We start from the raw sequence: 144179 nt of genomic DNA, 5'->3' as shown, positions 1-144179 counted from the left end.
CTAGAAGTGGGTCTGCCAAGAGAGGATAATCTAATGCAATTATCACATTCAGGTTTCTTTATAATCCTAAAAATAAATAATGATGAGAGATTTAAGATGTTCTAAACCAGTATCCAGGTCCTTTTCTTTGGGCCATAACCTGTCCAAGTTTCAAGTTAACATTTAGCACCTTCAGCATCTAACTGATGTTCTACAATTTATCTCTGTGGGGAAATTATTGGGAACTGGGTGGGTAGCCTGACAAATGAAAGTTGATTAATATTCTTAGCTGTGTACTAAAAACAGTCTGATTCACCATGTTTAGGGAAAGGATGGGATTGTTGCAGGGTGTGTAGGGTTGAGTTGAATGGGTTTTATGCCACAATAAAGACAAATCAATTCAAAAGTCAAATCCAAAAAATATACGGGGTCATAACCAAGAAATTATACCAACAACAGGAATGCTCGGTAATTATGTGAATATAAACAGCTCTTTGTAGTTTATTAATTGCTTTGGCAGGGGCTTGTTCTACACCCATTAGACACAAGATTTGTGCTACAGCATGAGTTTTTCGCTACTCTGGAATCAAAATATTTTGTTTACCACAGTTGCATCTCAATAACTTGCTGTTTCATCTGTTGTCATCACAACCATGCACACACTCAGAGGCACACATTTCAAGCCATGGATAGCTTTTGGGCGATAGGGTTTCTGTCCCACACAGACAGCCTCATGTATGATTCAAAGTCTAGTGTGCACCCTACAGAATCAGATGTCTCTCTCTGTTAACAACACAGAGGCCTGGATTGAAAATGCATCATTGTATTCTCAGCTCTGACATTATGATAGTTAAGATGCAGCTATAAGACTCCTCAAACAATTAATAGCAAGTCATTATTGTTTGTACTCTATACTTCCTTTCTATTATTGCACTATGACTAAAAGAAAACCAAGGCAACTTGAATCCAGACTATAATTTTCTATAATATGACTGTCCATTAAATAAACTATGATGGTAAGGTACAGATGATCATTAACTTGGAATATAAATTGGTAAAACTTCACACTGATCTCACAGTGAAAACAGTAGGTTGACTTTTCTTCAGCTGAAATTGGTCTGTGCGTACCGAAATGCAAAACACTGCCCCCAGTGGCCAAAGTGGTAAGTGTGGTTTGGCGTACGTGCATGTGAGAGTTCTACTTTCTGGGTGTAATGTCCAGGGTTGAGGGGAGTGGAGTGTCATCCATTATAAGCGTTGAGCGAGGGTGGGGGGAGGGGGTGCGAGAAGAGGGGAGTGTCATCCATTATAGATGTTGAGCAGGGGGGGATTGGGGTTTGATGTTGGAGAGTCGAGGAGGCCGACTGCACCACTTTTAGTGACCCGCTGGCGCCCCCCTTTACATGGTGCCCCTATGCATTGCATACCTTGCATATATGGTTTTTGTGCCTCTGGTAATGTCCAGAGAGGGGCACCAAAAGCAAGTTTTAAAGCAAGTTGTCTTTAGCTGTACAGCCTGTAATACAGTGAAGAGGAATGCATGTTTTATAAACTGTACCCCACAAACCTAAACCCCAAACCTAATCATCAGTGGAGTAAAAATGTAATGTTAGAGGAAAAAATGCAACCTCCGAATAGCGCTCATCACTGATTATGTGAACGCAATTACTTTAAGCATGGTATACAAACATGGGTCTCCTATGCTGCTGATGCGACGCACTTCCGGTCGCACCACAAGGAAAGGTAAACACACTGGAGCCAATGCAAAAATGTCTAATAGGTGATTCTGCTTGTCAGTGAGTCAGCATAATCAACCTTTTTCACACTTAGGGGTTTTGTAATGTGGAAGTAAACGATTGCATGGTAAACTTTGCTGGCTGTGAATGGGAGTAAATGGGACACCACGGCAATTATCATTTTGTCTCACCCATTTGCTCCAACATAAAAAGAAAAATGACACTATTAACTTTTTTCACAAGTTTCCAAATGAAGAAAAAATAGTGAGCGGTGGATTACGACAGTCTGAAGAGAGAAAATGGAAAATTTACTGTCACTCACTCAGCAGTTGTGCTATGCCTGGTTTATACTCAGTGCAGCCGCTTGCATTAAATATGTGTTCACGCATACAAAGTGAAATCATAGCAGCATTAGCATGGCCTCCTCAAAGATCTGTTTGGCACGGTCGTGCATGTGCCAGTTTTTCAGAAACCTCATTGCATTTGTGGTAATTTTTTTTACTAATTCTAGGGTAATATAACACCAATAATGTCATACACTAAATATTAAAAAAATTGCAAATCTAAAAAAGATTTCTAGATTTACGCTGCTAAATAAGGCAGAAACGCATCATCACAGGTCTGTGAAAAGGGTCCCATGTTCCCTTGGGTACCGGAAATATCGAAAACAACATTAACTACATTAGTTAACATGACTAACAATGAACAATACTTCTACAGCATTTATTAATCATGGTTAATGTTATTTCAACATACTACTATATTTTTAAAAAGGTATAGTTGTATACAGTATATTAACATTATTTGATGATTATATGATTATTTTGTTGTCTTTGATAAAATTGTGATCACAGTAGTGTGAGAAACACACACATACACACACACACACACACACACACACACATTAAAGCATTGGTGACTATATACTGAGATTAGCCATTTTGTGCATATGTATATTAGGGCAATTTTCTGTAATTTCCCCTGTTGTGTGTTCTGTTGTCCACTTTTATTTGATGTTTTTCTTTTAAAATGAATTCTTTGTTAGAATCAAACACAGTATTCCTTTTTCTTATACCTGTGCTGCAACCAAAGGGCAACATACTTAACTTCTGTTTTATGCTGCTTTAGCAAATGCATATTCATCGGACCTCGTAATGGCATTGGACAATGGTGTATAAATAACAACGTTACTTTAAGGGTGCTAATTACAGACAATTAGTCAATGGTTGTGATTGGTTCCCTATCTGTCACACACTCGACGTTGGTGTCGATGTAGTGACACTAGGGGTCACTCTTGGGAGCCCGAGACACCTCTGGTCTTTGATAAAAGGCCAATGAAAATTGCCGAGTGGTATTTGCATGCCACTCCCCCGGACATACGGGTATAAAAGGAGCTGGTATGCAACCACTCATTCAGATTTTCTCTTCAGAGCCGAACAGTCATGCTCATTGAGCTGAATAGCACTGTTCATTCACCTCTGCTGGATCTGATGGCACATTTCAGCGGCTTCTCCCTATTCTGCACTGGTGCACTGCAGAGAACGCCCCTAGAGAGTATATTTTCTGAAAGAGCATTTTTCCCCTCTAAAAGAGTATATTTCTCTAAAAGAGCACACACACGGAACGTCTTTTTAAAGATGCGTCTTTCTAAAGATGCCTTTCGGATCGTGTGTTACTCCTGGTTGCGGTCGTTTTCTCTCAACTTCAGATGGTCATGATCGCTGTCTTTCGTGTCTGGGCGCGACCCACATGGAGGCAGTGTTTATGAATGGTTCATGTTCTCACTGCGAGAACATGACCATGGCAACGTTGCGGTCACTGCTTGCTTTCGTAAGAAAACGCAGAAGCCTCAGCTGGGCTTCCCCCTTCGGGGACGGTCGCCCAGTCACAGGCCGATGCCGAAATGATGGACATGCTTTCCCGGGCGGCCGCGAGCGTCGGGCTAGAGTGGAACCCTCCGCTCTCCCCTGAACCCTCGCGGCTTGATGATTGGTTTCTGGGCTCGCGGCGCCGCTCAAAACAGCCGTGCCCCGCTCCAGTGCCATTCTTCCCGGAAGTGCATGAGGAGCTGATGAAGTCATGGGAGGCACCTTTCACTGCCCGGCCCCGACTCCGCAGTTCCCCCGCTCTCACTACCCTCAATGGCGGGGCGGCCAGGGGCTATACGGCAATTCCCCCGGTAGATAAGGCGCTCACGGTGCACTTATGCCCACAGAGCGCCACCACCTGGCGTGGATGCCCTAAGCTCCCGTCCAAGCCCTGTAGGCTCACATCGTCCCTGACGGCTAAAGCCTACAGTGCTGCTGGACAAGCCGCCTCTGCCCTCGCTATGGCTCTCCTGCAGGTCCACCAAGCCAAGGCGCTGAAAGAACTGCACGAGGGTAGTTCCACCCCAGATTTGATGCAGGAACTGCGCTTGGCGACCGACCTCGCCCTCCGGGCGAGGAAGGTCACGGAGTGGTCTCTCAGAAGGATGATGGCCACACTAGTGGTCCAGGAGCGCCACCTGTGGCTCAACCTGGTCGAGATGGGCGAGGCCGACAAGACACGGTTGAGCCACAGGTGGCGCTCCTGGACCACTAGTTTGGCCATCGTCCACCTGAGAGACCGCACGGTTCAAGACACAGTTCCTTGCTGTCCCCATTTCCCAGGCGGGCCTATTCAGCGACACCGTTGAGGACTTTGCCCAGCAGTTCTCGACGGTAAAGCAGCAGATGGAAGCAATCCAGCACATCCTGCCCCGGCGCATTTCAAGATCCCGCACCCCGTCTGCTCATCACCAAGGGCGTCCCCCTGCGGTGACTGCACCGGCTCCGCCGCAGCCCGCCCCTTCGGCCCGGCCCCAGCGTGGAGCCCGGCATGGAGCCCACCGCAGGAAGCCGACGCCACCTGTCTCATAGCCGGCGCCGAAGAACCCACGGAGGTCCTCGAAACGCCCCTGAGACGGGCAACCCAGGGACGAGGGAACACACTCACGTGGAGCTGGTAGGAAGACCACTCCATCCCCCGGTGGAGGGCCGGGTGGAAAATCTTTTGTTGCTTTTTTGTTCGATTTCGCCGCACGCCCAAGTGGCTGTGGTACCCAACAGTTCAACAAAAGAGCGGCTTCCTTCCTCCCTGGGTCACATACCCGGTGTGTATGGTCGTCACCACGACTACTGTCCATGGGCTTTTTCTTGCAGGATTGGTGCTCCAGCGGTGCCCTTTCTGCCCCTGAGTGCCCAGCTGTGGCACACAGCCGCCCCCGATGTGGCAGCCTCCACGGGTTACGAGGACAGGCCTCTTCCTCCCCAGTCTCAGGCTGTTCCGGGGGTGGTCACAAGGAGCCAGGTAAGTGCTTCGATGTCCCTAGACTTAGCACGGCCACGGCATGCTGTGGCACCTCACACTCCGCCCCGCCGCGAGGCCCCACCTGCCGGTACATCCGACGATGTTGTCCCCTTGGTCCCCCTCGCACGGAATTTGGACGCATAGCTTGCGCTTTCCAATCCGTCGCGGTGGCTGGTCCGGACCGTCCGACTTGGCTACGCGATTCAGTTCACCAGGCACCCACCCAGGTTCAGCAGTATTCACTTCACCTTGGTCAAGGGCGAAAATGCTGTCACCCTGCGCGCGGAGATCGCTACCCTCCTACGGAAGGACGCGATAGAACCTGTCCCTCCAGCCGAGATGAAGAAAGGGTTTTACAGCCCCTACTTCATCGTTCCGAAAAAAGGCAGTGGGTTGCAGCCAATCTTGGACCTGTGAGTACTGAACCGGGCTTTACACAGACTCCCGTTCAAGATGCTGACGCAAAGACGCATTCTAGCGAGCGTCCGGCATCAAGATTGGTTTGCGGCGGTAGACCTGAAGGATGCATACTTTCACGTCTCGATCCTTCCTCGACACAGACCCTTCCTGCGGTTCGCGTTCGAGGGTCATGCGTATCAGTTCAAAGTCCTCCCTTTTGGCCTGTCCCTGTCTCCTCGCGTCTTTACGAAGATCGCAGAGGCTACCCTTGCCCCATTAAGGGAGGTGGGCATTCGCATTCTCAACTATCTCGACGACTGGCTAATCTTAGCTCACTCTCGAGACGTGTTATGCGCACACAGGGTCCTGGTGCTCTCACACCTCAGCCGACTAGGGCTTCGGGTCAACTGGGAAAAGAGCAAGCTCCTCCCAGTTCAGAGCATCTCTTTTCTCGGTTTGGAGTTGGACTCAGTCTCCTTGACAGCGCGCCTTACGAACGAGTGCGCCCAGTCGGTGCTGGCCTGTTTGAAGGCATTTAAGCAGGGAACAGCGGTTCCACTGAAACTTTTTCAGAGGCTCCTGGGGCATATGGCATCCTCAGCGGTGGCCACCCCGCTCGGGTTGATGCATATGAGTCTGCTTCAGCACTGGCTCCAGACTTGAGTCCCGAGACGGGCATGGTGCCACAGGACACACCACGTGGCCATTACGTCGGTCTGTCACCGTCTTTTCAACCCTTGGACCGACCTCTCGTACGAGCAGGTGTTCCCCTAGAACTGGTCTCCAGGCGCGTCGTGGTCACGACACACACCTCCAAAACGGGCTGGGGTGCTGTTTACAACGGGCACGCAGCGCCGGCCTCTGGACGGGTCCGCGACTGCATTGGCACATCAACTGCCTCGAGTTACTGGCAATTCTGCTCGCCCTGTGGAGGTTCCGGCCGTTGATCCAGGGCAAGCACGTGTTAGTTCGGATGGACAGCATGGCAGCGGTAGCATATGTCAACCGCCAAGGCGGTCTGCACTCTCGCTGTATGTCACAACTCGCCCGCCGTCTCCTCCTCCGGAGTCGGCAACACCTCAAGTCGCTGCGAGCCACTCACATCCCGGGCAACCTCAACACTACAGCGGACGCGCTGTCATGGCAGGTTTCCCTCAGGGGAGAGTGGAGACTCCACCCTCAGGTGGTCCAGCTGATTTGGAGTCGATTCGGACGGGCACAGGTGGACCTGTTCGCTTCCCAAGAATCCTCCCACTGCCCGCTCTGGTACGCCCTCACCGAGGCTCCCCTCAGCATAGACGCACTGGCACATAGCTGGCCCCCTGGACTACGCAAATATGCATTTCCCCCAGTGAGCCTGCTTGCACAGACTCTGTGCAAGGTCAGGGAGGACGAGGAGCAAGTCGTCCTGGTAGCACCCTACTGACCCACCCAGACATGGTTCTTGGACCTCATGCTCCTAGCGACAGCTCCCCCCTGGCGAATTCCCCTGAGGAAGGACCTTCTTTCTCAGGGATGGGGCACCCTCTGGCACCCGCACCCAGTCCTCTGGAATCTCCATGTCTGGTCCCTGGATGGGACACAGAAGACTTAAGTGGTAGACACGATCACTCAGGCTAGGGCCCCCTCTACAAGGCGCCTGTATGCCTTTAAGTGGCGTCTATTCGCTAAGTGGTGTTCTTCCCGACACGAAGACCCCCAGAGATGCGCAGTCAGATCAGTGCTTTCCTTCTTGCAGGAGAGGCTGGAAGGGAGGCTGTCCCCTTCCACCTTGAAGGTGTATGTTGCTGCCATAGCAGCACACCACGATGCAGTTGACAGTAAGTCCTTAGAGAAGCACGACCTGATCATCAGGTTCCTAAGAGGCACCAGGAGGCTGAATCCCTCCAGACCGCACCTTGTTCCCTCATGGGATCTCTCCTTAGTTCTTTAGGGTCTACAGAGAGCCCCCTTTGAGCCTTTGCAGTCAGCCGAGCTTAAGGCACTCTCCTTGAAGACTGCCCTCCTGATTGCGCTCACTTCCATCAAGAGGGTAGGTGACCTGCAAGCGTTCTCTGTCAGCGAAACGTGCCTGGAGTTCGGTCCGGGTTATTCTCACGTGATCCTGAGACCCCGACCGGGCTTTGTGCCCAAGGTTCCCACCACCCCTTTTAGGGACCAGGTGGTGAACCTGCAAGCGCTGCCCCAGGAGGAGGCAGACCCAGCCCTGTCATCACTGTGTCCGGTGCACGCTTTACGCATCTACTTGGATCACACGCAGAGCTTTAGAGTGTCTGAGCAGCTCTTTGTCTGCTTTGGTGCACAGCGGAAAGGAAGCGCTGTCTCCAAGCAGAGGATCGCCCACTGGCTCGTTGATGCCATAACTATGGCATATCTCGCCCAAAACATGCCGCCCCCGGTAGGGCTATTAGCCCATTCTACCCGTGGTGTAGCGGCTTCTTGGGCCCTGGCCAGAGGTGCCTCTCTAACAGACATTTGCAGAGCAGCGGGCTGGGCAACACCCAACACCTTTGCAAGGTTCTACAACCTCCGGGTGGAACCGGTTTCGTCCCAGGTAGTGGCACGCAACACAAGCGGATAAGCCCGGGATAGCCGGCCGGGTGTATCGCTTGCACATTCCACCTCCTTTCTTGCCTTCCACCTCCTTTTGAGCTGAAGATGTGCACCGTTAATTCCCAGTAGTGTTCACAAAATTTGTTCCCTGGTTGACTTCCTCCGAGCCCTGTGGCATTCGAGTTTTCGGAGAGATTCGCTGCCGGCCCAGTACACGTGCTAACTAAGAGCCCTGTTCTGGGGTAGGTGCTCCGCATGTGGCGGTTCCTTGTAAGGCTAACCCCATGTGATCTATATCTTCCGCTAGTTTGTTTCCCTGCTGGCAAACTGCATCTTCCTTGGGCAGAGCCCCTCTGCCCCAGTCTCCATGTTTGTAGTAACTCCTTCCCCATTGGGCAGGATCTACCTTGAAGGCTCTCCACATGGTTGGAAAGACCATGTGACATATTCTTCCACTTAAATATCCCCCCCTCTCTTGGGGCTAGGTGTGGTCTCCGCGGTGTCCTCCCCTTGGGAGGGACACCCCCCGACTAGACCTGGCGGCCCAGTCAGATAATCCCCCTTCTTTTTTAGGGAGTGGAAAAAGAGAAGGGGAAAAGAGGCCACGACTGGGTTAAGCCTGTCTCTATCTTTGGGTAGTCGACTTGTCCCCAGAAAGGGCCGTTCGATACTCATAACTGTGTGGGGGGAGGTTACGTGTCGACCTGGTGTGCTGGCTATGAGGCACACAGCATGTCTGCCCACCACACACCGCCAGTTCACGTAACAGGCTTGTGGCGTTTTGTATAGGGACCTCTAGTGTCACTACATCGACACCAACGTCGAGTGAGTGACAGATAGGGAACGTCATGGTTACTGGTGTAACCTCCATTCCCTGATGGAGGGAACGAGACGTTGGTCCCTCCTGCCACAACACTGAACTACCCGCTGAAATGGCCGGACCTTATATCGGCTCCTCAGTGTAAAACCTGAATGAGTGGTTGCATACCAGCTCCTTTTATACCCGTATGTCCGGGGGAGTGGCATGCAAATACCACTCGCCAATTTTCATTGGCCTTTTATCAAAGACCAGAGGTGTCTCGGGCTCCCAAGAGTGACCCCTAGTGTCACTACATCAACACCAACGTCTCGTTCCCTCCATCAGGGAACGGAGGTTACACCAGTAACCACGACGTTTCCCTTGATTACCTCGTTTTCTTATGGGACATGTACAAAATGCACACACACAAAAAAAAAAAAACTCTTTGGCTGAACTTGATTTAATCATGGACTGTGGCTTCACATGTTTGAATGTTACTTATAAGCAAAAGCATTCATTTTTAGATGTTAGAATTAGGGCTGCTTGATTATGGCAAAAATCATAATCATGATTATTTGGTCAATATTGAGATCATGATTATTTAACACAATTACTCACTGAGAAACATGAAAAGTTCATTTATGTCTTTTTAACAGTGGATTTCCTTGAACTTGAAATGTAAACTGCACTGGGTAGGGGAGGAGGCTATTGTCATATGAGAATTATTTTATGTTATGTATGGTAGTCAAATAAAGGAAAGCCTCCATCGCCACCATTAACAGCAGGGATGCTCATAGTTCTGTGGAATGAGATCTACTTTTTCATCATGTTATTGCAGCAAGATGTACCATGTGCAATAAAGGCTATACATTATCACAATATCAAAATTTCAGTAGTCGGTAGTGAAATTTGACGATACTCAATACCAGCTTCAAAATCACAACAAATAATAACACCAAATAATATGTTAATTATGGAGTCAGTAATAACATAACAATAAACGGCAATGAATAGAAATAGATTAAAAATAATAGAACAAAAACTACAAATTAAGAAAATTCTGTGCTTTTTTAACAGCTTTAAAAGTTTTTAACTGCAGTTTCAAGTATTCAAGTAAACATTCAAAACGAAATGCGACATAAAACTACTACTGGTCTTTACTGTATGATTATAATACATTAATACTTTTTAAAACTTCTAAAGTTACTCAGTCAAGAGCAGTGCGCGTTTTCTCATTTTCTTGTTATGGTTGTTTGATTATTATAATGACACACTAGATGGAAGCAGCAGGTCTATTAGCTTACATTTATTTGAATACAAATCCGCTTCTTTCTCCACTGTTTACGTTCACTTTAGACATCACTCTCTGTGGTTACATAAGTACCTCACCAAGACTGCAGCAGGGTGAAGCACCAAGCAGAATTTTGAAATTGTATTTTAAACTGTATTTGGTATTTGACTATTCAGGTGCACATTAGCAGGAGCATTTTCGGAACACACGTGCATGTTCAGCACACACACATACGGAGCATGTCAATCAAACAGGGCGCAGCTGTTACTAGATCACTAGCGAATTATAAAATTACGTGCACTGGATTACTTCAACAGCAGTATAAGAATATTAATTTTCTAATAAGTGACACAGGCCTAGGCTATCACAAATATAGCCAGTTATTTTTTCTTTATTGACGTTTTAATCAGTCTGCTTGACTGGTCAGGCAAGTAAAATTCTCTTTCACTTTTCCCTTCAAAAATCCAATTGTCCTTGACAGGCGTTAATGTCGAGCCCTGGTTAAATATTGTATTCAACATTTATTCGGCAGTATAGCTCATAAAGTAAATAAATGTACGTTGTTTTAAAGAAGTTTTAGATATTAATTGGAAAACAAGCCAAAAAAGACTAATCAAGAACATATTTTGTTCCAGTGTATAATGGGCTAAGACTGCACACTCTCACCTTAATGTTAACTTCGATCCATCTTTAACTCACAAAAAACAAACTTTCTCTTCTTTGTTTTTAACAATTTTATTGATTCCATTCACAAAATAAATAAACATAACAGAAAATACGGAATGAAATTATATACATTAAGCTCCTCCCCACTCTTTCTCCCATAATCCCTTGAGAGAAGTTAAAGCTCCATCCCCCAGACTCTGAATTAGCAGGGAGTAATACACTGATGACTCATGAACTTTTCCAAAAGCAGTAATCACCACTCCCAAAGTATCTGCCGCTTTAGGGGGTATGTGCTACTCCCAAAAATAGTACAGAGCAGGTAGAAATAGTACTGACCAGCAGAAAGGGGACTTATTAATATATAATTTTGGGTTCAGCCATATGCTCGAGGCAACATTTAAATAAATGTCTGAATTAAACACTCTGGACACGTTTGTCCATACCGAGTGCAAATGAGAGATAACAGGGTGTAACTTAACTTCTCCGGTTAGTTTAATAGAAAGGCTTTGCAATGGCGAAATAGGGGCAAGAATTTCCTGTTCAATACAAAACCAGGGAGGGGCACTCTCAGGTGGAAGCGACCAATGAACCAAATATCTGAGACTGAATGCATAACAATAAAACAAAATCTTGGGTAGGCCTAGCCTACCTTTGTCAATCGGCCTATGTAATTTATTGAAATGTAATCTGGGACATTTACCTTTCCAAATGAAGGACTTCGCTATGCTATCAAATTGCTTGAAATAAGAGAGGGGGACATCTACAGGGAGAGATTGTAGCAGGTATTTGAATTTTGGAATAAAATTCATTTTAATAACATTAACCTTCCCAATCATAGATAAATGTAATGAAGCCCACCTGCCCACATTGCTCAAAAAACTTTTTATTAAGGGGTCAAAATTAACTCTAACTAAATCACACAAATTTGCTGGGAATAAAATGCCCAAATACTTAATGCCTTGTTTGGCCCACTGGAAGTCACCCAGCTGAAAAGCCGTTACTGGGCAATACGCTGTCAGAGCCAAAGCCTTGGATTTAGACCAATTGTCTCTGTATCCTGAGAATTTAGAAAAGGAATTAATAATTCTGTGGAGGCAAGCATAAATCTAGTGGGGTCAGAGGCGAATAATAAAATATTATCTGCGTAAAGCAAAAGCTTATGCGCCATACCTCCCGCCACTACCCCTGGAAAATCATCTTCCTTTCTTATCGTGGCTGCTAATTGTTCCAGGGCAAGACAGAACAATAATGGGGAAAGAGGGCAACCCTGCCAAGTAAAATAATCTGAAATTAATCCATTTGTTTGTACCACCGCTACCGGGTGTTTATAAAGTAACTTAATCCATCCAAAAAAAGTATTCCCGAATCCGTATATTTCCAAAATCTTAAAAAGATAATCCCATTCTACCATATCAAATGTCTTTTCGGCGTCAAGTGCAATGGCAGCGACCGGAGTCTGATCATTCGTCACTGACCACATGATATTGATGAAACACCTAATGTTATCAGAAGAGCTATGGCCCCGAATAAACCCCACCTGATCTATATGTATAAGGGATGTCATAGCTTTACTTAATCGGTTAGCCAAAATTTTTGACAATATTTTAACGTCTAGCTGGATCAGGGAAATTGGACGGTAACTCTGACACTCATTTGGATCTTTGTCCTTTTTAAGAATCAGACTGATCCAGGCTTGTGTCGTGGTTGGCGGAAGCTTTCCATTCTTTAATGATTCCGTATAAACTTCTAACAAAAGTGGAGCCAATTCTGTAGCATAAGATTAAAGAAATTCAAGCCGTCTAGCCCTGGAGCATTGCCCGTAGGCAAGGTCTTAATTACCTCGCCAAGCTCCTCCAAGGTTATCTCAGAATCAAGAGAATGTTTTTGCTCAGTCATCAGTTTAGGGAGTTCTAATAATAATAATAATACCTTTGAGAATGAACCACATTATAACGACCATGAGGAGGTTACCACATGTGACTCTATCCTCCCTAGCAACTGGGCCAATTTGGTTGCTTAGGAGACCTGGCTGGAGTCACTCAGCATGCCCTGGGATTCAAACTAGCAAACTAGCAAACTCCAGGGGTGGTAGCCAGCGTCTTTTACCACTGAGCTACACAGGCCCCACATAAAACTAATATTAATAAATATTAAAAGACTACCTTAAATAAATTAGTCTTAAGTAACTTCTTAAAACAATCCAAGGTTGGGGCATTTCTAATAGTAAAAGGAAGAGAATTCCATAGCTTAGGGCCTCTGAAAGAGAAAGCTCTTTCCCCATAGATTTAAGTTTGCAGGAGGGCTGCTGAAGTGCAAATGAACTGGCAGAACGAAGAGAACGGGAGGGAATGTAGGGCGCAACAAGACTGCAAAGATACTATGGTGCAATACCATGAATTGCTTGATATGTTAAAATGAGAGTTTTAAAATCAATACGAGCATGGATGGGAAGCCAGTGCAACTGCGAGAGCAAAGGGGTAATGTGTAGACATGGTGAGGTGTGTGTAAGAACACGAGCAGCAGAGTTTTGAATATACTGAAGCCTATTTAAGGTTTTTGCTGGTAGGCCAGAAAAGAGGGCATTGCAGTAATCCAGCCTAGAGGTGATAAAGGCATGGATAAGCCTTTCTGCATCAGCCAGAGACAATATTTCTAAGGTGGTAAAAGGCTGTTTTGGAAATATTTTTAATGTGTGCATCAAATGTCAACTGAGCATCAAAGATGACACCCAGGTTCCGCACTTGAGAGGAGGAAAGCACAAGGCTGTTGTCAACCATCAATCTAAGATTTAGGTCACTTTACATGTAGCAGCCAGTGTACCAATAAGCATGAGCTCAGTTTTGGAACAGTTCAGCTTTAGAAAATTATGCTGCCTCCAGGTACTAATTTCATGCAGTCACTCCGTCAGCACAGTTAAAGTGCAGTTAATATCAGGGCCAGTGCTGATGTAGATTTGTGTATCATCAGCATAGCAGTGATAACCAAGGCCATACTTCCCAATAATCTGCCCAAGGGGAAGCATATAAATGCTGAATAGAGTGGGGCCCAACACTGACCCCTGTGGAACACCCTGATGCACTGGTACAGTCTCAGACTTATTATTACCCAAGATGACAAACTGAGAGTGATCTGTAAAATAAGATCTGAACCAGTCCAGCACTGTCCCAGAGAGACCAAGCCAGCTGTGCAGCCTATCCAGTAAGATGGTGTGCGATATAGTGTCAAATGCAGCACTGAGGTCTCACAAAACCAAAATACTGCATGCACCTGTGTCAGCTGCAATAAGGAGGTCATTCATGACCCTCACCAATGCTGTCTCAGTGCTATGCCCAGCTCTAAAGCCTGATTGAAATTGTTCAAATAAATGATTTCAAGATAAGTGAGTATGTAATTGTAACAGCACGCTCCAGAACCTTTGCCCAAAAAGGGAGATTGGATATGGGCCTATAATTTGACAAATCAAAGGCATCATATCCAGGCTTTTTTGGGACTGGTGTGATTGCTGCTATTTTGAGTGTCAGAGAGACCAATCCGATTAATGAGGAGTTCACAATTGAGGTGATATGTGGACTAATAGATAGAAGACAGCCCTTGAGAACAGATGATGGAAGGGGATCAAGAATACAGTTAGTTGAGTTCATGGACATAATGGTTCTGGCAATGAAATCAATATCGACCATTGCAAAACTCGAAAAAGCAAGAGTCGCAGGATTTGTTGGTAGAATCTGAGGCAACTCAGACAGAGGGACAGAAGCTATTGAGTTTATATTCTCAATCTTACCAATGAAATAATTGAAAAACATATTACATTGGTCAACAGATGAACAAGTAGGAACACTGGCCGGTTTAAGTAGTCTATTAACTATCTTAAATAATACATTTGGATTATCTGCCCCATTACTAATGATTTTAGAGTAGTAATCCTTACGTGCAGCATTGAGATAGTTGTGATAATCAGTTTGGTGTTGAACAAACATATGCCTATGAACTGTTAGTCCAGACTTTTTATATTGCCGCTCTAGTTGCCTACCTCTGGCCTTCAGTAAACGTTACTCAGTTGTATACCAGGGACATGGTTTCCTAAAGGTGACAACTTGCTCTCTCAGAGGCGCAAACTCCTCCAATATAGTGGACAAAACAGAATTATAGTCCTCGACTGAATAGAAAATTTGAAGCACAGAAACAGAGTAGAGAAGTGGTGGTGGTGTAGTGGGCTAAAGCACTGAATTGGTAAGCAAAAGGTTGTTGGTTCAATCCCCACAGCCACCACCATTGTGTCCTTGAGCAAGGCACTTAACTCCAGGTTGCTCCAGGGGGATTGTCCCTGTAATAAGGGTACTGTAAGTCGCTTTGGATAAAAGCATCTGCCAAATGCATAAATGTAATGTAATGTAAATGTCATAGTCCAAGTGCTTCTAAATGCGATAACATGTTCAATCAAAGACTTTGAAGTTGAAGTGTTGAGTTCAAAAGTAATGAGCTTATGGTCACTTATACTCATTTCAGTGCTGTCCAGCAACTGAATAGCAACACCAGTGGAACAAACCAAATCTAATGTGTGTCCTAACCTATGAGTAGGAAAGTTGACATGTTGGGTAAAATTAAAACCATCAATAATTTCCAAAAAATGTACAGCATTAACACAATTCAGATTGTTACCATGAATGTTAATATCTCCAGTTAACACCATAGCTGAACAAATAGGACTTAGAGGTGTCAACAGTTCAGTAAGTTCAGAGAAGAAGAGTGGGTTAGGTTTAGGAGGATGGTAAATTAGCAGTACAAGAACAGACAAAACACCACTGATTTTAAAAACCAAATATTCAAATGACGAAACAGAGGGAGCAGCAATTTCAGTGATTGACACATCGGATCTGTAAATAACAGCGAGTCCACCACCTTTACCAGTGGAACACGGCATATCAATAAACGTATAACCAGATGAGGCACACATATTGAGATTGAGGTAGTCATTGTCTTTATGCCACGTTTCACTGAGACAGAAAACTTCAAGGTTTCTGTCTGTAATAATATGTTCCACAAAGTGGAAACTTTGTGGTTCCACAAAGTTTCTAATATCTTCATCAGTAGATGAAGACGTGGAACTATAGAGATCAAGATAGAATTCTTTAAAAGCATTATTAATATCAATGGCCGAGGTAAATATTTCACCACCAGCAGATTTCACTGAGGGAATGGTAGAAAAAGACTCTCTCTACTTTATAAACTCAGCAAAAAAGAAACATCCTCTCACTTTCAACTGCTTTTATTTTCAGCAAACTTAACATGTGTAAATATTTGTATGAACATAAAAAGATTCAACAATTAAGACATAAACTGAACAAGTTTCACAGACACGTGACTATCAGAAATGGAATAATGTGTCCCTGAAGAAAGGGGGGGTCAAAATCAAAAGTAACAGTCAGTATCTGGTGTGGCCACCAGCTGCATTAAGTACTTCAGTGCATCTCCTCCTCATGGACTGCACCAGATTTGCCAGTTCTTGCTGTGAGATGTTACCCCACTCTTCCACCAAGACACTTGCAAGTTCCCGGACATTTCTGGGGGAATGACCCTAGCCCTCACCCTCCGATCCAACAGGTCCCAGACGTGCTCAATGGGATTGAGATCCGGGCCCTTCGCTGGCAATGGCAGAACACTGACATTACTGTCTTGAAGGAAATCATGCACAGAACGAGCAGTATGGCTGGTGGCATTGTCATGCTGGAGGGTCATGTCAGGATGAGCCTGCAGGAAGGGTACCACATGAGGGAGGAGGATGTCTTCCCTGTAACACACAGCATTGAGATTGCCTGCAGTGACAACAAGCTCAGTCCGATGATGCTGTGACACACCGCCCCAGACCATGATGGACCCTCCACCTCCAAATCGATCCCGCTCCAGGGTACAGGCCTCAGTGTACATTCCTTCGATGATAAACGCGAGTCTGACCATCACCCCTGGTGAGACAAAACCGCAACTCATCAGTGAAGAACACTTTTTGCCAGTCCTGTCTGGTCCAGTGAAGGTGGGTTTGGGCCCATAGACAACGTTGTTGCCGGTGATGTCTGGTAAGGACCTGCCTTATAAAAGGTCTGCAAGCCCTCAGTCCAGCTTCTCTCAGCCTATTGCAGACAGTCTGAGCACTGATGGAGGGATTGTGCATTCCTGGTGTAACTCAGGCAGTTGTTTTGCCATCCTGTACCTGTCCCACAGGTGTGATATTTGGATGTACCGATCCTGTGCAGGTGTTGTTACACGTGGTCTGCCACTGCAAGGACGATCAGCTGTCCTTCCTGTCTCCCTGTAGTGCTGTCTTAGGCATCTCACAGTACGGACATTGCAATTTATTGCCCTTGCCACATCTGCAGTCCTCATGCCTCCAAGCGGCACGCCTAAGGCACGTTCATGCAGATGAGCAGAGACCCTGGACATCTTTCTTTTGGTGTTTTTCAGAGTCAGTAGAAAGATCTCTTTAGTGTCCTAAGTTTTTATAACTGTGATCTTAATTGCCTACCGTCTGTAAGCTGTTATTGTCTTAATGACCGTTCCACAGGTGCATGTCCATTAATTGTTTATGGTTCATTGAACAAGCATGGAAAACATTGTTTAAACCCTTTACAATAAAGATCTGTAAAATTATTTGGATTTTTACAAAATTATCTTTAAAATACAGTGTCCTGAAAAAGGGACATTTCTTTTTTTTGCTGAGTTTATATCTAGCCAAAAGCTTCCCTGCTTTGTCCCCTGACTCAAAGTATGACTGTCTTGCCCTGAATAGCCAAAACTCCACCTTCCGCAAAAAAAAAATTTTTATATCTGTATTTCAATCGGGTCAATTCTCTGAGGCCATCAGACGACATTCGGTGCTTCAGCTCTGCCTCAGCACTTTTAATATTCCCTTCCAACACCATGAGTTATCGTGCTTTGGATTTTTTAGTGAATCAGACATATTGTATGATCCGGCCCCTAAGAACCGCCTTAAGTGCCTGCCAAGCCATGCCCACAGAGGATACTGAGGACCAGTTGGTCTCCATATAAACATTGATTTCAGCCTTTAACATTAGTTGGAATGCAGGATTTTGCAAAAGGGATACATTAAAGTGCCAACTATATGATTTCCTCTTCTCCATATGTGGCAACACCTCTAAACTCACCAGGGCGTGATCTGAGATTAAAATGTTTCCAATTGTGCAATCAACAACATATGAAATGAGGGACTTAGATATAAAAAAAATCTATTCTACAATAAATCTTATGGACTGATGAAAAAAATTTATAGTCCCTACCAGATAGGTTCAAAAGTCTCTAAATATCTGTAAGACCAAGATTTTTACACATCCTGTGAAGCATCAATATTACTCTAGTTGCTCACATTTCTTCATTATGATCAAGGACTGAGTCCATCAATAGATTAAAGTCTTCTCCCAATAATATATCATGAGGTGTGCCAGCAGCTTGCAACATCCCTTCAAGATCTATTAAAAAGCCCTGATCATCAATGTTAGGTGTGTAAATATTAGCCAAAATAAGACTTTGCCCCTGAATTTCTGCTAATACAATAATGACTCTTCTTAATTTATCTTTAATCTGTTTGAGACATTTGAATTGTAGATGCTTACTTATCAGTGTAATGACTCCCCTGCTCTTACTTTAGCCAGCACTAAAGAAAACATGTCCACCCCATATCTTCCTAAATTTTACAGCTTCCTGTGGGGAAAGATGTGTTTCTTGAAGAAACGCTATATCATATTTCTTACGCTTAAGAAGAGAAATAACCTTCCTTCTTTTTATGGGGTGCCCCAACCCATTCACATTCCATGTGGAGAGAGACAATCCACTCATATTAACATTTGACATTTTGACATATTACAAAAATAGATTGTGTCAAAAATAAAATTAAAAAGACCACATTCCAACATTAGTGCAACAATCAAACCCAAACTTCCCCTCGAACTAAACAAACAGAAAAAATAAAAACATGCGCATTTACCCCACGCACGACAGCACCAATTGGCATCCATCCCTCCAAACTCAAACAGTCCATGTATGCCTATGTGTGCTTCCAAGAGCGACAACTTTGCTGTCGGATTGGTCAAGTCCGGTGTTTCTATAAAAATTTTGTGAGACAGAATTACACAACAAAAGATAATCTATAAAACAAACTCCAGCCAATAGGCAGAATAAACACAAAGAACATGTAGATTCATCCACATAACTGCCCCAAAGATGTGTTCCTCCACAAAACAAACTCCAGCTGCTAGGCGGAACCAGCAAAAAAATAAAAAATAAGCCACTCAGTTTCCTCGGACAGTCAAACGAATGTTCAGTGAGCCAGCCTATTTGGCTGCTACATGAGTGCAACAAATGAACTAATCACTCCAATGACTTGCAAGAAATACTCCACAAAACAAATTCCAGCCAATAGGAGGCATAAGCACAAATAATGTGCAGCTTTATCTGTCCCGAAGGAGTGTTACTCCACAAAACAAACTCCAGCCGCTAGGCAGAACCAGCACAAAAAGAAACAAAAAAGGCACTCAGTTTCCTCGGACAGTCAAGTGAATGTTCAGTGAGTCGGTCCTTTTGGCTGCAACGTTAGTACCACAAAATAACTTACTCTATTTGACTTTATAAAGGACTACGCTTGCTGGGGACATGTGAATGTTTTATGGCCATCCTTAGCATCTATTCTCAATTTGGCCGGGAACATCAGTGCAAAAGCGACCTTCCGTTGATGTAAGAGTTTCTTGCATTCCTTGAAACAATCACGTTTCTCTCTTGTTGAATTCGCAAAGTCTGGGAACAAGAAAATGCTGTGGTTCTTCCAAGAAAGCCTTCCTTTATTCCTCGCCTTGCATAACACGAGATCTTTATCGGATAATCTCAGAAATTTGGCCAGAATTGATCGGGGCATGTCTCCCTCAGCGGATCACTGAGCCGGAACCCTGTGAGCTCACTCGAGTTCCAGCTTATGTCCTGTTATGTTGAGCAGACTCGGAAAGAGCCCGTCCAGGAATTTCACCATATCCTGACCCTCTTCAGCCTCAGGAATTCCAACAATATGGACGTTATTCCACCGGCTATGGTTCTCCAAGTCCTCCAACTTATCCCAGACACGCTCCAAATCCACCTTGGTTGCTAGCGGATTAGCAAATAATTGCCTCTCTGATAACTCCAGATAATCGATCCGTCTCTCTACATCCCCCACTCTTGTAACCACTTCAGTGAATTTTGTCTCCATGGTTGTGATCGATCGACGTATTACAGCAAGATCTTCCAAGTCAGCAACGACCTTCGTCAGCATTGCCGACATGTTCAACATTTCTCACCAAATTTCCCACACTTCTCCGACCAAATCAACTCCCAGGTTCGAGGCCTCCATGGGGGTGTCAGCTTGAGCACGTAAGTGTCTTTTAATGTCTCCAGATCCCTAGGATTTTGAATTTTTTGACATATTGTCTTCCTAGAACAGTTATGGAACAGAGTGTATCGAATCTCACTGGTTTATGACATTAATAGCGTTAAAACTAGCAAAGAGCGCAGAGCTCGCCATTCACACGTCCTAACCTCACATGGCGTCACGTAACTCCTCACTTTCTCTTCTTAATACAGCTGCGTATCACTGATTTTCTTCATTATAAAATGCACACAGTGAACGTGACACATATATTATGATTCACTACGTCGCAAGCCATCATGTTATAATCTAGCTGCAGCAAACGCGCGCAAGTAACTAGTGTCCCAGAGTGTGCATCAGCAGGGAGAAGATTCAATCTTTTCCCCAGTCACTTCACGTAACTCACAGACACGCCATTGACCCCACACAGAGAAATGCCAGTTTCTGAGTTTATTTTCAAAACACGCTTCCTTATTATTTAAACTTTAATAAAGGATGCTTTAAAGATATAACACCGGGGTGTTTCATTGCGAAACGGAATGCAATACAATAATAATTTTATCTCAATTACTTTGTTTTCATAATCGTTGGAAGCCAAAATCGTAACCCAGCCCTAGTTTTAATGTAGAATTTACTTAATATTTTCAAGTTCATGCTTAAACTAACTTATTCAATGTATAAAGTACTTAATCTTTTCTGCTATATTTACTTCACCACAAAATCTTTTTTTTTTTCATTCTACTGAATGTTTAAAATCATTTTTATTATTATCAAAATATCAAACAAATAGAAAACATGACATCCTAGACATGACCTGTTTAAGGTGCAAATGATCATATCTGTTGACACCATCACAGATGGACAGCTATCATACAATGTAAATATTAAGACTTCATCAGATTTTCCCTTTAAATTAAATATAATTTGGTAATTGTGACCAATACTCTTTAGAAAATATGTTAAAGGGTCATGTAGTAAGGACATTTTTGCTTATGGAGAACTTTTCCATCCTAGATTTGTTGTTATTCGTTGAGTGACCTGATGAATTTTTAAAGCTCTTGGGGAGGTGCATCAGTTACCACTGAATCTATCACAGATCTTCATCTATGTCTGATGACAACTTAATTGCATTTGTCCTCTCAGAGAAAGAAAGTAAATCAAGATGTTCCCTTAGTCAAGTGTTCCACGTCCAGTTTGTATACTTTGTAGGAGCATTTCGCCTCTCTATGCGCTATTCCGAGCATAGAGTCAACAAACGAAACTCAACACTCTGTCAGTGATGAATAAAACATCACCAAGTGTCCTGAAAGGCCAACCACCTGAACCCCTTCAGCTGCATAATTGGTGAAAGGCGACATAATCTCTCTGGGACAAGATTTGGACTGAGATTGAAAGACATTTTGGGAGAGTTCCAGTATAAGGGGGTGGAAAGAGGAGTCTTCATGCTGCATTCGGATGGGCAGCAGCAGCAGGTAAGGACGGATAGTCTGGAAGCCTCTGAGCACCATGGAGACCGGACGAAACTTGAGGCAGGTGATCTCGAAAATGCAGAATGAGATACGAAAACTGGAGTGTGAAAACGAAGCGCTCCGTGGGCAGCTGAGCCGGCCGACATCGGTCTCAGTCTCACCGAAAGCCAGTCCGATACCTACCGGGTCTCAGCAGAAGGACGGCTCACAAGATAGCTCAGCCCACACCAACCTGAGACGAAATGTGTCTGCACCGGTGCTTGAAGGACAGTACAAAGGTAAAAACTATACGTTACTCAAACTTTAATAAGTGCGTGCCTTGTTAAAACATTCTGTAGTATAAATGAGGTGTTACTTGATGCACATACATGTTAAAACCAATAACTTTCGTTGGTTATTTACCAGTAATATAACAAAAGTATACCAGTTATACTTTTGAATAACCGGTTCATTTGGATGTCACAATATACACAAAGCATTTTTAGATTACCTGACAAAACGTTTTAAATGTAGGCCGAGCAGTCGAGTTCCTGAAGTAAAAATCCCTTTCATTTTATCCAAAGATTAACTGATTTTTAACGATAAACCTGAAAAAACAGTGAGAGATTGTTAATTGATGGTATGTGCTTCTGTTTAGTTTGCATTATTTCAAGTTCATAAATGTTTTTTAAAAAAAGTGTTTAATAGCGAAATCCTGGTGAAGAACTACATTACCCGTAAATCCTAAAGAGAAAGCTCCACCAATCAGAGTGTTGCTGCAATAAAACGGCAAAAAGAGCTCCGCAGTGACCGCCCACTCGCACGATGCACTGTGAAAGACCCAATCGATTAGGTCTCCCAACATTTTCAAACTAATATTTCCATGTGTATGAATATTTTGCATTAAAATGAAAATATATTGTTTCTATACTTATAAACAACAAGATAAAATCAAAGGTTTTTAACATTTCCATCATTTTTTAATTCGATTATGTCATTCACAATGCTTCACGGGATTGTTGTTAATTCCCTCGTAAAAGATGTACAAGCCCAAATCCGAAAGAAGTTGGGACATTATGAAAAGTGCTAATAAAAACATAAAAGAGTGATTTGTAAATTATAATCACCCTTTGCTATATAGAAAGCACTACAACTACACATTATATGATGTTTTACCCTGTGAATTTCAATATTTTTTTTTTTATTTATAAATGTACAGTAATTTCAAATCAGATGATTGCAACACACTCCAAAAAAGTTGGGACAGTTGAGTGTTTACCACTGTGAAACATCACCATTTCTTCTGATAACACTTATTAAGCATTTGGGCACTGAAGACACAAGTTCATTAAGTTTAGAAAGCGGATTTTTCCTCCATTCATCCATTATGTACATTTTCAAAAAAACAATAAAATTCACAAGGTAAAACATCATATTATGTGTAGTTGTGGTGCTTTCAATATAGCAAAGGGTGAATATAATTTACAAATCACTCCTTTTTACGAGTTATTATTAGCATTTTTCATACTGTTCCATCTTTTTTGGAATTGGGTTGTACACAGTTAAGTCTTATACCTTCATCTTTTTTTTTTTTTTTTTTAAATACATTTTTGCTTCAAATCATATCTTGTAATATTTTGATTAACACCGGAGCTTGGTTTAGTTCATGGCTTGGAATGTTTTTATGAAGGATTTTATGCAATCCCTATTGAAGAAATGAATGGGAAAAATACTTACGGAAACAAGGCGGAGGAATGTAGTTCTTAGTCTGGTTATTAATGTGAAAATACTGATTTAAAACATAAAAACTTCTGGTTTCTTTCTATAGAAAACATTATTATGACTGTACGGAGATACTCCATCTCCTCCAACACCATGAATGGCCCTCAAAAAATTGAGATTTTGCACAAGCCAAGGCGATATGAGGAGACCGTAAATAACAAATGGGTCAAACTGCACGATGGTTTACAAGGGCGTCCTTCCAGTGCCTACGCTAAACCAGACATGGAAAAATTAACCAACAGACACTCCCTTCAGGAGTATGTCAGCAAAAACAGGTGTGTTAGACTTCAGCTTGCTTTCTTTGAAATGTTGGCTAGCACCAACTAAATCACATTCTAATCATTATATTTAACATTTCAGAGCTAAAGTCAAGACGGTCACTTTCCTGTTGCCTGTTGAAGACATTTATACCAATCGACCTGTACTGGCCGAGCAGCCGTCAGACAGGAGCTCGTGTGAACTCAACACGACAGCTGAGATGGACTCTTGAGGTCTGAGCTAATGGCGGGAAACACCCGCAAAACGGATGTGTGTGAAGTTGACACGCGGATGAGGTGAAGAGAGGAGGTTCGGTTATGTGGTTGATCTCAGTCCCACTCTTCGATGATGTTTTAGGTCAGTCACTGGTTAATTCATACCTACACCTGACCTCGACACTTTGACTCATGTTACAGATTTGGTTTCTCAAATTCATCCAGCTAAAGAAACCCAATTCATCTCATGGTCTCATCCGATGAGCAGTCAGCACCACTATGGCGTGTGGATCGGGTTACGGCACATATGGGTCTGCCCTCGTGTGAAGTACCAGCGGAGACACTCGCTTCCCGTGCACTACTATTGAGTGACTATTCAGTGTCAGTGTCAGTAAACAGCACTCTGAATGACGAACATCACTTATTTACATCTGTTTGTTTTTGTCTTGTATAATCGCCTAGAAACAACTGGAAAACTCCCACTGTTTTAATATGAGCTAGCCTACTTAACTCAAGTTTGACAAAGTTTACACTTAAAGTTGTTTAACTAAAACAGCCTAAAATGTGCATGGCATTCTTCTTTGTAAGCCTAATAAAAGCAAATTGTGTGAAAGTCACGTTTCATTTAAATAAATTGGATAGGTAACTGGATCTCTAAAGAAATCAAAGAATTTTCATTTAATGTAGAACACACTGTAAACCTTATTGTTGTCATTACTGGGAAAATAAAGTTGTCTTCAATATACAATACTTGAAATGTCAGTTTTTGGGCTCGTTACTTATAAATCTATAGACTTTAAGTGTTAATAACTCAAATGACTGAGTACAAAATTGAGGCTATGGGGAATACCAGTAATGGCCTTGAATTATTTAATTATGTTTCCTTGGTCAAAAGGAACTTAGGGGGCATTTAAATAGTTGTTATTAATAATTCATTGAGGTTTTAGCTCTTTTGTAGTATTATTTATGTTGTTTTGTTGCAAATGGTTGTTGTCATGGGGTGATCTGTGTCCACTTTGGTCAAGTTGGACCTTGTTAACTCCTTATTCATTTGCAACTGAAGTACAGATATATGTGCATTTCAGTGAAGAATTAATTTAATTTAATGATTGACCTAGAAAGAATAATCTTCTTTATTTGAGCTCTGTTATTGTATGATCTAAATTGGAGTTAATTTAACTAAAAATATTAAGTAGAAACAACAATATTTAAGTAGCAAATATAAGTTGTTTAGTTACCATAACTTAAATAGTTTAGTTCATTCTATATGAACACTAAGTTAAGTGAACTTAATTATACAAGAATTGAAGATGCCATTACTCAATTCAATTGAGGGTACGAGTTTACTCAATCAGTTCAGTAAAGTCAACTAATTAGGGTTTTCAGTGCAGCAGTGTCATTTTTGCTACAAGAAAAATACATAAGAAAAGCAAAGTGGTCTTTTTATTTAGCATTTTAATTTACAGTAACCAGTGAGCTGGGTTATTCAAAGAACGAGGAAAAGCTTGCAATATGTTTACATACTTTTTATTATTATTATTATTATTATTATTATACATTTTCTCATAGTATCTTAAAGTTTTACTGGCCACTGTAATACTAATTTTGAGGCTGAGTGTTAGCCACAAACCTAGAGCTGTATTAAAGAATTAGACCTATACTGTATATTGATTAGTAATATCTTATCAGTTTAGATACTATGGCAATTTCAGTTACCCTGAAAAGATCATAACCTGAAATTGTTACCTCAATATATTTACCTCAGTCTCTAATTAATTGATCTAACCCAACAAAAATGATGTTTGTTGGTGTAACCTAATTTGTAAGGTGGGTTTAGTTAATTACAAAAACAGTTTTGAAATAAATAAAACCAATTAATGGAATAGTTAACACAAAAATTCAAATTATGTCATTATTTGCTCACCCAAATATCTGACAAAAAAAGAACAAAAATAAACCCCACATAAAAACACATTAAAAGTAATTGATACAACTCATGCAAAAGATTTGAAGTCTTCTGAAGCAGTACGATCACGTTGTACGATGAACTGAATGAACGCGATAACCGCGGGCTCCCCATTCAAAACCAATCAAACGCCATTTAACTTTTATGTAGTCAAAACCAACATGGAGAAGAATATGTATATATGAACAGTATATATATATATATATATATATATATATATATATATTCATATCATGTTTCCTGTGCAATGTATTTATGTTTGTGTATTTACTTCTGCTTTGTTTTGATAATTCTGTAAAGCGACCTTGGGTTTCAAAAAGGCACTATATAAATAAAACGTATTATCGAATTATTATTATTACCATTATTATCGCTGCTGTTAATTTTCCTGAGCTATATTAAGTTTCTTTGAATGTTTATAGAGACATATAAATAAGAAACAAGCGTCATAGGAAGATGTGAGGGTACGAGTCGGTATACCAGGTGAAAATAGACTACGGAAACACGAATACCTTATGTAGCTAATTAGGGATGTCCCGATACAATACTGGTATCGATACTGCGCTAATGTACTGGTACTCGTACTCGTAAAATGCTCTGATACCAAAAACAGATACCATCAGACGCACAAATGTCATTACGGAAACATTCAGCCCACAAATTAAAATCATGTTATGTCCTAGTGAGATTATTTAACCACAAAAGCTGCGATTTAATGAGGTAAATATATAGTTTGCATGTAATTCAAATGTGAGCGCTTGTGAATGTGTGAAGACAGTGCTGTGCTGATGCCGGCTGCTCATACCTTTTAAAACTCCTTATTGGCTCATACAGGGAAAACACTGTCATGAGCATTGTGTGCTCTGTTTGTAGCAGATGACAGTAAACAGAGTACAAATTCACATTGTAGCGCAAGGCACATACAGTACATACTTATTTAATTAAATCGCAGCCTTTTGCGGTTTAATAATCACTGAGTCATTGTCATGTGTAAATTGTTGATTCATGTTTTTCATGTCTTTTATTTTGAAAAGTTTAGTTCCTGTTTCATGTCATGTGGTTCCATTGTCAGCCATCCTCTGGTTACGCCTCGTCCCTCCGATCCGTCAGCTCCGCCAGGGACCTCCGCCGGCTCCCTTGGTCCTCAGTCCCACCGGCTCCGCCTCAGTCTTCCGATCCCCCAGCTCCGCCTTGCTCCTCCGAGCCTCCGGCGCCGCCTTGGTCCTCCCTGCCTCCGGCTCCACCCTGGCCCTTCGAGTCTTCGGCTACTCTCCGGGTATCCAGTTCTCCTTGGCTCCACCCCTCGAGTCTCTCACGGCTCCGCCTTCCATGGCTCCGCCCCTCGAGCCTCTCATGGCTCCACCCTTCACGGGCTCCACCCTGATCCCATGCTCCACGCCCTGCCAAGCCATGCCTTATGTTTTGTTTAATTCATGTTTATAGTTAGGGTTATTGGATATCACTTATGTAAATAAACTGCACTTGGGTTCATCTTTAATTCACATCTTCATCATCATTGCCAGCACCAACGTTACAGTCATGTAGTGACCGTCTTTTCTAGAGTGAGAATCTGCCATCATAACATCAGAGCTCTTTGGTAAAAACAACACAGAAATCCTTCAAAATAAATGCTCCGTCGTAGGAAAAAAGTATGACAGAAATATATCACTAGAGTAAAGTTATGTAATTTTCACTGTAATACTACTACTACTAATAATAATAATAATGATAATAATAATAATAAATCAGTAGTAATTGTATTATACTTAAGCAGTATCTAACAAGCACTTTATCGCTTGATGTTGCTAGTCTCTATACTGTGAAGTCGCTAGTTGGCATTTTTACTGCTGTCGCTCTAACGTTACTGGTGGAGAGTGTTTTTATTTAACCTGCAGCAGTGCTCAATGCATCATATCATCATCAGTAAGATGAATGATCTATCAATGTACAAATCAAACTCACCGGGGGACCTGGGTAGCTCAGCGAGAATTGATGCTGACTATTACCCCTGGAGTCACAAGTTCGAATCCAGGGTGTGCTGAGTGACTCCAGCCAAGTCTCCTAAGCAACCAAATTGGCCCGATTGTTAGGGAGGGTAGAGTCATATGGGGTAACCTCCTTGTGGTCGCGATTAGTGGTTCTTGCTCTCAATGGGGCGCGTGGTAAGTTGTGTGTGGATCGCGGAGAATAGCATGAGCCTCCACATGCGGAGTCTCTGTGGTGTCTTGCACAACGAGCCACGTGATAAGATGCGTGGATTGTCTCAGAAGTGGAGGCAATTGAGACTTGTCCTCCACCAGGACCTACTAAGTAGTGGGAATAGGGCATTCCAAATTGGGAGAAAAAGCGGATAAAGATTACTTTTTTTTTTAAATCAAGTTTCTTTTCTATGCATTGTTTTTTATTATATCCATGAATGTGGTTACAGACAAATCATATAGAACAGTGAAATCGCTAACAGAAACCTCTCCTCTCCTCTGTCTTGCCTTCACTCGACTACATCTTATCCAACTTTCATAACAGTGCTAATTCTAAGTGCAATATTCATGCCAATTCAAGTGGCTGTGGGTGGTAGCATCTGCGCTATCTGTGGGTGTATGCATGCAAACTGTGTGTGTATTGTATTTTAATGAAGTTCCGCAAAGAAATAGGTCACTGCGCTAAGACGTTTCAGCACCACGTCTTTTTGCAGCGCAAAGTCTAAACTTAGTTCCTGCATTTGCAGTTTGGAGATTCCACCAGCAGGTGTTTACTAAAGTTCATGTCCAAACTCTTGCACACACATTTGCACGAAAATACCAAAAACTTCATGGCCATGCCCATTGATTTTGCACTTATGACTTAAAGCATAGCGCTAGTGCTCTTAAAATAAGGCTCACAGTCTATTTCTTAGTCATTAAAGAAAATGTGGAACACATCATCAAAAGTGGAGACACGTGGCAAGACGCCATCAATACTTACAATAACATTATTTAGCTACTACACATAAATTTTAATTCGCATTAATATTACAAAATTGCTTATAACAATATTTTTAGTAATAACATGTTTTATGAAGAAATAAGTGCCATTTTATTTCATTTTATGTGCTATCTTTAACATGCAACACGTAATACAATATTTACAGCAATTGCCTCAGAGTCGCAGTATCTGAACACATTTGATCTAAGCACTCATGAAGGTGCAAGAGAGCTATGGTGGAAGTCAAGATTGTGACTGTAAAATAACTTGGGTTGTTTCCCACCAAAACCTATCCCACAAGTCTCATGGATTCGTTTTATTAAACTTTTGGCTCCCTTTTTAAGCTTTAAAGTTTGTTACTCTCAGCTGCCATTGAATGGAAATCAAAAACCAGCACATTCTTCAAAATTCCTAATTTTGTGCTCACCGGAAGAAAGAAAGTGTGTATCATGGTAAATAAATGATGAGACAATTTTCGTTTTTGGGTGCATTTTGTAGTGCATTTTTTTTTTAGTTTTCCCTTCAAAGGGTAAAACAGTTTGGTAGCATTTTTAAATTCTGTAATTATTTACCTTACAGACTGTTTGTAATGTGTCTTAAAAACAATTCAGTAAATGAACAGTAACTTGTCTCAGATGAACATTTTCCATATTAACCGCTTGTATCCTTATTTTAAATGCTTCAGAATTCTTTGTAACAAAACATTGGATACATTGTTGGGCTCAAGAGGCAGTTCAGAGCAACAAACAGAATCTAGTGCGAACATGTCTGTTGTGTTTAGCAATTGAACGTTTCCTTTCCTTGGGCTTGTTTGGTGCATCTTTCTTCATAAGCTCAAAGGGCTCATCCAAAGATCTGTTCCCACTGTAAAGACTCCCATATCTCTCTGAATCTCGTGGTTTACCTGTTAGTGAACAGAGCGTTATACAGTCAAGGTGACAAGACATGTCAACACACCACATTGTTGTTATCAATACATTTCCAATTTTAACGTTAAAGGAATAGTTCATCCAAAAATGATAATTGTCCAAAATAACCATAAGCACAATTTTAAACATTAATGAAAGGAAGCATTTTAAATGGGTTCACCGTTAATAATGCTGCTGTGCTTTTCTACCTTCGCCTGTTGTTGTGTCGCTGTCAAACACGACGTGAGAAACCATGGATGTGGTGTGAGTAAATTACCTCAGGAATTATTAAATAACACCTGGATCAATTATTGATAAATGCAAAACGTGAAATTGGGAGAGGCTTGCTTCAGAATCAATCATGTTGAAGAATTAAGCCTCTTCTTTACTTTCTTTATTTTTCTGTTTGAATGGAAAATCATAATTTAGATCAAATTAAATAATATATTTGTAATAATTAAAACATTTGCATTGCTATGTACGTGACTGTTCATATAAGAAAGTCCTTAAAAGATGTGATAGGTCTACCATTACTTTGCATAGTACATTATTTAAGGCACCTTTATTTTCTCAGTAGTTTTTCATATTAAATATAAAAGCTCATATTGCCCATATAGTTTCATTTTGTAAGTTAGCATTACTGTATGTATAACACTAAGATAATATACTCAGCTGTGGAGATGGAGAGGACAGGGATGAAAAAGCAAATGAGTCCAGAGCAAGTGAAAAGAATAGGTATGCTTTGATGCTTTGGAAAAGCTTGAAAACGTGGCAAAAGATGGTAAAATTGCATCAGAGGCGAAAGCATTCTCCAATGAAATTGTGCGCATGGAATTCCTTGTCTGTTTGATAGTTTGGTTTGACATTTTGGCTGCAGTGATCACACATGTAAGTAAGGCAATGCAAGCAGCGGATGTGTCTTTGGACACAGCTGTTATGCTGGTCAGTTCTCTGAAAGACTTCCTGATTCCGTACAGAGAAGTGGGATTTCAAATGTCCATAGCATGCATATACATTGGCAACTGAATTGAATGCAAGCAGAGTTCAGGAGAAAAATTATAAAAATGGGGTGTGTTGCGCTTTCAGAGCATGCATGCATTACAAATTACTACAGAATTAATTAACAAAAGATTCTTGATACATGAAAAAGGACACCTCTATTACACCTTTTTCAAATTGTTATTTTTTTTAATTAACCTTACAGGCAGCACCAAACTACATCACTCCTGACAGATCTCCTTAAGCCACTAATCAACTAATAATATATTGATGACACTTCCATTTGCCATTAACAAACATATACTGTAGGTAGGGCTAATTCTTAACGGATTAGTGGCTAGGTCATCAACATTTAAATCTACCAAATCAAACTTTCATGACATTCATAACTGCATTAATGTATTTTCTGTTTTAAATGTCTATTAGCCTCTGAATAATGCAATAATATTTAATGGATTATTCATGAATGTTATAAAATGTTAATATATTTTATATGACAAACTACCACAAAGAAGCAATTCTGCATCTGTATATGCTGTTTTTTAATTGTTTTCCTATGAAAACCTGTGCCAGACCAGTGGTTCCCAACCTTTATACCTTGAAGCCCCCTCTACCTATATATAAGTCTACACATTTCACCACCTTGGATGTGCGCTCTCTCTCCTCACACACTATGTGTTTGCTCATGTGCGCGCGAGAGAGAGAGCACTATCATTGATGGCTATGAGAAATACAAAATGATGATACAATACAATGATAATACAGTTATTTTTTTGGGACGTGCATTGCCATGGATTTTGCATTACCGCAGTAGACATGATACTTAATAAATTTCTAACTGTTGACATTTCTACTGGTCTATTACACATTGATGCAGAGCCATAAGAGGTTTTTAAGAGGTTTTTACAGTGTTGCAGTGCATGGTTATGATGTTATAGAATTTTCACAACCATTGAAGATCCAAGAAAAAGAAACCCAAGCACTTGTCCACGCTACTATATTTCCACATGCACCTGTGATAGAAGCAGAACACTGTAAGTTTGGTGCGCGTCATCCTCACGCTGTTGTGCAAAGAGGCTGTTATTGGTAGAGTGACATTTCATGATTTTTTTGTTTGAGATTTTGCTTATCGCGTTGAGTTAGACGAGGACGCTGACATGCTGTTTACAGTTATTGCGCATTTTTATTTGACTGACTATTTTTCTCAGAATCTTGCATGTGACCGCGAGATTAATCTGTCATTATTCAAAACACTGTCAGTCATTTTGACTCCGCTTAAACCGTCACGTGGTATATCTCTCCCTCCATCTCTGTGTGTGCATGAAAGAAAGAGAGGAAGGGAGAGGACAGCGCTCTCAGCCATGTGAGAGAATGAAAAAACTGCACTTTTAATGCAAAAATAAGTAACGTGCTTCTTTTAAAAGTATCTGGTATATGAGGGAAGATGCATTAGGGAGTTTTTATTCTGATGGTAGGCTGTAATAATAAGTTCATAACTTTAGGCGTTAGATCAGCTGTTGCTCGCACTGGTGCGCCCAAATAATTTTCTGCATTCGCAAGCAGTAATTTTCACTCGCAAATGCGAGTAAACGCTCGCACAGTAGAACCCTGATTATTGTAAATAATTCACAAAATGTACCGTATCCTAACTGCGTAAGTTAAATGGTATTTGTCATTATTATCTTTACTAAAATACAAATATTTGTGTATTAGTAAAGATAAAAATGACAAATACCATTTAATTTTATGCAGTTAAGATACGTTAAATTTAGTTTCGCCCTTATGCCTTATGGGAGTTAATCACCCCCACCCAGCCCCCCTCAATTCGAGCACTGCTTTAAACTGCAGTACAGCCCATTGAAGAGACTGTCTATCCCTCACAACCTCGTTGTTATTCCCATTAAAAATCAAAGATGGCGCTAGCGTGAATAAGGTCTAGTAGACACAGCTACCCAGGAGCTTAGTGACAGATTTAAAAATACTGGCCATGTCTCTGACAAATTTAGTTGTTTTGTTTTTTAATCAAGATGGAAACCATGACAAAAGATCATTCAGGAAATCTACCCTGAAAGCCGCCTTCTTAAAAGGCACAAAAAGCCATTGACATGCCGATCTTTATTCTACAGGAAAATATGGACTTAGTCTTCCCAAATTTGACAGTAGCCCTAAAGGGAGTCGCACACCGGATGCGTCTAGTGGACAACATGGTGCGTTCTAAAATTCGAAACAACTGTTTTCAATGAAGGTACGCACACCGTCGTCGCCACTCAGCATCTGTCGGCGCCGCCTAGCTACGACTCCGGAGGCTGCTCAAATTTCTGCCGCGCCATGGAGCGCAACTCGCATATTTTCCATTAAATTCAACCCAAATCATTATCAAAGGACATAGATTATTTACTTTAATCTTCATTCTTGAACCAGGGAAAAACCTTGGTAACTTTTGTGTGTACTGTCTGCAACCTGAACCGCATCGACGTGCCCCGTGTTTGATACCTGTGACGTCCTAGCCATGACGCGACGCAGGGTGGCGCTTCCTGTCCGGTGTGCAACCGCCTTAAGAGTGTTTCTGACAATTGCATTATCAGTTGCCTCTGCTGAAAAATCATTCAACACACTGACACTTATAAAAACCTAACTTCGTTCAACTATGAACAATGACTGCTCGACTCATCTGGCAATCTCAATTGAAATCAAATTAACAAGGTCAACTTGCTTACTTGAAAAATGACATGCAAGGATAAAAGCAAGGCGTGTCAAAGTGAATGGGGGTTGAGGTTGCATACCCCTCAACAAATGTGTAGTTGCGCCCCTGGACAAAACTTTGAAGCTCCAAAAAGCACATAAAGGTAGCATTAACGTAATCCATATGACTTCATTGGTTTAATCCATGTCTTCAGAAGTGACATGATAGGTGTGGATGAGAAACAGTTCAATACTGAAGCAGGGTTATTATAGTTTTGTATTTTTAATTTAGTTTTTATTTCTATTTTATTTTCAATTTGTCATTACAATTTAGTTTAGTTTTCGTTAGTTTTCACAGTTTGTCTGTTAGTTTTAGTTTTGTTTTCATTTTCTCTGTTTCAGTTTAGTTCGTTTTTATTTTAGTTTTAGTATTTTTTATGGCTGCCAAAGCTGAGCTTTCACTGATGTAATTTAACAAGTCTAACATCATTTACTGTTATTTCTCAGGGCATTCTTGTGTTACCTCTATCTAGTGGTATGTTCATGTTTAATGTGGATTGTAAATGTTGCAAATTTTATCATATAGGGTGAATATGGTTAAAGTGACAAAAAAACATTTAAACTTGATCCCCATTGTATCCATATGTATTTCCTTAAATGATTATAAATCATTACTAAACTAATATTTGGGGAGTAAACAATTAAAGGGTTAGTTCACCCAAAAATGACAGTTCTCTCATCATTTACTCACACTCATGTCATCCCAGATGTGTATGACTTTCTTTCTTCTGCTGAACACAAAACGAATATTTTAGTAAGTGTAATCAAGCTTGAAACCATGATCATTCCTGTAGACTGCAACTGCAAGATGTACAGTGAAAAAGGAGTTACATTTTGGTCTGTTCTTACCCAAAAAATATTAAATCAATTCTGAAGACATGGATTAAACCACTTATGGATTACTTTAATGCTGCCTTTATGTGTTTTTTGGATCTTCAAAGTTTTCGACCCTGTTGACTTGTATTGTATGGACCTACAGAGCTGAAATATTCTTCTAAAAATCTTCATTTGTGTTCTGCAGGAGAAAGAAAGTCATACGCATCTGGGATGCATGAGGGTGAGTAAATGATGAGACTTTTAATTTTTAGGTCAACTATCCCTTTATCTTTTTGAGATTTTAAATTGATGATTTCACTTTAGGATGTGTGACAGAGCTCATTTCATGACTACTGGTGGGAAAAGCTATGGTCAAGAAAATGACAGAAATTTGAGGTCAATCTTAAGGTTATAAAAAAAGTAAAAGTTAACTTAATATTATGATGTGAAAGTGTGTAAGAAATATAAAAATTTATTCCAAATACTTTGTAGATATTTTCTAGAGAATCATTTTCCTCTGTCCCAATTTACCAGTACTGCTTAAAAAATTCTGGGATTTGTTCAAAAGAGGGAGATTTGTTCTTCAAAGGTATAATGTTAGGTTATGTGGCATTTGGATCATAATTCAAAGTGTCAAGAAAAGTAAAATTTCCAAAGGTATCCCACTTTACCCATATTCACCCTAGTATATCAAAAACTGAAACTAAAATGAATTTGAAATCATTTTTATTTTATTTTAGTTAGATTTGGAGTTATGAAAAAGTATTTGTTTTATTTAATTTGCACAAAGAGTGCAAATCGGCAAAAAACAAAAGAAGAAGAATGTGAAAGTGGAGATTTATTGTAAAAAAGAACTTAAATTTTGATCTGTTTCTCACCCACACCTATCATATCGCTTCTGAAGACATGGATTAAACCAGAGTCTTCTGGATTACTTTTATGCCATCTTGATGTGCTTTTTGGAGCTTCAACGTTCTGGTCACCACAAAGCTAAAGAATTCTTCTAAAAATCTTCCTTTGTGTTCTGCAAAAGACAGTGAGTCATACACATCTGGGATGGCATGAGGGTGAGTAAATGATGAGAGAATTTTTATTTTTGGGTGAACTATTCCTTTAAGGACAAGAGACGAGTAAGTTCAGTGCAGCCTGATCTCATTATTATTATTCATGGTTATTTGTATGTAAAATTTTAAAGTATGTTTGGATAGAGTCTGAAATTTGCAATATGGACATACAGTATTGACAGCATCTAAAACGTAAACATGTTTACAAATCCTTTATATTATAAATATATTTGATATTTTAGATCCCTTAACCCTACCCATAACATAACCACTTTTCTCAACAAAAAAAAAAATGTACATGCAGATAACAGTGACAATAATTGTCATTACAATATATTGTTATACAGTATTTTTTGAGCCGCTAATCCCACCCCCACTCCTACCCCTAAATCTAACCCTAACCATTTCTTTAAAATATATATAAAAACAAAAAAAAAAAAAACATAATAGGCAGATAAAGTTAATCACAATAATTTATTCAGAAAAATATCCCAAAAGTAGTCCAAACTATGCTGTGCTGCTTTCAAAGTGCTCAAAGGAAGCTGTCTTGTTGCCTCGCTGCCCTATAAGTCAGTGTTTCAAAAGATAGTGTTTACGTATGAAGGTAACTCCAGAAACAGGTTTTGGACAGGCTACTGAGGCAGCATAACATCACATTGTTGCTAGGATACCAGCAACTGATTATCGCCATCTGGTGTCCACTAAAGGTAACACGTCTGCTTCATTCATCAAACCGAACCACGATGGTCTAAAAATCTAGAACAAAATCAAGACAGTTTTGGCGAAAACCAAGTGTATATTTTATAACTACAATACAACTTTCTCGCTAGAAATGGAATCAAAAGTTGGATAAAAAGGTATACACAAATCAACCGCCTCTACGGCCGCCATTTCTTTTCTTCAGCTCAACCGTTGTGGAACGGTGCGCACAGGATTGTGGGATTTGATAGGCAGCGAAGGATACATCTATGCTGCCTTCAAAAATCGATCAGATGAAGGTATCTCAGTAGACAGGATGTGACACGAACATTGGATTCAGATGTGCCTTGATCCCTTCCTACCTCAATATACAGCCTCTGGAGGCAGCATTTTCCTGGTTATAGTGTGCTGGAAGGACCTGCCCCTCCCTCTCGTCATTGTCACAACGGTAGAGGGCTGGAGAGAGAAGAGACGCAGGGAATGATGAGGCACACCTGATGTGAGTGGAGTCTCATCAATGCTGCCATAAAACCACAGCGCGTCTCTCCTCGGGAAGTTGACTTCTACCTTCTTGTGTGCACACACTGGCATCCTTTGCAGGTCCAGGAGCAGAATGGGGTGGGTACCGGCCGAATTAGATTGGAAATTAAATTTAACGTTTAATTTATCTCATTGATTATAAATACAACATTATTATTATTTCTATAAATTCATGGATTCAACAAGGATACTTAAAAATCTGTACATCTCTAAAGTTGTTCATATGTAAAATTACTATGTTTTAGATGGTGTCAATACGTCAGTATTGTACATTTCAGTCTATGCAAACGTAAGTAAATGTACATGTGCCAGAACCACATTTTAGGTATGAATACATACGAATACTCATGAGATCACATTGTTTGATGTCTTATTTTACTTTTTCCAGTATGTTTTCTTTTTTAATTAAAATGGCCCTTACAAAAAATGTAGAGTTGCTACAAATTCGCTGCTAATTATTTTCACATGCAAATGAGCTTGTTATTCACCGCAAATGTTTGCCAGAAGTTTGCAGCTCTTCACAGGTAGAGGTGAACCTGCAGCAAACTTTTGACGACAATGAAGAGTTTGCAGCAAAGCTCATTTGCATGTGAAAATTGATGAGTGGCGAGTTTGCAGCAAGTTTGTGGCAACTCTCGATTTTTTGTAATGGGGGTCATATCTTTTTTTTTTATTTATTTATTTTTTTTTTATTGAATGTCTACTGATTACGTCAAGATTAACAAAAACTGTCATAATTTTTTTTGTTTCATTTTCAACCCTCTTTCTTACCTTTAGAATTAATTCAATTCAATTTGCCTTTTTTTTTACTTTTTTTTTTTTGGTGTTGCAGCTGTGCCTTTAATGGTGCATTCACGTCTGCATTTACTGTAATTACGGGATTTTGACTAAAAAGCATTCACGTCTGCATAGTACTCGAAATTACAAGTTGTAAAGTCATGATGTCATACAAGGAACTAATATAGCAGCAGCATCAACAGTTAAACACATTAGAGTTGTCAGAAATAACGTGTTAACACGTGATTAATTTAAAAAGTAAAATTTGTCTTATCTCGAGTAATGCATTTACTGTTAATACGACATAAACACTTGTGTGAAGGGCGGAACCTTTGTAACATGTCCACCCAGAGTCATTACACTGATGCACACTTCACAAACAGACACAGCAGCAGAGCCCTTCTTTCCAAGATGAGCCTACGAGCTTAGCATAAAACAGCATAACGGTGCGGTCCCACTGACATTCTGTGAGCGGTACTGTCATAATACTCTCCTATGATAGAGCCACAGAGGTTAATAAAGGGTAAATAAAAGAATCTCTGATAGCGCTTCCCTGTCAGTGATAAAATAATGGAAAAAGGAGCTCTTAGTGCTGTATGATGTTCAAAACAAGCACAGATGGGACTTGTAAGGTGTATTTTAATTACTACAAAAGCAAGTCCAGTCTTAACTATCACCAAAACGCAGAATGAGACATTTTTGTCTGGAAGCATTTTTCATGGTGAGTTCAATGCGGCACTGACGTCCTGATGCGAATCATGAATGCAGCTTCACGATTGCGGATATTCACAGTCTATCAGCAGATTAATATTGTGGAGGATGAGAGTTAAAGAGATTTAATGCCCATTGCAATGAATATGCAACCTATGGGGAAACTAGTTCTTTCAGTTTGTCAACCTCACACTTAGACTTTGGGAAACGTTTAATGTTACTCAAATTGGTGCAATTTTAGTGCATTTACTGTGGAAGGCTTTGTTTGGAGAATGTTAATAAAGCATTATATTGTTACATATTCTTTTGTTTTCTTTCCTAAGATGGAAATAAATGCATTTTGAAGACAAAAGTGTATATATAGTGCCAAATTTCAACACTTTCAAAATCTGCGATTAATCGTGATTAATTACACACACACAAAAATGTGATCAATCGCAATTAAATTTAATCGACTGACAGCACTAAAACACATCTTTTCTGTTTGATAGGCCATTTTATTATGCCATTGTTACCTGAAGCGTTTGACAACAAAGTTGTTTTGGCTTTATGAGTGTTGCCATAGAAATGTATTATTTCCAAGGTCCCAGCTCAGAGTAGAATCTCTGAGTTGCCATCTCGAATTTACAGTCAATCTGACACGACGTGAACACAGGATATTACTTTTATGTAAATGTCCTCTTTGGATGTGAAATGAGTAAAAACTATGTTCGGAATAGCATATATAGCATAGTACTTTTAATGTTTTTGCAGTATACAATATGTGTATTGTGCACTGAATGCACCTTTTCATATGCATGGATTTATCAGATGACCTGCTACCTTTGCCAAAATGGCTAGTATACAACAGAGCACACTGCGTGGAAAACTGTATCTATGACGCATTTACAGTTTGCACTAAATGAACCAGAAGGAACAACGTGATTTTTGTTTTCATGATATGACCCCTTCAGTGTTTCATTTCTACAGTAATGCAAGGTGATACCTGTTATACTGCCATGCCGTGGATCTATGAACTTTGCCGGAGGTTTGCTGTCTATTAGGCTATCCCCATATTTCATTGGTACAATTGGACATCTGTCCCCTCTCTGCAACCTCTGACTGGCTTTAAGAAAGAAAGATGAGAAGAATACATAAGGCACTGTTATACAGAAAACAGAAACAGAACTGCTGTCTTTGTATACACTTAATAAACATTGCTTGGAAGCTGTAGATTAGATTCTCTTCTGGAATGATGCAAGAAAAATCTGTGCCAGTCACTCTAAACATGAGTCATACATTAACTGCACATTAATGGCAGTTTGTGGTCCCCTTTATTACAAGCTAATGCGACAAGTCACCAAATCATTTACAGCCATTCAATAGACCTTGCAATGTTGGCCTATAGCGAGGCAGATCCGAGGCACAGTCTCGAGTAGAATGAGCTGACTCCCTGCCTGAGTCAGCCTTGAGGACCAAAAGCCCCATGATCTCACTCTCAGTGGTCTTTAGGTTCCTCTGCAGGAAGTAGGTCTGCATTCTTCCTTTCCCTTTTACCTCAATCTCGCCACGCTCTTCTATCTCGTAGCCCTTATCTCTCAGAGCCCTATTCACAAGAAGTCAAAGACTAATTTCAGTAAAAATTTGCAAGTCAAGTCTTAATATTACATTTACTGTAGCTTTACAGAATCAAACCGGTGGTAAAAAGTATCAAGTGGTATAAAGTATACAGAGGTAATATCTTCATAGAGTATTGCTCCTCACTGATAAACACTGGGACTCAGGTGGATTTTGTCAGGCAGCCCATGACTCTCCATTCGGGAGGCTGTGTTAACTGTGTCTCCAAAAAGGCAGTATCGAGGCATCTTCTCACCAACCACCCCTGCCAGGACTGGCCCACTGTGCAAGCCCACCCGGATCTGGAACACAAAACACTATGGTAATATTATCAAGGAAACAGGAGGCTGATGACAATATAATTCTAAAGAGAGTGGGAGGCCAATCAGTGATATAATACCAATATATACATAAGGGCGTTAAAAATGTCCTGGTTACTTTCATAACCTCCATTCCCTGATGGAGGGAACGAGACATTGTGTCGATGTAGTGACACTAGGGGTCACTTTCAGGAGCCCCAAACACCTCTGCTTTTTTGAAAAAAGGCCAGTGAGAATTGGCGAGTGGAATTTGCATGCCACTCCCCCGGACATACGGGTATAAAAGGAGCTGGTATGCAACCACTCATTCAGGTTTTGTGCTGAGGAGCCGAGACCAGATCCCGGCCATTTCAGCGGGTAGTTCAGCGATGTGGCAAGAGGGACACAACGTCTCGTTCCCTCCATCAGGGAACGGAGGTTACGAAAGTAACCAGGACATTCCCTATCTGTCACTCACTTGACGTTGTGTCGATGTAGTGACACTAGGGGTCCCTATACAAAACACCACAACTATCTGAACTGTGTTATGTGAACTGGTGGGGTGTGATGGGCAGACTGCTGTGTGCCTCGTAGCCAGCACACCAAGCCATCACATAATCTCCCCCAATGCTCTTATGAGCATCGAACGGTCCATCATGAACAAGTTGACTGCCCAACTATAGGGACAGGCTAGCCCAGCCGAGGCCTCTTTCCCTCTCTTTCCCTTTTTTCTCCCCAAAAAGAGTGGAATTTGTTAACTGACTGGGAGCCATAATTATCTGCGTCGGGGGGTGTCCCTCCCAAGGGGAAGACACCGCGGAGACCACACCCCACCCAAAGGGGGGGGGGGGGGTATTTTGAGTGGAATACGTCACATGGTCTTACCGAGTCTTGTCGGAAGTATGTCATGTGGAGAGGTCCCATGGTAGGTCCTACGCAAAGGGGGAGGAGTTTCTACAGAGCATGGCGACCGGGGGCAGATGCAGTTTGCCGTCAGGGAAACAATTTTGCGGAAGATATCACATGGGGTCGCCTTCGGGGAACCAGCACATGTGGAGCACCTACCTCAGTACAGGGGCTCATTAGCGCACATACTGGGCTGGTCAGCGAGTTTCTCTGCAAACTCAGCTGCCAGAGGGCTAAGGAGGAAAGTCATCCAGGGATCACAGTCTGTGAACACGACTGGGAGTCAAGAGCGCACGTCTTCACCTCAAGGGAGGGAAAAGGCGCTATGTGCAAGCGGTACACCCAGCCAGTTGTCCTGGAACTTACCTGCTCGTGCCTGCCATTACACGGGACGAGACCGGCTCAATCCGGAGATTGTAGAACCTCACAAAGGTGTTGGGTGTTGCCCAGCCCGCTGCTCTGTAGATGTCTGCCAAAGAGGCGCCACTGGCCAGGGCCCAGGAGGCTGCCACACCCCTGGTGGAGTGGGCTCGTAACCCCGTAGGGGTCTTCTTACGAAAGCAAGCCGCGACCGCAATGTTGCCATGGTCATGTTCTTGCAATGAGGACATGACTCATCCACGAATGATGTCTCCGCATGGGCAGTGCCCAGACATGTAAGACAGCGATCGTGGCCATCAGAAGTGGAGAGATATCGACCGCAACCAGGAATAACACACAAACGGAAAGGCATCTTTAAAAAGACATTCCGTGTGTGCCTCTCTTTTAGAAAGAAAACATACTCTTTTTGGAATATACTCTTTTAGTTGTTTCTGCCAAAGCACCCAGGGGCGTTCTCTGCACTCCACAGGTGCAGAGGGGGAGGAGCCGCTGAAATGCACCGTAGAATCCAGCAGACAAGGTGAATGAACTTCGCGGATGAATTCAGCTTCAATGAATAGAACCGCTCGGCTCCGAAGAGAAAATCTGAATGAGTGGTTGCATACCAGCTCCTTTTATACCCGTATGTCCGGGGGAGTGGCATGCAAATTCCACTCTGCAATTTTCATTGGCCTTTTTTCAAAAAAGCAGAGGTGTTTGGGGCTCCCAAGAGTGACCCCTAGTGTCACTACATCGACACAACGTCGAGTGAGTGACAGATAGGGAATGTTTTATTTCATTGCTCTCTGGAATACTCGATTCTGATTGGTCAATGGCGCCATCTAGTGGTCTCATTTCTGAGTAACAACTGCACATCCACATACCAGACCGGTCATCCAGGGTTTGCAGATCATCTCTCCTGCTTCTCGGATCATTGTGCGATCACTACAAGTAAGCTAACAAAATAATTTTAACTCAAATCAATGTTTCATGTCTATTTATTTGACATGTAGTCTTGTAATAAGCTGGATAATGAGGAGTCAGATGGTCATTAATTACAAAATAAACACCAACAGAACTCTAACGCAAACCGGAGGTGGATTTTAGCTGTTCGGTGATTTATTTCTTCTCACATAATTACATAATTACTTAAAAAGTCAATATTTAAAATTCTTTTATTTATTTATTTGGTTAGTATCCGTGTAATAAGCAGGATAATGTACAGTCATCCAGTTCAAATAACAACCGTACATTACTGTACATTATCCCACACTAATTGAATTCAATACATGACGTACCAGTTAATTAATTTAATGAATCATAATTAAATGCAAATATTAATATTGTCTGAGAAATGCCTCCAAATAAAGATCAATACTAATAATACATAATAATTGAAATAATTAAAAATACAATGTAAATAATAAATATAATAATTTTAAAATATGAATGAAATATACTGCATTGTGTCAGACAAGTGAAGCATTAATTGGACAATAGCAATTAGAAATTGGCTTTAGAAGTCAATATATTGTATATACATACTGTGTGTATATACTGTGTGTGTGTGTGTGTGTGTGTGTGTGTGTGTGTGTGTGTGTGTGTGTATATATATATATATATATATATATATATATATATATATATATATAAAATGTTTTTACATATGCAGTATTTTTAATTGTTGGTCTATCAAAAATGAATCAGATGGACGCTTTGAGCATCTCACTGATTTTCAGCTTCATAAACGTTGCATTGTTAAGATGCTGTTTCAAGATAAAAGTAGATGATACAATGAAAATCTTGAGATCACTGCATTCTGTTGTGCTTCGTCATGCTCTCAAGAAAGTGTCCTGTGTGAGCGGCTCTCATTCTGTGGCTGCGTTGTTTGTGAGGTTTAAGGCACGCCGACTACCCCCTGCTGACACACCCCTTGCTAAAAACATGTAATTCAAGCCTGAATTGGTCTGATAGTAGGAAAAGATGTACTTTTATTATGGGTCAGAAGGCATGATTAATCATACTAAATTAACGTGTTAAATTGACAGCCCGAATATACAGTATATGATGCAATTTATTGACAGTAACTGAGACACAAAATTTGCTTAACACATATTATTTACCTAAAGTTGACAAAAGTCTTTGAAAACAGAAAAATAGCATTATTAATCGACCAGGCTGTTGGAGGATTAGGGAGAACTAACATGTATGTTAATTGGCCAAACAGGCACGGTTACTGGCAGATGCTGATAATCTACAAATGTCCATATAAATGCTAATTTATAATTTGGCCGATATATCGGTCTGTAGTATTTAGAGTAAGGTACAAGTTTAACCACTGGCTAATTTGTATGTGACTGACAAATACATATAATGACATAAACTATGAAAAATAACAATTACTATTTGAACACTTTGCTAAACCTTGTTTAACAAAGTATAATAACTGTGAATATGTTTTATTAAAAAAAGGTGATTTTGGGCACTTTAAGCACTATGGATTTTTACAAAGTAAAATCTCATTAAAAAAAATTTTAGACTCTCACAAATTTTTGTATTTATTTTTCTTCTAACAATGTCCAACAGTGTATATACCTGCATTGCATGAGATTTATGAAATTTTTTCTTAAAGTCATGACCACAGTGTGATTTCCAGCACATCTCAAATTCTGTATTGTGTTTAATAGAATTCTGTGCTGGAAATAACGCTGATGGAAATTACATTTTAAAATGATCCACTCCTTTGTCTTGCTAAGGCTGATTCTTTTCAAAGATATCCTTTTATGTATCATAAACACAATGAAAATTTTTTTGCATAATTTGGTAAAATTACAGTTTAATTGGCAATCATGCCCAATGAAAATATTCTGCACACAAGTGATATTTCCCTTGATTTTTCTGTTTTCTTCAAGCATCACTTGTCTCATATTTCATCTCAAGCATGCTCTACAATGAAATTTTTGTCCACTTGGTTAACAAGTACACTAACTATTGAAAAAACTTTATTAGGGGCCCAATTGTTTGGTGTGGTAGAAATGACGACACAATTTATTGCAAAATTGATAGAAATAATTTTCACTCATTAGATATTGAAACGGTTTATGTTTATTTCACTCTTTGTTTAGATGATCGTAGTTTTAAACATGTTATCATTTGTATTTTCATAATAAACTTTCATATTTTTATAGTGAAATTCCGGGTCTGGGACAAGGCTAAAACAGTCAAATCTATACAAAAAACACATTTGAAAAGTAACAAAAATAAATGAAGGCCTGGTAAAACTTTTCCAGGACAGTTTTAATGAGACCTTCATATAATAAAAAGAAGAAAAAAAAAGGTTGAAATCTGTTCGTTTTTATAAAAATCAACCCCTGGTATATGATATTGCCCAGCGTTGAAGAAACACCCATAAATGCAAAAGCCTCTGTAAAGTCTCTCAATGAGACATATATTTTATTTTAAAAAAAATGAAAAAAAAATTTGTTTTGTTTTGTTGAGGTTACCGACTGAATCTTAAAGTAATAATCATCACCTGAATAGGACCATCAGTCACAGGGTTAGTGACCTCTTTTGCAGCTATTATCATGCCCAGGGCGAAGTTTGCCACACGCTCAGTGTGACTGGACACCGGAATCGGCACACCGCCAACAACCATGTAAGCATCCCCTATTGTCTCAACCTGTAAGACACTATTTGTTATAAATATTCATAACATAGCAGTAAAAAGGGAAATTTACAGGTTTTGTTTAACTTTATATTGGAGACAAATAATCAGCACCCTTAAAAACCATGCCTACCTTATAAACATTGTGGACAGTGGTGAGACGGTCAAATTTCAAGTACATCGAATTGAGCATGGAAACAATCTGAATGGGTTCACACTCAGAGCAGATATTAGTGAAGGTCACCACATCACTGAAGAGGATGGTGCACTCTTTAAACTCACCTACAGGAAAAGCACCACAGAGTCAAGTCTTGGACTCTGTGATCTATAAGGCAAATATTTATGTGACATTAAAGTGTTATGAGTTCGTGTCATGAGTATGTCAATCAAGTATCTCTTTTGATTAATGCTTAAATTATCAAAAGAGGGTCAAATCCTTCAATGGCAACCTTACAACAATTTTTACAACTTTACATTATCAACTCAGTGGCCAAACTCATGTGCAAATAGTATCTATCCAGCAATATGGCAGCAACATGGTCAAGATGTTCAAACATTAGAATTAAGAAGAAATGTGACCTAAGTGACTTGGAATGATTGTTGGTGCCAGGTGGTTTGCGAATCTTGGAAACTGGGATTTTCATGCATGACAACAGTCGCTAGCATTAACAGGGAATGGTGAAAACATCTAGTAAGCAGCAGTTCTGTGGACAAAAATGTAATTAACAAGCTTGTTTGAGCTGACAAGGAGGCAACAGTAACTGTTTTAGTGTTGTTAAAGTAACTAAATTATTCAACAACATTGAGAGGAGCATTTCTGAACACACAACTCGTTGAATCTTAACGTGGATGGGCCACAGCATCAGAAAACCCGGTTAGGATCAGCTGAGAATAGGAAACTGGGAGGAGGAGCATTTAAATATGAGACGTGTGCTCTCCTGACAACAGACTACAATGTGACATTAAAGTGTGTTATCAAGGACATGAATATTGTACACATGAGATCAGTAAAAGAAGCTGTTTTCACCACTCACTGATGATTTCAAGTAATATAGTGTAAATGCAGTAGGTAATGTGAAATTTGTCATGTTTACATTGTGCGTTTCACGGCGCTAATGCTAATGCAAACATGCTATACGTGATCATAATATGCATCGTTACCCTCTGTTATTTTATTTCATTATGTATTTTGAGATAAGAATCAACGAAAGATCATAAAAAAGGTTTTTAGACTCATTTAAAGAAAAACATTGATACTACTGCAAAGATTGGTGTATAAAAGGGCAGCAACTCTATGTTCATGTTGACTGATCTCGACTGAGTAAAATTAACTGGAAAAAGATGCTGGTGTCAAAATAGTTGATCAGGGTCACACCCATTGATGACATAGACCAATGTCAGTGAGAAGTTTTACAGTTGGCATGAAGTTTTACTGAAAGTTTGCACTGGCAAGGCATTTCAAACCAATTTAACTAACTCAAAAACACCATTTTGGACAGATTGTGTTCAAAATTACATCACATCTGTTCATTCTTTGATTTCGCTAGAAGTATATTGGCATCTTTCATGGTGTGGGGGAATACTTATTAGCACAAATTAGGCCCCTTAATTTAATAAAAACCAGAAAATTGTTGCTGACCATCCATGTATACCCTAACACTTTACAGTCATAGTCTACCCATCACAAATTGGCAGTTGTCAAATCTGCAGCAACTGCATGATCCTATCATGTCAACATAGTCCAGAATCTCTATGGAAATTTTTCATAGAGATTTCTGGGGCAAATGTGGGTCTTTCCCATTTTTTTAAAGGTGTACACCATGAAATGGTCACTCAGTGTATTTTGTACTTTTAATTTTGTCTGTCAGCCTCACCGATAGTTTGAGCTCTGGAAGAGTGACTGTCTGTCACGGAGTCTATGAATTTTTTTGTATGCTGCACTTTAAAGTGGTATATGTCTGGGAGCCACTGGCTGTCATCTGTGCGCTAGAGCTTCTGAAAACTGCAGTTTATTTAAAATGCAAAACTCTGTAATAGGGGCTTGTGAAACAGCAAGTAACACTATACTTCAACTCAACTAGCCATTTCTTACTACTTCTGTCTGCATGTCTGGAATTCATGGGCGGCACTAGGGGTGGGCTACTGGACCTTAAGACCTGAATGTTTTCAGCAAAGCCCAGATTATTTTCATCATCTTGTACTGATGTCAAAAGTACCAGTACTTTGGTACAGTGCATTCATAAAGTATTCAGACCCTTTCATTTTTTCAAATTTTGTTGTTGCAGCCTTATGCTAAAATGCTTCATATCAATCTACACTCCATACACCATAATGACAAAGCAAAAACCAGATTTTGATAACTTCACTTTTGACAACTGAAATATCACATTGACATAAGTATTCAGACCCTTTGCTCAGATGCATCCCATTTCTCTGGATCATCTTTGAGATGTTTCTACATTTTGATTGGAGTCCACCTGTGGCAAATTCAATTGATTGAACATGATTTGGAAAGGCACACACCTTCCTATATAAGGTCTCACAGCTGTAAATGAATATCAGAACAAAAACAAAGCCATGAGGTCAAAGGAACTGCCTGCTGAGCTCAGAGACAGGACTGTGTCGAGGCACAGATCTGGGGAAGACGACAGAACAATTTCAGCTGCATTCTTGAATGGAAGAAGTTTGGAACAACCAGGACTCTTCCTAGAGCTGGACCCCCTGCCAAACTGAGCAATCGGGGGAGAAGGACCTTGGTAAGAGAGGTGACCAAGAACCCAATGGTCACTCTGGTTGAGCTCCAGAGATCATGTTTGGAGATGGGAGAAACTTGAAGAAGGACTGTAACACTCCACCGATCTCGGCTTTATGGCAGAGTGGCCAGACGGAAGCCTCTCCTCAGTGCAAAACACATGAAAGCCTGCTTGGAATTTGCAAAAAAGTACCTAAAGGACTCTCAGTCTGTGAGAAACAAGATTCTCTGGTCTGATGAAACAAGGATTGAACTGTTGGCCTCAATTACAAAGGAGGAAGCCAGGCACCGCTCATCACCTGCGCAATACCATCCCAACGGTGAAGCATGGTGGTGGTAGCATCATGCTGTGGGGATATTTTTCAGCGGCAGGGACTGGGGGACTGGTCAGGGTTGAAGGAAAGCTGAATGCAGCAAAATACAAAGATGTCCTTAATGAAAACCTAGTTAAGCACTCAGGACCTCAGAATGGGCCGAAGGTTCACCTTCCAACAGGACAGCGACCCTAAGCACACAGCCAAAACAACTCTGTGAATGTCCTTGAGTGGCTCAGCCAGAGCCTTGACTTGAAGAGACTTGAACCCAATCGAACATCTCTGGAGAGACCTGAAAATGGCTGTCCACCAATGGTCCCCATCCAACCTGACAGAGCTTGAGAGTATTTGCAGAGAAGAATGGCAGACAATCCCCAAATCCAGGTGTGCAAAGCTTGTCGCATCATACGCAAAAAGACTTGAGGCTGTAATTGCTGCCAAAGGTGCTTCAACTAAGTACTGAGTTAAGGGTCTGAATACTTATGTCTATGTGATATTTTAGTTTTTTTTTTCGTTCTAATAAATTTGCAAAGTTATCAAAAATCTGGTTTTTGCTTTGTCATTATGGGGTATAAAGTGTAGATTGATGTGAAAAAATAAATAAAGCATTTTAGTATAAGGCTGCAACATAACAAAATGTGAAAAAATGAAGTGGTCTGAATACTTTGTGAATGCACTGTATATTGATAGTAAATATGATAAGTTAATGATACCAGTCTTTCTACAGTATTGATAATACCAAATATTGACTCAATTCACACACTGTCTTGTTGGCAGCTGCTTTCCAGCACTCATGCGTATGTGTGTATTTTAGCCTATTAATAGCCTGCTATCGTCTAGACCAGTGGTTCTCAACCAGGGGGTCGGGACCCAATAGGGGGCCTCAAGATCTCTTAAAATTATTTAAAATAAGGTAGACTATTATAATTTTTATATAATTATTATAACTCAACTTACTGAAAATGCAAAATAATAATAATAACTTCCATTTACAGCTTGATTTTTATGAAGAACATACAGTTCTAGACATTTCTGGAATCACAATATGTATCATGATTAATTGTTTTAATCTATTTACGCTAGTAGTTTCTTACATTAAAAAACTTTAAAAAACAAGCTGTGTCATCATTACAGTAGAAGTATCTGAGGAAATATCTTATAGTTATATCTTATAATATGAATATCTAATAGCCTACATTGGGGGCCTTCAAATATTTTCTCTGACAATGGGGGTCCTTGCAGTCAAAAAGGTTGGGAACTACTGGTCTAAACTAACTTAAAACACCAGACAATTCAATAATCGGCTATTAAACCATCAGTTGTACACAATGTGCTTCGAACTACGGAAAGCCTTTTTTTTTTATCATGTTTTAATATACATAGTGTTAAAAGCACACCATTTCTGATCTTCAAGCGTATCTGAGGCTGAGACAATGTTAATGGGACATTTTAGTTTAAATTTCAGTAATGTTTAAAGATTTACTATATACACTGATCAACCACAACATCAAAACCACTGACAGGTGAAGTGAATAACATTTATTATCTCATTACAATGGCACCTATCAAGGGGTGGGATATATTAGGCAGCAACTGAACAGTCAGTTCTTGAATTTCATGTGTTGGAATCAGGAAAAATGGGCAAGCGTAAGGATCTGCTGCTAACGTCTTGGTGTCACCTTCAGGGTCAGAGCTGTTTTGGCAGGTGATTTTAATGTTGTGGCTGATCGGTGTACAGTAAATGATACCTCACAAATGTAACATTTAAACTTTTATTATAAAGTGTATTATATTGCAATATTTTATCAAAGTATGGCCCCACACGTATCCACAGAGGTCTGGGCTCAGCCCTGAATATCTATTGACTCTAGAACCACCCCGACAGAATGCTCCTTTACTTATAAATCATATATAAATCACTTATGAAAATAACTCCTATTGCATGTAATGCAGTCAGTTTCACTATTTCCTGGCCCACTTAAATTGATGGAACTCAACATTTGCTTTTAGTCAGTACACCTGGTATAACACATGACTATGGGAAATCATTTCAATAATGCTGATCATCACAAAAAATATTTTCGACTCGTCCCTCGTTTATTTAAAAAAGGGAAGCAAAAACCGTGGTTACAGTGAGGCAATTTCAGTGGAAGTGAATGGGGCCAATCCATAAACATTAAAATACTGTTTGAAAAGTATAGCCACAAGACATAAACATACAGTATGTCCTTCATGATTTTACTTTGTTACAATCACTTACTAACCTTGTAAGTGTAAAGTTTTATCCAATATTTCAACTTTGCTGCCTTGACAATGCAACGTCGGTAAACCCTATAAGCAGTTTTGTCATGCTAAAATTGCGGAACAGAAATGTTTTCACACTAAAATCATTTTAACAAGTATAATGTTTACATCTTGTGGCTATACTTTTGAAACAGTGAGTATTTTAATGCTTATGGACAGACCTATACTCTTCCACTGTAAGTGCCTCACTGTAACCCCAGCCAGATCTCATGTATATACGTAGCTAATTGTATGTTAATATTTGTAACATTTCAACATACATGTTTGTACATTTGGATACACTAAAACGTACAATATGGATGTTAAAATGTATGTATTTAAAGCTTTAGAAATGTTAAATATTGACGAATCCATTACAAATATATTTGAATACACGAATCGATCGTATTTGTACATTTTTACTGTTTTATAGATATTTTAGATCCCTTAATCCTACCCCAACATCTAAACATAACCACATTTCAACAATATAAAAACATGTAACAAGTAGATTAATGTACAGTAGCAGTAATTTTTGATACAATATATTGATTTATACTCCCAAATCTAACCAAAATCATTTATTAAGCATATAAAACATGTAACAGTCAGATAAATGTAATCACAAAAAATGTATTCAGAAAAAATGGCAAAATTCAGTACAAAAGTAGTCCAAAGGGTGATGCGCTGCATTGTGTGAGGAAGAGAGTGAAATTTAAATTATTAATCGCTGTAAATCGGTGCTGTCATATCTCATTCAAACATTTACGTCGCAGAATATGGCATGTCACAAACGGTCACGAGACACTGCCGTAAATCCGCTGGTCGTAATGCTTGAGGAAGCAATTTTTGAAAATGAAACCAACGCATGTTGACGGTTACAGCGGGCGCAGATGGAGACGGAGATCGTTGAATAAAAGGCTTGAATTTGGGTCTGTTCTTCACAGAAAGCAGTCTGAAGATTTGGATTATAGCTAACAAATTTATGGATTAATTTTATTATTGTTTTATGGTGCTTTTTGTGGTTTATTTTGTTTTTTGCCATATTCTGAAAACTCCTTTTGTGTCCCATGGCAAACTAAAATAAAATGAAATGCTTAATAAATGATTAAACGATTACAGAGTTTTTATTCATTTTAACATTTTAAAGTTTAGTCTTGGTTAAAGCGAAATAATCCTTTTAAAACATTGTATAGGGCAGCAGAAATCACACAGAACTGAATGAAACCATTCAAATGTCATATTATAATGTCAACTGTGTTATATGATGGCATTTAACTAATCTCACTGATTATAAATGAAATGTATTTAATTGATTAATTCTATGAATTCAATATTAATCAATTCAAACAGTACACGTAAACATTTGTAGGTTTCTATAGGTGTTAATATGTAAAATTATGACATTTAGATGCTGTTAATACGTCAGTATTGTACGTTTCAGTGTCTATGCAAATGTAAAAGAATGTACGTTTGCTAGAACCAAATTTTACATAAGAATACATACGAATTCTCATGAGATCATCTTGGTAACCCAAATTTTTTAATAAACAAGAGACAAGTTGACAATATATATATATATATATATATATATATATATATATATATATAAATAGGTAATCAGCATTATGCTACAAATGCTGTCGATTGAGCTTAACTTGCATTGAACCCAGAATATCCCTTTAAAAACAATTGATGGAAATTGAAATCATTACAAATGTACTAAATGAGCCTGGCGTTCACTAATGCCTTCAGGAAGTTACATTGACGGTGAATGTAATGTTTGCTGTTGCTTTTATAATTATGAATTGCTTTATTTTGGGACACGGTTTAGTTCTCTCCCAAGAATCTCCCTCATTATATGCTCAACTAACACCCCTCCATTTGATTCACCTGCCTCTACTCTCTTGCCCTCTTTCAGCCGGTTGGCCACGTGTTTGGGCAGCATGGCATAGAGAAGATTCTCTGTCTTCTGCTTTTCCTCCTCAAGGTGTTTCGAGAGATGTCGAAGCTCCTCCTTCTTTCGCTCTAGCTGGTTGGAGAGCTCCATCTCCGCGAGCCGCTGCTGGTTGAGCAGGATCAGGTCACGCGTAGCGTCATGCGGTGCAATGTCAGAGAGATACAAGTGGCGCTCCTCCAGCTCCTGCAAGCTGCGAAGTAATGGTGAAGCCAGGTACAGCATGTAACGCAACGGAGGCATCCATAACATTTGACCTAGAAGAGAGAAGATAGACGAGAGAGGTATAGAGGGAAATACAAAGAGGTGAATGTTAAGTATGGAACAAGTCATGGTAGAGAGTCTGGAGTTACATATGCTAATCAGACACCACATTTCAAGTTCTCACACCACATAGTCATAGTAAATGTGTGTGAGGTTAAGGGACACAAAGGAATAGAATCTGAATCAGAATGTTTGTACATAAAAAAATATATAAAAAATGTACAGTAGTTCTGTATGTTTGTCACTTGTCATGTTTGTTATATAAATTTAAAAGATAAATCTACATATTAATGGATAAAATATTAAAAATGTGTATTATTGTAAAGTATAAAGACTGCAGGTTGAGCTTTTTTAAATTTGCATAATGATCATATTTATGAATAAACTGTATTCATTAAGCATCAATAAATCATCTCACCTCTCAGTTCTAGCATGGGTCTCTCTCTCCAGGTCACAGGCATCATATCTCGTTGTGTCCGTAAAACGAAATGGCTATTTATGAACTTGCGGATGCTGCTGATGTTAAAAGTCACCTGTGGATGTTGGATGGTGAAATATTGGTCCAGCAGGGTGCACATGGTCTGTAGCCCCGGGACAATTCTCTGAATAGTAACTCCTGCCTGTCTAACCCGTAGCTGCATGGATGTATTCAGGAGAAGAAAAGAGGGATCCACTTTATATTAGGTGTCTTTAATTACTATGTACTTAAGTATTTGATACAATGTACTTCTTATGTACATACATGTTGTTGCATTTAATTACATTTGTATTTACACTGTTAACCTTACCCCTAACCCAACACTAACCCCTAACCCTAAATTTTGCAGAACATCATGTAGTTACACAATAAATACATTGTATTGTATGTATTTTAATGTTAGTACATAGTAGCTAAAGACACCTAATATAAAGTTGGACCAAAAAGTGTAATGGCTTAAAGTTCAACGTTTTAAACACTGAGAAATATACACTAACGCTTTTTGTACACAAACAATGTCTTATCCCCAGTCATCCCTTACTTGTTCATCAAACACAATGTGGAAAGGGAATGCATTGCAAAATGTCTTAAGGTCGACACAAAGATGATCAGGGTACACAGGCTGAAATCCCCATAAGGTTTTACCTTATTTGAAAAAACAAACAAACAAAATTAATAATGAAATACAATTTTTGAATAAAATGAAAATGTTCATAATACTGCATGTTTCTGGTAACGCTTTACATGAATGTTCCCTTTGTTAAGGGTATAAAAGGGGTTCATTAATGACATTTAAGTCATTTGCAAATGCATTATAAAGCATTGATATGTGGTTATAACAACATGAAAAAAAAGGGCCACTTTCATGTAATACTTGCCAAATAGTGAGCATTTTAAATTGCATGTTATAAATGCTTACTAAATACACTTATTAATACGTGTATTAATCAAAAACATAAAATGCCCTAATTCATGATTTATATCACAGTGCAGCTAAAAAAGACTATTACAGTAAAATTAAAAGTATGGATTATGTCATTTTGCTACAGTCTGCTGTGTTTTAAAGTCAATTAAAGTACATTTACATAGGTAACTAATTTTTAATAAATATTATTAAGCATTTATAACATGTAAGGTAAAATAGTTAACTGTTTGGCAAGCAATGCACGACAGTCACCCTTTTCATGCACTTTGTTATATCAAATATCAATGATTTATAATACATTTGTAAATGAGTTATTGATCATTAATAAACCCCTTATAAATGCTTAACATAAGGAACATTAATGTAGTGTTACCATGTAGTGTATTCTTAACTCTTGAATTCATCTTAGGAAAATTCTTAGGTATGTGTGTGTGGTAGTATGCTTATAAAATGGACAGTAATTTAAAGCTGAATTGTGTAATTCCTTTGGTTGATTCAATGTTGTTGTGTCGGGCTGAAAGGGATGCTCAAAACAAACAGAGGAATTTTTATAGAGCTACAGAGACAGTTTATGTAGATTACAAGAAAATTATCCTACAGTATAGTATGACTGGCTAACTTATAGTTGTGCATATTAAGCAGGGGTAGGAGAAAGTAATTTAACACCGAAACATTTACACACTTCAGCTTCAAGAAAGTCGCTGAAAACAAGCCTAAAGCCCATTTTCTGATTTGTCCTCATCCTTGACTTAAAAAACATTTGCAGTTAAGTGATTCATTTACACTGTGGAATTGAAATAACTGTGGACTCTGTTGTATCTTACATATACATCATAATCTTCTCAGGTTAAAACAATTTGATTACATTGTTACCCTTCTCTGGGTGTACCAAACTTTTGACTCTGCCCCAGTGATTTTTCTGTTTATCATGAGTTTGAAACTTCCTCTGCAGGGACCTTTCTGTCTCCTAGGAAGAATACAGTGTAAACGTATATTACATTAAAAAAAACCCAATCCTCAACAGTAATGTTATAGATGACTGTAATCATAACAGCAAGATTATACAATATATACCTTATAAAACTATCTGTGTTCTATCTGTATGCTATAAACAGTAAATTATTTGTCAGTGCTGATTTGACAGGTTTGCTGGCTTCTTAGGGGTGCAAGATATAATCTAACATTTCGGCTTTATCTGGATATTCTTGAATTTTCTGGTTGACAAAGAAATATCTCAAAATATAAAAAAACAATTATGGAAAGTGATTCAAAAATGTCTACAAAATAATAGCTCATGGTTAGGCTACTTTATTAAAAATAGGCCTAATTTCCAAATGGACCGTCCACACATTTTACATGCAAAAGTAACTAGTGACACAAAAATAGATGAATGAATAACTGTGATATAGACGATACGTGTACAAGCTGACACATTTCTACCGGAATATTGTTTAACCCTTCCGTGGTCTTAATGATCAAGTCCCTACGTTGTCTTTAAGGGTTAAATTGACCTTTTTTATGTTCATTCAAAAGCTTGTAATAAAGGCTCTGTTTGCTCTCTCTACTTTTGGTCTTAAATTGTTTGTCTAGGTGCCAGCTAACACTAGTAAAAAGTTTTTTTTTTTTCCTCTCTCTATCTCCTTCTATCACAATATACAGATCTGAAAGTCAGGGGAGCCCCAACTCCACCCATAGACATCCAGTCTTTTTTGAGAAGCCTCACCATAAATTGTAGAAAAGGTCCAAATGTTATTATGAGTACACTCATATTCAAAATTTCAATATATCAGCTCTTACCTTAGGTAGTTTTCTACAAAATGAGTCTATTTTTAATTGTCTCTAGCTTGTCCGGATAAATAATCCACTGTTATGTCTCAATGTCCAGAAACAAAATGCAACTCAGCAAAAAAATTATTATAAACAAATCATCGTTTGAATATGTTCCTGAATATTGTTCATTCATCATTGCAAACCTGAGGTTCTGTGATGAGACAGGAAAGAAATGAAACCTTTAATAAACAAAAGTAAACCAGGTAACTCAGAACATAATGAAACAAAATACAGGGAACAAAAGGACAGCATAATACAGATGAAGATGGACAAAAAACCATGGGAAAACAAGGGCTTAAATACACAAGGGAAAACAAGGGAACGAGGAACACCTGGGGAAACAATCAGGGGAAAATCAATCATGAAAAGAAACTACAAAGGACCACAAAACTAACAGGAAACAGGAACAGGGAATTAAACCAGAATTTCAACATATGTCAAAACAAACAACAGGGAATATGTGACAGAGCCCCCCTTTTAAGGAGCGGATTCCAGACGCTCCAAAAAACAAAACAAAACCAAATTGTCCATGGTGTGTGGGGGGGAAAATAGGTAGTTCTGGGGGGGCACAAGGAGCAAGGGGAGCAGAGGAAGAAGGCAAAATTAGGGAGGCTTTAAACCAAGGCATAGGTGGAGGGATGGAGAGCCAAGGCGACGCTGCAGGCTCGGAGGACCAAGTAGACCAGAGCAGATCAGGTGGGCGGCCAGGAGACCAGAGCAGATCAGGCGGATGGCCAGGAGACCAGAGCAGATCAGGCGGATGGCCAGGAGACCAAGGAGACCAGAGCAGATCAGGCAGGACCGAGACAGGGTCAGGAGGCCTGGGAGGTGGCCACAGGGCCGAGGCAGGGTCAGGAGGCCTGGGAGGCGCAGTAGGAATTGTCTCTGGGCTAGTGGGAGGAGCCGCAGAAGGAATAGTCTCTGGGGGAGCGGGAGGAGCCGCAGGAGGAATAGTCTCTGGGGGAGCGGAAGGAGCCGCTGGGGAAATAGTCTCTGGGGGAGTGGGAGGAGCCGCTGGGGAAATAGTCTCTGGGGGCAGAGCCGCTGGGGAAATAGTCTCTGGGGGCGGAGCAACTGGGAAAATAGTCTCTGGGGGCGGAGCCGCTGGGGAAATAGTCTCTGGGGGCGGAGCCATGTAGGCTTGTGGGGCCAAGCCGTGGAAGGTGGAGCCGTGGGAGGCTCGAGACAAAGAGTCCTGGATGAATGGGAAATGACCTCCATGGTCGCGAACATGGGAAGAGATTCGGGAACGACCTCTGTGGTTGTGGGAAGAGACTCGGGAACAACCTCTGTAGTCGTGGGCATGGGCAGAGATTCAGGAACTACCTCCGTGGTTGTGGGCGTGGGCAGAGACTCGGAAACGACCTCCGTGGTCGTGGGCAGAGACTCGGAAACGACCTCCGGGGTCGTGGGCAGAGACTCGGAAACGACCTCCGTGGTTGTGGGCATGGGCGGAGACTTGGAAACGACCTCCGTGGTTGGGAACATGGGATGAGACTCGGGAACGACCTCTGTAGTCGTGGGCATGGGCAAAGACTTGGGAACGACCTCAGTAGTCGTGGGCATGGGCAGAGACTGGGGAACAACCTCAGTAGTTGTGGGCATGGGCAGAGACTCGGGAATGACCTCCATGGTCGTGAACATGGGATGAGACTCGGGAATGACCTCCGTGGTCGTAGGCATGGGCAGAGACTCGGGAATGACCTCCATGGTCGGGAACATGGGATGAGACTTGGGAATGACCTCTGTGGTCGTGGGAATGGGAGGAGACTCGGAAACGACCTCCGTGGTCGTGTACATGAGAAGAGACTTGGGAACGGAAACTTTTCTTCTCTTCCTCCTCCTCTGGATGGCCGAAGTTGGCAACGCTGGCTCTGGGACGGGCGAGGCTGGTAACGCTGGCTCTGGGACGGGCGAGGCTGGCAACGCTGGCTCTGGGACGGGCGAGGCTGACAACGCTGGCTCTGGGACGGGCGAGGCTGGCAACTCGTTGACCGTGGCAGGCGTGGGCGTTGGCTCGTTGACCGTGGCAGGTGTGGGCACTGGCACGTTGACCACGGCAGGCGTGGGCGCTGGCTCGTTGACCGCGGCAGGCGTGGGCGCATACAAATTTTGAAGTAAGGTCTCCATGGACCTACGCACCAACATCAGTGCAGATCATACAACTTGGAGACAGGGGCTATGGAAGGCTTCGAGGCAGGGGCCGTGGATGCAGGTTTTAGCCCGGGGTTCCTGCCATAATCCACTGTATAAGGGGAACCGCTAAGTTCCAGAGCCTTCTCGACATAATTGCCGAGCGTCCAGTGAGGATCAGCCGGAGGCATGAGTTCCCTCAGTGCACTATTCAGACTAGCCCGGAAGAAAACCACCAGAGAGCGGTCTGGATAGTGCACTACGTTGCCAGCTCTAAAAACTCAAGGGCGTGATCCTCAACTGGACAGTCCCCTTGTTGAAGGAATAGAATCCTGACAGCTGCTAGATCCATTTCTGGGTCAGTCTTTCTGTGACGAGACAGGAGAGAAATGAGGATCTAAATGCAGCCTTTTTTAATAAAAGGCAAGAAAACACAGGGAACAAAGCACAGCATAATACAGATGAAGACCAGGGGAAAACAAGGGCTTAATTACACAAGGGAAAACAAGGGAACGAGGAACACCTGGGGAAACAATCAGGGGAAAACCAATCATGAAAAGAAACTACAAAGGACTACAAAACTAACAGGAAACAGGAACAGGGAACTAAACCAGAATTTCAACATAAAAGTCAAAACAAACAACAGGGAATATGTGACAGGTTCTTAGCTTTAAAATGACACCAAGATCACACTTGTAGTCCATTCAGAGGCCGAGTTGTTCCACAAAACATGGGGAAAGGGCAGGGCTTCCCAAAAATGGGCAGAGTCACAAACCATGTTGGGATGCCCCCTGCTTTTCAGATCTGTATGTTGTGATTGTAAGTGATAATATAAAATATATTTTTCTAGTGTTTGCTGTCATCTAGTGGAATGATCTAAGACTAAAGGTAGGGAGATAGAGCAAACAGAGCATTTATTACAAGCTTTTGAATCTTTTTTTTTAACAAGATTTTTGAAGGTGCATTGGTGCCTACCTTTCAGGTCTGTATATTGGAATAGAAGGTGATAGAGAAAAAACTCTTTTTCTAGTGTTAACTGACAGCTAGACGAACGATTTAAGACCAAAAGTAGAGACAGAGAGAGAGAGAGAGCAAACAGAGCCTGTATTATAAGCTTTTGAAATTGAACATAAAAAAAGGTCAGTTTGAACCTTAAGGACAACGTAGTGGCTTTACTGGTTGTTTAGATCAGTGTTACTATCAGAAATAATTAATAATTATTTCTTTAGTTATTAATTAATATTTAAATTAATTAATTTAATCTAACTCATTAAAACCTCATATGGGGCTCCAGTAAATGTAGTGCGCTATGTTTAGGAGCAAGTTTGGTTATTAGCAATAATTAATAATTATCAAAGATAATTATTAATTATTAAAATCAATAGAACATTGATGAGAATCAATGTTAGTTTTTTCTAATCCTTTAAATCAACAATTATCAAAGATAATTGTTAATTGTTAACATTGATGAAACATTAATTAAAATTAACACTAGCTTATTGATCATTCAAATTCAACAAACATCAAAGATAATTATCAATTATCAAAAATCAATAGAATATTAATAAGGATTAACATTGACGGGGCACCACCCTGAAATCAGGGACTAATAACCAGATAGTAAAACAGTATCAATATTAGATTGTTTTCTTAGGAAAATCGACATCCGAAGAATATCGATTTTCGGGGGAAAAAACAATGAATGAAGGTTTGAATCCGAGCACTGACATCCCGTCAGCATGACACAGGCGTATGCAGAACAAACCAAAACACTTCTCTTTGTAATATAAACAAAGTTTATTTATGCAGTAATATCAATTAATAATTAATACAATGCAGTCAATAAACTTCCGACTTACAACTACAAACTAAACAGTGATATGATTAGATATGGAAATAAAAGTAATCCTATAACACATAAGGTGTGTGTGTGACAGTGTGTGTGTGTGTGTGTGTGTAAGGAGGGACGTGCACAAAATGGCGGACGTGACTCTCGTGGAGAGTATGTCATGCGAGACTTCCGGTCAGGGAATATGACCGTGAATGGGGGCGGAGAGAAACCAGTCAATGGCGTCTACCAGTTACCACGTGTATCTGCTTGTATGATAGCTTAGGGACAAAGCTGGGCTTTAGCATTTAAGCTATCTACGAGCCAAAAATGTGTGCCAGAATGTTTGTGAGGGGTCGCGTGCGTGTGTGTATGTGGTTAGTACGAGAGAGAGAGAGAAGTGAAGACCCTAAAGCCGATTTCGCGATCGTGGGAGAGAAAGCAGCTGTTAGTTCATCGCTCAGAGACGCGGTGGATGGCTCGTAAACAGTCCCGCGTACTTTGACTCTTTAGTGGATGAACTTAGTTTACCTGTCTCACCCGCGATGGCGAAATTGCACAACAGTCCAATTTGGTTGGACCACAATACAGCAAAACAAATTTGTGATAATTAATACCGAGTATTAATAATGAGCGGACATGGCGGTCTGTAAACTGTACAAGCAAAAAACCTTGAAACACAAGAATAACACGCTATAATATTCTATCTCTGCCCAGACGTAAACCTCTTACTTGAATCGCATGAGGACACAGGTAGAATGTGTTTTCCTCAGTCCTTTAACTCTGACCCGGTTCCTTGAGGCTCGGGTGATGACGGGAGACCGTTTCCTCGCTCTGTCGGCAGGCGGTACGGCTGTTGATTCTCGGCGGGCTGGCGGAGAACTCAGAAATATCGACTTGATTGAAGATGGAAGAGAAATCTTTAATCTCTTCGCTTCTGTAGGATGAAGATGCGAATTGTTTGGCGGTCTCCTTCGGATCCGTTAGAGTGTTCGGTTGAACACAGAGTAATCTCAACTCGTCCAGCGAGATGGAAATTGTATGGCCACAGTTTCAAGTCGGATGTTACTTCCTTGTGCCACAAGGTTGCTCCTGAGAGCAGCGATGAAACTGCATCTATACAGAACGAACAAAGTTGCTGGAAGCAAATCCCGGAAGCATTTCAGAGGTATTTCAACTCCTGATGATGTCATGTTTGAGGGACGTTCTGTTGTGTGCCTCATCCAATAGGAGTTGAGAGTTCGATCTTTAGTGAGCAAGGCTTCATGGGATTTGTAGTCTGTTTTGGACTCCCTTTGTTTGATTTTGGCGCGATTTTTATCAGTATAATTTACGACTTGGAATGTGGGGGCTTGAGTTAGGTTTTTACGACTGTGTTAGGCCTGCCTTTGTCTTCTATCTGAATACATGAGGCCCAACAGTAGGGACTTTTTTTGTAGTTTTGTGTATAAATACATGAAATAAAAAAAAAATTACAAATTACATTGCCAGGTTCAGATCACCTCCGTGAAGGATGAAGTTTCAGGCTGAAAACTTAAAGTTTAGTTGATGTTTGATGTAAATCATAAGTCCAAGGAAGGGTTAAACCAGTATATCGCCTACTCTTTAGGTTTCTACATGTTGCAACATAATTTCCAACTCTATTGTATAATTGAAAGAGGATGGAATGCTTATTTGCTTATTATTTTATACTGTATATTCATTAAATTTACCTCTTTATAGATTGTGTTATGCCTGTACACTTTGGTCTGGTTGTGTAGGGTCTGTGGGAAAACGTTTTCAACATCTGTGAACACTGGGCTCTGGGTGATGAGAAAAACAATATGCTCTTTCTTTCCCGTCCTCTCGACTTCCTCTATCTGGTTCACAATTTCCATCTTTACTTTGCTATTGAAGAAGTCTTTGGCCACAGCTCCGATGATACCTACAGCATTAGAAAATTTAGCACCAGAACATTTGATTGCTTCCTAACTGCTCATCCACATATGCAGACAGATAGAACAAGAATGGTTTACCAGGGACAATATGACAAAGACCACGTCGGTCAGAGTAATAGTGTAACAACATGGTGCCATCATTGTTTCTCTCTACACGGAATGATGGCGCGTTCATCTCCTAAAATGAAATGAAGACAACATTTGCTGTAGTAAATTTGTAAAAGGCACTTTTGATTTTATTTTCTCCCAAATCATTAAAGGTACATAAACTAAATACCTGTTTATCACTATTCACTGCAAAATTTTCCTGTTCCAAGAGATCATTGCGCGTAATGTCTAAAAGTTGATTTTGAGATTATTTGATCTTACATTTAATAACATCTAAAATGTTGCAAATATATGAAGCTAATGAGAATCCCTGAAATGACCACATTTATTTTGAGGCAAAATACTTATTTGTTATTTTCAGTTTGGTCAAGATGATTAAATCAAAAGTTTTTCAATAATTGTCCAATAAATGAAAGGATAGTATTTAGGGTAAAAAAGCCCCCCTGTAGCTGGGGCTAAAGGCTTAAGTGGGGTGAATAGATTTGATATGAAGAATGTTCAAAGTGGACTCACACTGACTGATCCAATCGTAATAGAGATTAGTTTGTTTATAGAATAATTGAGATGTAATGAAATGCCAAATGTGATTGAAATTAACAGGAAATTGTGCACTGTTTTCTAAAATGGTCATTTTGAATAAGCATGATCTTAATTTATTTTAATAAAAATACAAATAAAAAGTATATTGTTGTCTCAAAACTATTTGCATAAGTTGACAAATTTTGCCCTATAACTTGCCCCTATATCTCAGTATACTGTATATGTAATAATAATAATATATATCAACCCCCCCACCCCTTTTTATATTTAATCAAAACAACACTATCTCGTTATTATTACTTTTCATGCAAATTATGTTGCTCCATCAATATTCCATAAAAATACATTTTTTTTTCAGACTTGATACACTTGTTGTACCCTACATTGTGTCTGTGCATATGAAGCATCATACTAAATTTTAAAAAAGATAATAAAATAATAAATAGTTATGATTCATTCTGAATGAATGAATGACAACATCAGAAAAAGTATAATTGAGCTAGAGAGAAGAGGTGTAATTTGGCACATCAAAAGTGCGCTATTCATTCTGGATTAACAAATAAATTATGAAACAGTGTCTTTGATCGCTATTATCCTCAAGACCCTCTCATGAGAATACTAATGTCCTGCTCACTTTACCTTATAGGACAGAGAGAGGTAGCCATGCAGCGCATCCAAATTCTCCATAAACTCGAATAGATTTCCTCCTAGAGTGCGCAACATATGGTCATAGCCAGCTCTTTTGCAGAATTCAAAGAAGTATTCTCCAAACTGTCTGAGCACCACACTTTGCTCAAGGTCTTAAGATAAACAAAGAGAAAACCTTGCATTACATTTCATGAAAATAAAATCAACTCTGTGTTATAAACACAGTAAGAAGCGAAAGTGCTTTACCAAGCATCTTGCATGCCTCTGTCACTAATCGCATGGTGATGTCATCTTTGTACACCTCATAAGTCATAAAGGTGTCTTGGACCCCTGCTGCATCCCTGCAAAATCAGCATGTTTCTCCACACCATGCAACCATTTTTATATAGCTTGAGCACTACTGCAGCCATTAACATGCCATATTTTGGAAAAAGAAAAAAAGAAAAAAGAAAAAGAAAAAAAGAAAAAGGAATTTGGATACTCGCCTGAGTTTGTCCCACGTTTCCTCTCCAAATCTATCAATCACTAGAGACTTCAAACATGTGTTGATGAATCCATACTGGATATTAGAGTTACACGCATTAAGACATTTGATAGGTTTATTCAAGATTGAATAAGTAGGCTTCGTCAACAATAAATTACGCTATTTGTAATAATATAGTCATGTATAGAACATTGCTTGTTCTTAAAAATGCCATTAAATACATTTTTAAAGTAACTGGGAACTATGAATAGACAGTGCAAAACAAAGCCTATTTGTAGCACAGATATAATTTGGCATCTTACCATTTCTTTATCAGGTTATGTTTTCCTTGAACACATGAAAGCTAACAGATGACTTCTTTTCTTTCTTTGATATTCCATTGATCAATCATTCACCTCCATGATCACCGTGGTTACCAAAAATCAGTGCGGAGCACGCCCTCCCCAAACACAGTATAATACTTCTCTTTCCAGAAATAAAAGAGAATTCCAACAAATTGAGCACTCTCATAACAACTAAATTCTAATGGAAATTAATGTGAATCCCAAGGATGCACGTCTGAACTGTCCGCAGCAGAGAAACGATGAGCAGCATGCATCAACACGACTATGAATGAGAGCGTGTGACCCAGTGAAAGGCTGAAACTCTCTGAAGTCTCACTGTACTTTAAAAGCAGTTCTTAATGAATACTTAAATACAGTATCACCGTAATAATGTGTCATACAGTTTTTGCTCACTAACATGTGTAAGAAATAAGCAAGAGTTTTGCATATTTAAGAACAACAGTGTTTTAGTTTTATTATCTTTACGATAATAAAACTTAAAATATTGCTGCAAGCAGCGATGACGGGCCCAAGCACCATGGGTCCATTTCCACCCGGTGGCTTTCGGAAAACAATGCAAGGTGGACACATGCATTTGACATTTGGCATTATTGTAAACAATTTTGAAGCAATTTGAGTAAATATAAGAGGACTATTTTAAAGTCTGTTGTAAGAGCCACACTTCCTGCTGCCAGTTGGTGGCGCTATGACCATGACCCATAATAGCCACATCCATTTCATCAGCCCCCATTACCAAACATACAGCTTAATTTTCATCAAAATCACACAATGCACACAGAAGATATAAGGCACTTCCTTTTTTCTATTTTTCTAATAATAATAATAATCTTTAGAAGAACAAAAGGGCCTCCACACTTTCAGTGCTTGGGCCCTAATAATAATAATAATCCTTAGAAGAACAATAGGGCCTCCGCGCATTCAGTGCTGGGGCCCTAATAATAATAATAATAATAATAATCCTTAGAAGGACAATAGGGTCTCCGCACTTTCAGTGCTTGGGCCCTAATTAAGAAAATAAAAATGTATTATCAGTCCGAGCAATGTCTACGACTGAGACGTTGAATATCTCTAAACCTTCCATTAACTGGTACTTTCCACAAACATGCTCCATTACATTGTATAGGCTACATAACTCTTTAAAAGTATTGTTGAATTGATTTTCAATAATGCAACATTTTTTAGATAGGTTATTCATTTTAATTACCATAATGTTTAGCAGTGTCCCACATTTTATGACTAATGATTTTACTGTATTTTGTGAAAAAAACACATATAGTAAAACATAAAATTGGAACAGCATCAAAAAGCATATTCTACATGTGTAATGTTCAGACATTGGCATATGGCACTTTTAGTACTGTGGCCTTGTTAAAGGGATAGTTCAACAAAAAATGAAAATCCTCTCATCATTTATTCACCCTCATGCCATCCTAGATGTGTATGACTTTCTTTCTTCTGCTGAACACAAATAATGATTTTTTTGAAGGATATTTCAGCTCTGTAGGTCCATACAATGCAAGTGAATGGTAAGCAGAACTTTGAGCTCCAAAAAGCACATAATATAATCAATTCGACTCCAGTAGTTTAATCCATGTTTTCTGAAGCGATCCAATTAATTCTTGGGTGAGAACAGACCGAAATATATTTTTCCTTTTTCACTGTACCTTGCCATTGCAGTCTCTAAGCACGATCATGATTTCAAGTTTGATTACACTTCCCATTACTTGACGCATTCACAGAGTGCTAGATGGTGCTAAGAAGTGTAATCAAGCTTGAAATCATGATCGCCAAGGAGACTGATGATGCCAAGATTTATTGTGAAAAAGAAGTTAAGTTTTGGTCTTTGGTCATGCAAAACCAATTGGATTGCTTCAGAAGACATTGATTAAACTACTGGAGTCATATGGATTACTTTTATGCTCCCTTTATGTGCTTTTTAGAGCTTCAAAGTTTTGGTCACCATTCACTTGCATTGTATGGACCTACAGAGCTGAGATATTCTTCTAAAAATCTTCATTTGTGTTCTGCAGCAGAAAGAAAGTCATACACATCTAGGATGGCATGAGGGTGAATAAATGATGAGAACATTTTCATTTCCGACTTAATTCACTTATGAGTGAATGGATTATTACATTCAATTCAATTGATAAACTGAACTAAAATTACGCAGGGTTTACATTAGGACAACAGGTAAAACGGGCCAGGATGAAGAGTCCTCTAGTCCATTAAGATTCAACAGTCAATCACACATAAATTCAAGCTTTGCCATTGTCAACCGTACCTGGCATGTTCCTGATTTCTGACATTTCTAAGGTGGACAGAACCTTTTGCACAAATATACAGTACTTTTAAGAAATAAATGTACATTTCAAAGTAAGGTAAAACTAGGACAAATGGATTGACCTTATTCACAGTATTGCCATATTTAATTTTTGTCAGGAATGAAAACAAGCATGTGGATTACAATCTAGGCCTAGGGGTTATACAGTTTTTAAAGCCATGTTGATTGTTCAGCTGATGAAATATTGAAAAAAATAAAAATTTCACGCCGTTATCACATGATATCTGTTATTTCTCACATCGCTGCTCACGATGAACCAATCACAGTGGCTTGTCATTACTGGATAAGTTTCATTATTATTACAAGTTAAATACCAGTTAAGCTCAATTGTTAGCATTTGTGGCCTAATTTTGATTACTACAAAAAAATAATTTTGACTCGTCCGTCCTTTTCTTTAAAAAAAGCAAAAATCTGTGTTCCAGTGAGGCACTTACAATGGAAGTGAATGGGGTCACTTTTTGGAGGGTTTAAAAGCAGAAATTTGAAGCTTATAATTTTATAAAAGCACTCACATTAATTCTGTTCAAATTCATGTATTATTTGAGCTGTAAAGTTGTTTAAATTCTGATTTTTACAGTCATTTTAGGGTTAGTGGACATTACATCATCATGGCAACAAAGTAGTAAACTTGGCTATAACTTTACACAGAAAAGGTTAGTAAGTGATTTAATCACACTAAAATCATGTTTACATGCATATTGTTTATGTCTTGTGGCTATATTTCTGAATAAGGGAGTATTGTAATGTTCAAAAATTGGCCCCCAATTTTAATTTTTTTTTACCAAAAATTACAATTTTTGCTTTTAAAATTACACCGCAACTAATAACTACAATTCCAAACCAAGCAAGCTGAATGGCTGACATTAACTGGAACAAAGTGTCCAGATACATTGACAGTTCTCCAATGGGAACTGGCTGACCAGGGATAGCTGTAGCCACCATTAACTGCTGGCTATTGGCCATCCCTATCGCAATTGTCTTTGCTGTTTTTAAGGACTGTCTTCAGTATATCTTTAGTTTAGTGTATCATTAGAATCTTTAGTTTTACTATCTTTTACAATCTAACTAATTTTTCTTAAGCAAAATCTCTTTACAACCACAACACATGGAAAACTTTGCGTGCACCAATTAAACATGCTCATTTTTGGTCATTTTTAAGACAGTAACCCTCAAGTTGCTACACTGCCTGACCAATAAAAAAAAAAAGGCACCGTTTGGAGTGTTTGGCAGTGTTATGATCTGGGGTTGCTTCAGTTGGTCAGGTCTAGGCTCAGGTTATGTGGCAATAAAATTAAGTCAGATGACTACCTGAATGTACTGAATGACCAAGATATCTCATCAATGGATTTTTTCTTCCCTGACATTAGGCATTAGGCTTAACTTAGGTGAAATATACTAACATAACTTATGTCTAAACATGCTTCCAAACACAGAGATAATGTGCTATTTACCCTTAGTGTACTGAACTAATCATTTTAATTCTTTGTTTTTTTCACAAGTCAGTCACAAGAGAACACATGATGGAGGTGACTGAGCTTCAGGTGGATTCAAGGATTCTCTTTTGACTTCTTGCTAGCAAAGTTAACGGACACTTTTCATTTCATTTTCTGTAATAGAATTGCTTGGTCTTGGTTAAAAATAATGATTTCAATGTAAATCTATTTACTTGTTTGTATTGATAATATCTGTATATGTGCAATAATTATAGTAGGCTAAAGCACATGCCTGAAAGATGTGAGTTTTGTTGCTGTTTTTAGATTAACACTTTAGAGTATTTCTCCCTTTACTTCTCAGATCATATGATTGGCAAGCCAAAAAACGCCGACAGACAGATAGGTCATTGTTAGCTGGGCTGTTTGTTATTGCGATGGCACTGAAATAGTGAAAAGCACTATAGATATGACAACAAATTGACTGGCTTCACATAATTAGTGAACATGTATATATATATATATATATATATATATATATATATATATATATATATATATATATATATATTTTTTTTAAAAATCATGCATTAAAGACATGTTTTAGAAAAGTTACTTTTAGCTAAACATTCTTAAATGTACTCAAACCTGCTCCGGACACAATTATTATTCCATCTTAATTGCTGGTGTGCATATACGATTGTAAGGTGTGTAAATATGTGAAATACTTTGTAATATTGTGGTTCAGTAATTCTGTGGCACACAGCTTGCTAAATGTAAGCTAACTGAAAAACAAGAAATGTTGTGGTAATATACTATAATGTGTAACATATGATTTAAGTCATTAAATGTCGTATTTACAAAGTTATATTGACATACAACATAAAAGGGTATTGTAGGATTTCTACTCAGGCAGTGAATATAGACCTCATTAAAAGTTCTATGAGCCAATGGAATCGCTATGACGTCAGACGCGGACCCATTTTCATTTGATTACGACACCGCCATCTCTGCGTGGAGCCCGAGATTAGCTGTGCGCGCAACGGTTTGTCAACAAGTCTGAGTGAGACTCATAAAGAAGGTTGAGCGGAGGCAAAGCGGCGCCTCATTTTACGTGTTCCCCGTCTTTTCTCAAAGAGCACTTTCATGTGAAAAGAGGCAACGGCGGGGAATAAACTAGACATGTCAAACCTTAGCAAAGGCGGCACTAAGAAAGACACCAAGATGAGGATACGAGCCTTTCCTGTGAGTATGACAGGCGCACATGTGCTTAGAGGCGGCGAGACCGTCACTCGAGCACCGGGGATTCAAGCAAGCAGGCCTATATGCTCAAATCCCTTTACATGGTCTCGAAATGCTCTTAAATCCCACACAGTGTCAAATAACCGTCATGAGAAGAGTATCAGATTAATGACGGTGCAGTGACAGGTTTAGTGTTGTTTTTAGGCCAGCTAAACGAGCTAACTAACCTGATAAACAGCAACAGATATCACAAATAAATGCGTTATGATCCTATTTCATTGTTTTCACTGCTGGGTAGATTTATATTCTACAGTAACATGGGTTCAGTCATGCCTGAATCAAAAGGATTTGTTGCTGTGGATTCTAGTAATAATGTTTATGAGAGTTTGCTGGTTTATCGTGACGTTTTGTACTGTGTGCTTGTTTTACGTCACACGTGGCCACCGCTTCTTTTTGTGTGACGTCACGCACGTGTTTGTGTGCATTAAGCTTTTACCAGCGAAGAAAAATAAATGCAGTACGGAGAGTTCTTGTTACGGCTATTTACAGTTCCCTTGCTGAAAACGTTTTATACAAACTCAGAATGCATTGAGATAGTCTGTTAAGTGACATCATGACCATGACGTCATTGTGAGAGTTAGTGACATCACACAGTTTCTAAGCACTGTATTGACATGATTGTTTCACATACACTACCTCTCATAGATGACTATGGATGAGAAATACGTCAACAACATCTGGGATCTCTTGAAAAATGCCATCCAGGAGATCCAGAGGAAGAACAACAGTGGGCTGAGCTTTGAGGAGCTCTACAGGAATGCCTACACCATGGTACTGCACAAACATGGAGAGAAGCTCTACACAGGCCTGAGGGAAGTGGTCACTGAACATCTCATCAACAAAGTAAGCACCTGACTAATTCTAAAATCTCACATTAAACTCAACCAAAAATAATCAAACTGTTACTGCGGCTGTATATGCGCTCTGTCCAGGCAGCTTCACATTTCCACGAGGCCCTGAACACAAGTATCGTCATGTGCGTGGAGTTAAATGACCTCTTCGGGGTGCTTTGATTTTTAAATGGTTTAAAATCAAATATCATTGAACTTGTCTAATTATTTTACGTAAATATGCACACCAGAGCAAAATGGGAAAAAACCCTTTCTTACCATTTATCAAGCGCTGAAACTTTGCTCGATGAAAAAACCTGGAATGTTTAATGGTGTAACAGTCACATAAAGTCCGTTTTGGCAATCAAAAAAATGTGGCAATGCTGCGTAAGATACTGAAAGAAAATATTTTGAAATTCAGCGCAACAGTCAAAGACGTCCAGCACGTTAACAGTAAAACAGCGCAGACACACACAAAAGTATGTTTGAACAGCTCCCACCTTATACTTGAAAAACTGACACAAACCCGGCCGGAAAACACAGCAGCTTGTCAGAACTCATCGAGTTAGTGTCGGTTTGCAAACCTCTATTGCACATGTAGAATAACCAAAAAAGATATTGGTATTCGAATAGTGGCATACCGATTGTTAACCATGTCCATGCACATCCCTACACTATATGTCTCTCTCTCTCTCTCAGAGGGTAGACAATTTTTTCTTGGAGAAGATTGAAAGGAACAGAGTCAGGGTTTTTCCTGCATTGAACATTTTTCAGAAAATGTTGCTTTTGGTGCTTTGTAAGTGCTAAATATGCTTCTCATGTGGTATGTGTTAGGGCTGGGCAATATGTAAAAAATATTTTAATGATAATCGCAATGGAAAAAAGCAATTAAAATAACGAAGTGATAAAAAAATATTATTTAACCACCTCCCAAAATCTAAACAGTTACTGTCTGCAACGGCCCCATTTGCCATCACGCAAGTAGCAGTCAGCGACAACAGGTGGATAATTACCAATAGCCTACAGATTAAGAACTAAAGACAATTCTAAATGTTAGATAATAATAATCATAATAAATAAGCCTAATAAAGTCTCTTGTGTTCCCAAAATAATGCTGCCAAATGTGTGTTCTTATCGAATTTGTGTTAGTATTGCGTTTTGGTAATGCAGTTAATGCTGCCTATATAAAAGAAAATAGCACTCAATTTTAGGTGAACCTGTCTTTTATTATTTTATGATTTAATCACTTTCATGTTTGTTTCTTTAATACAAAGATATATATTGCTGAACCTGCAGAGTTGCATTCACAATGCATGCCAGCCGCATGGAAATAAAGTGAACTAAACTCACATCACCTCCTGAGATGATTGGAGATAATTAGCAGCATTCTCACAGATGATATTGTTCTTGCAAACAGTTTTGAGACGATTGAAACGGAGAAAAAAAAGTGAAAACTCATTACATGCGTGTATTCCATGAGACAGACTCGTGCTGCACGTCTCTGAACAAACAGTGAATCAGACACAAGCATTGACGGCTTTTCTTTTGTCTTGTCTGTTCTTAAAAATATAATAAAGTGTGTTTCTTCAAGCACGTGTGACTAACAGCATTTCTTGTCATGTGTCATTGTGAGACGTCTTACAGGTAGATGAGGAGCTCGCAAACTGGATTCAGCCACGTCGCATTTGGCAGTGGCGGGTGCTAGTTTCACACCCTGGGCTACTGTTTAATATATTTGGCGACTTCCCAGATCCATGGTTTTGCCATTTCCTGAAATTGTCGATCATCATGTGTCAATTGAGTGGGTTAGGGTTAGCAATGGGTATTGGGATATTTGTAAGATATCGTCAATATCTGATTACATTGTCCTATAGCCCAGCCCCAGTATGTGGATGTGCGCGGGGTGATTGAAAACTGGTATCAAGTGCGTGTCACGCAATCCACCGAGAATCTCTCATGCAAGTTATGCACTCTTCTCTATCCTTCAGTTGTATTTCAGGGTCACGCAGGTGCGCGGCTCAACCGGGCCTCCCTCGAGATCCGGTAACAGGATAGCAAAGAGCGGATCACATGCACATTTAAACTGGGCTTCCCTCGATATCATGGCGCAAAACAAACCTAATGCGACCCATTTGAATTCTACATGAGAATTTTCTATTTTAAAGCACTATGGAGCAATTCATTTCAAATGGCTACAGCTCTGACATTGTGAACAGCACTGACACTGAGAAAACACCTGCACCAGCACATCAACACCCTTACTAACATTTATCACAGTAAAATTAAATAGATTTTTTCATTACATTACAACTGTGGCAGTTGTATTAAAGTTAACTTTTTAAATGTTTAGGCATTTATTTTTTCATAACAAATAAACAGTTTATTTTTTTAAGAAAGACTATCTAACCAACCACTGAGGAGTGTAGGCTACAATGTGGAATAAAGTCTGGACCTTTATAAATTATGAAGAAAATCGTGTGATATTGTAATATGTTTCCTGTTCTAATGATGTTTGAGGTTAGGAAACTTCAGATATTTGTAGAATCACAATGATTCCTAATTCATTAAGAGACTGATAAATGAAAAACAGTATCTGTTATGGAGTTGGAAACAAAGATATTTACTATAGAAGCACAGTCCCAAATCAGTAAAGTGATATTATATATACTCATAAATATTATAACTAACCCTATAGAAATAAGGTGTTAAGTTAGTTTGATTTCCCAAAGCACCTTGAAGTACAAAGAACTGTTGAATTCAAAAGTTTCTAGATGTTCAGATGATCAAAAATAAATATTCATTACAAACATGAAATGCAATAACATATCTTAAATGTAAAAAATTGCATCATGATGAACGTGTATGTCATCCACCACCAAAAACCCTGAGAGTTGGTTTAATGGAATGAGAACAACGCTAAATATTTTTGAGGTGTTATGTTCACCACTTCAGGTGCTTCAAATGAATAGAGCTACGCCAGTTTCACTCATACAGTGTGTGTGGGGCAGGGATGCACGGTGTACCAGAACAGTGCAGTACCAAACATTTAAAATGGTACTATATCATCATTTTGCTTGTTTTCGGCACCTTACCACAGTGTGGTGCTTTTCAGCAGAGCAGGCGATCTGGGCCATGCAAACTGGAAGCTGTCTGTAGATTGCTGCTCGCTGTATCCACACTAGAGCGTTAGAGCAACTTTAAATTAAAAGCTCTTCATATATGATTTAAGTAAATGTCATATTCAGTGTACACTGATTCCTGTTAATTATAAACAGGACTGATTAGTTTTATTGTGTCACTCGCTTATACGCGGTATAACGCCATTTGGATGTCGAATTAACAGGTTTAGAAAGGGTTAGGGTTAGGATCTAACCTCCCTCACTGCGCAAGCTCACACTAAACTCAAGTGCTCAACACGCTGCTTGACAGCTGCACGTCAGAGAGAGGGTGAGATTTACTTGCGCATCTTCTGGAATTACAGTTTGATACAAAAACAAGTTTATTTGTTCATCTGTATCTATTGCTTTAATAATTTGCAGCTGCACTGTAAAGTGAATAAAAGTGTGTGGGAATTTCCCACGCTATGAACGTGGAACTTGCGGGAATTAATTGTGAGCTATAGCCGCGATCCCGTGCCGAATTTCAGGCCCTGCCTACTGTACCATCTAAAATGCACATTCTTTTATTTTTTTTGTTTTTTTGTATATATATATATATATATATATATATATATATATATGTGTGTGTGTGTGTGTGTGTGCATAAAATGTATGCAAAATAACATTTGTTAACATTTATGCAAATGTCAGATTTTACATAAATATTATGCTAAATAAAAGTTGATACATTTTGTAGCCAATTTATATATGCCATTTTCTATTATAATAAATTACGTGATATATCGACATTATATCAGCCTGTCGGCTGCCCTGTTCTTTGGATATCGGCATTGGCCATTAAGAAACCCTCAGTCAACCTCTATTCTGTAGACGATGCCTCATGAAATGTTGCACCTCAGGAGGCAAAACCACAATCCTCGCAAAAACATCTGTCCCTTGCTCATTCCAGATAATACAGGGAAGTCCAAGATTGATGGGCCAGCAAGATAACATAAGACCATCACCTCACTGATGCTAAATTTTTTTTTTTAATTCCTGAAACTATACATAAGTTGAGATGAGCAACTTTTCTAATAACTGTTAGTCAAAATGCATTAGTATACATGTTTCTGTTGTTGAAAAGGTTAATGTACTAAAATGTATTATTCTGCCATTTACTCAGGATTGTGTTTTCCATGATTGTGTATGATTCATTTATGACAAGACATTCAAATGCATCACTTTGCAAGTGAAATCATAAGGGTTTGGTACTAGGGATGTGCCACGGTGGTCGACTATTCGACTAGGTGTCCAACTACCGATTAGTCAGTTAGTGGGGTCAACTAACATTGATATTTTTAGTGGTGGTTGTTTTAATGGGAGACACAATTCTCTAATTATTTGAGACATAATTAGTGCCGGCCGATATTAGCCTTTCACCGATATATCGGTATCGGCGTATATTTTACCGATATGCGCTGATATGAAAACTTTTTTCAGAACATATAATGCAGAAAACAATGCTTTAGAATTGGTGTCATAGCGTAGTTTGTCCAGCAGAGCGTGCTCCGACTCTATTGTTTACAGAGCTGACTCTGAGCTGATGGTGGCTCTGCAGACCGGGCAGAGTTCAGCGGTGTGGATGTGAGCGTTCTCTCTTCCTTAAATTGCTAACTAGTTTGTGAAATACATACTGGAAAGTTAATAAAAAGTGACCTCATCGTTTTATATAACTAATATAACGTTAACCCTGTCCCTGACAACCATGTCACTCATGTCTGTTTGCTGTTAGCCAGCTATAGTTTGTCAGTGCAGTCAGTAATGTAGCAGATTGAAAGGTAAACATCAGAGCATCTTTTTGCAGCTCAGCTGACAACGGTGCGGTGGTGGATTGTGTGGTGAGTGTTGATTTCACACTTTGATGTTACCTAATTTGTGAGACGCAATGCTGGAAAGTAAATAAAGTCCATCTTTTACTCTCCATGGCAACGAGCTTACAGCTAACTAGCTAACCATGCAGCTACTTTCATTGTTGTCAGTGTGTAAACATGTATTCACTAGGGATGTGCGCTACGACTAATTTGACTGTCGTTTAAACGGAAGTTTTGTAACCGACTAGTCTAAAGAGAAACCAACCTTCAGAAAACAGTTAAAAAAAAAAAAAAAAAAAAAAATTATTTATGCGACCCACTTGAAATATTTAATATATTCCAAATCTGACGCTAAATTCCACTGAAAAGGGGCATTTATCTGCAACGAGCTCACCTTGAATTATGATCATTGTACATTAAATATAGAAATCACCAAGTAAAAGTTACTTAACGTATTAAAACAGTCAGGACATTGTTGAAAATAATTAACAGGTAGACTAAGCCAAATCTATGAGAGAGAAAAAAATGCGCTGAAAAGTTGCGCGTATTTCACAACGTGCAGTTGTGCATTAACCATTGATCTAATATGACAGCTGTTCGGTAAAGAACGTTAACCATTATGATGTAAAAAATAAAATAAAAAAATGGCTATAGGATAGCAAAAATAGGCCTGTGATGTAGCCTACAATAATCCTAATGTATTCTAAACATGATGTGTACACAGAATAAAATATAATTTATCCCGTTAAGCAGTCGGCACCTCGTTGAAAATAGCCTTCTTAATCAGAAGATTAAAAAAATTACATACCTAGTCTAAAACAGTTATTTTCTAGGCTACTTACTTAAAAGCATAAATGTTTTGATGAGTAAAATTAACACGTCGACATGGTCCGTTGAAAGACGGGACTTGACTCACCTGAGGCGGCTATCCTGCGCTTGAAAAAGCCTGCTCAGCGGAAAAATAACGTACAAGCATGCACAGATGTAAAGAAGACTCAAATGTGAAAACATCCTTAGGGACTTTCAAACATTTGGAAAGCCGATTCCCGCACCACCGAAGTGATTTCATAACTACTTTGCTGAGTTTGCGTGTCTAGAGAGGACATTTTCCTGCGCGGCGCGAGTGAGAGAGGGAAGAAGCACGTGCAGCCTGAGGTGAAATTAAACTCTGGATCTGCTCTGGATATCCTCCTCTTTAATATTTGTATTATTAATTCTATTTAAAATATGTAACATTAATATGGCAGTAATTTAAGTGCAGGCTCTGTAAAAATATAAAGCCAAACGTAAATGTGTAAAAATGATGATCAGTTTAATGGGGGGAAATATTAACCGACTAGTAATTCCAGTGTCGGCTAGCAGCATCAGAACCGTTTATTTGACTAGTCTCGCACATCCCTAGTATTCACCAAACTGTTTTGTTCAGGATTCACAGTTTGGTACCCCTTCAACCGAACAATTCCAGTCGTTGCATTTATAAAATGTAATATTTAAAAGTATGGTATTCCAGACATTAAAATAGGATACATAATAAAAGTAGATTTTATAAATAGTATATTCTTTATATATTATTTATTCTTTATTTAAATGGTCAGCATTTGACTGATACTAAACATACAGTACTGATTTTTAATTATTTTATTTTATTTATTCTTTATTTAAATGGTCAGCATTTGGCTGATACTAAACATAAAGTACTGATTTATATTTTATTTATTTTATGGTCAGCATTTGACATACTAAACATACAGTACTGATTTTTATTTTATTTATTTATTTTATGGTCAGCATTTGACTGATACTAAACATACAGTACTGATTTTTAATTATTTTATTTTATTCTTTATTTAAATGGTCAGCATTTGGCTGATACTAAACATACAGTACTGATTTATATTTTATTTATTTATTTTATGGTCAGCATTTGACTGATACTAAACATTCAGTACTGATTTTTAATCATTTTATTTTATTTATTCTTTATTTAAATGGTCAGCATTTGGCTGATATTAAACATACAGTACTGATTTATATTTTATTTATTTATTTTATGGTAAGCATTTGACATACTAAACATACAGTACTGATTTTTATTTTATTTATTCTTTATTTAAATGGTCAGCATTTGACTGATACTAAACATACAGTACTGATTTTTATTTATTTTATTCTTTATTTAAATGGTCAGCATTTGGCTGATACTAAACATACAGTACTGATTTATATTTTATTTATTTATTTTATGGTCAGCATTTGACTGATACTAAACATACAGTACTGATTTTTAATTATTTTATTTTATTTATTCTTTATTTAAATGGTCAGCATTTGGCTGATACTAAACATACAGTACTGATTTTTATTTTATTTATTTTATTCTTTATTTAAATGGCCAGCATTTGACATACTAAACATACAGTACTGATTTTTATTTTATTTATTTTATTCTTTATTTAAATGGTCCGCATTTGACATACTAAACATAGGGTACTGATTTTTTATTTTATTTTATTCTTTATTTAAATGGTCAGCATTTGACTTATACTGAACATACAGAACTGATTTTTATTTTATTTATTTTATTCTTTATTTAAATGGTCAGCAATTGACTAATACTAAACATACAGTACTGATTTTTATTTATTTTATTTTATTTGTTCTTTATTTAAATGGTCAGCATTTGACTGATACTAAACATACAGTACTGATTTTTATTTTATTTTATTCTTTATTTAAATGGTCAGCAATTGACATACTAAACATACAGTACTGATTTTTATTTATTTTATTCTTTATTTAAATGGTCAGCAATTGACTGATACTGAACATACAGTACTGATTTTTATTTTATTTTATTCTTTATTTTAATGGCCAGCAATTGACTGATACTAAACATACAGTACTGATTTTTATTTTATTTTATTTATTCTTTATTTTAATGGCCAGCAACTGACTGATATTGAATATACAGTACTGATGTTTTTAAGCTATTTATTGTATTTTTATTCTTTATTGTCTCAGTTTTCATTTCTAGAATTTGTTGACAATGTATAATAATAATGTCAAATATTCTTTGATAAAAATATTTAAGAAAGCAGCCTTCTGAGTATCTTTGCATAGTCATATCGGTGCAAAATTGGTGCACAATCCACATAGAAAAGGTCTGTTTTCATTCCAGCTCAAAAATTAACTGTATCAGCCACCATATCGGTAATCAGTGAATTTTCCCCCTCTAAAATTGGTATCGGTCTAAAAAATCCCATATCGGTCGGGCTCTAGACACAACATCTCGGAGAGTATTTTTGCATGATTATAATTTGATGTAATCAGTTTTGACTTAAAAGTGAACAAGTGTCAGCACAGTAAAACCTTCTGCAAGAAGTGTCGTCTCTTTAATGCTTTACGCTTAGTTCATTTATGCACCGCTGCTGTTTCAGCCATCAAAGCACCGCATCAACAATACATTACAAGATGATCACTGTCAAACGTTAAATCCTCTGCTGTGAGTAATTTTCCCATATTTGTGAGGTGCTTTGGAGAGATTAAAGTCTTTTGTTGATTCTGTCTGACACTGCTTAAATAAATAGTTGCAGTTAAAAACTACTTTGTCGTGAACTAAATGTACCCGCATCAATATCTTGCAGTGCTGCGCTTTTGAATGTGCAGTGAGGATCACTGAAGAACTATGGGTACGTTGTACTGCATTCAGGATGCGCATAAGAAAAAAATAGATTCTCCGATGCATCACGATTCTTTTGTGGGTGATGTTAATTTGTTTTTTTTGTTTTTTGTCTGCTGCTTCCCAGTGTCTTTCTCTCCTATTTCTATTCACTTTTAATACTTTAAACATATAAAAGTTATATAATATAATCAGTTGAATTAGTTATTTTAATAGTATTAAGTTTAGATAGAATCAATATTTATTTTCTGTCACATATTTTCTTGTGCTTTAAAGAGGTCAGTGTTATCACATTTTATGATGACAGTACTGCCAAACAAAGGCTGTAAATACACAGTATACCACCAAAACTGTTCCTTGATTATAATGCGGATTTTGAAGTAAACTGCAATTTTCTCATAACCTGTTTATAGTTGAGTCAGACCTTATAGTCTGAGAAACCCAAATTGTCAAAATGTAAAGTTACTGTGTTTTGCCTTTGCACAGCAGAATTAACATTAAGAAAAAAATGTAGCTGTATCAGGAATTATTTTGGAATCTTATTGTGACTCCTGGAATCGGATCAAATTGTGAGGTGCCTGGAGATTCCCACCCCTAATGGAAAGTCAGCCAGTTGTTATTGCAGAATAAACCCTGACAGGGTATCAGGACACTGACTCGAAGTGGAGGACCCTTGCGTCACTCTGAAGTGGTTTAATTTGCGATAACAACTGGCTAATTGTACATTATCCCACTTATTACAAGACTACTTGCCAGATAAATAAAAAAATAGACATGAAACATTGATTTAAGTTGAAATTATTTTATTAGCTTACTTGTAGAGATCGCACAGTGATTCGAGAAGCAGGAAAGATGACTCCCAATACCCGGATGAGCAGTCTGATATGTGGATGTGCAGTTGTTACTGAGAAATATTAGATAGCTAGATGGCGCCGTTTTACCAATCAGAATTAAGTATTCCAGAGGCTGGTATTATAAGGTTATTTAACCTATATTTTTGTTGAATATCCGTTAGTTACAATGTTGAAGTGCTGCATTTAGCATCCATATATCCCTCTGAAACGTATCTGATCAGGGTCACCTGAACATATTGGAACCTAATTACACGTTACAGTTCAAACAACCGACCAATGTGTTTTGCACATCCCTGTTTGGTACAATTAATGTGGATAAATGACAGAATAAAATTTTTGGAAGTTCGAGATAACGTCTGATGTCATTGAATGTGATTGTATTTGAAATTAGGGGCTTATACAGGGCCTGCAGTTCGGAGCGGGATTATGAGTATTGCGCACACTTTTAATAATTCCCGCAAGTTCCACGTTCATAATGTGGGAAATTCCGCACCCTTTTATTCACTTTACAGTGCAGCTGTGAATTATTAAACGAATAGATACAGATGAACAAATCAAATCAATAAACATGTTTTTGTATCAAACTGTTGGCTAATTCCAATCCGCTCTATCTCTCCCTCTCTCTCACATGCAGCTATCAGCAGTGCGTTCAGCTCTTGTTGAATTTAGTGTAAGTGCGCACAGTGAGGGGGTGCTTTGTCGCATAGTTACTGAACTTAAGATGTTACAGATGTATAAACCTATCTAAACCTGTTAATTCGACATGCAAATGACGTTATACTGAAGACTGAATATTGAGCGACGTGATAGTTATATCATTCCTGTTTATAATCAACAAAGCTGTTAGCATTGCAAGCGCATGACGTTGGGACGATCTAGTTTGCCGCCTTTCATATCTTGGCGCTCCGTTAATCATAATGCAGCACATTTGTAAGAAAGGCAGAAATAGCAAAAATGCTTTGTGTAGTGTACCAGTGCATTTCTTACATTTTTACTGCTATTTTCTCTGTTTTATAATGTATACATGTTATGAAATCAAAATCAGGCGTGTATTTCTCAAAACTGTTTGTCTTAATACAAGCGAGTCTCCGTTAAACTTCACTGAGCGAGCGTTCGCATTCACATCAATCAAACAGATTGAAATGGAGAAAGGGAGCGCAATAATTTTGATTCAACTGTGCTTTGTGGTTTAGTAATTGTGCAACTCATACCGTGATTTCAGTTTCAATGGAGAAAATTGTGCAGCTTTAATGGATGTCACACTGATGTCTCAGAGGCAGTGTTAATTTTTTCACCGTTTTTGTTTTAGTCATAGTTTTAGACTTTTGACAAAAATGTCCTTTAAAATTAGACAATATTTCGTCCTGTCATATTCATTAATGTTAGTCAGATTTACTCTGATGAAAATGGCTTTTCATTTTAGTCAATGAAAATATCTTTGTTGAAGATGATGTGCAAAATGGACTAAAAAGTGTCAAACTCTTAACAGACCAAGCTTGAATAAAATATTCAAACATTTAGGAAAAAAAAAATAAAATTATAAACATTTTCTAATTTAATGTATTTCAAAAATATAAATATACATAGGCTACTGTCCTTGTTGTGGAAAAACAAAAGCTCCCAAAATAATAATGTATAGACTGAAGTATTACTTTTTAGATGTTGGCCTGCTGTATTCTGAATTCTTCATGCTTTAGAGATTTGATCATTTTCAAATGAATTTTCCGTGAAAGGATATTACTTTGTGTACAGCATGATTCTTACGGAAACATATTCGCAACGCAAAGTATCCTTATTCTGACTAGCATGTCACTTGTTCACCTGTTCATTCACTTCACTGTACAGATGTAAGTTGTTATATTACACACATGTTGTGGATATAGTGATTAATCTCATGTACAAATAAGAAGCGTTTGAATGAGGAATTTACCCCGTTTTGAAGCAGTTCATTCAGTGCATTCAACTCACGCAGCTCAAGCGGAGAAATCCCCAATTTACTGGATTGTTGGATTAGATGATTCCATATCTAATATCTTCTTTTATATACAGATTCTCTAGATGTTTCTTCTTCTGTTTATATCTTGCAATATCATTTTTATCTCGTCATATTGTCATCAACAGTATGCTTTAATGAAAATGTTTGTCTTCATGATGCGCATTTTCGTCTCATCTACATTATCGTTGATAAAATCAAAAACATTTTCATCAACGAATGTTTTCATCTGTGATTTCATTGACGAGATTAACACTGCTCAGAGGTCAGAGTGTGTCGCTTTTTAACGTGTTTTAGATAATTGTCCCTCATCATGTAAGTGAATGAAATACAGTGAGCACTGATGAGACTTAAGCATGAGATTGAATCTGCACTGCATTTACAGATCATTCTACTATATTAAATTGTATGTAATGCTGAATATAATGTATAATAATGCTAAGGGTCCTGATATTTGATAATCCTCCTGATAATGCCAAATGTAATGTCTGATTTCACCAGTAAATTCATACTATAACAAGCATTATTTTACTGGATAAGCATGCACTACTGTTAAAATGTATTTTTGAAAAGAATTGCTTAGAAACATGTAATCAGTGACAATACTGTTTTAAAAATTAGCATACTTAAAATGTATGTAATCAGTATGACAGTGTACAAGCATGTGTTTCTAATTATTAACATGAATATGTATTTTTCAGCTGAGCAGAATTAATATTTCCATTCTGGTGCCACCATTGCCCTCTACTGGGCAGATTTTTATCATTTTACTCATTAATGAACATTACTTCTTGAGTTTTACAAGTAAAGGAAAGGAACTGTTTTGCAGATGTCCTTACAGTAATAATAATAAATTCAAATTTAACTTTTCATGATTTAGGCTTTGTTCAATGTTTTGTGAGAGTGTAGAATTGTGAATTCAGTACTGTAAATCAAAACAAATCCTTACGCCCTTTGATTTTCTGTTTTTTGAAAACCACATTTTAATACAATAAAATACAGGGGGGGGAATCAATTTTTATCAGATTAACCATAGAAATAATTGAAGATTAATCGATTATCAAAATAATCGTTAGTTGCGCCCTTCTTTATTTAAAGTCTATTAGCCTATACCAGGCTAAATTTCGATTTTTGAAAAAATGCCTCCAAATGCACTTAGTTTTACTGCTATCTGTAAATTTTATAAAAATCAAGCAAGTATTTCCATTTTGCAAATCAGCTTGTCTTAACAACATGCGAGTTGGAACTTTTTAACTCCTCTAGAGTGAGCCAGTTTGTATGCGTGACAACCAAATGCTTTTGTTTTGCTTTGATATTATTTATAATTTAATGATATAAATTGGCCACCTGCAACCAAAATGTGGACAAACAGTTGTTTTTGTTTTGATAATGTGAAATGTTAGCTGCAGTTTATATTGTTAGGTTTGCGCTAATATTTTATTTTTTCGGCACACATATAGCCTATATTTGTTTTATAGTTTTTAATTAGGAAAGTAGAGGAGAACATGGGGAGAGATAAAGAAAAACATGTTTTGTCCATGAAATACAGGAAATAAAATGATCAAATTAATGAAAGAAATTAAAGAAATTATAAAAAGATTAATGATCAAAATATTGTTAGATGCAACCCTAAGGCCTACACCTTTGTTCAGAAGGCCTTTTTCAGATTAAAGTGTAACTACTATACATATAACCAAGCCAAAGAGGAATGATATGTGGGAATGAGGGGAGTTGGAAAGCAGAAAGTGGGGGAAAAAATGTTGGGGTGTCAGAGCTCCATTCTCCCCATTACTGGTTCATCTTGATGTCATTTTGCACATATAAGTTGTTAATGTTGGATGCTGCTCTTAACAGTTTGTTACTTCACGTCACTTGGATACATAATTGTTTTTTGGCATTAATTCTACTTGAAAATAATACAGGATGTATCACCCTCTCAAAGGTACGGGAGGATGTGCTAAACTCCCTGAATAACAACTTTCTGCAAACACTGAATCAAGCCTGGAACGACCACCAAACAGCCATGGTGATGATCAGAGACATCTTGATGTACATGGTGGGTCCTTGCAACAATGTTTCAATGAGTGTTGCTTTGATTTTGACTCAGTACTTCACTTTGAATGTGGAAGCTCTTGTGAAGTTACTCTGTTCCCAACTGGAAAATGGCACTGACGGATGCTGAAGTTGATGGTTGTATCAGGTTTCTGTCTTTTCCTGTTTGTCTTCCTATAGGACCGTGTGTATGTACAGCAGAATAATGTAGAAAACGTCTATAATCTGGGTCTCATCATCTTCAGAGACCAGGTGGTTCGTTATGGTTGCATCCGGGACCATCTGAGGCAGACCCTGCTAGACATGATCGCCCGTGAGAGAAAAGGCGAGGTGGTGGACAGGTGGGTGTCTTCTCGTTTAAAGCTCGGGCACGCAAGTGGTGCTGAAACATCTTGATTTGGGTTTCAACCTTGAATGTGTTGCTGACTTTATCGATCATGTTTTCATTCTTGAGTACAAAAAAAAACAGTGAGTGTCGTTTTTGATAAGAAGTATTTTCTTGCATATTTGTTGCTGTAGAACCATCTTATTGAATGTTAAGCAAAAAATGTAAGATATAAATTTCAGTGTATTGAAAGAGACAAAAAATAACAAACATTTATTCTGATTTGCTGCTTTTCACAATCATCCGACAACAATAATGAAATGTTATCCTAACGCAAAATTTTCATAGTATAATTGTAAAAAAAGAAGGGAAAAAAGTGTTGCTTTTCATCCAGGGGAGCCATCCGTAATGCTTGTCAGATGTTGATGATTTTGGGCCTGGAAGGACGTTCAGTTTATGAAGAAGACTTTGAGGCTCCATTCTTAGAAATGTCTGCTGAGTTCTTTCAGGTTTGTAAAGCTACATTAAACTTTATGGCAGTATTATTAAGCGCTAGATTTCTCTATCAGTTAAAATAATCAAAATGTAACAATGACACTGCCAGTATTTCAGCAGTTTAAGTAAATGAAGATGTTTTTATGCGCTTCTTATTTATCAGATGGAGAGTCAAAAGTTTTTAGCGGAGAACAGCGCAAGCGTGTACATAAAGAAAGTGGAGGCACGGATAAACGAGGAGATCGAACGAGTGATTCACTGCCTGGATAAATCCACGGAAGAGCCCATTGTGAAGGTGGTGGAGCGAGAGCTCATCTCCAAACACATGAAGACCATTGTAGAGATGGAAAACTCTGGCCTGGTGCACATGCTCAAGAATGGAAAGACTGAAGGTGCCCTGTGCATACAACTGTCTCACAGACATTAATTATTAAAGTTGCTGAAGCACAGCTTGGGGCATCTGTGGCAAACGCTAGAAATCTGGGTCTGTTTTCACAAAGATTTTTATCTTACCAATAGGTGGTCTCCAAAGAGTTCCTAGCTAAGAGTTTTTGCTTAAAAGCTATTCACAAAACTGCTAAGAGCAAGATTTACTAAGGAAATCGTAATGTAAGTGTAAGGAGGAGTTGACCTCGTTAGCTATGGATGACGTCAAGTTTTATGAGTCCACTCATTTGAATTGCCCAAAGTGATCAGACATGTTTCAGAGGGATATATGGACACTTAAGCGCAGCATTTCAACATGGTAACAAACAGATATTCAACAGAAATATAGGTTAAATAACTATAACATCTTATTGCACAAAACTATCAAAGTAAGAGAGGTAAGAAATAAGAAGGGGCACATCCTGAATGCAGAATGACATGCTACATTTAGGCATGTGATGGTATCACATTTTCATATCATGATAACTGCTGAAGCTTTTATCACGGTATTTGGTATTATCACGGTATTGAATTGAATTACAAAAACGTGTTGAAAGATAATCAAACTTTATTGGTGTTCTCGTAATAAGTTTAATTACATTTTTCAATAACAAACTGGCCTTTTAAATAAACAGATAACAAAGAACTTTGTAAAGAACCCTGGACATTTAAATAATTACACAAGAAAATTATAATAATATACAATAAAATATGTTGTAAAAATGTTATAAAATATTTTTTGCTGCAAATGGCAACGACAGTTCACTTTTTTTTTTGTCATCTTAGTTGTCACTTAGAGTAATGTCTCTCAGTTTCCAAAAACAGTTTGGAAAAATTAGCAGAACTGTCACAACTTACCTTTATCTCACTGAATCGCACGGGATTATTGTCCCGCAGATGAGTGAACGTGTTGGAGGTGTTCCCGTGTTATGCTGCCACTAACAATCACTCTTTATTTTTATGGAACCCAAAATACTTCCACACTTCCAACTTAATCCTTTTAGATGGCGAATAAAGGGTTGGCTGAGTTTCTCCTTCAGCCACGCTGGTTTGTTGACATCAGATACACAGTGTTGTGAATCTCGATTCGTTGATGGAAAACAACTACTGTGCGATCAGAAAAATCAAAAGAGTTTGGCAAAAAGTTATCGTGCCCACGATAATATTGTGCGTGTTAATTACCATGATATATTGTATTACCGAATACCATCACATGCCTAGCTACAATGTAACCGTAATTCGGTGATCCTCACTGCACATTCAAAAGCGCAGAACTGCAAGATATTGATGCGGGTACATTTAGTTCACGACATAAAGCAGTTTTTAACTGCAACTATTTATTTAAGCAGTGTCAGACAGAATCAACAAAAGACTTAATCTCTACAAAGCACCTCACAAATATGGGAAAATTACTCGCAGCAGAGGATTTAAGGTCCGACAGTGATCGTCTTGTAATGTATTGTTGATGTGGTGCTTTGATGGCTGAAAAAGCAGCGGTGCATAAATGAACTAAACTTAAAGCACTTTTCACTTTTAATTACAGAAAATTATAATGCGATGGATGCATTGTCTGAGCTAATTGTCGACTGGTCAGTGTTAAGATCCCAAGGATAATTAGGCTGCATTATGTCCATGAGACCCCAATCAGACTCATTTTATTAGAATGTATAGATGTTAAGCTCAACCCTTTAACTGGATAACTAACAGATATTTAACAATTAAATAGGCTAAATAACTACAACGTCTTTATCGCAAAAAACTATAAAAATAAGAAATTTAAAAAGCGAGAGGCTCCAATACCGAGCGGCAAAAAAACAGTTATGTGCAACATGCAGAAGGATGCTTTTTAATGTAATCGTGTTTGGAGTCAGAGGGAGATTCTCGCTTTGCATTCAAAAGTGCAGAACTGTTTGCATAATGCGGTTGCACAACATGTAGTTCCCGGCCTCCTACAGTTTGAGCCTTATTTTACTGCAACTATTTATTAAGGCAGTGTCGGACAGAATCTGCAGAATGACTCCTGAAAATTACTCCCCACAACACCTTACAAATATACCTGTGGATTAAGCATAGTAACAGGAATTGATCACAGCAGAGGATTTGACGTCCTGTAGTGAACAAGCGGCACTTTGATGGGTGCAACAGTGCTGCATGAAATGACTAAACATAAAGAATTAAAGAGATGAAACATCTCGGAAAGAAAATCTGTTCACATCGAACTCGGCACAAATATAGCTTCCTATAGCTGTCATTGAATTAGCATATCAAGCTAAACATGAGTTGGTGTTTAAAAAAAAAAAAAAATTATTATAAATAAATTTTTCATCAGGGAGACAATTTAAAAATGTCTCAAGAATTGTGATTCATAACAATAATTTTTTTTTCCCACTGCCTGTTTTGACTAGTAGTAATTCCATTTTATAAAATTTGATGGAAAGATGATTGCAGTACCCAGATGACTGGTGAAATATATTCGTACCTGGATATATTGTCAGAAGTGCTCATGACATTATGTAGAAGTTTAACAATAAATTGACTTGTATACATGTGAACATTGTACACGTTGTTGTGTTTGTGTGTGCAGATCTGGCCTGCATGTACAAGTTGTTCAGCAGAGTGCCAAATGGCCTGAAGACCATGTGTGAGTGTATGAGCTCCTATTTGAGGGAACAGGGCAAAGCTCTGGTGTCTGAGGAAGGAGAAGGCAAGAACCCGGTCGACTACATCCAGGTACCAAGATAAGCATTAAAACTGTACTTATTCACAGAACACACAAGAGGTGGGATAGACCTTGTTTTCCTCCTCCTGTTTCCTCCTCTCTTTCTTTAGGGTCTTCTGGATCTAAAGTCACGGTTTGATCGCTTCCTCCAAGAGTCCTTTAACAACGACCGTTTGTTCAAGCAGACCATCGCAGGGGACTTTGAGTATTTCCTGAACCTCAACTCTCGTTCGCCAGAGTATCTCTCGCTCTTCATAGACGACAAGCTGAAGAAAGGAGTGAAAGGAGTGAGTCGCTTTCTTTAGTCACCATTAATGGACACTTCCCAAGAGATGAATCCTGCTCAGGCAGAAAACTTCTTCCTCATTCCTTTGACTAAGCACAAATCATTTCAAGTGACAACTGGGCACGTTTGAAGCCTGTTGGGTGGGCTTGTTTTGCAAGCTGTATGCTGTCTTTCATTCTCTTTCTGTGTGAGCTATGTACAGTAGAGAATTTGCCAAAACCGATAACCAAGGTGATAGAAAAGGCAGATAACTGATTAATCAGCCAATAGTTTTTAAAATCAATTTATAGAATGTTAACTTACCATGACAAGCACAGGCATAGAGACTAAAAGAGTTCAAAATGAATAAAATCCCAGATCAAGTTTATTTTTCAACCAAAATCCCAGTGATAACCAGAAAAAAATGAAGATCTGGTGCATAACACAGGACTTTTAACAATAAACAAGCCCAAAACACACTGGGGACTCTCATTTTGAAATTACGGAGAATTGGCCCTGTTACAAGTAGGGATGCACCGATAGCACTTTTTCTCTTCTGATTCGATACCTGAAATCTCAGTATCGGCTGATACTGATCCCGATCCGATACCAGTGTTGGTTTTTTCATAATCAGTTTAGGATATCTTTACCTCATTGTGTGGAACTAATTGGGGTTCTTTTATATGTAAAGAAATACAAACCTTTAACTACACATTATTTCAATATAATTATACAGCCTATTTAGAAAAACTCTGTTAAATAGTCTACTGGATAATGCAGCAGCAAAATTAACAGTAATTCTAGTGAAAGTCTTCAGTAGAAAAGAAGCCAGTTTTCTTTGCACCATTTTTTGGACGTTTAAAGGATTCAGATATCTTTTTTTTTTTTTTTTTTTTTTTTTCACATTAGTTGCAAAATATCAGTCCACTTTTCATTCACAGTTATTTTTTCGAACCAAGTAAATTATTATTATTATTTTATAATAATACAATTTTATAGAATTTTATAGAACCCTCTGGCTTTTATTTTGACGCTCAGAAGACTCCAGGAAGTCCTGTAAGTGTCTGTATGTGTGCCAGTTCACTGTAGATTAATTAGCTTCTTATTCAAAATCTGGTGAAGTGCTCCTCTGGTGCCTTTTTAAATGCATGTTATAAGCGAACCGAACTATTGAGCTTCTACATCTTAGATGTTGTTCATGTGGAGCGCTCACATATTGCTTGCCGCTCTGAGAGCTCGAGCGTATCACCAGCCTGCGTGTGCTTTGTGTGTGTCAACCGAACAGCGTCATTCACTAACGCGCTGCACATGCAAACTTTACAGTATATTTACTTATTAAACACAGCCTTTTAAGGTTCACTGACAAACATGACTAACACACAGTATCGGATTTGGATCAGGCTCGTCGGACCGATACCAGATCCGTCTAAATACGTCAGTTCATGCATTGGATCGGTTCATCACTAGTTACAATGCTCTGTTAAGTATCAACCAAATTAAGCTTTTTAAAGGCTATGTATTTCACCAGATGAGGTGTAATGAGGAATATTTAACTATTATATAATATTAAATATTAGACTGCCTTTATACTGTAGAACTAAGCAGTTCTAACTGTAGATCCCTCCAACGCTGGCCATAGAGGAATGCGAAGGAATAATAGAAAATAAAAAATAACTATCGGCATAGATTTTTGCCAATAACAGATAGTTCCAAAAAGCAACTATTGCCACTGATTTAATTGATATATCAGTCCACCTTTAATGTACAGTACTGTCCAAAAGTCTGAGATCACTTATGAAAATGCTTGTATTTTGTATTATTTTCCAATTTGAAGCAACATTTTTCATTACAAATTAAATTAATATTATTATCTTAACAATTTGAGTCCATGTTATCCCAGAATGATTTGAGAATCCTCCAAAGAGCATCTCGTGTTCTTCAAGGAAATCTGACTTTTTGTACAAAGGTGTTAAAATGTTTACAGATTTGAGTAGTGACCTAGAAATAGTGCAGAAAAAAAAGTTATGCTGTAAAATAAAGAGGAAATATTTGGTTTAAATTTTACAAGGTTCCCACAGTCATGGTAACCTGGAAATGTTAGGGAGTTTAAACATAGTGTTTTGCAGGCCTGGAAAAGTAATGAAAAGTATTCAAATCTTTAAAGTCATGGAAAATGCACGAAAATTTCTAAAGTGAATATACATTTTTCGAGTTACGTTTTGCTATAAAATATTTCAGCCCCTAAATATTGCTCTTGGTTAGAGCTTGTGTAGAGTAGAACTTGTAAGCCATAGCGTTGTCCTTTTATTTGTGAGTTGGTTCTTTGCAGTTATTTGGTCAGTGGTCTAAATGATTCATTAGTAAATCAGTCTGAATCAAAATTACTTCTAAAAATGTATTTTCAGAAATCACAATTGACTGGGAAATTTATCAATGGGTTGGAAAAAAAATCTTTGATCATTTAAAATTTTAATGGAAAAATGCTAATATAATTATGCTAAAAATGAAAATAATTACTGATTTTAAGTATAATTGCAGTATGTTTGAAACAGTAAGGTCTAAAGGTAAATTAATCATTGTTGCTGTTTAAAAAAAAAAGTTTGATTTATTTAATTCAGGTTTATGTCTAGGAATTCAGTACTTAATATTAGGTTCATGTATGTTCTTGAACATATACATTTACATACACTTGAAGTAATTAAAACTCATTTTTTAACCACTCCACAGATTTAATATTAGCAAACTATAGTTTTGGCAAGTCGTTTAGGACATCTACTTTGTGCATGACACGAGTAATTTTTCCAACAATTGTTTACAGACAGATTGTTTCACTTTTAATTGACTATATCACAATTCCAGTGGGTCAGAAGTTGACATACACTTAGTTAACTGTGTCTTTAAGCAGCTTGGAAAATTCCAGAAAATTATGTCAAGCCTTTAGACAATTAGCCAATTAGCTTCTGATAGGTGGTATACTGAGTTGGAGGTGTACCTGTGGATGTATTTTAAGGCCTACCTTCAAACTTCATGCCTCTTTGCTTGACATCATGGGAAAATCAAAAGAAATCAGCCAAGACCTCAGAAAAAAAATTGTGGACCTCCACAAGTCTGGTTCATCCTTGGGAGCAATTTCCAAATGCCTGAAGGTACCACGTTCATCTGTATAAACAATAGTACGCAAGTATAAACGCCATGTGACCATGCAGCCATCATACTGCTCAGGAAGGAGACACATTCTGTCTCCTAGAGATTAACGTAGTTTGGTGCGAAAAGTGCAAATCAATCCCAGAACAACAGCAAAAGACCTTGTGAAGATGCTGGAAGAAACAGGTAGACAAGTATCTATATCCACAGTAAAACGAGTCCTATTTCGACATTACCTGAAAGGCTGCTCAGCAAGGAAGAAACCACTGCTCCAAAACCACCATAAAAAAACCAGACCACAGTTTGCAGGTGCACATGGGGACAAAGATCTTGCTTTTTGGAGAAATGTCCTCTGTTGTGATGAAACAAAAATTGAACTGTTTGGCCATAATGACCATCATTATGTTTGGAGGAAAAAGGGTGAGGCTTGCAAGCCGAAGAACACCATCCCAACCGTGAAGCATGGGGTGGCAGCATCATGTTGTGGGGGTGCTTTGCTGCAGGAGGGACTGGTGTACTTCACAAAATAGATGGCATCATGAGGAAGGAAATGTATGTGGATATATTGAAGCAACTTCTCAAGACATCAGCCAGGAAGTTAAAGCTCGGTCGCAAATGGGTCTTCCAAATGGACAATGACCCCAAGCATACCTCCAAAGTTGTGGCAAAATGGCTTAAGGACAACAGAGTCAAGGCATTGGAGTGGCCATCACAAAGCCCTGACCTCAATCCAAAAAGGAGGCCTATAAACCTGACACAGTTACAGCAGTTCTGTCTGGAGGAATGGGCCAAAATTCCAGCAACTTATTGTGAGAAGCTTGTGGAAGGCTACCCAAAACGTTTGACCAAAGTTAAACAATTTAAAGACAATGCTACCAAATACTAACAAAGTGTATGTAAACTTCTGACCCACTGGGAATGTGATGAAAGAAATAAAAGCTGTAAGAAATCATTCTCTCTACTATTATTCTGACATTTCTTATTTTTAAAATAAAGTAGTGATCCAAACTGACCTAAGACAGGGAATGTTTTCTATGATTAAATGTCAGAAATTTTAATGCATTTGGCTAAGGTGTATGTAAACTTCTGACTTCAATCTGTATGCTAGAAATACACATTTTCTGTTGGACCCTATTTTATTTTCTATGCTATTTGCCCACTTTTAGCTGACAGAACAGGAGGTGGAGTCCATTTTGGATAAGGCCATGGTGCTGTTCAGGTTCATGCAGGAGAAGGATGTGTTTGAACGCTACTACAAGCAGCACCTGGCCAGAAGACTCCTCACCAACAAGAGCGTCTCGGATGACTCCGAGAAGAATATGATCTCAAAGCTGAAGGTGAATTCAGCTGTGTTACTAACATCAACCGCTGTACGGAGTGGTGCTGTTTGTTTACGTCGCATTTGTTTTTTTTTCACATTCTATAGACGGAGTGTGGCTGTCAGTTCACATCCAAACTGGAAGGCATGTTCAGGGACATGAGCATCTCAAACACAACCATGGATGAGTTCCGCCAGCACCTTACGTCAACAGCGGTGAGATATACAGAGTATGGTTTTGTGGTATTTGTACAATGATTTGCTGATTCTATGGTTTATGTTATCACTCATATATGTTCACAAAAGTTCCTGAGTGGAATTTCGCATGTAGTAAGACTAGCTTTGATTATTTTAAACTAGATTTTTGATAGGGATGCATTGGCTGCCAATATTTATCTGCCAATTATTGACCAAATTAAAACCATCAGGCTATCGGTTATAAGCATGGACAGGCTGATATGAAAAAGTGATGGTTTATTTGTAATTAATTAGTAACACACTTTGTAAAAACTCTGTGAACTGAAATGCACAATTCAGAAATAATAATAGCAACAATATGTAGAAGGATTGACATTTCTAATAACCAGTCATATGACATTTTTATTCTTTCTAATTTTCATTTTAATGTGGACAAACGGACATGACAGTTGTGAAAGCGACACTTGGCTATAGGTTACATGATGAGGGAAACCATCCAAAACGCTTTGAAACCAGCAGACTTTGACTTCTGAGACACTGATATAATATCCATTAATGCTGCATAATTGATTGAATTCAATATGGCCTTTGCGTTATTACAAAAACCTTAAAAGGCTGTGTTTAAAATAAAGTGTGCATTCAGCACTTCAGTCAGTGCTGTTTGAGCAAGTGGCACCCTCTAGTGGTTCTGGAGGTCATTATCCATTATACCAATATGAAACGGAATATTAAAGAGGGTTTTGGTTCTTTTGGTTAAAACTTTAGATTTTTCTATGATGATGTTGATTTTTCTGTGGAAATGCCCAACATATGCATTATATGAATGTTCTATCATATAAAGGACATAAGTGTAAAATGTGAGTTCTGTTGTTTAGAACTGCAAAATCGGATGTGCAGAAATGTTTTAGAGGTACAGAATAAAAATAAGCATTTTCATATCAATTATAATGTTATCATATTTAGTTATTTTTTGTATCTTTTTTTTTTTAAATATTTTTTTTTTATCTTTCATTGTGGCTCTGTAAAAATTTGGCCTGCCATGTTTTCAACAGACCCAATCCACGTTCAATGGATTTTTTTTTTTTTAATTTATTTATTTAATTATTTAACTAGTATTAGAAGAGTAAAAAAGCTGTTGTACCTCTTTGTACATTTTTAAAGCATAATTCCGAAGGAAAACAGTGATCTGATGACAAAATAATAAGGTTAGTGGCAAAATATCGGTATCGGTCTTAAGTTTTTGTTAAAATCATTATCGGCCAAAAAATTTCATATTGCTTCTCTAATTTTCGTAGTGCATCTCTAATTTTTAACATATTTTACTTCTTGCTTTGAAAAAGCTTATGTAAATACAAAATATTTAGAGTGAATGCATAAACATTTACATATACAGTGGCAAGAAAATGTATTCAAGTAACCAATTGGAATAAGCTGGTTTTCTGCATTAATTGGTCAGAAAATGTGATCTCATCTTCATCAAAGTCACAAGTATAGACAACACTAATGTGCTTAAGCTAACAACACACAAACAATTATAATCTTTCATGTCTTTATTGAACACATCCCATTAAACATTTACAGTGCTGTGGAAAAAGAAAGTGAACCCTTGGATTTAAAGGAATATTATGGGTTCAAAACAAGTTAAGCTCAATCAACAGCATTTGTGGCATAATGTTGATTACCTAAACATTTATTTTGACTCGTCCTTGTGTATTATTTTAGCTGTAAGTTGTTTAAATTGTCATTTTTACAGTAATTTTAGGGTTTGTTGACAATATATCATCATGGTAATGAAGTTGTAAAATTGGCCATATCTTTACACAGAAAAGTTTAAGTGATTTTATCACACTAAAATCATGTTTACATGCATATTGTTTGTCTTGTGTAGAGCCCAACCGATATTGGATTTTTGATACGATACTGATTTTAGAGGGGGAAAATTCACCGATTACTGATATGGTGACCGATATAGTTAATTTTTGAGCTGGAATGAAAACAGACCTTTTCTATGTGGATTGTGCTCCGATTTTGCACCAATATGACTATGCAGAGGTACTCAGAAGGCTGCTTTCTTAAACGAATATTTGACATTATTTTTATACATTGTCAACAAATTCTAGAAATAAACACTAAGAAAATAAATAAATAAAAATGCAATAAATAGCTAAATAAACATCAGTACTGTTTAGTATCAGTCAAATGCTGACTATTTTAATACTGCTAGTCAATTAGGGGCAGGTTGTAAAACAAGAAGCATTTACACCTGCCGAGTCAAGAGATAAACACTGGGAGTGGTGTTACACTGTATTCTGCTCTACAAGTTCAGGGGAAACTTTCAACGGTGGAACACCAGACTTTTAAATATTACATTTTATAAATGCAACGACTGGAATTGATCGGTTGAAGGAGGTACAAAACTGTGAATCCTGAATAAAACAGTTTGGTGAATATACACTATATTGCCAAAAGTATTCGCTCACCCATCCAAATAATTGAATTCAGGTGTTCCAATCACTTCCATGGCCACAGGTGTATAAAATGAAGCACCTAGGCATGCAGACTGCTTCTACAAACATTTGTGAAAGAATGGGCTGCTCTCAGGGGCTCAGTGAATTCCAGCGTGGTACTGTGATAGGATGCCACCTGTGCAACAAGTCCAGTCGTGAAATTTCCTCGCTACTAAATATTCCACAGTCAACTGTCAGTGGTATTATAACAAAGTGGAAGCGATTGGGAATGACAGCAACTCAGCCACGAAGTGGTAGGCCACGTAAAATGACAGAGCGGGGTCAGCGGATGCTGAGGCGCATAGTGCGCAGAGGTCGCCAACTTTCTGCAGAGTCAATCGCTACAGACCTCCAAAGTTCATGTGGCCTTCAGATTAGCTCAAGAACAGTGCGTAGAGAGCTTCATGGAATGGGTTTCCATGGCCGAGCAGCTGCATCCAAGCCATACATCACCAAGTGCAATGCAAAGCGTCGGATGCAGTGGTGTAAAGCACGCCGCCACTGGACTCTAGAGCAGTGGAGACGCGTTCTCTGGAGTGACGAATCACGCTTCTCCATCTGGCAATCTGATGGACGAGTCTGGGTTTAGCGGTTGCCAGGAGAACGGTACTTGTCTGACTGCATTGTGCCAACTGTGAAGTTTGGTGGAGGGGGATTATGGTGTGGGGTTGTTTTTCAGGAGCTGGGCTTGGCCCCTTAGTTCCAGTGAAAGGAACTCTGAATGCTTCAGCATACCAAGAGATTTTGGACAATTCCATGCTCCCAACATTGTGGGAACAGTTTGGGGATGGCCCCTTCCTGTTCCAACATGACTGCGCACCAGTGCACAAAGCAAGGTCCATAAAGACATGGATGAGTGAGTTTGGTGTAGAAGAACTTGACTAGCCTGCACAGAGTCCTGACCTCAACCCGATAGAGCACCTTTGGGATGAATTAGAGCGAAGACTGCAAGCCAGGCCTTCTCGTCCAACATCAGTGTCTGACCTCACAAATGTGCTTCTGGAAGAATGGTCAAAAATTCCCATAAACACACTCCTAAACCTTGTGGAAAGCCTTCCCAGAAGAGAGTTGAAGATGTTATAGCTGCAAAGGGTGGGCCGACGTCATATTAAACCCTATGGATTAAGAATGGGATGTCACTTAATTTCATATGCGTCTAAAGGCAGATGAGCGAATACTTTTGGCAATATAGTGTATATGCCGATACCGATATATCTGTGAGAGGCTAATATCGGCAGACTGATAAATCGGTCAGGCACTAGTCTTGTGGCTACACTTTTGAGAGAGTGAGTTTTTTTAACGTTCAAAAATTGGCCCCCATTCACTTCAATTGTAAGTGCCTCTCTGGAACCCAGATTGGTGCTTTTTTTTTTTTTATTATTATTATTATTATTTATTTTTTATAAGAAAAAGTGGGGCAAGTCAAAATGTATTTTTGTGGTAATCAACATTGTCACAAATGCTGTCGATTGAGCTTAACTTCTGTTGAATCCGGAATATTCCTTAAATAACTGGTCAATCCTCCTTTGGCAGCAATAACCTCAACCAAGCACTTCCATTAGCTGCAGATTAGACCTGCACAATGTTCAGAAGGAATTTTAGACCATTCTTCCTTACAGAACTGCTTTAGGTCAGGATGTCTGGTGTGAACGGCTCTCTTGAGGACATTCCACAGCATCTCTTTTGGGTTGAGGTGTGGGCTCCGACTGGGCCACTCCAAAAGGTGGATTTTCTTTTTTTGAAGCCATTCTGTAGTGGTTTTACGTCGATGTTTTTAAGGTCATTGTCCTACTTCATCAGCCAACTTCTACTGAGCTTCAGCTGGTGCACAGCCACCCTGACATTATCCTGTAGGATATCTTGGAAAAACTTGGGAATTATTTTTTTCCCTCAATGATGGCATGCGGTCCAGGCCCTGAAGCAGCAAAGCAGCCCCAAATCATGATGCTCCCTCCACCGTACTTCACCGTTGGGATGATGTTTTCATGTTGGTATGCGGTGCCCTTTTTACCCCATAAGTAGTGCTGCATGTTCTTCCCAAACAGTTCAACCTTAGATTCATCAGTCCACAAAACATTTTCCCAGTATTGCTGTGGAGTGTCAAGGTGGTCTTTGGCAAACCTTAGGCACACAGCAATGTTTTTGTTGGAAATCAACGGCTTCCTTCGTTTTGTCCAGTCATGGACACCATTCCAGTTTAATGTTTTGTGTATAGTAGACTTGAACAGAGTTGTTAACCAGTTCCAAAGATTCCTTCAAGTCTTCAGCTGTCACTCTAAAGGTTCTTTGTTACCTCATTGAGCAATCTGCTGTGTGCCCTTGGAGTCATCTTTGAGTAGCCACAGTACTAAATCGTCTCAATTTATAGATAATTTGTCTAACTGTGGACAGGTGAATATCTAAGCTCTTCGAGATAACTTTGTAATTCTTTCTAGCTTTATGCAAAGCAACAACTCGATCGTAAATCTTCTGAGATCTCTTTTTTGCAAGGCAAGGTTCACGACAGCAGATGCTTCTTGTGAATAGAAAACTCAAAATGTTTGAGTGCTTTTAGTAGGTTACAGTAGCTCTAATCCACACCTCCAATCTCGTTTCATTAGTTTGATTCCAGGTTTTTCCAACTTCTGACTCTAATTAGCTATTGTTGACGTCATTGACCTAGGGGTTCACATGCTTTTCCCAACCTACACTGTGAATGTTTGAATGATGTTTTCAATATGTACAAGAACAATACAATAATTTGTTTCTTATTAGTTAAAATAGATTGTGTTTGTTTATTATTGTAACTTGGATGAAGATCAAACTAGATTTTAAGACAAATTTGTATATAAATGCAGGTAATTCCAAAGGGTTCACATATTCTTTCTTGCCACTGTATGGGTGTTTCTTGAACTTCAGGCACTTTTAGCCCTGGGGACTTTTAGAAAGTAAAATCTTGTTAAAATATTTTTGACACAGTAGACAAATTTGTCTACTTACAATGTCCAACAGTGTATGTACATCACAAGAAATACATGTCAATTTTGTCTTTTTGGGGGGGGTTTTCCTGAAAGTCATGAAAATTAGAGGTCAGCTGATAGTGGATTTTGCTGATACTGATAACTAAGCTGGTGGGAAAGGCTGATAGTTTTTAAAATAGATTGGTAGAATGTTAAAAAAAAAAACTCATTCTTTCCACACAACGACGGACAGAGACGTAGACGCAGATGCAGTTTATTGTTCAACCAAAATGAAGAAAAATGAAGATTTGGTGCATAACGCAGGACTTTAAACTGTAAACAAACCTGAAACACACTGGGACTCTTATTTTGAAATCACGGTGACTTTGCAAATTATGCTTTTTATAGCCTATACTGTATATTTACCAGATGATAAAGGGTAAAAATACACAGAAGTATTTAAATAGTACCAAAAACTCAGTTTCCAGGTGAATTTTAACATGACAAAAAGAAAAAAGTTGAAATTTGTTTTTAATAAACAAGTGCCCGAAGTTGTAGAAACACCCATATATTTAATATCCTCATAAGGCTGTAAAAATAGTTTTTGGAAATATCGCCCAGCCCTAATACTGACAACATTCTGCTTTCCATGGCAAATACTGCATAATTAGGAAATGGATTGTGAAGTGAACTTGATTTTTCTCTTCTCAGGTGTCTTTAGGTGGTGTTGACCTCACAGTAAGGGTATTGACGACAGGATACTGGCCCACACAGTCAGCCACTCCCAAATGTAACATCCCCAATTCGCCGAGACATGCTTTCGAGGTCTTTAGAAGGTGCAAATTATTGTATATTGTAACATTTTCTTCAAGTTTGTTGATAAAATCATTTGCTCATTCTGTTGTTTATAAAGATGAGGTTGCTCCTGGGGGGGGGGCTTGTTTGTGTATTCACAGTCTCTTTTGGCTGTTGTATTGCAGGTTTTATTTGGCCAAGCACAGTGGCAGGCAGCTCACATTGCAGCATCACATGGGTTCAGCAGACCTCAACGCCACCTTTTATGGGCCAATCAAAAAGGTACATGCGCCGGTAGCAAGCATTAACACACTGACCTGCCTTGAACAGTCCTTATCGAACACTTTTACCTCCTCTGCTCATCCTAGTTTGTGTCTCCCTAAAGGAGGATGGCTCAGATATGGTAGGTGGAGCTCAGGTTACGGGCTCGAATACCAGGAAACACATTCTGCAGGTTTCCACATTCCAGATGACAATCCTCATGCTCTTCAACAACAGAGAGAAATCCACATTTGAGGTACTGCACTCCATCGCATGTTATAAAGGGCATGTTTTAAACAAATCGTACTACTCTACATACTAAGACTGTGTATGCAGTAGGGCTGGGGAATAGCATATTGTTTTCTTTTGTTGTGTGTTAGAAAGATCTACTTTCCTGTGTGTGATGCATTGTGTCCCGCAATTGTGATTCCTGTTATGGCCGCATTAAAAGTCAATGTTGTGGTGCCCTGGATGAAATGTTAATGCAGAATTTATTTACATAATTCTAAATATAAAGATTATGTAACCTGAGATGACAACACTTATACAAGCCAAGGTCTTGCTTCAGTCAAATGAAATAAAGGGTTTAAAAGGACAGCCTTGCAATGCTGTGTAAAAGTGGTGACTCCAGAACAGAAATATAATATTTTGAATAAGCTCTATATATTCAGTATAAGAAGAATATTAGCGCTGTTGATTTAATGTTTTAAGTGTGATTAATTATATAAAAATAACACGTTAAAAAAAATTTGCGCAATTAATCATGCTCCCTGACCCATATGTAAATTCTGTATAAAGTATGTATTTTCCTACCATTTGGATCAATTCAAGCTTGAATGAGATTTTACATGCTGCATCAGCAGGGGGCAGTCAGTGCACCTCAACAAACATCACAAGTAGCCAAGGACCACAGAATTAGAGCCGCTCACACAGGATGCGTTCTTGACAGCTGGATGAAGCATAACAGAATGCAAGGCTCTCGAGACCATTTTCAAAGATTCAACTAGATTTATCTTGACACAAGTGCAGCGGTTATGATGCTGACGATCAGTGAGACACTTCAAAAGCATCTGCCTGCCTCATATTCACATAGACGACTGTTAAAAATAGCTCAGGTGCAAGAACGCATCCTGTACAGGACAGATTGACAAACTCAATTGCAAAATGTATTGCTGTCAACTGTGGGCTTTTGTAATGACATTGGAATAAAACAAACAATATAATGACTTCTAAAGCCACTTTGTATTGTCTAATCAATGTTTACTCATCTATTAATAATTATTTGAATTTTTTTTTTTTTTTTTTTGCGAAATTTGATAAGGTAATTTAGTATATGAATCGTTTATTTTCCCTGGCCCCTTGAATGCTGTAGGGGTTGCACAAACTTGTCGACTACAATTAATGTAGTCATCACCACTAGCCTGAATTCTACTAGTCGCTCACCACGTGATTTATAAAACGCATCTTTAGGAAATACAGCTGGTGTGAAGCCCAATGGCTCTGCACTGAAAAGGTGTAGTGGCTCAAATATAGACTGTGATGGTCTGTCACACTCACATTAAGACCCCATTTACACCTGGTATTAAGATGCATTTTTGCTGATCTGATCACATGTGGTCAGCGCTAAATACAGGACTAAATAGGGTCTAAAACTTTTGTAATTGGATCAAAAACGTATAAACGGTAATCCACCCCTCACCTGTCAGTGACACAACCTTTGCGTTAAAACAAGAGTTTGAATTTTGCCGGTAACGAGCAGCTTTAAAAGGACGGAACCGTCCGATCGGAAAATTTTAAAAAGGGGATACATACTCAAGCACGAGAACTTGATGGATCTTCTTCAGTGTGTCTGAGATCAACACAGATTAGAAGCACAAAAATCTGAATCTCCTTTAATACATGTAGTCCACTAAAATAATGGATAATTCTGCTCAAAATGTTGTGTTTGTGCTTCGATTAAATTTCAGATGCATCTGGGAGAAACTGTGCATCGTTTTTTCACGCTTTCATTGTCTTTTCTGACTTTGTTTCACTTTATCATGCAGTAACACGGTAACATAGTGATTGATGTACAGGTGCATCTCAATAAATTAGAATGTCATGGAAAAGTTCATTTATTTCAGTAATTCAACTCAAATTGTGAAACTTGTGTATTAAATAAATTCAGTGCACACAGACTGAAGTAGTTTAAGTCTTTGGTTCTTTTAATTGTGATGATTTTGGCTCACATTTAACAAAAACCCACCAATTCACTATCTCAAAAAATTAGAATACATCATAAGACCAATAAAAAAAACATTTTTAGTGAATTGTTGGCCTTCTGGAAAGTATGTTCATTTACTGTATATGTACTCAATACTTGGTAGGGGCTCCTTTTGCTTTAATTACTGCCTCAATTCGGCGTGGCATGGAGGTGATCAGTTTGTGGCACTGCTGAGGTGGTATGGAAGCCCAGGTTTCTTTGACAGTGGCCTTCAGCTCATCTGCATTTTTTGGTCTCTTGTTTCTCATTTTCCTCTTGACAATACCCCATAGTTTCTCTATGGGGTTCAGGTCTGGTGAGTTTGCTGGCCAGTCAAGCACACCAACACCATGGTCATTTAACCAACTTTTGGTGCTTTTGGCAGTGTGGGCAGGTGCCAAATCCTGCTGGAAAATGAAATCAGCATCTTTAAAAAGCTGGTCAGCAGAAGGAAGCCTGAAGTGCTCCAAAATTTCTTGGTAAACGGGTGCAGTGACTTTGGTTTTCAAAAAACACAATGGACCAACACCAGCAGATGACATTGCACCCCAAATCATCACAGACTGTGGAAACTTAACACTGGACTTCAAGCATCTTGGGCTATGAGCTTCTCCACCCTTCCTCCAGACTCTAGGACCTTGGTTTCCAAATGAAATACAAAACTTGCTCTCATCTGAAAAGAGGACTTTGGAACACTGGGCAACAGTCCAGTTCTTCTTCTCCTTAGCCCAGGTAAGACACCTCTGACGTTGTCTGTGGTTCAGGAGTGGCTTAACAAGAGGAATACGACAACTGTAGCCAAATTCCTTGACATGTCTGTGTGTGGTGGCTCTTGATGCCTTGACCCCAGCCTCAGTCCATTCCTTGTGAAGTTCACCCAAATTCTTGAATCGATTTTGCTTGACAATCCTCATAAGGCTGCGGTTCTCTCGGTTGGTTGTGCATCTTTTTCTTCCACACTTTTTCCTTCCACTCAACTTTCTGTTAACATGCTTGGATACAGCACTCTGTGAACAGCCAGCTTCTTTGGCAATGAATGTTTGTGGCTTACCCTCCTTGTGAAGGGTATCAATGATTGTCTTCTGGACAACTGTCAGATCAGCAGTCTTCCCCATGATTGTGTAGCCTAGTGAACCAAACTGAGAGACCATTTTGAAGGCTTAGGAAACCTTTGCAGGTGTTTTGAGTTGATTAGCTGATTGGCATGTCACCATATTCTAATTTTTTGAGATAGTGAATTGGTGGGTTTTTGTTAAATGTGAGCCAAAATCATCACAATTAAAAGAACCAAAGACTTAAACTACTTCAGTCTGTGTGCATTGAATTTATTTAATACATGAGTTTCACAATTTGAGTTGAATTACTGAAATAAATGAACTTTTCCATGACATTCTAATTTATTGAGATGCACCTGTATGTCGTCATGAAACAGAGACCCTCCCCTCGAAATACGAGCACAAGTGGTCACAGGAGACGCTTTTAAGCTACCAGGTGTAAACAGTGATGTCTCTCGCCTGACCACGTGTGATTGGATCACCCGAGACGCATCTTAATACCAGCTGTGAACGGGGCCTAAAAGACACTGGCACATGTCTCTCTTGTTTTTCCTCTGGTGACAGGAGATTCAGCAGGAGACAGATATCCCGGAGAGAGAGCTGGTGCGGGCGCTGCAGTCTCTGGCCTGTGGAAAGCCCACACAGCGAGTCCTCACTAAAGAACCCAAGTCTAAAGAGATCGAAAGCGGCCATGTGTTCACTGTCAATGACCAGTTCACCTCCAGACTGCACAGAGTGAAGATTCAAACAGGTAACTCTGCTTATTTGATTATTTTGAACTAAAGTCAAGAAAGATGCTCATCAATGATGAAACCCATCAACACACAATGTAGCCGCATCTTTGATAAAGCTGCATTTTGAATCTCTGCTTGGCTTCTTTGTTTTAGGTATTATGGATGTATTTGATCTTAAGTCGACCGATATGTTTTTTTTTTTTACGAAACCAATACCGATTATTAGTAGGGCTGGCAATTTTACGCTTAACTTGACACAGCAACCTAAAAATGGTGTTGTAACAAAGGTTCGTCGTTGTGCAGTTAAAGGAGGAAGCGGGAGCCAGTTTCCACGTTCCAAGTGAGTCATCAAAACAGAAATTGCTTTCCAGCATATATCAAAGAAAAGACTGCTTTTCAGCATAAATTGAAACAAGGTCCAGCTTTTCAGCAATAATCGTAAAATGTCTCTGATCATAATTGCACAGTCTCTGATCATAAATGCACAGTCTCTGGTGTGTCACTCCTCTCTTTCTGTGGACTGGCCGTCTTTTATCTCACCCGACTCTCACTGTGAAAATAGAAACAGTAATTAGTCACAGTTCATCTCAGGTGGAAGTCCTTACCGCTTTCTCTCTCCCCAGACGGGCGCTCGACCATGCCCTCACCTCCACATACCCCCACTGCCTGACTCAGGCCGGAGGAACCATCCAGACTGCCCACTCCCCCTCCTTTTCTGGAGAGGAAGTCTGTGATAGCCATCTGCGCCCTGGTCTGTGGACCACCTCGAACTTAAACGGCTGGAGTGCCAAATACTAACGGATGATCCGGGCATTGGCATCTTTCATATGGTGAAGCCATTGGAGCGGGGCATGGTCCAAACAGAGGGTGAATGCCCATCCCATTAAATAGTAGCGGAGAGTGAGGTCCACCCACTTGATGGCCAAGCACTCCTCTATGGTGCTGTACTTAGTCTCTCTCATAGAGAGTTTCAGACTAATGGGCAGCACCGGGCACTCCTCTCCCTCCAACACCTGGGACAGTACAGCACCCAGCCCCCTGTCTGATGCATCCGTCTGTAACACAAAAGGGAGAGAGAAATCAGGGGAGTGCAGAAGATGGCCCTCCACAAAGCGCAGCTTTTACCTGCGTGAAAGCTTGTTGGCATGACTCCATCCACTGGACTGGGTCTGGGGCTCCCTTTTTAGTGAGATCAGTCAACGGGCTGGTGATGTCAGAAAAATTAGGCACAAACCTTTGATAGTAGCTGGCCAGCCCCAGGAACTGTCTCACCTTCTTTTTGGTTTTGGTCTCAGGCAGGTCACAATTGCTGCAGTTTTATCAATTTGGAGTCGCGTGTACATCCACCCGCCCAATTGCGCACTACTTCATGTTTGCTGTGAGCCCCGCTCATCGCAGCAACCTCAGAACCGCACTCAGATGCTGCATATGCAGCGTGCGGTCTGAGGACTTGGTCCATAAGACGCTGAAACGTAGCCTGGGCCCCAAACAAACCGAACGGTAGGGTCACAAATTGGTGTAAGCCAAACGGTGTAGAGAAGGCTGTTATCTCACAGGCTATCAATCGCTGTGGGATTCCTCTATTAACCCATATCGAGCATGACCTTTAATTCTTCCCGTACTACTTGTTTCTTGTGATCAGGTAAGCAGTAGGGATGACTACCTGGGGTTGTCTCGATGTGGTGTTTTATGAGATTAGTGTGGCCGAGGAGAGGCAAGAACACATCAGAGAAATTATTTTGCAATCTGACCTCTGTACATCGTGACTGCGAGAGGTGGTCTCTTCAATGGACTTTATCTCCCTGTGCAAACTCCCATAGCCGAGCTCCCCGTTACACAGCCGGGACTGACGTTCTTGTGCCTGTAGAAAATTCTCCTGTGATAGATGCTCCAGTGTGTGGAGTTTTGCTTTCAGGTCAAGAATGTATTGAATTTCATTTTTGCTTTGTGAAGTTTCCTCCTCCCAGTTTTCCTTCGTGACATCTAAGATGCCACGGGGCATACTCCCATATAACAATTCAAATGGGAAAAACCCGTGGAGGCTTGCGGGACCTCTCACACTGCAAATAACAGGGGTTCTAGCCATTTATCCTAGTTCCGAGCATCTTCTTGCACAAACTTTTACGAATCATATTTTTAAGGTCTTATTAAATCGTTCGACAAAGCCATCCGTTTGTGGATGGTACACACTTGTCCGAATAGATTTATTACCAAATAATTCGTACATCTCGCGTAGTGTACGTGACATGCAAGTAGTTCCCTGATCAGTGAGGATTTATTTCGGAATCCCCACTAGGGAGATTATGGTGAAGAGTGCCTCTGCAACACTACGTGGTGAGATGTTGCGAAGAGGCACTGCTTCCAGGTATCGCGTTGCGTAGTCCACCAGAACCAACACAAAGCGATGCCCGCGTGCTGAACGTTCTAATGGCCCGACAAGGTCCATGCCAACTCTGTTAAAGGGAACCTCAATCAAAGCAAGAAGGCGCAATGATGCTTTTGGATGCCGGTGGATTCACTAGCTAACATAGAAACCAATAGAGGCCAATGGCCAGTAGAAACGGGCCATGAGACAGCTTAGTGTTTTCCCCTGCCCCAAGTGACCTGCCATCAGACTATGATGAGCCACCTGGAACAATATTTCCCGGCGGCTCCTTGGTACAAACAACTGGGTTGTATCTTCTTTTGTCTGGGCATCCTGCATCACTCGATACAACCGATCGTTTTTAATTGAAAAATACGGATATGTGAGTGCAATGCGTGGCTGAAGGCATTGACCATCAATGACTTTCTCTTGGTCAAACGCGTGGTCTTGTCTCACGTCTGCTCTGGAGATAGATAGATAGATAGATAGATAAATAGATAGATATCGTGAAAGAGGGAACAAAACAAATTTATTCACACACATGATGTATTTGGAGTGGTGGTGGTGTAGTGGACTAAAGCACTGAACTGGTAAGCGGAAGGTTGTTGGTTCAATCCCCACAGCCACCACCATTGTGTCCTTGAGCAAGGCACTTAACTCCAGGTTGCTGCAGGGGGATTGTCCCTGTAATCAGGGCACTGTAAGTCGCTTTGGATAAAAGCGTCTGCCAAATGCATAAATGTAAATGTAAATTTTCCCAGACAACGAAATACCCAACAGGTAGAGAATGCACAGATGAAGTAGGTTAGTTTCCAAAGAGATGTTGCCCTTCACAGCTGTGACATTATACCACTCCTGGTGCGCACATTCATGCAGCTCTTCTTTGTTTGATGGCTTGTAGCCATCCATCTTCCTCTTGATCACATTCCAGAGGTTTTCAGTGGGGTTCAGGTCTTGAGATTTGGCTGGCCATGACAGGGTCTTGATCCGGTGGTCGTCCATCCACACCGTGATTGACCTGGCTGTGTGGCGTGGAGCATTGTCCTGCTGGAAAAAACAATTCTCCGAGCTGGGGAACATTGTCAGAGCAGAAGGAAGCAAGTTTTCTTCCAGGATAACCTTGTTCGTGGCTTGAGTCATGCGTCCTTCACAAAGACGAATATGCCCGATTCCAGCCTTTCTGAAGCACCCCCAGATCATCACCGATTCTCCACCTGGTCATCTAATGGTTAGACAGAGACCTAGAGAGGCCTACAAGCCACAGTGTCTCGTACCCACTGTGAAATTTGGTGGAGGATCGGTGGAGAAATGTCCTCTGGTCTGACGAAACAAAAATGGAACTTTTTGGCCATAATGACCATCATTATGTTTGGAGGAAAAAGGGTGAGGCTTGCAAGCCAATGAACACCATCCCAACTGTGAAGCATGGGTGTGGCAGCATCATATTGTGGGGGTGCTTTCATGCACTTTTCAGACAAAATAATAAAGATTCTGATAATTAGAAAGATTATGAATATCGGATCTGATTATCAGCCAGTCATTTTTTTGACCATAAAAGCAGACCCTCGTCTGTTGGTTTGCATGACTCCAACAAGAACCAAAAACAAATATAATAGAATTCAGTAAGGATCAAAATATTACAAGTATTACTTTGTAATATAACATGACTTTGCTGGGAGATGCAGAAAGTAACATTTTCGATTTTCGAGTAGTGTTTTTAATGCCCGAATAGCTGGTGCAGAACGAGTACTAAATTACTCGTGCACATCCCTAATTTTTTTTAGACTGGAGCCCTGCAATGACAATGGTTGGACCGCTGATTGTTTTTGAAAATAAATTCACACCTCGAGGTGGTAGCGTATTGATGCGGCCTTTACACCTCGGGATGTAAATACAATTTTCAATAATTCAACAATCGGAGTCAGCTTACCCTGCCGTTACCACATGTGATATGGGCGGAATCACTGATTCTAGTCATAAAAATTTAATATGGTATAAAGCGTGGAATGTCAAGGAATATAAAATATTTGGGATGAAAATGTATGTTTGAATACACAATCACATAAAATTTGCAATGTGTCCTAGTGTGAATATTTTTTGTCATTAACTATTTTTATTGATTCCAAAATTAAAATTAACACAAACATCACATGAAAACAAGGAATCAACTTTTATCAATATATGCCCCTTCTCTCCCATCACCCAGCATACATCCCAGTGGTCAGACATAAAATAACAACAGACACACATATAAACAGGCAGTTCAAAGAAAATACTTTTCCACATATTAATTAATTACATAAACTCCAACCCAGTTGCCCTCTCCACTGCTCCTCCCCGTCAACCCTCCAGGAAGGCCAAATAAGTGCCCTCACTTACTTCCATAATCGGCCAAACTGCCCAGCCGTCTATGTGATAACTCCTCAAAAGCCGCCACTCTGCCCAACTCGGTGCACCACTCATGAAATGAGGGCGCACCCGGCAACTTCCATCCCCTAAGCATCACCTGCCTGCCGATCATCACGCAGGTAAGGACCCAGTTTTTTTTATATTAATAAATCTATTAATGAGGTCACCCCCCCAGAGTGCCCAAGACCTCACAGATAAAACTCTGAACCCCTGACCAAAACTCTTAAATCTTAGTACAGGACCAAAAAACATTGGCCAACTGGCATCGCCAGCAAGTAGGTGTCTTTAAGGCCAAGCCTATACAATCTAGAGTCCAATAAAAACGATGCAGAATCTTAAATTGAATGAGGCGCACCCTTGCATCCCTAGACATAGACATTTTTAAAAATCCTACCCCATTTTCCAGCTTCTAGTATTAAATTAAAGTGCCAACTATATGATTTCTTTTTCTCCATATGTGGCAACACCTATAAACTCACCAGGGCATGATCTGAGACTAAAATGATTCCAATTGAGCAATCAACAACAGATGAAATGAAAAAAATCTGTTCTAGAATAAATCTTATGGACTGATGAAAAAAATTTATAGTCCCAACCAGATTGATTCAAAAGTCTCCAAATATCTGTAAGACCAAGATTTTTACACATCCTGTGAAGCGTCAATGTTGCTCTAGGGGGCTTACACACTTTTGCTTAACCATGATCAAGGACTGAGTCCATCAAAAGATTAAAGTCTCCTCCCAATATTATATCCTGAGGGGTGCCAGCGGCTTGCAACATCCCTTCAAGATCTATAAAAAAGCCCTGATCATCAGCATTAGGTGTGTAAATATTAGCCAAAATAAGACCAATTTCTGCTAAAACAATAATGATTTCCTAATTTATCTTTACTCTGTTTGAGACATTTGAATTGTAGATTTTTACTTATCAATATAATGACTCCCCTGCTCTTACTCGAGCCAACACTAAAGAAAACATGTCCACCCCATATCTTCCCAAATTTTTCAGCTTCCTGCGGGAAAGATGCATTTCTTGAAGATGCACTATATCATATTTCTTTTAAGAAAAGAAATTACCTTCTTTCTTTTTATGGGGTGCCCCAACCCATTCACATTCCACGTGGAGAAACAATCCACTCTTATTAACATTTGACATATTAGAAAAAATAGATTGTGTGTCCAAAATAAAATTATAAAGACCACATTCCACATTGGTGCAACAATCAACCCCCAGACTTTCCCCAGAACAAAACAAACAGAAAAAAGAAAAACGTGCGCATTAACCCCACGCACGACAGTGCCAACCGGCGTCCATCCTTCTAAACTCAAACAGTCCATGTATGCCTACGAGAGCCCCTGTGACAACATTGCCGTTGGATTGCTCAAGTCTTCTGTACAAATTTTGAGACAGAATTACACAGCAAAAAATAGTCTATAAAACAAACTCCAGCCCATAAGCGGAATAAACACACACACACAAAAAAAAAACATGTAGATTCATCCACTTAACTGTCTCGAAGGTGTGTACCTCCACAAAACAAGCTCCAGCCGCTAGCGGAACCAGGACAAAAAAACAAAAACATGCCATTCAGTTCTTCGGGCAGTCGAATTCACTCCAATGTCCTGCAAGAAATATTCCACAAAACCAACTCCAGCCAACAGGAGGCATAAGCACCCAAAACGAGCAGTTCATCCACAAGCTGTCCCGAAGAAATGATACTACACAAAACAAACTCCAGCCGCTAGGCGGAACCAGAACAAAACGAAACAAAAAAGGTGCTCAGTTTCCTCGGACAGTCAAGAGAATGTTCAGCGAGACAGGTCCGCTAGGCGGCCACATGAAAATCACCAAATGGCTTACCATGCTTGCTGTGGGCATGTAAATTATCTACGGCCATCCTTAGTATGTATTCTCAGTTTGACTGGTAACATCAGTGCAAAAGCGATCTTCCGTTGATGTAAGTGAGTCTTGCATTCCTTGAATCAATCACGTTTCTCTCTTGTCGAATTCGCAAAGTCTGGGAACAAGAAAATGTTGTGGTTTTTCCAAGAAAGCCTTCCTTTACTCCTCGCCTTGCGTAACATGAGATCTTTATCGGATGATCTCTGAAATTTGGCCAGAATTGATCGGGGCCTGTCTCCCTCCGCAGATCTGCGAGCCGGGACTCTGCGAGCTCGCTCGATTTCCAGCTTATAGCCTGTTATTTCAAGCAGACTCGGGAAGAGCTCGTCTAGGAATTTCACCACATCTCAACCTTCCTCATGCTCAGGAATTCCAACAATTCGGACGTTGTTTCGTTGATTACGATTCTCCAAATCCTCTTTCCCAAAAGCACTGTAAACCTGCCTTGGTCGCTAGCGGATTAGCAGCTAATTCCCTCTTCGATGACTCTAGATAATCGATCCGTTTCTTGACGTCTGACAATCTTGTAACCAACTCAGAGAATTTTGTCTCCATGGAAGTGATCGATCGACGCATTACAGACACATTCATCAATTCACGGCGGATTTCTTTCAGTTAACCGTCCGATTTGAGTCCGGGGCTTTCGGCTTGTTTCTCAGGGGCGTCAGCTTGAGCACATAAGTGTCTTTTAATGTCTCCAGAGCCCGAGGATTTTGAATTTTTTTGACATATTGACTTGCTAGAACAGTTAAGTTCTCTCCGGTTTATGACACAAATAGTAATAAAACTAGCAAAGTGCACAGAGCTTGCCGTTCACACATCCGCTCCTCGCATGGCGTCACGTCTCTTCCCCTAGTGTGATTATTAAACCGCAATTGGCTGTGATTTAGTTAAATAAATATATCTTCATGTTTTGCATGATTCAAAGTGAATGTGTGAAGCTGGCCCCTCATACACTGAAAACACCTCATGATCATCACTCTGTGTGTAGCTTTTTGGGGTTTTATAATCACACTTGGCCATGTAGCGAACTGCTTGTTTGGAGGTGAGATACTACTGTCAAAAACACACAAAGGATTTAGTCATTCATAAATAAATAACCACAATACTGTATACATCATTACCGCTCGTGTGTTTTTCCTTAAATATTACACCCGTTGGGCACATAAAATATCCTGGAAAATTGTGCCTTGAAAAGAGTTTGAACCCTGAAGAAAAACTAGCTTCATACCATGTGACCCACATTTGGTTTTCAACCATTGCAAATGTGTAAAATTTAGTAATTTACACAGGAAACCAGACTGAGAGCCTCATATCTCTGGGATTTAACCATATAGGGCCTTGAATATTAAAGTATAAAAAGGAAAACCATAATCTAAAATAATATGAAGATATCTTTACAACTTCTGGAGTTATGGGCACTCCAACATTTGGACTCACACCATTGGCATTTAATGCAACAAAGGGTGTTAAAGTCAACTGATTTAAGCAGATGTACCTTTCTCTCTGTATAATAAAATAAAAGGCAATTCCACCTTTGAAAGTTTATTTCTTCTTTTACTTTTAGTTTTGCTCCAAAATCAAAGGTGAAAAATATATTTTGACATCCCCCCCCACCCCGACACACACACACAAAATAATGGATTACTAAGTAAAGATCGATCCTTGACATTTATTATTTGGCTTTCATCATCATTTGTTTATTTATTTAGAATCTATTTAACTTTATCACTCCACCTGTTTGTCTCATCCCTGCAGTTGCAGCCAAACAAGGAGAATCCGACCCAGAGAGGAAGGAGACACGACAGAAGGTTGATGATGACAGGAAACACGAGATCGAGGCAGCCATTGTTCGCATCATGAAGTCCAGAAAGAAAATGCAGCACAATGTTCTAGTAGCAGAGGTGTGTATACTGTATATTGAGGCACTAGTTTAAGAACTTAAAAAAGTTGATGATATCATAGTTAAGATAAAACAGTAGCTTAAATTCATCCTTCAGTTACTTAAAACCATAATTAAATATTGTCAAGAACAGAAAGCTGAGGCTGCAGTGGGCCTACCATCTGTGTACCTCAGCAGGAATTGAGATTCATTAGACCAGGCTGTTTTTCATTCTTTAACTGACCAGTTTGGGTGAGCCTGTGCTCACTGCAGCCTCAGTTTTCTGTTCTTGGCTGACAGAAGTGGAACCCGACATTTTCTGCTGTTGTAGCCTGTCCGCCTCAAGGGTCGACGTGCATTCTGAGATGCTATTCTGCTCACTACAATTGTACATGGGTTATCTGTAGCCTTTCTGTCAGTTCGAACCAGTCTGGCCATTCTCTGTTGACCTCTGTCATCAACAAGGTTTCTGTCCACAGAATTGCAACTCACTGGTTGTTGTTTTTTTTGGCACCATTCTGAGTAAATTCTAGAGACTGTTGTGTGTGAAAATTCCAGGAGATCAGCAGTTACAGAAATACTCAAACCAGCCCATCTGGCACCAACAATCATGCCACAGTCCAAATCACTGAGATCACATTTTTCCCCATTCTGATGGTTGATGTGAACAATAACTGAAGCTCCTGACCCATACCTGGATGATTTTATGCATTGCACTGCTGCCACACACTTGGCTGATTAGATAATCGCATGAATAAGTAGGTGTACATGTGTACATAATAAAGTGTTCGGTGAGTGTTGCCGAACACTTTAGTGGCGCATACAAGTTTGGAAGAACATGAGAGTGAGTAAATGATGACTGAATTCTTTTATTTTTGTGTGAACTATTTCTTTAACTACATGCCAGGTCACAGCAGAATTTCTGTTATTAACTTAGATATTCCAATTTTGATTTGGACACTTTTGTTTATAGGCCTTCAGTTTATCTGTAACAGATGTGGGCTATAACAAGGGCTATGTACAAATATAGATTTTAACAATATTTTCTGTTTTTAAACTGAAAAATATCTGTTTAATTGTGATCTTCATTTGAACAATTAAATTTTTAAAATCACAAGATCTTTTTTTCCCATTTATCTATATGCCTGTTTCAGTGCATGAGTGTACATTTTCACTAAACATTATTTGTAGCCCGCCCGTCCTGCAGTGGTGCATCCTCGTAGCTGCTCCGCACGATGCAGAAGCACGCTCTTAGACACGCATACCACTTCTTTCACTAATCTGTTCTAGCTTCGTAAATTATATCAGAAAAGCCTCCTCACCTGCTAGAGACTAGTGGTGTGCACGGATAGTTGACATTCTGTTAACCATTTGACACAGCACTATTCAAATATCAAAATCACTATTCGGTTATTCTACACATGAAATAGAGGTCTGCAACCTAAAGAGTTCCGAGAAACCATCAGGTTTTCTGGCCGGGTTCGGGTCAGTTTTTAAAGTATAGGGCGAGTTAGGGGCTGTTCAAACGTGCTTTTGTGTGCATCTGCGCTGCTTTCGATTATAGATCAGTGACACTAACATGCACTGGACAGACGTCTTAGACATTTGCGCTGAATCTCACTTTCCTTCAGTACCTCTCGCAGGATCACCGCATTTATAGACACAGTAAAGTTCAAAAGACTTTAATTTTTATTAACGCATCTCAAAACTCCTGTGTTGTTTCATTTGTTTTGCTGCGTTCTGAAGAAGAGTTTATGTGGCTGTTACACCATTAAACATGATTCCAGTTTGTTTTTCACAACGTTTCAGCGCTTGATAAATGGTAAGAAAGTGTTTTTTCCCCTTTTGCTCTGATGTGCATATTTAGTATAATAATTAGATAAGTTCAATGTAATTTGATTTTAAACCATTTAAAAATCAAAGCACCCTGAAGCGGCTAACCGCAGCAGTGTGACTCCACGCACGTAATATTTGTGTTCGTTGCCTGACGGAACCTGCCCAGGCAGAGCGCATATACTGTAGATGTAGTGATAGTTTGATTATTTTTGGTTGACTTTAATGCAAGGTTTTATCATTGTATGTATTGTGCCACTTAGACTCATAGCTCACTGTGCACTTTATTTGCTGCTGTTTTTAGTAGTATTTGAGGAAATTCCATTTCAATAAACATACTTTATTCCTGCGTCCCGATTAACCGTTCATGAAACCTCGCGATTAACCAAATGTAAAAAATGGTAACCGTACACATCTCTTCTAGAGACCAAAAATGAGGGAGATATTTTAAGTACAGGTGCATCTCAATAAATTAGAATGTCGTGGAAAAGTTCATTTATTTCAGTAATTCAACTCAAATTGTGAAACTCGTGTATTAAATAAATTCAGTGCACACAGACTGAAGTAGTTTAAGTCTTTGGTTCTTTTAATTGTGATGATTTTGTCTCACATTTAACAAAAACCCACCAATTCACTATCTCAAAAAATTAGAATATGGTGACATGCCAATCAGCTAATCAACTCAAAACACCTGCAAAGGTTTCCTGAGCCTTCAAAATGGTCTCTCAGTTTGGTTCACTAGGCTACACAATCATGGGGAAGACTGCTGATCTGACAGTTGTCCAGAAGACAATCATTGACACCCTTCACAAGGAGGGTAAGCCACAAACATTCATTGCCAAAGAAGCTGGTTGTTCACAGAGTGCTGTATCCAAGCATGTTAACAGAAAGTTGAGTGGAAGGAAAAAGTGTGGAAGAAAAAGATGCACAACCAACCGAGAGAACCGCAGCCTTATGAGGATTGTCAAGCAAAATCGATTCAAGAATTTGGGTGAACTTCACAAGGAATGGACTGAGGCTGGGGTCAAGGCATCAAGAGCCACCACACACAGACGTGTCAAGGAATTTGGCTACAGTTGTCGTATTCCTCTTGTTAAGCCACTCCTGAACCACAGACAATGTCAGAGGTGTCTTACCTGGGCTAAGGAGAAGAAGAACTGGACTGTTGCCCAGTGGTCCAAAGTCCTCTTTTCAGATGAGAGCAAGTTTTGCATTTCATTTGGAAACCAAGGTCCTAGAGTCTGGAGGAAGGGTGGAGAAGCTCATAGCCCAAGTTGCTTGAAGTCCAGTGTTAAGTTTCCACAGTCTGTGATGATTTGGGGTGCAATCCAATCTGCTGGTGTTGGTCCATTGTGTTTTTTGAAAACCAAAGTCACTGCACCCGTTTACCAAGAAATTTTGGAGCACTTCATGCTTCCTTCTGCTGACCAGCTTTTTAAAGATGCTGATTTCATTTTCCAGCAGGATTTGGCACCTAATTTAATTTAATTTTAATTTAATTATTTGATTTAATTATATTTATTTATCACACATTATACGTTTGCACATATACAGTGAAATTCTTTTTTTCACATATCCCAGCTAAGCTGGGGTCAGAGTGCAGGGTCAGCCATGATACGGCGCCCCTGGAGCCTGCCCACACTGCCAAAAGCACCAAAAGTTGGTTAAATGACCATGGTGTTGGTGTGCTTGACTGGCCAGCAAACTCGCCAGACCTGAACCCCATAGAGAATCTATGGGGTACTGTCAAGAGGAAAATGAGAAACAAGAGACCAAAAAATGCAGATGAGCTGAAGGCCACTGTCAAAGAAACCTGGGCTTCCATACCACCTCAGCAGTGCCACAAACTGATCACCTCCATGCCACGCCAATTGAGGCAGTAATTAAAGCAAAAAGGAGCCCCTACCAAGTATTGAGTACATATACAGTAAATGAACATACTTTCCAGAAGGCCAACAATTCACTAAAAATGTTTTTTTTATTGGTCTTATGATGTATTCTAATTTTTTGAGATAGTGAATTGGTGGGTTTTTGTTAAATGTGAGCCAAAATCATCACAATTAAAAGTTTAACAATTTGAGTTGAATTACTGAAATAAATGAACTTTTCCACGACATTCTAATTTATTGAGATGCACCTGTAATTTTATTATTTTAATAATGCTTAATAATCCAATCCTCTTCTGTGTTGTGGTGTAATTTTAACCTTGTATGTTAACCTGTATGGCCAAAACGATTTGGAAAGGTTTGAATGTGAAAATTAAGAGTGTGTTACAGTCATATGCATGTTATGGGCTTTAGCGATTAGAAACAGGCCTGCTGACATCTGTTGAGTCGAATCAAGAACTTGTGAATTGGAATCCGGATCAAATCAGGAAATCAGTACCAAAACACAGCCCTAGCTGTAAGCACAATAAGCAATAGATGGTTGAACAAATAGAGATTTTTTTTTATTTATTTATTTTTGTTGTTTTTTCTTCTTTCTCTTTGCCCACAGGTTACTCAGCAGCTGAGGGCACGATTCCTTCCAAGTCCTGTGGTCATTAAAAAGCGTATCGAAGGACTTATCGAGAGAGAATATTTGGCAAGAACGCCAGAAGATCGCAAAGTGTACACATACGTAGCATGAACGAGGAGCAGAATGAAATCTGGCATGGAAGAGCAAGTGAGAGTGCGAACGCGAGCATTGATTTGGGACATTGTTACACCTGACCTGGGACGTCATTTTATTTTTTTCTCTTTATTTTCATTTGTACTGGAAAAAGCTGAGAAGCAAACCTTCACATTCTAACAGACTTGTTTTAAATTGTTCTTAGCGATTCAAGCAAGGCCTTCCACTAGTTCAGATTCAGCTCTGGGCTTTCACAAAAGGTCTCTCCACCTAGAATGCCAAAAATTAATTACAATATTCAAAGTAATTCACAGGAAAGATGATTAGCCAACATTGGATGAATGCTGAAGACCATTCATATCATTATGAAATACTTTCCCAGATTTATGTCAGTGTAAATGTGTTTGTGTCTGTTGCACCTTTGGTTGTACAGGTCGTCTGACCCAGTTGGCCACTGGCCATCTATGCTTGATCTGTAAGATTGTCAGTGGAGTTTGTATCTGGGCCGCAAAGTGTTGTAGCATTTGATTAAGAGCATGCTGTTACTGAACACTTGCACAGTCTATAAAAAGGTGGTTTGGCTGTCTTTTTTCTTTTTTTTTTTCTAGTTTTGTTTATTCATGTCTGACATGGCCAATTGTAAAAGATGACAGAGCTTTTTTGAGGGGTCAGTCGAATGCAGTTCAAACAGGAGTAGGATGGGGAGCAGTTTGTTTTTCCTGCATTATGTGAGAACTTCTGGAACATCATATTTCAATGTGTATAAATTGTAAAATAATTGTTATTGTACTCAATGCTGAAGTGAACTGTACAGGGCCTTGTTTTCATCATTAAATGTAGAAAAACAAAGGAAAGGATCGGCCATTTTGGATCAGTCTGCCTGTTTTGCTTTGACCTCAACAAGGGAACAGATAGCTAGTTGATATATTACATGTCAAGCAGAGACGGCACTTTTCTAATTCTTCATAGTTATTATACATGGCATTTTTATGATTTCAGTTTTTCTTAATTGATTTCACAAATTTTTTTCAAACGATTGTCAGTGCTTTCAAAATTAACGTTAACCTTGTGCGACCCGCGTTCTCATGCACGTACATTGTGTTTTTTCTTTGCTATATGCTACGCATAATTTCATTTCATTTAAACAGACTGATCTCTCACTCTGGGCTGTAACTTTTTTATGACAAAACAACATGGTGCCGATCTCAGTGGAGTTTGTCTTTGGGAGAAACATTTGGTAAGAAATCTAATTAAGTTTTTACTGTGACGAGGAGGAGGGCGTGGCCGGGCCGTGAGGATGCACTGAGTTGTCTAATCAGCAGGGGAGAGATGGAGCTGGGGACACCAGAGAGAGAGAGAAGAGACAGACAACATTCTTCCTCGGCTCCCGCGGGCAAGCTGCCCACCCGGTCCTCAGCCACTCCTCCGCTCCCTGGCGGACGGCAGCGGCGAGTTCTCCCGGACAGCGTGCTCTTCCTCCTTTCACGGGTTTTGGCACCAGTGTGTAGGATCTCTGTTTGTCTGGGAAAGGAGGAAGCGGGAGCCGGATCCATATTCAACAAGACTTCAATTAACACAAATGCTGAACTGAAAACATAACATCACAACATCACACACACACGAACACTGCTGCCTATGTGTCTCTCTTTCTCTCTGGCCTCCCCGGCTGCTCCTTTATCTCTCTCCCACTGATTGGACAACTCTGTGCCGGGCGTGCATCCTCACAGCGTGGCCACGCCCTCCTCCTCGTCACATTTACATTTAAAACCTTGTTTAAGTCAAAAGATTAGAGTCTCTGGTTTCATCCGAAAATGTGAGCGATTTATTGTGAAACGGCACACTGTTAAAAACAATAACCACGGAAGTGGACTATAGCTCTGTTTTTTCCTTAGAAATCCTATATTCACACTGAGAATCAATGGGTTCATTCAAAAGCTGAAAAATGTTGCTTTATATTTAGAGGCTTTATATGGAGTTAGGATGACAATAAGGTGCATTTCAAACTGTTCTGATATCAGTGCAGTCAGACAACACACTGGAGGTAAAGTCATTCACTAATTAGGGCGCAAGAGAGCATCATATATCTTTCCTATGCAGCTAAGTGCATTCAAGTCAAGTCATTTTTATTTGTATAGTGTTTTTCACAACACATCGTTTCAAAGCACCTTTACAGGAAAATAATGCTGTAACAGAGAATGAAGCTGTAATGTCTTAAAGTCTTCATTGTGCGGTTTGATAAAAAACGTGATTGTAGATTATGCCTATTATTTATATATATATATATATATATATATATATATATAAATTCCTTGCCACAGTCACCTTTGGCTTGCTCACTAGGGGCTTAAAGACAAACGCACGCACGCGCACACACATATACATATATATATGTATGTATATGTATGTATATATACACTATATTGCCAAAAGTATTCGCTCATCTGCCTTTAGACGCATATGAACTTAAGTGACGTCCCATTCTTAATCCATAGGGTTTAATATGACGTCGGCCCACCCTTTGCAGCTATAACATCTTCAACTCTTCTGGGAAGGCTTTCCACAAGGTTTAGGAGTGTGTTTATGGGAATTTTTGACCATTCTTCCAGAAGCGCATTTGTGAGGTCAGACACTGATGTTGGACGAGAAGGCCTGGCTCGCAGTCTTCGCTCTAATTCATCCCAAAGGTGCTCTATCGGGTTGAGGTCAGGACTCTGTGCAGGCCAGTCAAGTTCTTCTTACATACTTAGTGAACGTGATGGAATATAGTGTGATAGAAGGGACTTTTAAGTACTGCGGAGTAAGACCATTCAAAGCTTTATTAGTAATTATCATAATTTTTAAATTTATATGAAACTTAACAGGTAACTAATGTAGCGATAATAAAATGGGGCTGATATGGTCATATTTCTTGGTTTTAGTCAGCAATCTAGCTGCTGCATTTTGAACCAATTAAAGTTTATTTATTGAACCTGTGGTAGAATGCTGTTCTACAAACATTGGAACATTGATTTTCAAAGGACAGATTGCTATTAAAAATTACATCCAAGTTATTCGCTGCAGAAGATGATGTAACGGTACATCCATCGAGAGTCAAATTATGTTTTAGCAGCTTATATTTAGAGGTTTTTGGTCCAATAATTAGTTACTCTGTCAGAATCGATAAGTAAATTTCTAGCCATCCAATCTTTTTCTAGCCATCCAATCTTTGAAATTTTTGTCTGGTTTTGTGGAAATATTAAGTTGGGTATCATCAGCTTAGCAGTGAAAACTAATTCCACGGTTCCTGATAATGTCTCCCAGGGGAAGCATATATAAGGAGAAAAGCAGAGGCCCTGAAACTGATCCCTGTGGCACTCCATACTGATCTTTAGCTTGATCCGACTATTCCTTGTTCAGACAAAGTGGTAGCGGTTGGCTAAATAGGGCCTAAACTATGCTAATTCCTGTCCACAAATGCCAGCATAATTCTCAAGCCTATCCAAGAGAATGTTGTGATTTGTTGTGTTGAAGGCAGCACTAAGATCTAAAAGCAATAGAAGAGAAATCCAGCCGCAATCAGATGATAAGAGCAAGTCATTTGTAACTCTGATAAGTGCAGTTTCTGTACTGTGATGGGGCCTAAATCCTGACTGAAAATCTTCATATATACCATTTCTGTGTAAAAATGAATGTAGTTGTAGGACACTACCTTTTCTAGTATTTCAACATAAATGGGAGATTTGAGATCAGTCTATAATTAGCCATCTCTCCAGGATCAAGCTGTTTTTTTTTAAAGAAGAGGTTTTGAGATTACAGGAAACACTTCTTTCAAGAGCTTAATAGGTATGGTGTATAACATACATGTTGTTGCTTTTAATGCTTTAATTAGTTTTGGTAGCGCTTCCTGACCTATAACAGCGAAGGACTAAAGTTACTCGTAGGGAATACTATGAGACACTGTCTTCTGAGACATTCACTGTAAACAGTCCAGTTAAAAGGTTCAGTTTCAGGCTGCAGATGATGTTTGGACTGCTCAACATGTTTGGCAGACATAGGACAATGGTATTCAGTACATACAGTTGAAGTCAGAAGTTTACATACACCTTAGCCAAATACATTTCAACTTAGTTTATCACAATTCCTGACATTTAGTTGTAGAAAACATTCCCTGTCTTAGGTCAGTTAGGATCATTATTTTAAGAATGTGAAATGTCAGAATAATAGTAGAGACAGTGGTGGCTCAGCAGTTAAGGCTCTGGGTTACTGATCAGGAGATCAGGGGTTCAAGCCCCAGCACCACCAAGATGTCACTGTTGGGCCCTTGAGCAAGGCCCTTGACCCTATCTGCTCCAGGGGTACTGTATCATGGCTGACCCTGCACTCTGACCCCAGCTTAGCTGGGATATGTGAAAAAAAGAATTTCACTGTATATGTGCAAATGTATAATGTGTGAAAAATAAATTTAATTATTATTATTATAAGTTTTCATACACTTGGTTAGTATTTGGTAGCATTGCCTTTAAATGGTTTAACTTGGGTCAAACATTTTGGGTAGCCTTCCACAAGCTTCTCACAATAAGTTGCTGGAATTTTGGCCCATTCCTCCAGACTGAACTGGTGTAACTGAGTCAGGTTTGTTGCCCTCAAATTTTCTATCGGATTGAGGTCAGGGCTTTGTGATGGCCACTCCAATACCTTGACTTTGTTGTCCTTAAGCCATTTTGCCACAACTTTGGAGGTATGCTTGGGGTCATTGTCCATTTGGAAGATCCATTTGCGACCGAGCTTTAATTTCCTGGCTGATGTCTTGAGATGTTGCTTCAATATATCCACATAATTTTCCAAATAATCTTTGTCCCCATGTGCACTTGCAAAATGTAGTCTGGCCTTTTTATGGCGGTTTTGGAGCAGTGGTTTCTTCCTTGCTGAGTAGCGTTTCAGGTTATGTCGATATAGGACTCGTTTTACTGTGGATATAGATACTTGTATACCTGTTTCCTCCAGCATCTACACAAGGCCCTTTGCTGTTGTTCTGGGATTGAAATGCACTTTTCGCACCAAACTACATTAATCTCTAGGAGACAGAATGTGTCTCCTTCCTGAGCAGTATGATGGCTGCCTGGTCACATGGTGTTTATACTTGCGTACTATTGTTTGTACAGATGAACATGGTACCTTCTGGCGTTTAGAAATTGCTCCCAAGGATGAACCATACTTGTGGAGGTCCACAATTTTTTTTCTGAGGTCTTGGCTGATTTCTTTGATTTTCTCATGATGTCAAGCAAAAAGGCACTGAGTTTTTGAAGGTAGGCCTTAAAATATATCTACAGGTACACCTCCAAATTGACTCCAATTAGCCTATCAGAAGCTAATTGCCTAAAGGCTTGACATTATTTTCTGGAATTTTCCAAGCTGCTTAAAGGCACAGTTAACTTAGTGTATGTAAACTTCTGACCCACTGGAATTGTGATATAGTCAATTAAAAGTGAAACAATCTGTCTGTAAACAATTGTTGGAAAATTACTTGTGTCATGCACAAAGTAGATGACTTGCCAAATCTATAGTTTGCTATGGAGTGGTTAAAAAATGAGTTTTAATAACTTCAACCTAAGTGTATGTAAACTTCTGACTTCAACTGTAGATTCGGAATTTCTAATGATACATTTTATTTTAACGTGGTTGGATGATGCTGGCCATTACTTTGAATCAGAATTAATTATGCTAGTTTCTCATTGGTGCAGTGCTTCAGCACTGGCTATCACTTGTTTGTTTGACAGTGCAAAGAGAACATTGAGTTGTTTTTTTTGTTTTTGCCAAAGTAGAAAAAAACATTGTAACATAGTGAAATCAAGTCAAATCATTTTTATTTGTATAGTTTTTTTTTATTTGTTTTGTATTTCCCAATACACATTGTTCTAAAGCAGCTTTACAAAAAATCAGCTGTAATGTCTCAAAAATGTGAATAACCAACACTCCTGGAAACAAACAATTTGATTTAAAAAAAAAAAAAAAGACTTTCTGTAGCTTGGTATTGTTTAAAATTTCACAACTTAGTCCCACTGTCCCCATATGAGAACATCAATTTTTAGGAAAACTATTTGCTCTTACAGTCAACAGTCTGTATCCAAATTTCCTTTTTGTTTGCAAAAAAAAAAAAAAAAAAAAAAGGCTTGGAAGTAAAGCATGTAGTATAATGTGTAACAGTGGTAACATTTTAGAATCTTGAAAACCCATTAAAAAAAAATCACCTCAAAACAGAATATGCATGAAATCATGATGTTTATGAACCAGTGTCTTCCTGAAAACACTTTCAATGAGAATATTCCACTTTCAATACAAGTTAAGCTAAATCAACAACATTTTTTTTTTTTTTAATGCCCAATTCCCACTACTTAGTAGGTCTTGGTGGTGGCACGGTCACTCACCTCAATCCGGGTGGCGGAGGACAAGTCTCAATTGCCTCTGCTCCTGAGACTGTCAATCCATGCATCTTATCACGTGGCTTGTTGTGCGTGACACCGCGGAGACTCACAGCATGTGAAGACTCATGCTACTCTCCGCGATCCATGCGCAATTTACCACACGCCCCATTGAGAGCGAGAACCACTAATCGCCACCACGGGGAGGTTACCCCGTGTGACTCTACCCACCCTAGCAACCAGGCCAATTTGGTTGCTTAGGAGACCTGGCTGGAGTCTCACGACTCCTGGGGTGGTAGTCAGCGTCAATACTCGCTGAGCTACCAAGGCCCCCAATCAACAGTATTTGTGGCATAATGTTGATTACCACAAAAATTGGTTTTGACTAGTACCTCCTTTTCTGTAAAAAAAAAAAAAAAAAAAAAAAGCAAAAGTCTTGGTTGCAGTGAGGCACTTACAATGGAAGGGAATGGGGCCAGTTTTTGAATGTTAAAATACTCACTCTTTAAAAAATAGAAACAATAATAAAAATAGAAACAATATTCATGTAAACATTATTTTAGTTTTATAAAATCACTTACTATCCTTTTCTATGCAAAGTTATAGCCAATTTAACAACTTCTATGCCATGACGATTTAATTGTTGACATGGAAACCCTAAAATGACTGTAAAAATTGACGATATAAACAAGTTGAGGGCTGAAATAACGCAGGTGTTTTAACAAGAATTAATGTAAGTGCTTTTATAAAATTGTAAGATTCACATTTCTGCCTTTAAGCCCTCCAAAATTTGGCCCCATTGACTTCCATTGTAAGTGCCTCATTGTAATCTCGATTTTTGCTTCTTCTTTTTTTATTTTTAAAGAAAAGGAGGGATGAGTCGAAATACAATTTTGTGGTAATCAACATTATGCCATAAATGCTGTCCATTGAGTTTAACTTGTGTTGAACCCGGAATATTCTTTTAACACTAAAATGTTGATCTTTAGGATATTTAGAGATGATTGTGTTTATCAGAGCGGGGAAAAACAACCAGTTGCCTTTCTTTGTTTAAATGATTTTTATTTATTTATTTATTTGTACTCTTATAAAAGAAAAAACATAAACCAATATGGATGTAACATTTTACATTCAGTAAGATGGGTTGTTTTGGTACATTCAGCTGCACACTACTTCAGAGGGGGCTCGAAATGACACACAACATCCTTTACATGTCCCCTGAATAATGCTTTGTGAGATATCACCGCACTTGTACTTTCAAATCTCTTGTGTGTCTGATGACAGTCATCTGCTGCGGTTCAGCCCCCTGTATTGCTATTGTCAGCTTTACAGAGGAGCCCTTCCCCGAAACACTCAGATCTAACTGGGCTCTCGAAAAATACATAATATTGAGACGATTCGATCTCAAAAGAGCTTTTTTGTGGGTTAAGAGTGCTCCTGATGATCATCATAAATTATAACTGTGCTGAAGTGACGTCAGAGTGAACTCGACTCCAGCGAACACAACAAACTCAACACGATGAGCTTTGTAACGCAAAAAGAAGAGGGCACGAGTATGTTTAAAGCGGATTTTGCGTGAAAGTAAACGCGCGTTATGCTTCACTTCAGCGGCAGGACGGAGGATGAAACGGCGGATTCGGGCGCAGAGACTGCGGGGTGAGTTAGCGGAGAAGGCTAAAGATGAACTCACTTTTGTTAGCGTCTCTAGGCGCGAGAAACACAGTAACCGACGGCGCTGAGCGCTTTATGACGTAAACTACAAAAGTCGCATTATAACGTTACAAGATCTTCGCGTGTGATTTTTTATTTTTTTATTTAAGAAGGTACACCGTTCAGTTTAAGGATCAGATTAAAGGCTACCGTAATCTCTATTAGACAATTATTATTCATTTGGATGCAACCCACAAAGAGTTCTTCGTATTTGTTTCGAATGAATGTCTTCATTAGAATTAAATTAAGTTTTTAGTTTAGCTTGGTTGGTTTCTCTTCCGTTTCTCTTTTCAGTTCACAATTGCATTATGCTTCATGAACTGAATGAAGAACATATATCTTGAGCATTATGAGAGCACAAGGGCGTAGCAGCCGCAGGGGATGTGGGGGACATCCCCCACACTCTTTAAAAAGGTGATTTTTGTCCCCTGCACTTTTCCAAGCTAAACCCATACCAAGTCTAAACGGTGTATTTGTATACAGTATTCTTTGTGTTTTGTTACTTTGGGCTGATTGAGCGACCATCCAGCCAATCACAGGTGAGTTTCATGAGCCGAAACATCCCTTACGTTATAGGCCGTCATTTAGACCGTCTAATCAATGCGGCTCCGTTCATCTCTACAAAGTTGCTTTCAACAATGCTCATTTATCCAGGTTTTTTATCAGCACTGATGTTGATCAAAATTAATAATCTAGAGATGAGGAACGCACAAACGAGAGTTATTTATCAGCATATCTTTCATGATTGGCAGCATTATGTGAAATGCACTGCAGGACAATCCTTCTTTTAAGCACACATTATAAGTGAAGTTTATATCAGCGCATGAGTCTTCATCAAGTTTTTACAATATGTTTGTGAGGTAAAAGTTTGATCGGTTCTTTTTTTGTCAATTTAAGCAATTTTGCAATTACTAGATCGGTGTTAAATATGTCATGCTATTTTTAATATCAGCTCCTGTTTTTTACCTCTGTGTTGGTGTGCAGTCGTCAAACTGTAGGAAATAAAGATAGATCTGCTGTGTTCTTAGAACACTTGTGCATTTTACTGAAGTCCATAGATACTGTAGACATACTTTTTTACACATGAAAAGGTGTGGATATTATTGAAACTCATAATTATTATAAGACTATTATTGTTGTCTTTTGATAAAAGTCATGACAGCAGCTCACAAACTGTAGGGAAATGATAGAGTTGCTTTGTTTTTATAATGCATAACACTTCTACTGAAGTCTCTTTGTAGGTCTGTAGACACAAATATTAAAGGATTAAAATTTTCTTTTAGATTTTTTTTGACTCGGTGACAAACTAATTTCACAAAAGACACTCATTTGTCGCCACCTTCTGGCATCACCAGAAACGGTCACTGAACGAATCATTAAATGGATCTGAACAAACTTTGGTGAATGTAGTCAAAACTCTCGAGCCACTTGGATACATCTAAATCCCACAATGCACAAGCACAGAGTAAAAAAATAACATTGTGCATATGCACAGTTGTCATTATTTTAATTGATTAAATCATTTATTCAAGGACCAGCTTGTGCTCAGTCTTTAATTGTCATGTGTGAAACAGAAGTGCTCCACAAGATCCCCTTTAATTTTGCAGCTAATTTTGCAATTTACAATACTTGAATCTTTGAAATATTACAAATACAAGTATATAATACTTATATATTAATATTATACTTTTATAATTATATCAGCCACAACATTAAAACCACCTGCCTAATATTGTGTAGGTCCCCCTCATGCCGCCAAAACAGCACCAACCCACATTCAGATATTATATTCTTCTCATCACAATTGTATAGAGCAGTTATCTGAGTTACCATAGATTTTGTCAGTTCGAACCAGTCTGACCATTCTCTGTTGACCTCTCTCATCAACAAGACATTTCAGTCCACAGAACTGCCACTCACTGGATGTTTTTTGTTTTTGGCACCATTCAGAGTAAATTCTAGAGACTGTTGTGTGTGAAAATCCCAGGAGATCAGCAGTTACAGAAATACTCAAACCAGCCCGTCTGGCACCAACAATCATGCCACGGTTCAAATCACTGAGATCACATTTTTTTCCCCATTCTGATATGATTTATGTAAACATTAACTGAAGCTCCTGACCCGTATCTGCTGCCACACTATTGGTTGATTAGATATCCGCATGAATGATTGTTGGTGCCAGATGGGCTGGTTTAAGTATTTCTGTAACTGCTGATCTGCTGGGATTTTCACACACAACAGTCTCTAGAATTTACTCTGAATGGTGCCAAAAACAAAAAACATCCAGTGAGTGGCAGTTCTGTTGACTGAAATGTCTTGTTGATGAGAGAGGTCAACAGAGAATGGCCAGACTGGTTTGAACTGACAAAGTCTACGGTAACTCGGATAACTGCTCTGTACAATTGTGATGAGATGAATATAATATCTGAATGCTATTCTGAGATGAGGGTTGGTGCTGTTTTTGGCGGCACGAGGGGGACCTACACAATATTAGGCAGGTGGTTTTAATGTTGTGGCGGAACAGTGTATATATTAATATATATTGTAAAATATTAATACTGCACTTTAAGTGTTGGGTCTGTACGAGCCACCTACTGACAGCTCTGTCCCGCTTTTAAAGTGACTGCTATGCCCCTGTGAGAGAATGGTTGATATGACACAAGAAAAGCTGCATTAAACCCGATTGACCCTTGATTTTATTTTATTTTATTTATTTTTTTATATAAAGGATTGCAAATTGGTTGTAAACAAAATACTCTTTTCTTTCTTTTAGATCTGACTGCAGTAAAATGTCTTGCAGTAGCAGTAAGTTTCATTTTCTGATTTCATAGCCCCCCCCAAAAAAACAACCTGTCATCATTTACTCACCCTCATATTGTTCCAAACCGGTATGATTTTCTTCTGTTGAATTGCATGATGTGATGTTTAGTTGAATGTTGAGTCTATTCTTTTCCATACAGTGAAAGTGGATGGGGAGTACGGCTTGTCAAGGTGAGGTTTTCAGGGAGTAGCGTATTAAAGGTGCACTGAGTAATTTTTGCCTCATTAAAAAAGTTGCACTCCTAAAAAACCTGAATAGTAATTTTGAGACATGTATAAAATCATGACCACTCACATGAGATGAAGGCTCCAGTCATAGCAGACACCTTATAAAATCTGTTTTATTCCACATGTAGAGGGTCACCTCATGGGGGCGGCCATGTTAATATCACATGACCTAGGGGGTCATGATTATGAAATTTGGCTGACAATTCATTGTTGAAAAAATAATTGTGATTATGACGAAATTGCCTCTTTAAGGCCTTTCACGATTAATTGTCATATATTCTTAAAGTGTGCTTTTATCTGCATGTGTGCTTCAGTGTTTCCCACAGGATTTAGTGAGACTCACTGCTTCACTTGAACATTAATAGTCAGCCAAATTTCATAATCGTGAATATTTATAATTATAACTTTTATTACATTTGAAACTGGTTTTCACCATTAAAACAGCCATAGAGCTGAAATGCAGAGAAATCACAAACAAGCAAACTACACCCTGTTTGGAATGGCATGAGGATGAGTAAACTAAATGATGACAAAATGACATTGAGAGCCATGGCAGTTCTTCCAGCATCTGTGCTTTTCTTGTTAATTTCTCTACCCTTTGTTCAGTTGACCTCATGGCAGTCCCAGATCAGGAGCCCCTGCCCGTCACCGTGCACCTGCTGACCAACCCCGGCGACTCGCTCCTCCTCCAACACACTCTGGACCGCCTGCTGAAGTGGGTCCGCCCAGGTTTTCGTCTCTTCCATGTGTCCGAGCGGGCATGCCCCCTGCGTGACTATGGCAGAGCTGACCTGCGCCCTGCTGCTGGTTACCCCTCGCACGCGGTGACCCTTTTCCTCCACGAGTCATATGGAGAGGAGCGTATTCTCAGGGTGCTAGACTTCCTGCAGTGCCCACCTTGGCAGTACCATCACACGGAGAGCTGTGGCGGAAGAGCGGGTGGCATTCACATCAGCTCTGCTGCCGCCCCGTCGAACGCCCTCCTGAGGCCCTACCTCCTCCCTAGCCGGGACTTCTATAGCCTGGGTGTGGGAATGCCGGTGTGGGGGGTGCGCCCGGTGCACTACGGTGGAGAGGTGGTGCGGGTGACTTTGCACAGCACATACGATAACTTTGAGGACATGGTGCGCTTGTATGAGACAGTGCTGCAGAGGAGGGCGGAGGAGCAGAAAACAGGCTTCTGCTGGTTCACGCTGTTGATGGATGGAGGGTTCAGCCTCCAGCTGGCACTGAAGCAGCTCTCGCCCGGGGTCAGAGTGGAGCGCTGTCACTCCGCTGTGCTGCAGTTCAGGGTGGGTGAGATCGGACAGCTAGTGCCCTTGTTGCCCAACACCTGCTCACCCATCAGTGCCACCCGCTGGCACACGGAAGACCTGGATGGCAACAAGATCCTCTTTCAAGTAGGTCACTTGTCTGCCCTATAAATAAAAACACAGTAATGATGGCTGTGGACAAATACAGTGGGGTCCAAAAGTCTGATTGAAAGTATGGAAGTTTTAGGGTTTTGAAAAATGTAATACAAAGGAAAGATGAGCCTTTTTTGCTTAAGTGTGTCTTTTTTTTGATGATAAAATACCTTCTATCACACCTAATAGCAATAGTTCACCCAAAAATTTTAATTCTGTCATTATTTACTCACTCCAAAGTTGTCACTCCAAATCCGTATGACTTTTCTTCCATGTTAGACAAAAGGGGAATTTTTTGAAATATAAGTGAATATCAGTGTAAGAAATGAAAGGGGGCTCATGTCAAAAATGCCCTGAAATTCAAAATATAGGTGAATAAAATGCCCCCATAATGAATTCCTATATTTTGGCCTAATAATAGGCTGCATAATATTGCATTAAGAACATACTGGGTAAGAGGTAATACATTTATAGTATTTTGCATAAGTTTTTTTTTTTTTGTTTTGTTTTTTTTTTAAATAAAGGTTTAAAATGCCTCTAAAAATCTAATTCAGGGGGCAAATATTGTCCCTTAATGGAAAAGTTCAATTCTAACCCTGGTGAATAGTGACTGCAGTCTGTCAAGCTCGAAAAAGGACAAACACAATAGAACTACAGTAATAGTAATTGATACGACTCATGTACAAAATTCCAAGTCTTCTGAATTGATAAGATCACTTTGTGCGATGAATAAAACTAAGTTATTCACTGTCAAATCAAATCGTATAAATGAAACGCTTAAAGGAATATTCCGGGTTCAATACAAGTTAAGCTCAATCAACAGCATTTGTGGCATAATGTTGATTACCACAAAAATTTATTTCGACTCGTCCCTCCTTTTTGTAAAATAAAGCAAAAATGGAGGTTCCAGTGAGTCACTTACAATGGAAGTCAATGGGGCCAATTTTTGGAGGGTTTAAAGGCAGAAATATGAAGTGTATAATTTTATAAAAGCACTTGCATTCATTCTTCTGTTAAAACTCATGGATGATTTGAGCTGTAAAGTTTAAATTGTCATTTACTTTTTACAGTCATTTTATGGTTTTAGGATTTGATGACATTACATCGTCATTGCAACTTAGTTGTAAAGTTTTATATTTTTTGTTTTTTGGCTACACTTTCAGAAATTGTCCCCATTGACTTCCATTGTAAGTGCCTCACTGTAACCCAGAATTTTGCTTTTTTTAAGAAAAGGAGGGACGAGTCAAAATAAATGTTTGTGGTATTTAACATTATGCCACAAATGCTGTCGATTGAGCTTAACTTGTATTGAACCCGGAATATTCATTTTAATCAAATACAGCGGCCCCTTCTGTAGCATCAAATCTCATTGGTTCTTATCGTGACCAAACATCACAACGTAATGTTGCAAGATCTAATAAGCTCTGATGTTATTATCAGCCTGCTTGAAAACAAACTTGTGTTAATGAAGTACCAGGTTAATACAATGAGCACTTTGAGGATAAAATAATCACTGTATATGCCAAAGTTTGCCAGGTAAGTGACATCAAATCTTTTGAAAGAATATTCTGGGTTCAATAAAAGTTAATCCCAATCGACAGAATTTGTGGCATAGTGTTGATCAACACAAAAAAATAATTTCAACTCATCCCTCCTTTTCTTTAAAAACAAAAGCAAAAATCAAGGTTACAGTGAAAAACTTACAATGGCAGTGAATGGAACGAGAAACCAAAATTAGTTCATTAGTAGTGTTGTTCTCCATATTTTCTTCACTTTTTTTTTCAGATTAAAATTATTTTATTGGTTGATTCTCAAACACAATACAGAATAAAGCAAAGTATACAACCATTAACACCCTTTAACCCACATGACACCCAGTCCCCAACCCCCAACAAACATTCCCGTGGTCCAAGCCTTGGTATACACATGTAAACACGAAGAAAAAAAAACTCTACATGGCCTGCGCCCTGTGGCTGGTTATCCCTCGCACATGGTGACTTCTCTCTACATGGTCCTCACTGAGAGCCTTCCAGAATGGTCATGTATTTGTCCCATTTCTTACCATATGCATCTGATCTGCCAAACTGTTTATATGACATCTTTTCGATTGCTGCCACCCTGCCCAATTCGGTGAACCATTCTTGAAATCACCTACTTTAATAGCCGCCCCATCACCCAATATACATTGTCTAGGGCAGAATGAAATTTGAGTATCTAAAACCTCACAGATCAAATTCTGGACTCTTAACCAGAATTCTTGAATCTTAGCGCAGAACCACAGAGCATGTCACCATCCTCCAACTGACATCGCCAGCAGGTAGGGGTGTCTTTTAAACCGAGCCTAAACAGTCTAGAGGGAGTCCAGTAGAAACGATGCAAAATCTTAAACTGAATAAGGTGTACCCTTGCATCTCTAAACATAGTTTTACCATTTTTTAAAGTTCTTTCCCACTCCCTATCCTCCAATACCAAGTTCAAATCTCTTTCCCATAATCTCTTAAGAGCTGTTAAGACCTCGTCACCAAGACTCTGAATCAATGAGAAATAATATACTGACGCTTTATGCCCCTTTCCAAAGGCAGTGAGCACCATACAGAGAGTGTCTGCAGCTTTAGGGGGCTGTGTACTACAACCAACAATTGTAAAAAGTAAATGCCGCAACTGTAAATACCTGAAAGATTTAGACCTAGAAATCCCAAATTAATGTGTTATATTTTCAAATGATCTCAAAGCTCCGTTTTCATAAAGGTCACCAAGTGTTGCAACACCTCTCAATCCACTGTTTCCAGCAAAAGGGGGACTTGTTAATACATAATTTGGGGTGCAGCCATATGCTTGCGGAAGCATTTAGGTAAGTATCAAAACTGAACATATAGGAAACCATTGTCCATACTGAATGTAAGTGTGAAATAATGGGATGCGTTTTTACTTCTCTAGGCAATTCAATAGAAAGACTTTGCAATGGTGAGATTGGGGCAAGGACCGCTTGTTCAAGTAGTACCAGGGAGGTGGAAGAGACAAATGGGCCAAGTGTCTAAGATTAAAAGCATACTAATAAATTAAAATTTTGGGGAGGCCTAAACCTCCTTTGTCAATTGGTCTATGTAACTTACTGAAATGTCTTTTACCATTTCAAATAAAAACTATAATAAAAAAATAATTAGATATTCTATCAAATTGTTTAAAAAAGAAAGAGGAACTTCTAGAGGGAGAGACTGCAGTAAATTTTGGGGATACTTCCCAGCTATAGACAGATGTAGTGACACCCACCTATCCACATCACTTGAGAACCTTTTCATTAATGGGTCAAAATTAGTTCCAACTAAATCATTGAAAGGCACCATGTTGGAAAGCTGTGGTAGGGCAATATGCTTTCAGAGCAAGAGCTTCCGATTTAGACCAATTCACCCTGTATCCTGGAAATTTGGAGAAAGAATGAATAATTCTATGGAGGCTAGGCATATATCTTTTAAGGTTGGAGGCAAATAATAATATATCATCTGCATAGAGTAAATACCAGGAAAATAATCCTCTTTTCTTATTGTGGCTGCATATGTTTTCAGGGCAAGAAAGAACAATAAAGGGGAGACAGGACAGCCTTGCAGTGTTCCCCTACCAAGAGAAAAAAAAATCAGAAAGTAATCCATTAGTTTGCACTGCCGCTGACGGATGTTTATAGAATAAATTAATCCACCCAATAAAAGTGTTCCCAAACCCGTAAATTTTCAAAATCTTAAAAAGGTAGTCCCATTCAAATGCCTTCTCTGTGTCAAGTGAGATGGCAGCGATCGGGGTCTGATTATTCACTACTGACCACATAATATTTATAAAACATCTAATATTATCAGAAGAACTATGACCACAAATAAACCCCACTTGATCTATATGAATAAGAGAATTCCATTTAGTTCTTTATATTTCCACGTCTTCATCTACCGATAAGGATATTAGCAACTTCATAGAGCCATTAGAACTACCTAAATTGATGAATGATAAAAAAGACTGTCTTGACTCGGATATTACTTTGGAGGAGCTTGTTGAAGTAATTAAAGCCTTGCCAACAGGTAAGGCACCGGGGCCAAAAAAAAATATTTTTTAAGAATGAGACTGATCAGGGCTTGGGCCATAGTTGGCGGTAGTTCGCCTTTCTTTAATGACTCCGTTTAAGATTCTAACATACAGTATGTGGAGCAAGTTCTGTGACATAAGATCTAAACAATTTTTCTTCAAAACCATCTGGCCCCAGTGTCATACCTGTTGGCAAGGCTTTAATTACTTCAACAAGCTCCTCCAAAGTAATATCCGAGTCAAGACAGTCTTTTTTATCATTCATCAATTTAGGTATTTCTAATGGCTTTATGAAGTTGCTAATATCCTTATCAGTAGACAAAGACGTGAAACTATAATGAACGAAATGGAATTCTTTAAAGGCCTTATTAATATCTGTGGCAGAGGTAAATATTTTGCCTCCTGAAGACTCCATTGAAGGAATGGTGGAAAAAAACTCTCTGTTTTATGTATCTGGCAAGTTGTTTCCCTGCCTTGTCTCCCGACTCAAAGTTTGTCTGTCTTGCTCTGAATCAGCAAAACTCTTTAACTTCTGTGACAAAATAGTATTGTACCTATATTTTAGCTGAGTTAACTCTCTAAGACCATTGGATGATGTTCGGCGCTTCGGCTCTGTTTCAGCACTATTAATATTATTTTCCAATTCTATTATTTCCTGTGCTTTGTTCTTTTAATGAATGAGGCATATTGTATGATCCGCCCCCTGAAACAGCCTTAAGCACCTCCCATGCCATGCCCACAGAGGACACTGAGGACCAGTTGGTTTCTACATAAACATTGACTTCTGTCTTTAACATTTGTTGAAATGCTGGGTCCTGTAGAAGGGATGTATTAAAGCGCCATCTGTATGATTTTTGTTCTCTATATGCGGCAACATCTCTAAACACACCAAAGCATAATCTGAAACTAAAATATTCCCGATTGAGCAATCAGTGGAAGATGGAATAAGTGACTTATATATTTAAAAAATCTATTCTAGAGTAACTGATGAAAAAAGGTGTAGTCCCTCCCAGATGGATTCAAGAGTCTCCAAATGTCTGAAAGACCAAGATTTTTACACATCCTCTGTAGTGTCAGCGTAGCTTTAAAGGGTCTACACAATTTTGCATCACTATGATCAAGGACTTGATCCATTAAAGGGGTCATGAACTGCCTTTTTATTTTGTACTGTTCTCTGAGGTCCACTTATAATGTTATCAAGATTTTAATAATTTAGAAGTAATAGGCTATTTTCTGTCCTGTTTTGACCCCCCTCATCATAACACACCGTTTGAATAGGCGTGGCGGATTGTAGACTCGGAAGTAAACGCCCACTAGTATGATTGGCTAACAGTTTTGCATATTTAAACATTTTCAATGCCGCTGTCAGTACACGTGTGGATTGTTTTGAAAACTTCTGATGTTGAGAAATGGCAGCCGGTGAAATTCAGCCATACATGTTTGAGCCAGAGTCTGATCCCGAATCGGAAGACAACGAACCTCAAATGGCAAGGATACTACAGCCTGTGACAGCATGGTAAATAATCAAATTTATTTATATTTATACTTTATGTATTTGTGAGGTAGGTAGCCTATTACATTATATTAGAGTTTAGCCGAAGACGCTACAGAAAGCTGTTTGTGTCGTTATGTTGTTAACATTTATGCATATTACACGTTTTATATTTCATTGGTTGTTGCATATAAAGTTTAGATACTAGGCGTTAATACAGTTATAGCTGACAAAGGATAATCTGCACTGCTTCATGTAAACGAAGTATAAATGAATGTACCATTGTTTGTCAAACTGTCGTTCTTATATTCATCGTCCATCATTTTCATTAAAGTAAAAAACTTATTCCAAAGGACAGCTGTGCGTCCACCGATGTAAACTTCTGCATGTATGTTTGACAGCCTACATCCTTCATAGATGGACGCTGCTGTGATTTAGGTTAAAAACACATAAATACTCAGTACCTATCAAACGATCTGTAATAACAGACAAAGCAATAGTGACCACATAATGAAAACAGTTACTCACACTTGTGTTGTGCGACATTACTGTCGGATCCAATATAGCCGGCACAGCATCGTCTTTTAGTTTCAATCTTTCTGAAAATCCTGCATCGAATTGTGCCTTGTTTGTAAACGAATCCGCGGTAAAATGAAGTGAACAAAGGAACAAGTTCTTACTGACGTGGTCTGGAACTTCATTAAAAATAAAGTTCATCCACTCTTTCCTAATGTTGGGATCAGAAGGAAGGCAATGCAAAGACTGTGTTTTTCCAACTTCCAACTCTAACGAGAAAGTTTTGAGTTCAGAAACTTACAGGATGTTTTTATAGTACAATGACCTCTTATATGTTAAAAGATCAAGGGAATTTTGATTTCTCAGTTCATGACCTCTTTAAATGATTGAAGTCTCCACCCAAAACCATATCATGGAGGATCCCAGCTGCTTGTAACTTTCCCTCAAGATTTATAAAAAAGTTCTGATCATCAGTGTTGGGTGCATAAATATTAGCCAAAATAAGTTTTGCCCCTGTATTTCAGCCAAAGCAATAATGATTCTTCCTAAATTATCTTTAATCTGTTTGAGACAATTAAATTGTAAAAGCTTACTTATCAATGTGATGACTCCCCTGCTCTTACGCGAAGCAGCACTGCAAAACACATGCCCGCACCATGCCCTACCAAGTTTTTCAGCTTCCTGTGAAGAAAGATGCGTTTCTTGAAGGAACACTATATCAATTTTTTTACGCTTAAGAAAGATACCACCTTCCTTCTTTTTATAGGGTGCCCCAGCCCATTAACATTCCACATGGAGAGAAACATTTTACTTATATTAAAGTGTAACATATTGACATGCAAAGAAAAATTGTGTACCCAAGGCTAAATTATATAGACCACTATTCAACATTGATGTAACCATAAAATCCTTATTAACCCACAGAACAGAAAAAAGATGTGCATCAACCCCACGCATAACAGTCTCAACTGGCGTCCATCCCCCAGAAATTCGACGGTCCATGCACGCTCACGAGATTTTCCGTGGCACTACTGTTACTAGATTGCTCAAGTCCGGTGTTTTTAAAAAAAAATAAAATTTTATGTAAACCGTGCCATTAAATTGCACATAAATGTATTCAATAAAATAAGCCCCAGTAAATAATAACATCAAACCCACAAAATGAACAAATTAACTCAAGTCAATAAAGGGAGAAAGAGAGAAAAAAGCAAGAGTCAGTGGGCAGCCAACAGAATAACAAACCCTCTCAGACTGCATCAGCAAAATGTACGATGTGTAGTCTATATTATTGATTAAGTGCAGGCAAAGTTACTCACTCACACCATTGATTTAATGAAAGCCATAGCTTATGAAAGCCATAGCTTGTCGTGGGCATGTAAAAGTCTTGCGTCCATCCTTGCCGTCAATTCTCATCTTAGCAGGGTAAAGCAATACGAAGCTTACCTTCTGTTCGTGCAGAAATTTCTTATTGTTTGAAACTATCCTGCTTTGCTTGCATAGCTTTGGCAAAGTCGGAAAAACCATAATGTTGCAGTCCTCCCAGCACAACTTGCATTTATTCCTCACCGCTCATAGAACAAAGTCTCTGTCTGCCGACCGCAAGAATCTTGTCAGGATGGATTGGGGTCTGTCACCTGTTTTGGGAAGCTGACTGAAAGCTCAAGATGACGGCCTGCTGTGTCGATCAAATTTGGTATGAGCCCCTCCAAAAACTTGACCATATCTTGACCTTCCTTTCCCTCTGGGATTCCAATGAAACAAACATTATTACGTCTGTTCCGATTTTCCGTAATCTCTATTTTTTCCACACCTGGTCCATATCAGTCTTGGTAGTAGGCGGGTTAGCATGTAGCTCTTTCCCAGCCGACTCCAGAAACTCGACTAATTTTTCAATATTGTCTATTCTTGTAATCAGGGTGGAAAGTTTCACCTCCACAGATGTGGTCGCTTGACGTATTTCTGCAAGGGCCTCCATGTTGGTCGAGATTGTCATTAGTGCTGCATATATGTTCGCAATATCTTGACCTATGTCACGAGGCTCACTGTCATTATCAACTGGACCCCTGCCATCTTGATCATGCGAGGCGTCAGACGTGTGCGAACGTAGGTGCTTTTTCATGTCCCCGCAGGCCGACAATTTCACATTTTTTGACATCCTACACTCCCAGCACAGTTTAACAATCGAAAGTATTTCAGTTCTCACCAGTTAATATTAATTAAAAGGATAATTGTAGCAAAGTGAAGCAGAGCTTGCCTCTAAGCGGCCAACACTCACCAAAACTTCAGCCACAATCAGAACTCGCTGCACTTCTGCTTGCCTCATTATAAACTTTGCTGGGGGGAAAAAAAAACTCTCAAAATTTTCTGGAAGGACATTGGATGTGGAATCTCAATGTTAAGACATCTGTACAGTTCTCATTGTTGGAAGCAAAAGGGGAGACGAAAGTATTTCCACCACATGACTTTACATGACTGGAATCTGAGAATGGCTCCGTCCTGGATTTAACAGTATTTCAACACTTTCAGCAAACAAAGCTGGTACCTTTTTAACATGTTTTAGTATTTGAGCAGATCAGTTTCTAGAGGTAATGAAAACTCTATTTATTGCTGTAATGTGCACTAAAAATAGCACTAGAACATGAGAGGGAGCGTTAACATGAAAAACATAATGGCTGTGATTTGGTTACAGACACGACCTGGGGGTAAATGCAGGAGATTTTTCTATGAAGTAAACATAAACATCAATCAAATTAACCCTGACACATCATTTTGTATATAATTTAAGTATCAATAATGCCTTAAGATATCTATAATATCAAAAAAGTTCTCCTACAAGTGATTTATTGTTTTAGATTGGTCTAATTGGACACTTAGTCACGCGACATCTTTGTGATGTGTCAACTGCTGGCAGGAAGCACTTTTTAAAAGTTCGTTTTAATTATCGATTTATTTTTTTACTCAAGTATCAGTTTGCTTCAGAATACATTCATTGATCGACTGGAGTTGCATGGATTAATTTTATGCTGCATAAATATGTCTTTTAGACCGTCAAAATGCTGGCATCCATGTACTTGCATTATAAGGATCTGAAAGAGCTCTAACTTCAAAAAATCTTTATTTGTGTTCTGCTGAAGAAAGACATTCATACACATCTGGGATGGCATCAGGGTAAGTGAATAATGAGACAATTTTCATTTTTGGGTGAACTATCCTTTTAAGTGCCTTTTTTTCACCCAGTAACAGACAAATAGCGAGTAAAACACAAAAAAGCAGATAAATTCTCATATTTTGATTTAAGAATTTTTTCTGAAATGCATTAAAGCAACATGATGTTAAAATAGTATAGATTATCCTACTCAAATGCATGTGACATCAAATAAACAAGAGTTTATCCAAGAGATAATCCAAAAGTAATCAGATTAGATTACTTAAAAATATAATTTCAAGAGATTATGTTACTGATTGCAATTTTAGTCACGTAATTTGTAAATTGCAATTCAGAATGAATCTACCCAGCACCAGTAATGTCGTGGTAGCAAACCTAGAAACACAAATGTATCAAATCAACAATCTTACTAACTTTCTTTGATGCTTCTTGTACATCTTTTTTTAATCTTTTTATTTATCTCAAGGGACTGAGTGCTTTGCCATTGCGATTAGTGAATGTCTTTTTGCTTGTATTCAATCTGTTGTGACCAAACTGAAAGTTCATCGTGACTGCCACTAGGGGGCTAAATGTGTCAGTTGTATAGGTGTCGGAGACAGTGAAAAGGTGGCTTAACCCTCATAAATGAGCCTTACCTTTCCTCCCGGTCATTTTTGACCGGAAAGAGCAAAGGTGAAACTTTTTTTTTAATGTTTATGATGATACCGTTTCTTCTTCCCTGAACTAATAATAATAAAATCATGCACTTCTTTTGGGATATTATGCTATTTTGATCTTATTTAAATTTACATTTCTCAATTTTACCATCAATTTACGTAAGCAAATGTATGAAACCTTAGTACAGTAGAAACCTATACTTTACATTTGAGAATGTGACATATATTGGAGGCAGATTGATGCCATCTGGTGAACATGACTTTAAAATCATGTTGTGACAATAATAGCCAGTAGATGGCTGCAGTGTTATATGCAGCCACTTACTGTGTATCTGATTGCTTGTAACCTAATTTAATATTTTAAGTTATGCATTTGGATATATATTTAGACATTATCAAACTATTATTTGTCAAAGTTTAGCATTTTAAAATTGATTTTAAGTGCAAATTTCTGAAAATGCAATAAGAGTATAAAACAGAAGAATCAGAGTAAATATTTTGCAATTTCAAACTTTCTATAGTAAAAATGTATTTTTGCAAACATTTCAAGTCAGTGAGGTGAACAGCAATAATGAACAACAATAAATGCATACAAAAGAAAAAACAGTAAACAATAAAAAGTAACAGTAAAGAATGATTTAATGTCTTTATCCTTATGTTGCAGTGTGTAGTTATGATGGCATGTAGCCTACCATGCAAATTGATTTTTTGCACACCATGCTGGTTTTAATCTCTTGGGAGACAGTCTGCACACCTTTATTTCTCTGTGTGTGTGTTTTGTGTTCTGCGTCCTGGCTGTTTTTGTCTCACCCATTTATTTCTGTGTGTGTGTGCATGTTCTGCATTGTGGATTCTTACTGTCTCACCCCCTCATTTCTGTGTGTGTGTGTGTGTGTGTGTGGCATTGTGGCTGATTTACTGGTTTTATTTAACAAATTAAAAAATGCTCTGTGTTATAGTCTCACAGTTTATTTGTGTGTGTGTGTGTGTGAGTGGGTGTATGTTTTGCTCTCTGGATGTTTTATAGTCTCACTCTTTAATTTCTGTGTGTGTTTTTTTTTCTGGATTGTGGCTGATTTATTGATTGTATTAGACAGATTTAAAAAAAGTTGCTCTGTATTATGGTCTTTCCCATTCATTTTCAATGGCTGGTCAGTTTTTTTTTATTTTTTATATATGTTCAGATGGCAAGTGGAGGAGAAGTAACCAAGTCTTTATCCGCTCAGATAAAGGAAAACATTTTTATTAAATCAGCAAAAGTGATTCCGGTCAAAAATGACCGAAGATCATAAGAGGATTAAAGGCTCGGTCACATTTACCTTTTGCACAGCGAAATTCTGCAGGTAAAATACAGTCACCTCAATAGGAATCTGCTCGATAGTGAATTTTGCACATTGGACTTCCAGTGGTGAAGAATTTCCCCATGTGGATTTTGCATGGAGTTCAATTTTGGTGGAATTTCAAAGGCGAATTCGCCACGTTGATCAATAGGAAGTTGATTGGTATGGCAGTGACCTCTGTGTGGGCGGTGCTTCATACACAACTTCACTGAATATTCACAATGGACAAGTATATAATTTTAGCGGTTTTAGCTAGTTTCTCTTTAACTATTAGGAGCATTATAAAGCGGCTGCTGGGCAATTAGATTTTGGTTGGTTTTACACGTGCTCAACATCCGCCCATGCCTTTTCCGCCCGCCTAATTTTGCCGTGCAAAGGTAAACGTGACCGTACTTTAACAGTGCAGGATGAGTTATGCGGTGAAAATTGGTACTTAGGAGTTTAGTAGAAAGGTGCGCTATATATGCTGCATTCACGTCATATCAGAATTACCGTAATTACGAGATGGCAACTCAGAGATACTATTTAGAGCAATTAATTTCCTCAGACCTCTGTCCTCATAAGTTATTTGTTTCTATGGCAACACTTATAATAGGGCTGCACAACTAATCAAAATAATAATAAAAATTGCAATTACAGCTGTCTCTATAACTAATCATGCAAGGTGTTTACAATGTATTTTTTTTCCACTGTTCTGCAAAAATGCAGTGACAAATCAGAAGTTTAAATTAGTCTATCGGCATATCAGTAACGAAAAGCTAGTATTCCAGTATTGTTGCATTGCTCATGTTCTGTGTGTAATTTATTCCAAATTTTAATAACACCTTTGTTTTTTTAATGCAAATAAAGTAATACAAGAACCCAGTTCTCAGCTTGTTTTGGATGTGTAGCCAGCATAACGAATTGCAGTGGCCCAACACAAAATACTTATTTTAAGGTAAATTCTAATAATCAAAATAATTGCAATTACAACATCAAGGGAAGTAATAATTATAATTTTTGTCATAATTGTCCAACCCCATCTCAAAACTGCTTTATTGTTGATAACCTCAAATATTTAGCACTTCATTAATTCACCTCGATATGTTCTTGCAAAATGTTTAAGAAAAAAGAAAGGGTAACAATAGCATTTCAAATGGTTGAGGCAGCTGCCATTTGGTTACTTGTAATTACAAGTTCTACAAAGACATGAACGCTTTTTGCAGTCTCATAATTATGGTAATTCTGACATGACGTGAACGCAACATCATAATATCAAAGAGAGATTAAAAATCATGGAAATATTGTCAGGCCAACTCCACTATCGTGGTGTAGACAGGCAGCACTCATTCTTCTGAAAATATTTTGAAGTTATTGTTGAATCGATAAAGCGTGGCTTTTTTTCTTGTAGGTAAAAGGATCAGCCCAACTCCAGGGGCTCCTCACATCTGCTTTCCCACTGAGCTGCCCCAACCTGTCCTCCAGAACCCCACTGAGGAGCTGTGCATCCACCAGGCCCCCCTCCACCTCACCCCGCAGCAAACTGTCCCAACTGAAGGAGCGCACTGTGGGCCGTTGTCGTGTGGAGCTGCCCCTGGATCGTGCTCTGAGGTCAGGAGCATGTGCTGGAGAGAGTATGGGTTCAGACAGCACCTGTAGCACACCTCCTGGAAGCTCTTGTTACTCGTCCCAGCGCAGCAGCCCGGCAGGCCTGTCTGCTAACCCATACGATCCAGTCATCAACCCTGAAACCTCCATCTCCCGCCTCCTGCTGGAAGATGAGGAGCCGGAGACGAATGTGGACACAGGTTGTGCTGTAACCCCATGGCCTGAGCAGCCCACTGCAGTGGGGGCATCTGCGCTGGAATCTCTGTCAAGAGACCTGAAACACGGGCTGCCTGAGTCACAGTGGATTCGGACTGCTCAAGAGAGCACAGAAAGGATTCAAACAGACCCCGGGACACAGACACAGGCAGCACAGTGTCATAACATACATCAACATGCACAAGTAGATGAGTTCTTTATCTGACTTTTCTCATTTACTCTACATGGAAAAGTAGAGAACTGCTTCCATTTTTAATCGCTATTACTATTGCTCACACAGTTCAAACCCCCAACCCTAAAGGCTGATTTATGCTCTTGTATCAAACCTACACCATAGCCTCTACACAGTGGCCTTATGCGGTGGTTTGCATTTATAGTTCTGCGTTGTGTGTCTACGTCGTTCTTCAGGTTCACAGCCCAAATGCAAGTGTTTTGCAAGAAAATGCATTCATTTCTGAAATAATCATACTTTTCATAAATAAAAACAATTTAATAGATTTAAAAGTACTGACGTTATTGTAGCATTAAAAACAAGTTCATCTAGGTATGTGAACTTGAGATTTAGGTTCATGTTATTTATTATGCATTAAAATAAATCACGCACATACAGTATTCTTGCTCTCGAGTCTCTCTCTTAAAAAATAATACAAATATTTTGGCATACTTTGACACTCTTTGACTACTCACTTTAAAATGCGTAGAAGCTGGAATTGCCAGTGCTTAAACTCAATATGACCAAATCTTAATGGGTGCTTTTTAATTTGCTGAAAAATTTGAAGTGTCCGTTTAATGAAATATGATTATTTACTGTATAACATACTGTCAAATATACGGTCAAAACATCAAACAGATTGGAAAGGTCTCGAGTATATACAACAAGCATATTTTTTCACTCACAGACCAAATATAAACTCAGCAAAAAAAGAAACGTCCTCTCACTTTCAACTGCTTTATTTTCAGCAGACTTAACATGTAAATATTTGTATGAACATAATAAGATTCAACCATTAAGACATAAACTGAACAAGTTTCACAGACATGTGACTGTCAGAAATGGAATAATGTGTCCCTGAAGAAAGGGGGAGTCAAAATCAAAAGCAACAGTCAGTATCTGGTGTGGCCCCCAGCTGCATTAAGTACTTCAGTGCATCTCCTCCTCATGGACTGCACCAGATTTGCCAGTTCTTGCTGTGAGATGTTACCCCATTCTTCCACCAAGGCACTTGCAAGTTCCTGGACATTTCTGGGGGGAATGGCTCTAGCCCTCACCCTCCGATCCAACAGCTCCCAGACGTGATCAATGGGATTGAGATCCGGGCTCTTCACTGGCCATGGCAGAACACTGACATTCCTGTCTTGCAGGAAATCACGCACAGAACGAGCAGTATGGCTGGTGGCATTGTCATGCTGGAGGGTCATGTCAAGATGAGCCTGCAGGAAGGGTACCACATGAGGGAGGAGGGTGTCTTCCCTGTAATGCACAGTGTTGAGATTGCCTGCAGTGACAACAAGCTCAGTCCGATGATGCTGTGACACACCGCCCCAGACCATGACGGACCCTCCACCTCCAAATCGATCCAGCTCCAGAGTACAGGCCTCGGTGTAATGCTCATTCCTTCGACGATAAACGCGAGTCCGACCATCACCCCTGGTGAGACAAAACCACGACTCATCAGTGAGGAGCACTTTTTGCCAGTCCTGTCTGGTCCAGCGAAGGTGGGTTTGTGCCCATAGGCGACGTTTGTTGCCGGTGATATCTGGTAAGGACCTGCCTTACAACAGGCCTACAAGCCCTCAGTCCAGCCTCTCTCAGCCTATTGCGGACAGTCTGAGTACTGATGGAGGGATTGTGTGTTCCTGGTGTAACTCAGGCAGTTGTTGTTGCCATCCTGTACCTGTCCCGCAGGTGTGATATTCGGATGTACTGATCCTGTGCAGGTGTTGTTATAGTACATGTGGTCTGCCACTGCGAGGATCAGCTGTCCTTCCTGTCTCCCTGTAGCGCTGTCTTAGGCGTCTCACAGTAACGGACATTGCAATTTATTGCCCTGGCCACATCTGCAGTCCTCATGCCTCCATGCAGCATGCCTAAGGCACGTTCATGCAGATGAGCAGAGACCCTGGGCATCTTTCTTTTGGTGTTTTTCAGAGTCAGTAGAAAGGTCTCTTTAGTATCCTAAATTTTTATAATTGTGACTTTAATTGCCTACCGTCTGTAAGCTGTTAGTGTTAACGACCATTCCACAGGTGCATGTCCATTAATCGTTTATGGTTCATTGAACAAGCATGGAAAACATTGTTTAAACCCTTTACAATAAAGATCTGTAAAGTTATTTGGATTTTTACAAAATTATCTTTAAAATACAGTGTCCTGAAAAAGGGACGTCTCTTTTTTTGCTGAGTTTATACGAGTAAAATCCGTGATATGGGGCCTGGGTAGCTCAGTGAGTATTGACGCTGACTACCACCCCTGAGTTTGAATCCAGGGCGTGCTGAGTGACTCAGCCAGGTCTTCTAAGCAACCAAATTGGCCCGGTTGCTAGGGAGGGTAGAGTCACGTGGGGTAACCTCGTGGTTTTCGCTCTCAATGGGGCGTGTGGTAAGTTGTGCATGGATCACGGAGAGTAGCATGAGCTTCCACAAGCTGTGAGTCATGCACAACGAGCCACGTGATAATATGCGTGGATTGACCGTCTCCGAAGCGGAGGCAACTGAGACTTGTCTTCCGCCACCCAGATTTGGGGAGAAAAAGGGATAAAAAAATTTAAAAAGCCGTGATAGAGTTTAAGATGTAAACAGGTGTGGCTTTTTGTTAGATTTTCACTTGTAACTTCATGAAACATAAACGGAACATAAATGCTTTCGATTAAAATGAGCCCAAATAATGTAACACGATGCTTAGGTCTTAAAATAATCTTGCAGGAAATGCGATGCTACCTCAGATACCTTTTTAATTATCTTGGGGGGGCGGTCTCTGATTATAAAGCAAAAGCGGACCAATCACGGCTGTTGT

General features: G+C 39.1%; 3 protein-coding genes across 5 annotated transcripts; 2 read left to right on the top strand and 1 right to left on the bottom strand.

Moving 5' to 3' along the window:
- Positions 1–29517: 29517 nt before the first annotated feature.
- LOC127429987 (guanylate cyclase soluble subunit beta-2-like) lies at positions 29518–63746 on the bottom strand. Its single transcript, XM_051679388.1, has 16 exons — positions 63741–63746; positions 63347–63420; positions 63108–63202; positions 62853–63013; positions 61644–61743; positions 61341–61552; positions 54711–54804; positions 53454–53557; positions 52853–53069; positions 52107–52427; positions 44998–45146; positions 44733–44879; positions 39783–39937; positions 39407–39624; positions 39025–39144; positions 29518–29687 (listed from the first exon to the last, which is right to left on the bottom strand). The coding sequence occupies exons 1-16, from the start codon at positions 63744–63746 to the stop codon at positions 29518–29520; spliced, it is 2343 nt and encodes a 780-aa protein (XP_051535348.1).
- A 4701-nt stretch (positions 63747–68447) lies between these two features.
- Positions 68448–116432, top strand: LOC127429487 (cullin-3-like). The gene is made up of 16 exons (XM_051678516.1): positions 68448–68705; positions 69408–69605; positions 83030–83143; positions 83320–83480; positions 83859–83973; positions 84123–84351; positions 86970–87115; positions 87215–87391; positions 91680–91850; positions 91940–92047; positions 98187–98311; positions 98456–98552; positions 98656–98787; positions 102393–102579; positions 110997–111142; positions 115450–116432. The coding sequence occupies exons 1-16, from the start codon at positions 68643–68645 to the stop codon at positions 115579–115581; spliced, it is 2301 nt and encodes a 766-aa protein (XP_051534476.1). The 5' UTR covers positions 68448–68642; the 3' UTR covers positions 115582–116432.
- Positions 116433–123271: 6839 nt separating this feature from the next.
- On the top strand, positions 123272–141386 carry LOC127429495 (protein FAM124B). Of its 3 annotated transcripts, none has more exons than XM_051678535.1 (4): positions 123272–123617; positions 126445–126476; positions 127326–128119; positions 140754–141386. In XM_051678535.1, exons 1-4 carry the CDS (start codon positions 123556–123558, stop codon positions 141369–141371), a joined length of 1506 nt encoding a protein of 501 aa, XP_051534495.1. In that variant the 5' UTR covers positions 123272–123555; the 3' UTR covers positions 141372–141386. The 3 variants fall into 3 exon arrangements, with proteins under 3 accessions (XP_051534495.1, XP_051534497.1, XP_051534496.1); XM_051678537.1 differs by lacking the exon at positions 123272–123617 and adding an exon at positions 124073–124085; XM_051678536.1 differs by lacking the exon at positions 123272–123617 and adding an exon at positions 124174–124210.
- Positions 141387–144179: the final 2793 nt, after the last annotated feature.

The sequence above is a fragment of the Myxocyprinus asiaticus genome, chromosome 39, assembly GCF_019703515.2.
Source record: "Myxocyprinus asiaticus isolate MX2 ecotype Aquarium Trade chromosome 39, UBuf_Myxa_2, whole genome shotgun sequence".
Lineage (NCBI taxonomy): Eukaryota > Metazoa > Chordata > Actinopteri > Cypriniformes > Catostomidae > Myxocyprinus > Myxocyprinus asiaticus.
The sequence above is the reverse complement of the archived record's forward strand: the minus strand, read 5'-3'. Positions and strand labels throughout refer to the sequence as shown.

Excerpts from the sequence above, each read along its gene's own strand:
- LOC127429987 (XM_051679388.1), bottom strand. Across the intron at positions 52,428-52,852 it reads ACCCATGCTAGAACTGAGAG|GTCAAATGTTATGGATGCCT; the intron begins GTGAGATGATTT and ends TCTCTCTTCTAG. Across the intron at positions 29,688-39,024 it reads ACGGCATGGCAGTATAACAG|GTAAACCACGAGATTCAGAG; the intron begins GTATCACCTTGC and ends GTTCACTAACAG.
- LOC127429495 (XM_051678535.1), top strand. The coding sequence starts at position 123,556 with ATGCTTCACTTCAGCGGCAGGACGGAGGATGAAACGGCGGATTCGGGC. Across the intron at positions 123,618-126,444 it reads TCGGGCGCAGAGACTGCGGG|ATCTGACTGCAGTAAAATGT; the intron begins GTGAGTTAGCGG and ends TCTTTCTTTTAG. Across the intron at positions 128,120-140,753 it reads GCAACAAGATCCTCTTTCAA|GTAAAAGGATCAGCCCAACT; the intron begins GTAGGTCACTTG and ends TTTTTCTTGTAG.
- LOC127429487 (XM_051678516.1), top strand. The coding sequence starts at position 68,643 with ATGTCAAACCTTAGCAAAGGCGGCACTAAGAAAGACACCAAGATGAGG. Across the intron at positions 87,116-87,214 it reads ACCCGGTCGACTACATCCAG|GGTCTTCTGGATCTAAAGTC; the intron begins GTACCAAGATAA and ends CTCTTTCTTTAG. Across the intron at positions 98,312-98,455 it reads GCTTTCGAGGTCTTTAGAAG|GTTTTATTTGGCCAAGCACA; the intron begins GTGCAAATTATT and ends GTTGTATTGCAG.